A 137,993-nucleotide genomic window follows, 5' to 3' on the forward strand; every position below is an offset into this window, starting at 1 on the left:
CTTTGTTTCTCAGACTCCTCTTAGTTGACTTGCCATTTGAACCTCACAGATCCCGGGGATTGAGTCCCTGGTGGACTGCTTGCTCCACATGCTCTTTGTCATTCACACCAAGCCTTCAGCTGCATCTGTGTCATCCCCAAATTTCCATCTGCACTGAGCCCAGGATCTGCATTTCCAATTGCTCATTGAACATCTCTACTTGAAAAGAACATGTCCAAGGCAAAGAATGTTTATCACCAACCCACCCCTCCTCTTTCAAACCTTGTTTCTCCATTCTCCTACTTGGACAACCTGAAGTCATTGAAGCTCCTTCCTTCCTTGCCATCAGTACCCAGTAGGTCACCGAATCTTTACCCTTTTCTCTACAAAACTCGTCTCCCCTACAAGCCTCTCTACTCTATACACCCAAATCCCATGCCAACCCCTAGCTTGGTCATCTTTGGTCTGGGTCTTTGAGCAGCCTCCTCCCTGGTTTCCCTTGCTGTGGCCCTATTTTCTACACTCAAATCCACCTTCCACATTACCTCTAGAATGATTTCTATGCACAGGTCTGGTTCCATCTCTGGCCTACTTCCTAATCCCCAGTTGAATGGTCCACAGGTAACATCCAAACTCCATAGCATAGTAATGGGTAAGGTTCCATTTAAATTATTTGCTCATGTGCTACACTTTTAAAGAGTTAACAAATATTATGGCAAATCCTGAAAGATCATGCTGTGAAAGTGCTGCACTCAATATGCCAGCAAATTTGGAAAACTCAGCAGTGGCCACAGGACTGGAAAAGGTCAGTTTTCATTGCAATCCCAAAGAAAGGCAATGCCAAAGAATGCTCAAACTACCACGCAATTGCACTCATCCCACATGCTAGTAAAGTAATGCTCAAAATTCTCCAAGCCAGGCTTCAGCAATATGTGAACCGTGAACTTCCAGACATTCAAGCTGGTTTTAGAAAAGGCAGAGGAACCAGAGATCAAATTGCCAACATCCGCTGGATCATGGAAAAAGCAAGAGAGTTCCAGAAAAACATCTATTTCTGCTTTATTGACTATGCCAAAGCCTTTGACTGTGTGCATCACAATAAACTGTGGAAAATTCTGAAAGAGATGGGAATACCAGAACACCTGATCTGCCTCTGGAGAAATTTGTATGCAGGTCAGGAAGCAACAGTTCAAACTGGACATGGAACAACAGACTGGTTCCAAATAGGAAAAGGAGTTCGTCAAGGCTGTATATTGTCACCCTGTTTATTTAACTTATATGCAGAGTACATCATGAGAAACGCTGGGCTGCAGGAAGCACAAGCTGGGTTCAAGATTGCCGGGAGAAATATCAATAACCTCAGATATGCAGATGACACCACCCTTATGGCAGAAAGTGAAGAGGAACTAAAAAGCCTCTTGATGAAAGTGAAAGAGGAGAGTGAAAAAGTTGGCTTAAAGCTCAACATTCAGAAAACGAAGATCATGGCATCCGGTCCCACCACTTCATGGGAAATAGATGGGGAAACAGTGGAAACAGTGTCAGACTTTATTTTTCTGGGCTCCAAAATCACTACAGATGGTGACTGCAGCCATGAAATTAAAAGACGCTTACTCCTTGGAAGGAAAGTTATGACCAACCTAGATAGCATATTCAAAAGCAGAGACATTACTTTGCCAACAAAGGTTCGTCTAGTCAAGGCTATTATTTTTCCTGTGGTCATATGTGGATGTGAGAGTTGGACTGTGAAGAAGGCTGAGTGCCGAAGAATTGATGCTTTTGAACTGTGGTGTTGGAGAAGACTCTTGAGAGTCCCTTGGACTGGAATGAGATCCAACCAGTGCATTCTGAAGGAGATCAGCCCTGGGATTTCTTTGGAAGGAATGATGCTAAAGCTGAAACTCCAGTACTTTGGCCACCTCATGTGAAGAGTTGACTCATTGGAAAAGACTCTGATGCTGGGAGGGATTGGGGGCAGGAGGAGAAGGGGACGACAGAGGATGAGATGGCTGGATGTCATCACTGACTCAATGGACGTGAGTCTGAGTGAACTCCGGGAGTTGGTGATGGACAGGGAGGCCTGGCGTGCTGCGATTCATGGGGTCGCAAAGAGTCGGACACGACTGAGCGACTGATCTGATCTGATCTGATCTGATCAGACGGCACCCCACTCCAGTACTCTTGCCTGGAAAATCCCATGGATGGAGGAGCCTGGTAGGCTGCAGTCCATGGGGTCCTAAGAGTCAGACACGACTGAACGACTTCCCTTTCACTTTTCACTTTCATGCATTGGAGAAGGAAATGGCAACCCACTCCAGTACTCTTGCCTGGAGAATCCCATGGACAGAGGATCCTGGTGGTCTGCCGTCTATGGGGTTGCACAGAGTCGGACACGACTGAAGCGACTTAGCAGCAGCAGCAGCAGTTTTTTATGGCTTCTGTAACAAATTACCACAAACTTTGTTGTTCAGTCGCTTAGTCGTGTCCAGACTCTTTGTGGCCCCATGGACACCAGGCTTCCCTGTCCTTCACCATCTCCTGGAGCTTGCTCAAACTCATGTCCATTAAGTCAGTGATGCCATCCAACCATCTCATTCTCTGTCATCCCCTTCTCCTTCTGCCTTCAATCTTTCCCAGCATCAAGGTCTTTTCCAATGAGTTGACTCTTCTTATCAGGTGGCCAAGGTATTGGAGCTTCAGCTTCAGCAACAGTCCTCCCAATGAATATTCAGGACTGACTTCCTTTAGGATTGACTGGTTTGATCTCCTTGCAGTCCAAGGGACTCGCAAGAGTCTTCTCCAGCACCATGGTTTGAAGGCATCAATTCTTCAGCACTTAGCTTTTTTTTTTTATTGTCCAGCTCTCACATCCATACATGACTACTGGAAAAACCATCACCTTGATTAGATGGATGTTTGTCAGCAAAGTAACGTCTCTGCTTTTTAATGTGCTGTCTAGGTTGGTCACCACAAACTTAGTGCCTTTAGTGACATGAACTTATCTTACAGTTCTGTAGGTTAGAAGTTCAATGTCATCTCACAGGGCTAAAATAAAGGTGCCATCGGGGTTGTGCTCCTTCTGTTTCAGTGCTTTTTCCAGCTTCTAGAGGCAGCCTTTATTCCTTGGCTTGTGGCCCCCTCTTCCATCTACAAAGCCAGCACCATTGCATTGCTTCGATGGTTCTTCTGGAGTCCTGTCTCCCTCTGCTCCCTGGGGCTGAGCTCAGTCTGAGGTCTGAAGCACATCACTAAAGGCCCAGCCAAAGCTTCACTCTGTGTCTGATTAACTTTGTCTACTTCTTAGTGTTCCTGACCCAGGGACCGGCCTTGTCTGAGACCAGAGTCCCATGGAAGCTAGATACGGACCATGCCTGGTCAGAGACCTGAATAATCTTATTGCCAGCAAAGCTGCCTAGAGTTCCTGGCCTAGATCTGTGAACCAGAGGACTTACTAATGGTCACCCCAGAATTAGACACACTGGGTTATGAGCCCATCTGGACTCCACAGGGCTCACTCTGCAGGGACAGGCCCCTTTTCTATGGGGCAGAGAGCTGACCAGGGTGCATAGTCCTCTGGATGGGCTGGCTCCCAGAAAGATGTACCAAGAAACCAGACTGTGGGCTGCCCCTCGGGGCCCTTGAGAGTCTTGGCCCATCAGAACTGCAAAGACAAGGCCCTGGGAGAGGAGCAAGGGGAGCCCATGCTGGGTCTAAATAAACTTCCACTCAGTTCAGAATTCCAAGTACTAACTTGATGTTTAGGACACGGCAGGGTTCTGTACTCCAAGGAAGCACATCCCAACTAGTGGAAAACCTCTGGTGCTGGGGGGATGAAACCATGGTGTGATATATACACATCTCAGAGTTTCTTTATTCCAGATTTTCCTTCATAGAGATCAACCTAAAGGATGGAAAGAACTCCCCCTTTGCCCTTGCAAATAAATCACAAATATCTACTTAGAAGCTAAGTTGAACATTTTCTCTAGAGGAGTCAGCATGTGTCTAACTCAAGCCCCTCCCAAGACATATTTGATCAGCTAGCCTTTGTTGTCTTCTAGGAAAAAAAAAAAGAGTTCCAGGAAAAATCTTCTAGGATTGTTAATGCAGATTTTCTGATGGTAAAATAACTGACAATTCCATGAAATCTCAGGGCTGGTGCCAGAGAACACATAATACTTCAAACCAGAGAACGTGCCGTACAAAGGCAGTGTCTCTTGGACCCAAAGCAATGTTTTCCACCTCTCCCTGCCAAAACAAGACAAAAACAAAATAAAAAAATACCCCCAAAACAGGCACACAAAAACCAGAAACAAGAAACAAACAACAACAACAACAAAACAAACCCAAAGGAAAAACTTCAAAAGGGAACAATCCTAAGAGAAAACAACAAAATGAAACCCAGGGCTCCTATTATCTGCATCTTGTCCTTTGGGACCCTCTGCCCTTCTTGGCTGGGAGACCCTCATGCAAATGAACTTGGGAGGGTCCCTCCAAGGTCTGCAGTCCCAGGTGATGACAGGGTGGTCCTGGGGACCCATGGCTGTGCTGCCCATGGAGAGTGGATGTGCAGGCCCACAGATGGACACATTCCTGACTTCACGGGCCAGGCAGGCAGTGAGGCTCTGTGAGAGCCTGTGGATAGCAGATGGTGGCATCTGGCATCAGAACCACTACATGTGAATTGGGACCAAACTTGGGAGATGGGGCAGGGGGCTGCCACCCTCAGGTCTTGTGAATGGTCATGCCAGCTTCCTCCCATTCCTTTCTGGGCAGGGTGCCTGGTAGCTTTCACTGGTGAGGGGCAGTGGGGGGAAGCGACTGATGGTAGTCTCTGGGTGTTTGCATCCCTGTTTCAGTTCAGTTCAGTTCAGTCACTCAGTCGTGTCTGACACTTTGTGACCCCATGGACTGCCATGCTTCCTTGCCATGCCACGCTTCCCTGTCCATCATCAACTCCCGGAGCTTACTCAAACTCATGTCCATCGAGTTGGTGATGCCATCCAACCATCTGATCCTCTGTCGTCCCCTTCTCCTCCTGCCTTCAATCTGTCCCAGCATTGGGGTCTTTTCAAATGAGTCAGTTCATTGCATCAGGTGGCCAAAGTATTGAAGTTTCAGCTTCAGCATCAGTCCTTCCAATGAATATTCAAGACCTTTAGGATGGACTGGTTGGATCTCCTTGCAGTCCAAGGGAGTCTTAAGAGTCTTCTCCAACACCACAGTTCAAAAGCATCAATTCTTTGGCTGTCAGTTTTCTTTATAGTCCAACTCTCACATCCATACATGACCACTGAAAAAACCGTAGCCTTGACTAGATGAACCTTTATTGGCAAAGTAATGTCTCTGCTTTTTAATATGCTGTCTAGGTTGGTCATAACTTTCCTTCCAAGGAGCAAGCATCTTTTAACTTCATGGCTGCAGTCACCATCTGCAGTGATTTTGGAGTCCAGAAAAATAAAGTCTGACACTGTTTCCCCCTCTATTTGCCATGAAGTGATGGGACTGGATGCCATGATCTTAGTTTTCTGAATGTTGAGTTTTAAGCCAACTTTTTCACTCTCTTTCACTTTCATCAAGAGGCTCTTTAGTTCTTCTTCACTTTCTGCCATAAGGGTGGTGTCATCTGCATATCTGAAATTATTGATATTTCTCCTGGCAATTTTGATTCCAGCTTGTGCTTCATCCAGCCCAGCATTTCTGATGATGTACTCTGCATATAAGTTAAATAAGCAGGGTGACAGTATACAGCTTGATGTACTCCTTTTCCTATTTGGAACCAGCCTGTTGTTCCATGTCCAGTTCTAACTGTTGCTTCCTGACCAGGACGTAGGTTTCTCAAGAGGCAGATCAAGTGGTCTGGTATTCCCATCTCTTTCAGAATTTTCCACAGTTTATTGTGATCCACACAGTCAAAGGCTTTGGCGTAGTCAATAAAGCAGAAATAGATGTTTTTCTGGAACTCTCTTGCTTTTTTGATGATCCAGTGGATATTGGCAATTTGATCTCTGGTTCCTCTGCCTTTTCTAAAACCAGCTTGAACATCTGGAAGTTCATAGTTCACATACCGTTGAAGCCTGGCTTGGAGAATTTTGAGCGTTACTTTGCTGTCGTGTGAGATGAGTACAATTGTGCGGTAGTTTGAACATTCTTTGGCATTGCCTTTCTTTGGGATTGGAATGAAAACAGACTTTTTCCAGTCCTGTGGCCACTGCCAAGGCCAAATTTGCTGGCATACTGAGTGCAGCACTTTCATAGCACCATCTTTTAGGATTTGAAATAGCTCAACTGGAATTCCATCACCTCCACTATCTTTGTTCATAGTGATGCTTCCTAAAGCCCACCTGACTTCACATTCCAGGATGTCTGGCTCTAGGTGAGTGATCACACCATCATAGTTATCTGGGTCATGAAGATATTTTTTGCATAATTCTTCTGTGTATTCTTAATATCTTCTGCTTCTGTTAGGTCCACACCATTTCTGTCCTTTATCGAGCCCATCTTTGCATGAAATGTTCCCTTGGTATCCTAATTTTCTTGAAAAGAGCTCTAGTCTTCCCCATTTTATTGTTTTCTCTATTTCTTTGCACTGATCACTGCGGAAGGCTTCCTTATCTCTCCTTGCTATTCTTTGGAACTCTGTATTCAAATGGGTATTTCTTTCCTTTTCTCCTTTGCCTTTTGCATCTTTTCTTTTCTAAGCTATTTGTAAGGCCTTTGCAGACAACCATTTTACCTTTTTGCATTTCTTTTTCTTGGGGATGGTCTTGATCAATGTCTCTTGTACAATGTCATGAACCTCAGTCTATAGTTCTTCAGGCACTCTATCAGATCTAATCCCTTGAATCTATTTGTCACTTCCACTGTGTAATCATAAGGAATTTGTTTTAGGTAATACCTGAATGGTCTAGTGGTTTTCCATACTTTGAAATGTATGAATTTGGCAATAAGGAGTTCATAATCTGAGCCACAGTCAACTCCAGGTCTTGTTTTTGCTGACTGATTAGAGCTTCTCCATCTTTGGTTGCAAAGAATCTGATTTAGGTATTGACCATCTGGCGATGTCCATGTGTAGAGTCTTTTCTTGTGTTGTTGGAATAAGGTGTTTGCTATGACCAGTGTGTTCTCTTGACAGACTCTACTAGCCTTTGACCTGTTTCGTTTTGTATTCCAAGGCCAAATTTGCCTGTTACTCCAGGTATCTCTTGATTTCCTATTTTGCATTCCAGTCCCCTATAATGAAAAGGACATCTCTTTTGGGTGTTAGTTCTAGAAGATCTCATAGGTCTGCATCGAACCATTAAACTTCAGCATCTTCAGCATTACTGGTTTGGACATGGACTTGGATTATTGTGATATTGAATGGTTTGCCTTGGAAACGAACAGAGATCATTCTGCCATTTTTGAGATTGCATCCAAGTACTGCATTTTAGACTCTTTTGTTGACTATGAGGGCTACTCCATTTCTTCTAAGGGATTTTTGCCCACAGTAATAGATATAATGGTCATCTGAGTTAAATTCACCCATTCCAGTCCATTTTAGTTTGTTGATTCCTAAAATGTCGATGTTCACTCTTGCCATCTCCTGTTTGACCACTTCCAATTTACCTTGATTCATGGACCTAACATTCTAGGTTCCTATGCAATATTGTTCTTCACAGCATCAGACTTTACTTCCATCACCAGTCACATCCACAACTGGGTGTTGTCTTTGCTTTGGCTCCATCTCTTCATTCTTTCTAGAGTTATTTCTCCACTGTTCTCCAGTAGTATACTGGGCACCTACTGGGGAATTCATCTTTCAGTGTCCTATCTTTTTGCTTTTTCATACTGTTCATGGGGTTCTCAAGGCAAGAATACTGAAGTGGTTTGCCATTCCCTTCTCCAGTGGAACATGTTTTGTCTCTCTCTCTCCACCATGATTCATCCATTTTGGGTGACCCTACACAGCATGGCTCATAGTTTCATCGAGTAAGATAAGGCTGTGATCCATGTGATCAGATTGGTTAGTTTTCTGTGATTGTGGTTTTCATTCTGTCTGCCCTCTAATGGAGAAGGATAAGAGGCTCATGGAAACTTCCTGATGGTAGAGACTGATGGAGGGAGAAACTGGGTGTTGTTCTGATGGGCAGGGCAATGCTCGGTAAATCTTTAATCCAATTTTCTGTTGTTGGGTGGGGCTGTGTTCCCTCCCTGTTGTATGACTTGAGACCAAATGATGGTGGAGGTAATGAAGATAATGGTGACCTCCTTCAAAAGGTCCCATGAATGCACTGCTGCACAGTGTCCCCAACCCTGAAGCAGGCCACTGCCTATCCATACCTCTGCCAGAGACTCCTGGATACTCATGGGCAAGCCTGGGTCAGTCTCTTGTGGGGTTACTGCTCTCCTTTCTCCTGGGTCCTGGCACACACAAGCTTTTGTTTGTGCCCTCCAAGAGTCTGTTTCCCAGTCTGGTGTCAGTTCTGGCAGCTCTATGAGTGGGGTTAATGGTGATCTCCTCAAGAGGGCTTATGCCATACCCAGGTCTACTGCACCCAGAGCCCCTGCCCCTGTAGCAGTCCGCTGCTGACCTGTACCAATGTAGGAGAAACTCAAACACAGTTCTGGCTCAGTCTCTGTGGGGTCTCTGGGTCCTGGTGCACATAAGGTTTTGTTTGAGCCCTCCGAGCATCTCTGGTGTGTATGGGGTTTGATTCTAAATGCAATTTCACCCCTCCTACCATCTTGCTGGGGCTTCTCCTTTGCCCTTGGATGTGGGGTATCTTTTTTTGGTTGGATCCAACATTCTCCTGTCTATGGTTGTTCTTAGCAGTCCAAGATGGTGGAGTAGGATATGCTCTCATCTTCTGTGAGAACTCCAAAATTACAGCTCACATTCCTGTTTATTGATGCCCAAAACTCAGCCTCTGTGTACCGGTGCCGAATCCAATCTCAGAGACAGAGTTTTGGGTGAAGTTGAACAGCTTTATTGCTTTGCCAGGCAAAGAGGGAGACAGTCGGCTCCTGGCCTCAAAAACTGTGTGTCCCGACCTGGGAAGATTTGGTGAGGAGTTTTGTAGCAATAGTTCAAGGGTATGGCTGCTGACAAGATTATGGTGTGTGTACTCCTTTAATCCAGTCTTAGGTGATTTTCTCTGATATGAAAAATGCTGACATCTTTCATTGGCAGATGGGGGGTGGGGTTAGTTCTATAAAGGGCTCAGAGATACCGTTATGTGTATTCCTTGTGCTAAGTCACTTCAGTCATGTCTGACTCTTTGTGACTATGGACTATAGCCCACCAGTCTCCTCTGTCCAAGGGATTCTCCAGGCAAAAATACTGGAGTGGGTTGCCATGCCCTCCTCCAGGGTTTCTTCAGAGCCCAGGGGTCAAAACCACATTTCTAGTCTCCTGCATTGGCAGGCAGATTCTTTACCATTAAGCCACCTGGGAAGCCCCAGGCAAGCTGATATTGGCCCCCTTTTACAGAACTATTAACTTATTAATGAAGAAAGAAAAGTTAGGTGGTCCATGGTGAGTCTGCAGTATTGCTGAGAATGCCTTAAACATCCTCGGGAACAGTTGGCTGTGATAAAGAGTATGTGTTGTGATAAAGAGAATGTGTTTTATTAAAGAGAATAAAAGCTTTATTACAAAGTACAATGAATATTTCAGGACTACTCAATGCTTTTCAGCTGTGACAGAAGTACTGTACACAGCGGAATGCGTGGGATCTGAGAGATGGCTGTGCCGGCTATTTCAAGCCAAAAATGTCTAAGTGCATGCGAATTACAATGTTTTAAAAAAATATTTTTTTTGTATATTTGGGTTTTGCAGAGGTATCTTTAATACTGCTGATTCAAAATTTAAGAGAGAAAACATTATCTGTTTGTTTGTCCCCCAAGTGCCTTGCGTGCTCAGTCAAAAGCGACTCTTGTGATCCCATAGACTGTAGCCCACCAGGCTCCTACTGGAGTGGGTTGCCATCTCTTTCTCCAGGAGATCCTCCTGGTCCAGGGATCGAATCTGCGTCTCCAGAGTTTCCTGCTTTAGCAGGCAGATATTTTTTCTTTTTTTAACCTCTGAGCCACCTGGGAAGCCCTAGGGCAGAGGGTGCCTTAGGTTAATTTCCCCAAAGAACATTCTGAGACTCCAGTTCAGGTGTAACAGATCTATTATCAGTGCATTCCCAGGAGGCACTGGGAAAGGTGTGAGGGAAGTTTGATGGGAAAGAGGAAGAAGCCGAGGAGGGTGGGATTTCAGGCACAGTCCCGAGGACAGCAGCCCTCACCTGACCCCAAAGAGGACGCTGGAGGTAAGTGGCTGGGTCCCCAGTGTGTGTCCCCAGCCAAGACAAGGGGCCTGGGCTTTTATGCTTTTAAACCCCTTAGTCATTGCTACAGGCTTCCCCACTGGATGTGCAACTTTCCAGGCATATTTGACTGTGTGTGGAGGCCAAGGACACCAGCTGCCCACCTAAGAGGAGGCACAGAAACAGGGGCAGGAAGCAACGCTTGGGACCTTGACCGATGGGGAGATACACTGGCATCCCCGCAGGGTGGCCACATTTAGCAACTAAAAATACAGAGCATGTGTTTATTTAACAAGAACCAGGTATAGGGCTTCCCAGGTGGCGATAGTGGTAAAGAACCTGCTTGCCAATGCAGATAGATTTAAGAGAGATGGGTTCGATCCCTGGGTTAGGAAGATCCCCTAGAGGAGGTTATGGCGACCCACTCTAGTATTCTTGCTGGGAGAATCCTATGGGAAGAGGAGACTGGCGGGCTACAGTCCATGGGGTTGCAAAGAGTCAGACATGACTGAAGTGACTTAGCACGCACCCAGGTTCTATGCCATGTGTGTTGGTCAAAGACGATGTCATTTTAATGTTCCCCTGGCGGCCTGGGCCTGTGAGGGGACACCCCCAGTACTGAGGCTAGAGCTGAGTGTTTGGAGCAGGATCATTGCAGAGGACCTGCTTCGAGCCCGATCCTTGCTTCTTGCTCACCTGTGGCCTTGCCTGAGTTCCTTGGCCTCAGTTTCTTTATTAAAAAAATGGGTGGGGAGAATAGTATCACTGTATTTAATTAAGTGGAGATTAAATGAAGTGAGGATGGTTCTGAGCTGAATTCACTATTTGGCATGTACTAAGTGCCCAGTGAGTAAAAGATATGCTTATTACTTGCCTTAAAAGATTTTTTAAAAACAGTATTTTGAATGTGAGACAGGAAAGTAAATAGTGATAGAAGTTTGAGGAGTGAAGGAGAGGTAAGAAATAGTTCTTGCAGTGGTGAAAGAATAATTTTATATTTGCAGTTGGGTGGACCTCATGCTGGTCCGCCCCAAAATATTTTGCACTAGGAGGAGAGGCAGGCAAGTAGGTGTATCCTGGGTGTGGCCCTCTGGATGAGTTTAGGGAGGGAGAGGCCCCGGTAGGGTCCTGGTGATCCTGGTGTGGGGGAAGGCGGCAACCCTGATAGAAACAGTGGGTGGGGCGTGTGCGTTGTTGAAATGGAGCTTTTCCAGTGGGAATGTTGGAGCAAGTAGGCAGGGGAGGGGAGGCTGTTTGGCTGAAGGGAAGGAGAGGAGAGGAATTGCTCTAGAGATTTTGAGGTTGGGAAACGCGAGAGCCAGCTGAGTTGTCTGCTTCGGGCCTGCGGGCCCTGCCTCAATACTTCCTCCTGTCTTCCTCTCACTCAGGATTCATCAGATATTGGGAAACAATTACTGATACCTTTTTTTCGGTTAAAAAATTGGAAAAAAAAAAAAAAAATAACAACTGCATCACCTGTTGACTGAAAAAAGAAAACAAAAACTCAACCGAAGAGTTGAAAATGATGTTTTATTCACTGGTCTTACTGAAGACAGTAGCCCAGGAGACAGGCTCTCAGTTAGCTCTGAGGAACTGCTCCAAGGAGGTAAAGAGGGAACCAGGATATACAGAAATTTTTGCCTCAAAAGCCAAAAAACACCTACATAGTTGAACATCAAAAGATTATTGTGAATCACAAAAACCAGACACCTCAAGTTAATGAATCTAAGGCTTTTCTATCTATGCAATTCGAAATTCTGGGCTTTGTATAATCAGTCCTTCGGTATGCATCTTGATTATCTAGGGCCAGTATCCTGTTTTTCTGTTCTGAATTCCCCTCAGGTAGGGAGTGGCGTAATGGCTGATGGCTTTATGGCCATTCTGTTTACTGAAATGACAGGTGACATTCTTACATTCTCAAGCCTGGCCTCTAGCCCAATCTCTTCAGCCTCAATCTTCTCTTTTTACCATGCTGCATATGCAGATTTGAAGCCAAAATGCATATTTATTTTTAAAATCTCTCCAGTGTGTTCTCTCCCCACTTGACCTCTCCCATATTTTGGTGAAGTACCTACAGTGCCCACTCCATTACCTATCTATATTAACATAATATAGGGGATGTGGGTTCTATCCCTGGTCAGAGAACTAAGATCCCATATGCCTCAGAGCAACTAAGCCTGCATGCCACAACTGGGGAGTCTGTGTGCTGCAATGAAAGATCCTACAGGACCCAACCAAGATCCTCTGTGACAACAAAGACCTGATGCAGCCAAAAATAAATAAATAAAAATAAATGACTTTTTAAAAAGATACCTTGCGTGTGTGTTAGTCGCTCAGTCATGTCTGACTCTTTGTGACCTCATGGACTGTAGCCCACCAGGCTTCTCTGTCCATAGAATTCCCAGGGAAAAATACTGGAGTGGGTTACCATTCCCTTCTCTAGGGGTTCTTCCCAACCCAGGGATCTAAACCATGTCTCCCGCATTTGCAGATAGATTCTTTCCTGTCTGAGCCACCAGGGAAGCCCTTTAAGATACTAGATTTTCTTTAAAAAAAAATATGGACTGCAAGTAGATATCTGACTACCTAAGCAACACCTCTGAAGTTTAAACATTCAAACTGTTCACATTATTTTCTTCAAGATCTCACTGAGAAATCGGGAGATCATTCTCTATTTGGAGCTGTCTTATTGTTTAGCCTGGAGATAACTCAGAGGCTGGTGTGTGGCTTGGACTTATTTGCCTTTTCTGATGTGTTCCTTTTTAAGGCTAATCCTGCTGCTGCTGCTAAGTCACTTCAGTCGTGTCCGACTCTGTGCGACCCCATAGATGGCAGCCCACCAGGCCCCGTCGTCCCTGGGATTCTCCAGGCAAGAACACTGGAGTGGGTTGCCATTTCCTTCTCCAATGCATGAAAGCAAAAAGTGAAAGTGAAGTCGTTCAGTCGTGTCCGACTTCTAGTGACCCCATGGACTGCAGCCTACCAGGCTCCTCCGTCCATGGGATTTTCCAGGCAAGAGTACTGGAGTGGGGTGCCATTGCCTTCTCCCAAGTCTAATCCTAAGCCTGTCTATTTCATCTTCCATCCCAGACAATGACCTCTGAGAGCAAGCCTGTCCTCTTTTCTATTAGAACCCTCCTGATTGAGTTTTTCACTCCTGTTTCACTTCATTCGTTCATTTTCTCATTTTCTTTGTCTGCAAGGGTAAGACTGAATAAAATAGTCTGTAAGGATCCATACTGGCTTTCCTTTTTTTTCTCGAATTTTTGTTTTTTGACTTGCTGAATGTATGTGCTGCTTTTAAACAGCTTTTGCCCTTGGGTAGGGGTGGAAGGGAGTTGGGGATGGAAATCGGCAGAAGCTTTCACATTGGAGGTGGAGAAGAGGGCAGGTTTCTAACTTCCCATGGTTATGCAACTCTGGGTAAAACAGAATCTGAGACACACACTAAAAATTAAAAGAAATTCACTAACGAATTAAAAAGTCTGTTCTGTCTATACATTCATCCAGCTCTTTTTATAAACAAGATTTTTCGAGCACCTATAAATATCAAACACTACGCTAGGTGCCAGAGACTGAGAGACAAGTAAGACAGGGACCCTGCCTCCAGGGGTTCAGCTCCCTAGTCAGAGAGAGAGATAAACACTGGCATCGATCTGGTCTCAGGACACAGGAGGCCCTTAACTCCATGGGGAAGGAGAGAGGAAGAGAATGGAAAAGGTTCACCCAGGAAGATATGTGTGAGGCTTTTATTGGTGAGTAGGTAAGAATTTTCCAGTTGAGCTACTTCAAATCCTAAAAGATGATGTTGTGAAAGTGCTGCACTCAATATGCCAGCACATTTGGAAAGCTCAGCAGTGACCACAGGACTGGAAAAGGTCAGTTTTCATTCCAATCCCAAAGAAAGGCAATGCCAAAGAATGCTCAGACTACCGCACAATTGCACTCATCTCACACACTAGCAAAGTAATGCTCAAAATTCTCCAAGCCAGGCTTCAACAGTATGTGAACCATGAATTTACAGGTTTTCAAGCCGGTTTTAGAAAAGACAGAAGAACCAGAGATCAAATTGCAAACATCTGCTGGATCATCGAAAAAGCAAGAGAGTTCCAGAAAAACATCTATTTCTGCTTTATTGACTATGCCAAAGCCTTTGACTGTGTGGATCACAACAAACTGTGGAAAATTCTGAAAGAGATGGGAATACCAGACCACCTGATCTGCCTTTTGAGAACTCTGTATGCAGGTCAGGAAGCAACAGTCAGAACTGGACATGGAACAACAGACTGGTTCCAAATAGGAAAAGGAGTATGTCAAGGCTGTATATTGTCACCCTACTTATATACAGAGTATATCATGAGAAATGCTGGGCTGGATGAAGTACAAGCTGGAATCAAGATTGCCGGGAGAAATATCAATAACCTCAGATGTGCAGATGACACCACCCTTATGGCAGAAAGTGAAGAACTAAAGAGCCTCTTGATGAAAGTAAAGAGGAGAGTGAAAAAGTTGGCTTAAAACTCAACATTCAGAAAACTAAGATCATGGCATCTGATCCTATGGCAAATAGATGGGGAAACAGTGTCAGACTTTATTTTTTTGGGCTCCAAAATCACTGCAGATGGTGATTGCAGCCATGAAATTAAAAGACATTTGCTGCTTGGAAAGAAAATTATGACTAACCTGGACAGCATATTAAAAAGCAGAGACATTACTTTGCCAACAAAGGTCCATCTAGTCAAGGCTATGGTTTTTCCAGTAGTCATGTATGGATGTGAGAGTTGGACTATAAAGAAAGCTGAGTGCCGAAGAATTGATGCTTTTGAACTGTGGTGTTGGAAGACTCGAGAGTCCCTTGGACTGCAAGGAGATCCAACCAGTCCATCCTAAAGGAGATCAGTCCTGAATATTCATTGGAAGGACTGAAGCTGAAGCTGAAACTCCAATACTTTGGCCCCCTGATGTGAAAAGCAGACTCATTTGAAAAGACCCTGATGCTGGGAAAGATTGAAGGTGGGAGGAGAAGGGGATGACGACAGAGGATGAAGTGGTTGGATGGCATCACCAACTCCATGGACATGAGTTTGAGTGAACTCTGGAAATTGGTGATGGACAGGGAGGCCTGGCATGCTTTAGTCCCTGGGGTCACAAAGAGTCGGACACGACTGAGTGACTGAACTGAAATGAGGTAAGAATTTTCCAGCTGAGCTATGGATTGTGGCCAGGAGACCATTTTAGAAGAAATTATATGCATGGGCCAGGAGATAGGAAGAAACACAATAAGGTCTGGTAACTAGCGAGTGTATACCTGGAGAGGAGGCTGTCTGAAGCTGGAAAAACAGGATCAGAAGATGAAGCCTGGAAAGCAAATGTCGACCTTTTGGTTGGAGCAGCAGTACTCTTGCCTGGCGAATCCCATGGGCGGAGGAGTCTGGTAGGCTGCAGTCCATGGGGTTGCTAGGAGTTGGACACGACTGAGCGATTTCACTTTCACTTTTCACTTTCATGCATTGGAGAAGGAAATGGCAACCCACTCCAGTGTTCTTGCCTGGAGCATCCCAGGGATGGGGGAGCCTGGTGGGCTGCCGTCTATGGGGTCGCACAGAGTCGGACACGACTGAAGCGACTTAGCAGCAGCAGCAGCAGCAGCAGGACCTCAGTGGGCCCTTCCTGCTGCCAATGCTGCCCTCTAGTGGATTAGCTGCAGTTGGGCAGGTACAGCTGGAAAACCACTTTGCAAAAAAGGCCTCTGAAGAGGTTAGGCTGGGAGGTGGTACCTGTGCTTAGCAGCAGACATGTGAAGTTCATGGCAGAACCAACCAGCACAGGAGTGTGATCCGAGCACTCAGGAAAAATGCCCTCCCCTAGATCTTTTGGTCACTGGCTGCAGTTGTCAGGTTCCACCGTTGTTTTTTTAATACAGTAATGAGACTGCATGGGCTTCGCTGGTGGCTCAGATGGTAAAGAATCTACCTGCAATGTGGGAGACCTGGTTTTGATCCCTGGGTTGGGAAGATCTCCTGAAGGAAGGCATGGCAACCCACTCCAGTATTCTTGACTGCAGAATCCTTATGGACAGACGAGCCTGGTGGGCTACAGTCCATACGGTCACAAAAAGTCGGACATGACTGAGAGACTAAGCATGCACAGTGAGAATGCAGAAGCTGTGTTAACAGGCATCATGCTTGGGAAGGAGGGACGCCTTTACTTCTCTCTTAGGTCTTTCTACATGTGGCTAGAGCAAATGCGTGTGCTGAGGGTGATCTCCACAAGGCAGCCGTGAGCAGTGGTGTGAAGTGAGATCTTAATTCCCTGACCAGGAATTGAACTGAAGCAGCCTGAACATGAAAACCACAATCAGAGAAAGTGAACCAACATGATCACATGGATCACAGCCTTGTGTAGCTCAGTGAAGCTATGAGCCATGCCATGCAGGGCCACTGAAGATGGATGGGTCATGGTGGGGAGTTCTGACAAAACGTGGTCCTCCGGAGAAAGGAATGGCAAGTGACTTCAGTATCCTTGCCTTGAGAACCCCATGAATAGTGCTAGGCTTCTCAGGCAGCTCTAGTGGTAAAGAACCCACCTTGCCAATTCAGGAGACTTAAGACAACGCAGGTCGGGGAATTAAGAGGATCCGTGGGTCGGGAAGATCCCCTGGAGAAGGAAATGGCAACCCACCCCAATATCTTGCCTGGAGAATCCCATGGAATGAAGAGCACTGTGGGCTCTTCCATAGTATTGCACAGAGTCAGACATGACTGAAGTGACTTAGCACAGCACAGCTCATCCTTGGCTCAAGAACCCCATGAACAGTATGAAAAAGCAAAAAGATTTGATGCCAGAAGATGAGCTTCCCCAGCTTGGCAGTTGTCCAATATGCTACTGGGCAAGAGCAGAGAGATAGCTCCAGAAAGAAAGAAGAGGCTGGTCCAAAGCAGAAAAGACACCCAGCTCTGGATGTGTCTGAGAGTGGAAGTCCAATGCTGTACAGAACAGTACTGCATAGGAACCTGGAATGTCAGGTCCATAAATCAAGGTAAATCAGAGGTTATCAAGCAGGAGATGGCAAGAGTGAACATTGACATTTTAGGAATCAGCAAACTAAAACGGACTGGAAATGGGTAAATTTAAATCAGATGGCCATTATATCTACTACTGTGGGCAAGAATCCCTTAGAAGAAATGGAATAGTCCTCATAGTCAAGAAGAGTCTGAAATGCAGTACTTGGGTGAAGTCTCAAAAATGACAGAATGATCTCGGTTCATTTCCAAGGCAAACCATTCAACATCACAGTAATCCAAGTCTATGCTCCGACCACTAATGCTAAAGAAGCCGAAGTTGAACAGTTCTATGAAGACCTCCAAGACCTTCTAGAACTAACACCAAAAAAAAAAAAAGTCCTTTTTATCATAGGGGATTGGAATGCAAATGTAGGAAGTCAAGAGATACCTGGAGTAATAGGTAAGTTTGGCCTTGGAGTACAAAGTGAGGCAGGGTAACAACTAACAGAGTTTTGCCAAGAGAACACACAGTCATAGCAAACACCCTCTTCCAACAACACAAGAGAAGACTCTACACATGGACATCAACAGATGGTCAATACTGAAATCAGATTGATTATATTCTTTGCAGTCAAAGATGGAGAAGCTCTATGCAGTCAGCAAAAACAAGACCTGGAGCCGACTGTGGCTCTGATCATGAACTCCTTATTACAAAATTCAGGCTTAAATTGAATTAAGTAGTGTAAACCATAGGCCATTCAGGTATGACCTAAATCGAATCCTTTATCATTATTCAGTGGAGGTGATAAACAGATTCAAGGATTAGATGTGGTAGACAGAACGCCTGAAGAATTATGGAAGAAGGCTCACAACACAGTACAGGAGGCAGTACCAAAACCATCAAAGAAATTCAAGAAGGCAAAAGGGGTCTGAAGAGGCCTTTGAGAAGATAAATAGCTGAGAAAAGAAGAGAAGTGAAAGGCAAAGGAGAAAGGTAAATATATACCCAACTGAATGCAGAGTTCCAGAGAACAGTCAAGAGAGATAAGAAACCCTTCTTAAGTGAACAATGCAAAGAAAGAGGAAAATAGTAGAATAGGAAGGACTAGAGATCTCTTCAAGAAAACTCGAGATACCACAGAACATTTCATGCAAAGACATACACAATAAAGGACAAGAATAGCAAGGACCTAGCAGAAGCAGAAAATATTAAGAAGCGGTGGCAAGAATCCACAGAACTGTACAAAAAAGGTCTTCATAACCTGGATAACTATGATGGTGCGATCAATCGCCTAGAGTCAGACAACCTGGAGTGTGAAGTCAAGTGGGCATTATGAAGCATTACTATGAACAAGGGCTTCCCTGGTGGCTCAGTTGGTAACGAATCCGCCTGCAATGCAGAATACCTGGGTTCAATCCCTTGGCTGGGAACATCCCCATTCCAGTATGCTTGCCTAGAGAATCCCCATGGACAGAGGAGCCTGGTGGGCTACAGTCCACGGGGTCACAAAGAGTCAGACATGACTGAGCAACAAAGTAGCTAGTGGAGGTGATGGAATCCCAGCTGAGCTATTTCAAATCCTAAAAGATGATGCTGTGAAAGTGCTGCACTCAAAATGTCAGCAAATTTGGAAAACTCAGCAGTGGCCACAGGACTGGAAAAGGACAGTTTTCATTCCAATCCCAAAGAAAGGCAATGCCAAAGAATGTTCAAACTACCACACAATTGCACTAGTTTCACATGCTAGCAAGGTAACGCTCAAAATCTTTCAAGCTAGAGTTTAATAGTATGTGAACCAAGAACTTCCAGATGGAAGCTCTGGACTTAGAAAAACAGAGGAACCAGAGATCAAATTGGCAACATCTGATGGATCATAGTAAAAGCAAGGGAATTCCAGAAAAACATCTACTTCTGCTTCATTGACTACACTAAAGTCTTTGTGTGGATCACAACAAACTGAGGAAAATTCTTAGAGATGGGAACAGCGCTGTGGACAGTGACTGCAGTCAAGAAATTCAGACACTTGCGCCTTGAAAGAAAAGTCATGACAAACCTAGACAGCATATTTAAAAGCACGGACATCACTTTGCCGACAAAAGTTCGTATAATTGGAACTATGGTTTTTCCAGTAGTCACGTAGGGATGTGAGATTTGGATTCTAAAGAAGGCTAAAGAGTGTCAGAATTGATGCTTTCAAACTGTGGTGCTGGAGTAGACTCTTGAGTGTTCCTTGGACAGCAAGGGACAAACCAGTCAATTTGTTGATCAAACCAGTCAATCCTGAAGGAAATCAATGCTGAATATTCATTGGAAGGACTAATGCTAAAGCTGAAGCTCCAATACTTTGGCCACTGATGTGAAGGGTCGACTCATTGGAAATAACCCTGATGCTGGGAAAGATTGAGGGCAAGACAAGAAGGGGGTGACCGTGAGATGGTTGTGTTAGGTAGTTAGAATAGGAAAAAGGAGTCCAAAATAGTGGTGTCTAAAAGAAGCAGAAAAGCCCTCGAAAAGGGAACAAAGGAAAAATCCACAGACCGGAGTGAGAACCTCAGATGAAACAAACATGCCCACTTCCTGGCTAGCCCTCATTTGCATAGCATGTGCGGGGGCAAAGGGGTTGGGGAGGAGAAAAAAACGTATAAAGAAATGGGGAGCCGAGATGGGTTGAGACCTCTCCTTTGGGGTCGGCCTGCCCTCATGCCTCAAGAGTGTACTATCCTTTGTTTATTGAATGAACTCTGAGGTGTAACTGAGCTGTCACACTGGTTCACCATTTCAAATCTTCGTTGAGGCAAGACAGAACCGAGGAAATAATACACTATTCCAACAGTTGGATGGCATCACTGACTCAATGGATCTAAGTTTGAGCAAACTCTGGGAGACAGTGAAGGACAGAGAAGCCTGGTGTGCTGTGGTCCATGACATTGTAAAGAGTTGGACACGACTTAAGAGACTGAATAACAACAAAGCCAGGAATCCTAGCCATCAGACCAACAAAAGCTAGAGGCCAGAAGCTAGTTTTCCCTGGATCTTTGCCCCAGTGAAAAATGCATTTACCACTGAGGCAAACTGTAAATGCAGATATTATACAAAGTTTACTTTTAGAAACATAGCACAACAAGTGGGAGAGCACACAGAGAAATTAAGACAGGTAACGCAGAGATGCACACCCAGAGGGAAAGCATGTGGGTGTCCCCTCTGGTGAGGAGGAGCACAGAAAAGAGGCTGTGCTGTGCTGTCTCTCAGTCCTGTCCGACTCTCCAACTCCATGCACTTGCAGCCCTCAAGGCTCCTCTGTCCATGGGCATTCTCCAGGCAAGAATACTGGAGTGGGTTGCTATGCCCTCCTCCAGGGGATCTTCCCAACCCAGGGACTGAACCCAGGTCTTCTGCATTGCAGGTGAATTCTTTACTGTCTGAGCCCCCAGGGAAGCCCATTGACCTGGAATCACTACATGCTTCCCTTTGCTTCTCCACTTCCTTCTCTATCTCAGGTCTCCTTGCCTCCTTCTCTTCTATACTCTATTGAGTAGCCAGACCATGTTTATCTAGACTTAAACGTGGAAATCTGGAAAACTCAGCAGTGGCCACAGGACTGGAAAAGGTCAGTTTTCATTCCAATCCCAAAGAAAGGTAATACCAAAGAATGCTCAAACTACCGCACAACTGCACTCATCTCACACGCTAGTTAAGTAATGCTCAAAATTCTCCAAGCCAGGCTTCAGCAATATGTGAACCGTGAACATCCAGATGTTCAAGCTGGTTTTAGAAAAGGCAGAGGAACCAGAGATGAAAATTGCCAACATCCACTGGATCTTGGACAAAGCAAGAGAGTTTCAGAAAAACACATATTTCTGCTTTATTGACTATGCCAAAGCCTTTGACTGTGTGGATCACAATAAACTGTGGAAAATTCTGAAAGAGATGGGAATACCAGACCACCTGACCTGCCTCTTGAGAAACCTGTATACAGGTCAGGAAGCAACAGTTAGAACTGGACATGGAACAAGAGACTGGTTCCAAATAGGAAAAGGAGTACGTCAAGGCTGTATATTGTCACCCTGCTTATTTAACTTATATGCAGAGTACATCATGAGAAATGCTGGGCTGGAAGAAGCAAAAGCTGGAATCAAGACTGCCGGGAGAAATATCAATAACCTCAGATATGCAGATGACACCACCCTTATGGCAGAAAGTGAAGAACTAAAGAGCCTCTATGAAAGTGAAAGAAGAGAGTGAAGAAGTTGGCTTGAAGCTCAACATTCAGAAAACTAAGATCATGGCATCCAATCCCATTACTTCATGGCAGATAGATGGGGAACAGTGGAAACAGTGGCTGACTATTTTTCTGAACTCCAAAATCACTGTGGATGGTGACTGCAGCCATGAAATTAAAAGACGCTTGCTCCTTGGAAGGAAAGTTTTGACCAACCTAGACAGCATGTTAAAAAGCAGAGACATTACTTTGCCAACAAAGGTCCATCTAGTCAAGGGTATGGTTTTTCCAGTGGTCATGTATGGATGTGACAATTGGACTGTGAAGAAAGCTGAGTGCCAAAGAATTGATGCTTTTGAACTGTGGTGTGTTAGAAGACTCTTGAGAGTCCCTTGGACTGCAAGATCCAACCAATCCATCCTAAAGGAGATCAGTCCTGGGTGTTCATTGGAGGGACTCATACTGAAGCTGAAACTCCAATACTTTGGCCACCTGAAGAGCTGACTCATTTGAAAAGACCCCGATGCTGGGAAAGATTGAGGGCAGGAGGAGAAGGGGAAGACAGAGAATGTGGTGGTTGAATGGCATCGCCGACACAATGGACATGGGTTTGGGTGGACTCCGGGAGTTGGTGATGGACAGGGAGGCCTGGCGTACTGCGATTCATGGGGTCGCAGAGTCAGACACGACTGAGCAACTGAACTGAACTGAAACATGGAAAAGACCCTAATGCTGGAAAAGACTGATGGCAGAAGCGGGTGACAAAGGATGAGATGGTTGGATGGCATCACCGACTCAATGAACTTGAGTTTAAGCAAACTCTAGGAGATGTAAAGGACAGGGAAGCCTGGTGTGCTGCAGTACATGGGGTTGCAGAGGTGGAAACGACTTAGCGACTCATCAATGGAACATGTATGTGGGCTTCCCAGGAGGCTCACTTGGTTAAAGAATCCGCCAACAACGCAGGAGACATGGGTTCAACCTCTGGGTTAGGAAGATGCCCTGGAAAAGGGAATGGATACCCACTCTCGTATTCTCGTCTGGAGAATCCCCATGGACAGAGGAGCCCTGAGGGCTACAGTCCATAGGGTCGCAAAGTGTTGGACATGACTGAGCACACGTGCAATGCAAACATGTATTTAAGAGCACAGTTTGTACTATTCTTGTTTGTATTTTGAAAGCATTGAAGGAAGATTGTATATTAAGAATAAAATTTAAACCAGAAGTTAAAATTGTCTCTGGGCCAGGAAAACTGAATGCCTTTTTGGCAGTAGGATGGACTGGACCCGTAATATAAATTAGGATAAGACAAGCAGTATCACAAAGAAGTCATGCTGTAAGAGCCTGTAAGAGACCTAACCAAAGATTTACACGAACACATAGCCCCAGGCTGAGATGCTATTTCTACAACCTCTAGTATATGTATGAAAGGATGAAGTTAATTTGTGTGTGGATTTTTCACTCCCTGCATATTTAGATAAAACCACAATGTGAAGTTACAGAAATCTAGTAGTTCAGATTTCCTTCTAGGTGGAAGTAGTACTTTTATACACTATACCCAACAAGCTCAGGGGAGCGGTGGTGGGGCTGGATCAATCGGCTTCACGCCTCAGTGACAAGACTCCAGGAGGGTGTGGGCACACGCAGGCCACAAGGCGGCACAGCACCTGTACTTTCCACGGGCAACCCGCTGAAAAATATCCAACGAGGGGTGAGATGCTGGGATTCTAGAAATCATCTTGTAAATCCAGAAAACTCATAAATGAATTTGCCATCTCCAAGTCTATTCTATATTTATTAAGGCTGAGGTAGGGTATTGATTTTCTTCTAAATCCTGACCCATTATGTTAAATGAGGAATTCAGAAGCCACAGAACTCTCCAAAAGCACCAAGCTTACACAAAGCCTCAACACCAATAATGATAAAATTACCTTAAATATTATGTGTAATGACATCAAATGGTAGTGACCACACCCAGAAAAAATTTGAGTAAGAATTTATTACATTTACTTAAAGGATTAGAGCTGATATATGAGAGAACATTTAGTTATGTCAACATAAAAACAATAGCTGTGGTTACGATTTGCACATGCAATTCATTCTGCAAAAGTAAAAATACACACTACTCTTTCTAGACAAGCCTTCTATATGAAGTTAGAGTAGGTCAAGGTAAAAGAGCAAGTGAACTTGAAAGGATTGCACTTATAATTAAATGGGACATAGCCAGGTATAAAGAGGAGACATACCTAATGCTAACCACTGTATTGCAGTACTAGCAAATTGCACACTTATTTTTAGAGTATACTATTCAACATATATATATATACTAAGACTAAAGAAATGTCAAATATCCACCTTTAAATTATCCCTTTATTTCTGACATGTCACATTTTGATATTCATGTAATAGCATTTGAAATATGTAGTTATCATTGTCAAAGCTTATGTTTAAGGGATAAAAGGTCTGTAACATCTACCACTATTGGCCTCAAATGCACTTTCATCATGATCTATGAAGTGTAAAGAACTGGGTAATTAAGTTAAACTAACCTGCTTTAACTACAAAAAGCCTTTAAAAATTTAGGAACAAATATGTAACAAATGGGCTCATCCAGAGCCACCTTTTCATTTTTAATGCAATGTATATTAGAATATCATGTGAATACACATACAAGTAGAATATACAATGAAAAAAAAATAGATTAACTCCAAAGATCAGTATTTGGATTTGGAAAGTTTTGACTTGCATCTAAATTCTGCTTATAAATAGCCTGAAAGGAACTGCTATCAAGGACCAGTCTAAAGAACTAGGCTGTTAAGTTTGCTGGTTTAAAATTTCTTAAACCTAATATATTGCCATTGTATGGCTTCATATTCTTTTAGTTTACAAAAAAAGTGCAAAAAACTTTTTAAAGTAATCTTAGAGGGCAACAGAATCAAACACAACCTACAACAAAGTTATCCCAATATTTTTAAACAACTGAACTTTTAAGTTTTATGTAGCTTATTATGTTGACATTTTACCCATCTCAACAAACAGAAGTGTAAGGTACAGAAATTTGTTCTTGACACCAGAGGAAGAGATTGATGTGGAATATAATGGAACAGAGGAAGAGCTTTCCTACTTGATTTATAGTTAGTCAATACATGCCAGTTAACAGAAATATTTTAGGGAATGCTACGATATAATTATTCTACTTCTAAATTTATGTCATGATTATTTAACTACTTAACTATGTGAGCAGAAAAAAGACATCTTTTTATAACTTGTTTGATATTTATAGAGCTATTTTAGATGTTCTACTTCCAATGTGAATTTTCATAAATAAATGTTTTCACAATAAACTAGGGTCACTGGATGACTTCACATGTTAAAAAAAAAATCTCTCATCAAAGAAAAAGGCTGAACTTGAACAACTAGGTGAAGAGCACACGTGAACACAACACACGTGAATGACTCTGCCTTTTCCCTGTTTCTGCTCACGTGTTGGGTATATTCCCCAGCGATGAATGATCCATGTTAAAAAAAGGATTAAACTGTAAGGTTTTAGTAGGTTTGAAATCTGATAGTTTTCCAAGAGTTATTTAGCATCGTGCCTTTATGAAGGATGAGGGTAAGATATCAAAGACACCAGTAATGAATAATCAAATTACAGTAACAACAAATGTAACATATGCTTGATTATTATTTTAATCTTACAAGAGGATAACTGCATCAAATTTTTGGATACTAGATATTTAATGAGTAATAAACCCACTATCTTAAACAGTCTAATTTTCACATAAATTAACCTAATTTCTCTGCCGACCTAAAGTATAATTCACATGTATCAAAACAGATTCTTCTACAACATGCCTTATGAAAGTAATTTTGTACTTAGATCAAGTTTCATGACTGCTTTTCTCTCTTGGGGCAAAGACGTATATAAATATTTCCTGAATGAATTTTTGCACAGTATCCAAACATCCATTTAACATGCCTAAAGTGCTTTTGTGGTTAGAGGGCATTCACTCACTGCACCATGTTGTATGTTAAGTTTCAACATCAAATCTACTTATAATGATGTCCTTTCTTAAATAACTGTTCTCATTCCTTTAGATCGTGAGTTCACATTTTATAACTTCCCTCCCGCCATGTATAATCATTACACTAAAATGTTCTTCACAACACTGCTATTTGTTAGGAGGAAGGTCAGAGCTAAACATGGTTATAACAACATGACTACTTATTTTGAGGAAATAAAAAAAATGTAGTAGATATAAATTTGTTGACATTTAGCAAGACCAATCCTTTCCTGATACGGACCAGCCTTTGATGGTCAACTTAAATGGTGGTGGTGCTATTACCTTGTAGAGTGTGAGTTTGGGGTCTGTCCCTACTTTTCCTCATAATTCTGACAGTCTACCAATCTCTTGTTGGTTTTGCCTAAAGAAGAACTGGATATATCAGAATATAGCATCTGCTCTGTCTCACAAAGAGCATATATGTGAAAGAACTCTGTGCAGTGTTAGGCAAGAACACAAAGGATAAAGCAGAACAGGAAATCCACTGTGAACAATACTGATGAGAGAGTAATGAGTAGGCTCACATCTCATCCGTAAATGCGCACTAGATTTCCTCAACCTTTTACTCTTCAATAACCTCTGCAAATATTTTCAGTTGCCCTGGCTTCTGTATCTTAAATGTGGCAGAGAAACAAACTTACTTGATAGCAGTAGTCAATACATGATCTATTTCTTCTTACTCAGCCCCTGGTTTTAGCCCTGCCTCCTTGTCAAAGGTGGTGGGTAGAGGATAACATGAACGTGAAAGTGAGTTTAGCACTAAACTCTGGAGGCTCAATCACTTTCCCCCTGAAGAACAGAACATATGGGAAGAGGTTTAAAATATTCCTAAATCATCGTGTGGAACTAAGTTCCACCTACCTCAGGACTGGCAGACATTAAATACTATCTCTTCATTAAGTGCCTCTACAATAAGGGTATTTGCTAACTGTGATACTTACTAAGATCAATATGTACATTTTGGGGGTGGTGTTTTGTTTTGGTGAGTATCGCCCAAGTCCTATAACTTATTAGTCTGCTTTAGATACCTACTAGGGAAAAAAACAAACTCAATCTTGGCCTACTGAAAAACAGTGTATTAAGTCAAAACACATTTTAAGGTGAAGATATATTGTATAAAGTGCTTAATCAACCAAATTCTCTGATGTCTTAAAAAGAAGGGTCAATAAAGTTTATATACAGGTATAGAATGTTTGAGATAGTTTGTCATATTCATTCCTAGCTCTTATCCGGACACTCTGCTGAGTTTGTGAAGTGTATCTTCAAAGGCTGTCAATAACAATAGAAAGCAAATGTTTGAAAACTTACTTAATTATTGATTGTCTAATATTCAAAAATTGATATTTTTAGTTTGCTGCGTTAAAACAGAATTCCTTTTCTCCAGCAACTGGCAGTGTCACTACCAATGGAAGAGGACTAATGTCTTACTTGTTGGTATGATTATAAATGACCTGAATTTTTTCTGGCAGACAACAAAAGCTGGGCTCGTATTAGCTGCATCATCTGGATTCTTTTTAAATTATGTTGCCAGCTAAAGTAGAGAGTCTAAGACCTTGCTCCTCTAATTTTTGTTAATTCTCTCCCTAAGATTTGATATTCAATGACTATTCTCATTAAAATCAGTATAGCTGTTTATGACTAGCTTTAATTTAAATACCCTCTGTTTTCTAGACAGCAAAACAAAAAGTTTCACTTTATAAATTTTAGATAAGCTTTGTTTTTCTTCAGTGCAAACATCCTGAAACAGCACAAAGTCAGTCAGCTATTCAGAGGATGAAGTCAGTTTATGTAGTGCTTAAAATTGAATCCCAGATATACTGGGATGGAAAAAGCCCATGTGGCAGGACAGTACATTCTTGTCCTTAAGGGCAAATGACCATCTTCAGCGAGTGAAGATCTGAAATCACAGATAAAGTATTTTTAGCTTTACTTTACAGGTACTTCTGAAGATGTAACAGGAACTGTCTTTCACTGAGGCATGTAGCCACCTCGTCTCACAGTCTGTGGTAAGTAACTTTTAGGCATTCCTTCATCAACTGCATCCTCCATCCCAACTGTTTCAAATCTCTCTACTTGTCCCTCAATGCCTGGACCAAAAGCATCCACTGCAGGAACTTCCTGAAACATTTTCATTTTCCCAGATCCATAGGGTTGTGAAATATGATCTGAAATCTGCTGCTGTTTAAGTCTAACAAAATCTTCTTCATTGACTGAGGAAACTTGCTGTGACCTTTCAAAATGCGAAATATCTGGACTGGTTTCATGTTGACTGCAGTTTTGCTTGAAATACCGCTGCCTGGGCAGAATGCCATCACTGCCATCTACATTATCTACCAGCTGTAAATCTTCTGGCCGTTCTTCAGAATCTAACAAGGGCTGGGTGGACTCAGATCTTGAGAAGACTTGGACTGATGGTACCTGGTGTCTATAGCCACTGTGAACCACTGTGGAATATTGGACAGTGCTTGAAGTGTTCTGTGCAGATTCATTTTCATCACTGCTGGAAATGCTTGGCCTAGAAGATGACATGCATGAAGACCCTCCAATACCACTACTGTGTCCTTCAGTATTAACTTTTTCTTTCTTGAATAGGTCCAAAGACTTTAGATCCTCTGGGAAAGGCTTTTTGTCATTTGCTTCTATTTCCACAACACTTACATCAGTGAAATTGCCATCTGGATACATTTGATCTTTTGAATTAAAATGCTAAGAAAGACAGAAAATGAATTATTACCTATGGTACACATTCATTTAGAAAATCTGAAATAATTATATCTAACATATTAGTTAAAGTCACAAAATGCAACTCTGAAACTTCTCAGTAACTTAATAGTGCAAAGATAATCTATATCACTAAGTCACTGCTAACTACTTGAATCATGGATTTTGTGAAATTTGTCTAGAAGGTAAGAATTAGACTGTATTTCCTCAGAATTCCAAATCAATATTGTTGGAGTGTTACGTTTTTATGAACTAACCAACTCAACGGACATAAATTTGAGCAAACCCCAGGAGATAGTGAAGGACAGGGAAGCCTAGTGTGCTGCAGTCCATGGGGTCGCAGAGAGTCAGATACGACTTAGGGACTGAACAACAGTAACAAAAGTCCAGAAGTAATATTTCATTCCTAGTCTAGGCAGCCTAGGATTAACTGGATAGAAGAATGAAGAAAACGTTAAGAAAAATCAAACTCAAGTTTCATAGGTTATGAAGGACTGTCAGAAGTAAAAAATACAAATAATATTCCCTTTAAGGAAATTTAAGAAATTTATTATAGGCTTCCAGAAGTCATTTAATCATATTAAAATCATAGCCTTTAAATTTGATTTTAATATACAATCTAAAATGCTTACCTTACAACAGAATTATCACATAGCTGTATTAAAACACTAGGCTTTCAACTTACAAGTTCAGTCAAATATTTTTAATGTATACTAAATAGAATTAGGAATATAAAGACAAATATGCTATGGTGATAATAAACTCCTAGAATATGCAAGTACTATTTTTAATTTTGACTAAAATTCTAATTTATGTACTATTTTATTTTCATTTACTTTTCAATTCAGCCCGATTATTTTTTGCTTAAACTCTACAAATATATCCTAATATGTGCGTGTATTCTAAGTAGTCAGAAACATTTTATCTTACCCTTGGAGGTGTGTGAGGTGACCACTGGGCAATATGACTCTTTGAAGGATCTGGAACATTAGGCCAGATGTGTTTTTTAATTCTGGAGAGGAAAGAAATACTGCTTATGGAGAACCGCTTGTAATAAACGTGATCATTTAAATCTTAAGAATAAAACCAACTAAACAAAAAATACCTACTGTACTCCAAAGCTAACAAAAACATTTTTCTTGTAACCAATAGAATAAAATACTATTTAAAAATGCATAAGGATCTGAATCTTTATCCTTAAAGAAAAACTGTTTGTTTATGACTAAAGCTGGTAATCAGTATTCAATTTTTTAAAATCTCTGAAATAAAATTCTGCAATAAAAACCACTTAAAAACTTTAGCCAGGGGTACAAAACATTGTGGCACACCTTCTCTGCAAAACAAAACCCCCAAAATGTTCAATTTCCAACCAAAATAATTCCGACAATGATAAATTATCACACTGGTATAAGATAAAATAATATGATTTTTCACAAGGAAGAAAAGGCTAAGAGAAAAATAATTAATTCAAGATATCCTTCATCAAAAACCTATTTAAATATGTTTAATATAGTCCCGAGCACAACATTAGACGTTCACAAGTGTATATAAGTACACAGGAAATGAGTCATCTTGAGAATAAATTCAAATAAAAAATAAAGATGGGTAGTAAGATCCTAACAGATTGTCCAGCAGGAACAACTATGAAATCTGGACATAACAGAAAAAGCAATAGAGTTAACAACCTAAATAAATTGACTAACCAAAAAAAAAGAATTCCTTGAAAGTCACCAATTACTGAAACAGACTGGAAAAGAAAACGTCAATAGCCCTATACTTATAAGAAATTCAATTTGTAATTAAAAATCTCCCTACAAAGAAAAGAGCAGCCCCAGACAGCTTCACTTGTGAATTCCATTAGACATTTAAAGAGGAAATAATACAAACCCTACACAAACTCTCCCAGAAAACTGAGGTAATATGTACTAATTAAGAGGGCATTCATTTGATGAGATAATCAGTATTACCCTGAATCCAAAATTAAACAATGACACCACAAAAAAAGGACAAGTCAATGCCACTTTTTAACATAAAAATACAAAAACTGTTAACACACCGAATCCGGCAAATTCCAAGGAATGCAAGATATAACATCTGAAAATCAATGATAAAATTCACCATATTTATAAAAGGAAAAAAAAAATCATAAGCTCATCTCGACAGATGCAGAAAAAGCATTTGACAGAATTAAATACCCATTCATGACAAAAACTCTTAGCAAAACAGAAATATAAGAACTTCCTCAACTTAGAGCTAATATAACATGCAATAGTGTTAAGAGTGAATGCTCTTTCCCCTAAGATTGGGAAGAATGGGAATATGCTGGCTCTTAACACTTCTATTCAACATTGTACTTACTGAAGGTCTTAGCCAGGAGAATAAGAAAAATAACTAAAAGTATAAAGACTGGAATAACCATCTTTACTTGCAGGCAGCATGACTGTATATGCAGAAAGTCCTATGGAATCTAAAAAGTGACTACAATAAATTAATTTATCAAGATCTCAGTATATAAGATTAATATGCTTAAAAGGATCAATTTTCAATATACCAGCAATGAACAACTAGAAAATAAAAACATGTAAATTCCATTTATAATAGCATAAAAAAAATTTAGGAAGGAATAAATTTAACACAGCCTGAAGACTGAGAAACATTGCAAAAGGAAACAAGAAATGTACCATGTTCATGTACTGAAAGATGTATGTGACTCATGAACATTTGAACTCATGTTCACACTGCATTTCCCCCTAAACTGATGTAGAGATTCAATAAAATTCCACTAAAAATTCTAACAGATTTTTAAAGGAAATTTATAAGCTGATAATTTTATATGAAAAGGCAAAGAAGCTAGAAAAAATAATTTTGGAAAAAAAAAAAAAAAAAACTGGAGGAATTCTGCCACCCAGTCTTATTGCAGAGCTATAATAAATCAAGACCATGTGGTATCAGCACCAACAGACATATAGACATATATAACAAAGGAACAGGGTTAAGAGTCCACAAATAGATCTAGACTTATATGAATAATTGATTTTGGTACAGGCTGAAGACAATTCAACAGGAAAAGACAGTCTTTTTAATAAATAATGCTGGAATGACTAGATATCCATGGAAAAAATTCTTTGACTCTGACTTCACACCGTGCACAGAAATTTATTCTAAAAAGATCACAGCATAGGGTTAAAATCATTAAATTTCTAGAGGAAAACATAGGAGAACATATTTGTGACACTTGGTTAAGCAAAGATTTCATAAAAAGGACATAAAATCAACAACCATTAAAAAATAAAAACCCTAACAAAATGGACTTGATCAAAATTAAACACTTTTGCTTTTCTGAAGTCACAGTTAAGAAACCAAAAAGGCAAGCCACAGTCCAGAATTTGCAAAACATTTGTGACAAAAAGTTTGTAACAAGATATATAAAGAACTCTTAAAGCACAATATGAACAAATCACCCAATTTAAAAATGGGCAGAAGATTTCAAGACATATCACAAAAGAAGATGTAAGGTAGCACATGAAAATATCTATTACTAGTCCTCAGGGAAACAGAAGTTACAGTCACACTGAGATAGCACTATAAACCCCTGAGAAAGAATGGTTAAAATTAAAAACCTTGACAGTACCAAGAACTGGGGATGATATCGAGCAAATGGAACTTTTCACATTGCTGGTGGGAATACAAGATGATATGGCCACTTTGAAAAACAGTTTGACAGTTTCTTATAAAGTTAAATATGCATCCAGTAATCCTGGATTATATGATCCAGCAATCCCACTGCTAAATATTGACTCAAGATAAATGATAATCTATGCCTACACAAAGATATGTATGTGAATGCTCATAATAGCCAAAAATCAAAGAAACAACTTAAATTTTCATAACAGATGTATGGGTTAACAAATTTTGATCTTTCTATACTATAGAATACTATTCAGGAATAAAAAGAAGAAAAATATTAGTATATGCAACAATATGGATAAATCTCAAAAAAGTCAAGTGAAAGACATCATACACAAAAAATTACATGCTACTTGATTCCTATATATGTGAAATCCTAGAAAAGGCAAAAATACGACCACACATGGTTGACTGCTGGGGCCAGGGGCTAAGGGAGAGGACAGACTACAAAACAGAAAGAGGAAGTTTCCAAGGTGATGGAAATGTTCTCCATCCTAAGTGTACATACAGCTACAAAAATTCATCAAACTGTTCACTTCAAATGGATGAATTTCACTTAATGTAAATTATAGGTCAACAGAAGTGGGGGAAAATGCAAAAATATGAACAAGGGTACTTACAGGTCTCGCTTATTAAAGCAGAATAAAACTCCCAAAAGGGTTGTCAATAGGAATGCTAAGCAAACAGGTACAACAATAGCTTCAATTTCTCCTTGAGCTAAAAAACAAAAAGCGGAAAGAAGGAAAATAATTGTTGACACATATGCTACGGACAAATAATGCAACTTTCCAACCAGATTACTGTTGAAAAGATGAAATACCATCCTTTTTTTTTTTTTTTACAACCTTTTCAAACTTACAGGTGTTTCTCTCTCCCCACCCCTCTCCCTTGGTAAATCATACCCTAGTTGCTTATGCCTTAGGTCATGGTAACCTGACCACAAAGTATACATAAAATAGAAGTTGGCTGGGGGAATAAATGGATTAGTTCAGTTTATTGGATAAATAATATACCTGGTAAGAGCTTTCAAACCTAACTATTTATTACATTTATCATCTGCACTCAGCAGAATCTTAGCAAAACTTACTTTTGAGTTCTAGGAGCAGAATTGGAAAAGCTCTAAATGATTTCAATAACTGAACTACAAATGTAACTTTCTATAAGGAATAAAAATGTAAAATTCAGGTAAAATTTTTAATTGTTATTTACTGATATAGGGTAAGAATTTTAGGAGAACCTTAACAGGCACAAGGAGTGGCAGAAGTAAGAATAATATCATCTAAAAAGCAGCAAGCCTCAGATTCCTAAATACCACATGAATCCCTCTCTGAATCTGAAAGAGAGCTTAGTAATCAAATGAACCGCTAATTGGGAGAATTTATATTAGAGATTTTTTAATGATTTGGTTGTTTCTGGTAAACTCCTCCAACCCTCCTTCAATTAGTCTTTTACAGGAGAAATGTATCCAAGTAGTACGACAGCTACACATTACTCAGTCTTACCTTCCCACCACACATATCCCTTTGTAAGTAACTTTACATTCTGTGAAGCATAACAGGAACTGAGCAATCAGAGGAATAAACTATAGGTTGGAGAATATTAATTCCTGAATGTGAAGATTCTCATGCACACGACACATCAAATCCAGGCAGACCTGTCCTTTACTGGTGCTGAACTTCCTTCTCAGCTGCCACGCCTTGGGCCTTTCGCTCACGGTGCTCCAGGATGCCTCCTTCTTCCTATCTGTCCACATCTTAACTTCAAAGCTCAAGTGCTGTCTTCTCCACAAAAATCTTTGAAGGTGAAACTTCCAACTACCAGTATCTTTAAATTCTTGCTCTATTTACTAGCAGCATGGCTCAAATGGCTCTCTGTATTGTTTACTTATACTTTATTTCTTCAACTAAGCTATATGGTCCTTGAGGGCAAAGTCAAAGCCATGTGAAGTAGGTATAATGGATCCATAAAACAATAGGTCAGAGGGAAAAGTGGATGAAGCAATATTAAGTATGATCTCAGTTTTGGGAAAAAATGTATGCATAGAAAAGACTAGGAGGATATATAAATATGTTAAAAGATTATTTTGGATGAGGGATTAGGAGTGATTTTTCTTCGTCTTTGTATTTTACTTTATTGTCTAAATTCCTTATAATGAACACTACTTTTGTTAACAGCATACATTTTTAAAGTTAATTACTTTTATTTTTCTAAAGATCATGGCACAAAGTTTTATTTCAAATATTACAGGTATGCCCCAACTTTAAGAAAGTTCCCATTTTACCACTTCACTTTCACAAAAGACTTACACTAATATACTAAAAAGCGTTTTTCATAAATTACATTGTTTTTGCTAACAAAAATAAATTTATAAAAAAAGCTTGTTACTGTATTTAATGTAGGTCTTTCATGAAAATGAAGTGGCATAATGCAAACTTGCAAAAGGTGAGAGATACTCTGCTCTAAACCATTTTGGCTTATAAAAGGTTTCAGAGGAATGCTCAACTTCTGGTTAGAGGTGGAAACCTATATTTGTTACATATATATTCTACAACCATGTCACCACAAATCTTATCCCATAGACGATATTCATTATTGGCCATCACAGAAAAGCTCAGGATCTTTCAATATCTATCTTATGTAGTAGTCACTTATCCACTTACCTGCTCATGCAGCAAACATTCAACCAACAAGGAATATGGAGCTTACTATTTATCATTCACTGTGTTGGTGCTTGGATATGACAAAAACAATTACAATAAAATAAGGTAATTTAATAATGATTCAAAATGTAGTAGTTACAGGAAAGAATGCATTTTAAGTCTGCTGTAGGAGGCCACTGCTGCTGCTGCTAAGTCACTTCAGTCGTGTCCGACTCTGTGCAACCCCATAGACGGCAGCCCACCAGGCTCTGCCATCCCTGGGATTCGCCAGGCAAGAACACTGGAGTGGGTTGCCATTTCCTTCTCCAATGCATGAAAGTGAAAAGTGAAAGGGAAGTCGCTCAGTCGTGTCTGATTCTAAGTGACCCCATGGACTGCAGTCCACCAGGCTCTTCCGTCCATGGGATTTTCCAGGCAAGAGTACTGGAGTGGGGTGCCATTGCTTTCTCCGAGGGAGGCCACAGGAATAGCCAAAACAAGAAAAGGTATAGGGGAATGTACTGGGAAAAGACATAAAGGCGGGGAAAATGAAGTTTAGGGTCAAAGAAAGAGATTATAAAAGGGCATGCACAAGCAGTATTTGAAAGCATGAGCAACTGAACTTTAGTTTATGTAAGTGAAAAAAAGAGATGAAGACATTTACTACAACTAACCCTAAACTTCTGGGTTTGGCAAAGAGCTGTGACATGGAACAAAGAAACCTGTTTGGGAAGAGCAGAGAGGGTGGCTGAAGTCTTAAACAGGGACTCTGAAATGGAAGATAAGAAAACAGTGCCAAGAACAGAGCTCTGGAGAATACAGAACATTTAAAAGAGCAGAAAAGGAGACCAAGAAAAAAGTACCACACGAGGAGGAGACTCAGGAGAGTGCTATTAGAAAAATAAACCAAGGGAAGAGACTGTTTCAAGGATGAACAGGCCAATAGGAAGGATCAAATGTTGGCAAGTGTAGGGAAAGAAGATGACTAAAAAGCATGCACTGGACAGGACGAATAAGAGGTCTTCCACGTGTGACAGCAGAGAGGCTTCAGTGGAGTGGTAGGTGGGTGGGAATCTGGTTTCAGCAGGTTAAAAACTGAGCTGGAGGTACGGAAATGAGACTGCAAGCATGGATTAGTCTTTACAGCCTGTGTGTTAGGTGCTCAGTCGTGTCCAACTCTTTGCCATGGACTGTAGCCCACCAGGCTCCTCTGTCCATGGAATTCTCCAGGCAACCTACCCATTAAAGGAAGAACAAGAGAAGAGACTATACCTAAGTTTTTTAAAATAGTTGAAATACAACTTTATCCTGATTCTAAATAAAAAGGAGTGGGAATGACAGTAACAAACAAGATTCCACCTCTCAATATAGTCACGTGACTACAGCAGTCTTATATTTGAAACTCAAGGAGGAAACAACTGTGTTCCAAAACGCCTAAATATGCAGGTCCAAAAAATGAAGCTTTTTTTTTAAACAGCCACATTCATTCCAAAGCCCATCCATCTCCTTCAGCAACAAAGATTAAGCACATGTTCTGCTTAGCTACGTAATAAAGTGGCAAACACGCTGCACCAGTGACGTTACAGGACAGCTGCCTATATAACTAGACTTCCGACGCTGGGCCCAGCTTCACTTTCTCACAGGTCAGCACTTTCATCTGGGAGAGCAGTCGCGTGAGCAACCTCTAAATCGCGCTTGTACTGTGCTGCCAAGGCTGGGTCCATGACCACCGCTGGCGGGGCAAGAGCAGGCATGGTGACAAACTCCAAGTTGGTGTCTCCGATCAATTTTCTAGCAAGCCAGAGGAAGGGCTTTTCAAAGTTGTAGTTACTTTTGGCAGAAATGTCATAGTACTGAAGATTCTTCTTTCGGTGGAAGACAATTGACTTTGCCTTAACCTTCTGTCCTTAATATCCAGTTTGTTGCCACACACACAACTGGGATGTTCTCACACACACATACCAGATCTCTATGCCAGCTAGGCACATTCTTGTACATAACTCTTGATGTTACATCAAACATTATAATGGCACACTGACCCTGTATATAATAGCCATCTCTCAGTCCACCAAATTTCTCCTGACCAGCTATATCCCATACACTGAACTTAATCAGTCCTCTGTTGGTATGGAACACAAGATGATGGACCTCAACACCCAAGATAGCTATATACGTCTCAAATTCACCAGTCAGATGACGTTTCACGAATGTAGTTTTTCCAGTACCACCATCACCAACCAATACAGGTTTGAACTTGGGGTTCTCCTTGGGCAGCCAACGCGATGCTACTTCCAGAAGCGTCTCCATGCCTGTCTGACTAAGTGAGACCATACCCAAGTTTTGCCAGTGAAAAAAAATGAACCCATTTAGAAAGATAAACAAATTATTTTGGGATTTATAGAGTACAGGTGAAATTAGAAGCAGTTGAAGGAACAACAGCAAAGTATGGAAAAAATTTTCTGTAGTTTAAAGAAATAACCAAACAACAAAATTTTATGAACACATCATTTATATGAATCCAAAGAGAAGGCGATGGCACCCCACTCCAGTACTCTTGCCTGGAAAATCCCATGGGCGGAGGAGCCTGGTAGGCTACAGTCCATGGGGTCGCTGAGGGTCAGACACAACTGAGCGACTTCCCTTTCACTTTTCACTTTCATGCACTGGAGAAGGAAATGGCAACCCACTCCAGTGTTCTTACCTGGAGAATCCCAGGGACGGGGGAGCCTGGTGGGCTGCCGACTATGGGGTTGCACAGAGTCGGACACGACTCAAGTGACTTAGCAGCAAAGATGCACTTTAAACAAAATTTTAGCATGTAAGTTAAGCCCATTTTTAGTGTTATTAAATTTTTAAAAGAAAAGAGAAAAAAGGAAAACTCAAGCATGATTATTCCTTACCAAACTTTGGTGTAGTAAAAGTGAATTCTGGACCATCCTTTCCACCTTCATCTGTGTAGGCTGCCATTCGTACCATGTACAGAGTGTCACTAGTCAAAGAGGACAGTGTGTATTCTGTGTGGGAAGAATCCACATTCACAGCTGGAAGAAAGCAGTAAGTGCACTTTAACCAACTACTCTTGCATGGTTTGGCCTATATTTGACATTGGGAGAGTACGAAAAAGGAATCAAACCATATTTCACTAGAAAACAATGTACTTTTAGTAGGATCATGAAGGCAACCATAAAGAATATTTTCACGTATCTCTTTTCTGAGCATAAAATGCTACATTAAGATGTAAAAAACACAAGACGACTTAAATTAGTATTTAAAAGCCTAAGAAAAAACACCTGATTCTTAATAACTGATATAGCTTTATTACCGATTTCATTTCCAATGACGGTTCTATAAAATATAGTATAATTTCTGATAAATCCATTCTGAACATCAATAGGAAGGTGGTCCCACTCTAAGACAGCTTCATTTTTCCCCACTTTTTTTGTCCGAACAGTAGGTCCTCTGGAAGGTGCTGAAACAGAATAAGGTATTTACTAACTGAAAAGCATAAGAATTTAGTAAACCATTAGAACTTGGTAAAATTTCATTATCATGGAATTATTTGAACATAATGAGACATACCCTTATTTAAAAAGCAAAAATGTCTTTGTCAGTACAAAATGCAATGGTTTTTCAAAGAAAGTAGGGCCGGACTTACCAGCTTGTTTAAGGTATGCCTTTATATGCTCGGGGCTTCCTGGTCCATCATCATATACTGGAGTAACTGTTATCAAGTAACATTTGCTCTCTACTAGGTTTCCTAAAGTAAGAATAGTAGATTAAGTAGATTAAGATTTTCTTCCTTATAATGAAAAAAAAAATAACTCTATTGCTTAGTTTTACATTATAGTTTCATGACCACTGAATTTTCTTTTATTTATTCATTTATGTTTTTAAAATTGAAGTACAGTTGATATACAATGTTAATTTCAGGTATACTAAATAATAATTTGACATCTGCTTACATTATGAAATGATTACCACTGAACTTTCTTTTAAAACTACAACATTTTTAAGTAAACATTGCCTTTTGTGTACTAGATTCAAGTTTAACAGAGTAAATATTTATGAAAATAAAAGGTTATTTTTATTCACTTACTGGCAATAAATATTTATACTGTCAATAAAAGTAACAAATGACTGCATTTATATTCAGGATTTATCAAATGGGTCTTTCTTATAGTTTGACAATTGTTGTACATTTTACCTAATTGAGAACTGCCTATGAGCAAGATGTCACTAATCAGAGCTAGGGAAAGCACAAATGGCTGTGGTTGGACCGGTGACTGGGAAAAAAGAGAATTAAGTATTATTTCCCACAACAACAGAATTTTAAAAGAAAAAATTATCTTAAATACTTCCTTTCTTTATAATCTTTCCAAATTTACAAAGTAATCTGTCTTTAGCACACAACAACAAAAAAATGTATTTTTGTTTATAAACTGCAGTTTACACCTTCAACAGGAACTTACATTTCCTTAACTGTTTATTCATGAAGTTATATATGCTTCTTTGTCTTCATAAACAGAGTCATTTTCTTAATGATTCAATATTATCAGGAAGATAATTTTTATATTCTGCTTATACAGTGATGTTTTACCAGGCCTACTGAGCTCTGTGGGAATACATGCACAAACTGAAGGTCTCCAGAGCCTTTGCTCTATTGTCCAGCTACTGTCCAGCTAGGGCTTCCCAGGTGGCACCAGTGGTAAAGAATCTGCCTGCCAGTGCAGGAGATGCAAGAGATGGGGGTTCAGTCCCAGGGTGGGGAAGAGCTGGAGGAGGAAATGGCAACCCACCCTGGAGAATTCCATGGATAGAGGAGCCTGGTGTGCTACAGTTCAGGAGGTCGCAGAGTCCGACATGACTGAGCATGTATGCCATCCATGGTCCAGTTATTAGCAATCTATTTCCTCTCTAGCTCTACTTTGCTTTTACTTGGACAAGACTGATAAACTAGACAAGTGGGATTAGTAAAATTATACGTTAAATAATGGGTTGCTGCTGCTGCTGCTAAGTCGCTTCAGTCGTGTCCGACTCTGTGCGACCCCACAGATGGAAGCCCACCAGGCTCCCCCGTCCCTGGGATTCTCCAGGCAAGAACACTGGAGTGGGTTGCCATTTCCTTCTCCAATGCGTGAAAGTGAAAAGTGAAAGGGAAGTCGCTCAGTTGTGTCCGGCTCTTAGCGACCCCATGGACTGCAGCCTACCAGGCTCTGCCGTTTCATGGGATTTTCCAGGCAAGAGTACTGGAGTGGGGTGCCATTGCCTTCTTCAAAATAATGGGTTAATGAGGGCCAAACAGCCTATGTTATGAATAAAGCTGTTTATGGCTATATATAAACAGTATATTTTTAACACCTTTCCTGTGACTAAATGCAAATGGTAGCTAAATTCTAATGGTTATCCTCTTTACACACATACAAACTGAGTGCTTTGTTTTCTTTTTAGAGTTGTTCTATCACTTTAAAGCTACTTGAAAAGTAGTAACTTGCAATGAGAGCAATCCATACTGGAGCGCTTACTTTCTGTCCTTCATCAGTACTTCCAGTTTAAAAGACAAGAAAATCTAAGTTCTGATTCTGCTTCCCTTGTTCAACAGCTATAAAGAGTTAACAAGCCATCCAGATGCTCAGGGAAATTTTTCTCATTAAAGGATGAAGTTAAATCAGGTATAGAGAACATACTAGTTAGGAGCAGAGATTGGATTACCTTGTGTTTTTCTTACTTTACAGTTTTGTGAGAATTCCTTTGATGATCAAAACAACAGGAGAGTATTGCAAGAAGATAGTATTAACCCCACTTAGCATTGGAGAAGGAAATGGCAACCCACTCCAGTATTCTTGCCTGGAGAATCCCAGGGATGGGGAGCCTGGTGGGCTTACGTCTATGGGGTCGCACAGAGTCGGACACGACTGAAGAGACTTAGCAGCAGTAGCAGTCCATAGACAGACCCTGCAGTTTAGTGAGGTTAATAAGTGTGACTTGCTGAGAGTCTCAAATCTAGTAAACAAGAGTTAACTAGTAAGTAACAATGATAAACTGGAAGTCTTTTCAGTGGACCACAAAGCCTACAAAGCAGAAAAGAATAAGTACAAGAAAAATCTTTCTAAAGAACTAGAGAAGACATCGACTTAAGTGTTTCTAGCAAGATATACCTCTTAAATAGGTGCGATGTACAGTACCATCTTCTTGTTGCCAGTCTGGGATACAGGGCGATTTATCAGATAACACACACCACTCAAGTATGTATCTGTTTACAGATTCGTTTGGAGCAGTCCATTCTACCCAAAGCACGTTATCTTTGGGAAATGCTTTAAGATCAGTTATGGGGTGAGTAGCTTTAAAAAAAACAAAGTATGAATACTGATATGATAAAATGAACATTTAAAACTCTGAAGTTCCAACATTTTACATTCATTTTTATAACCATGTGATCTATCTTGCTATCACGTTTTCGTAGCACATAAGATTAAACTGTATTTACATGAATAAAAGCACTAATTTATAAAGTCAATTTATTTTCAAACGTTAATTCCTTTCCCAAAATTCTGCAAGTATTTTGTGTATATAAGTTGCATTTTCTTCTTCTTTGAAAGCTCCAGATAAAGTTACAGAAAAACAATATATTTAAGTTAAATGTATATAATAGGTTCCTCAAACCTAAAAAATATATTTTTTTAAAAAGACAATCATAAAATGCTTAAACGAACTAAGTAGCTTAGTGCAAAGTTTAAGTGAACCACAAAATGATGGAACAGTTTGGCTGCTGATTGATTTCTAAAAATTTAACCACCGTAGATACTGAGAACATAGTCTTAGGATACTGATGTTTTTACAGGAGTCCTGTCCATACCTAACTACCCTTTACCATTCGTAAGTGAGGCTCCATCTTAGGGACAAACCTTGAAAATCCCAGGCAGGGATAGTTAAAACAGACGCGTCTGATTTGCCAACAAGATTTCTTGCTGTCAGAGTTGCTACGTAGCGATCATTTGTGAGGTTTACTGTCAGTTTTGTGTCTTTAACTGTGTAATTTTGTGAATGTGATTTCCACTTTGTGAGAGTCACTTCATAATCCAAAATTTTTCCATTAGCTTCAAAAGGAGGCAATGTCTGTAATAAAACAATTTACTTTTAAAACGTATTTCATAAATCTTGAATAAAGGTAATGTTTTTCTTCATGTTCACAATTCTATTATGTCAAATCTCTGAATATTTAATTGCAAGGGGCTGGCAACCTTACTTTGAACTCACTACTAAAGGGAAACTACTTCACATCGAATGAAGAGTAAAAGCATGGCTTCAGCGAAGAGGGAAAGTAGCACCATTCTGTTAGCTATTAGTTCTTGATACAATTCTTCACTGATGGTATGCTGGCCTAAACTATTTTAAGTCTGAATATTTTTCTTTCTACCTTATTTTAGCATGATCCACTCATGACCATTTATGGAGTGCACAACAACTTTATTTCCTATTACCAGCATACATTCTGACTACCCCAAATGTTAATTATTTTTTATGAGGCACTGAGGAAAGTTCGATAAAACACAGGCCCCTTATAGAACTTTCACAGAATGATGCTGAAATATCTATGAGGTATCACTGGCAGTTTATGAACCTTTTTTTTTTAGTATACATAAAGCTTTGCATTTTTATTAAAGTTATCAAATACTATTTGATACCAAAAATTAAGCCCCATCCATGATACCATATAAAATATATTTATATGAGATAAAAGGATACAGTCAATATTTTTTTCTTACCTTCCATTTGAGTTGTATAGATCTAGTGCCGTGAGCATGAGACGGCTCTATCTTATACCAGAAATTTGGTGCCTTGGATGGTCCTAAAGAAATGATATAAAATTTTTAAAATAAAAGTTTCTATTATAACAAGATAAGCTAAAATCCTAGAAATTATTCTCTTACTTTATTTTTAATATTCTTGCCCTTCAATGATATGGTGTCTTTATTTCTTTCTTTACACCAGCGTTTTCCCACCTCAGCATATGTCTTGGACTTCACACCTTTAATCAGGGTGATAGCTTGACAATTTAGATTATATTGCAATTCTTTAGTAATCTTAAAACTGTGAAGGTACAAATACATCCTAAGCAATAACCAAAGATGCATCACTTTCTTATTGCTAAAAGTCCAACTGAAATATATTTAAATACATGTGTACGATCCCTAAATGAATATATTTAAGGATATAAGACAAAATAAATGGAGTAAGCATAGTATTAAGTATATTACCTTATAGTGGGAGTCAATGTAATGGAATATAATATAAATAAATTCACAGAATTGTTGTAATAATCACCAACCATGTGAAAAAGCACTTTACAAAACATCAAATCTGATTGCTAATTAGGTTTTAAAAATTCAAAAATTTTATAATCGCAAAATATGGCATTAAATAGAATAAAAAACAATCTGAGTAAAATATAAGCAGTGTTGTGCTGACCATGAAGAAGTTAACTACAGTTGGACAAAACAAAGAGGAAAGGCACACCAGGAAGGCTGGGGGAAAAGCTGCTGGTACAGGGGCTTTGAACAGATACATACATGAGTACAGTGCAGTATCCCAGAAGAATAAAGAACACAAAGCTATACAGGAAATTTTAGAGGCTAGAAATGGTCAAAAAACTGTGATGTTTTTTAATATCAGATGTTAAAAAAAAACTCTTGCTTCTTTCACTAATTTGAAGAAATGCATAATCCAACTGTTCATAGCTTTTTGGACACCAGGAAATCTCTTTTGATTTGACAAAGGTTATGTCCCATCTCTTCAGAAAATGCACACAAGTAGGAACCCCAATATTTTGTCTACATCTTAAAGTAGTTTAGGAACTCCCCCAAACTGATCAACGTACTTTTAAACTCTTCAAGAATACCAGTTTCAAAATACCTAGCCAAGACAAAGGTATCTGACTCCCAAACCAGCAAAAGTAGATTACTTTCTTTCTTGGCATTTTTCAGAATAAGAGAAAATTTGTGGTGGAGAATGGTACTTTAATTTTCTGCCTTTGACATTCTCAATTCACGTAACTTTCATGAAACCTTTGGCAGAGCTCTGTGGAAGTGAAGGGATTTAGGAGATAGGGAAGGTTTCAAAGTCATAGCCGCTGCCACTGACACCTCAAGAGGGTGACCTTGACAAGAAAATGTTTAGAAAAAAATCTGTATTCCATAGGATTATTTCAATTAAAGGCTAACTGCTTTATAATATTGTGTTGGTTTCTGCCATGTATCAATCTGTATAAATCAGCTGTAAGTACACACGTCCTTTCCCTCTGGTACCTTGCTCCCACCTCCCACCCCATCCCACTCCTCTGGATTGTCACAGAGCACTGGTTTAAACTCCCTAAGTCATTCAGCCAATCCCCACTGGTGATCTGTTTTCTACATGGTAGCATATATATTTCCATGCTACTCTCTCCATTCGTCCAGCCCTCTCCTTCTCCCTGGTGGCCACAAGTCTGTTCTCTTATGTCTGCATCTCCATTGCTGCCCTGCAGATAGATTCATCAGTACCATCTTTCTAGACTCCATATGTATGTGTTAATATACAACATTTTTCTCTTTCTGACTTATTTCATTCTGTATAATAGGCTCTAGGTTCATTCACCTCATTAGAACGGACTCAAATGTGTTCCTTTTTATGGCCGAGTAATATTCCATTGCATACATGTACCACAGCTTCTTTATCCATTCATCGATGGACATCTAGGTTGCTTCCATGTCCTTGCTACTGTAAATCATGCTGCAATGACACTGGGGTACATGTGTCTTTTTCAGTAATAGTCTTCTCAGGGTATATGCCAGTAATGGGATTGTTGGGTCATACGGTAGTTTTATTCCTAGTTTTTAAAGGAATCCCCATATTGTCCTCCATAGTGGGCTGTATCAATTTGCATTCCCATCAACAGTGCAAGAGGGTTCCCTTTTCTCCACACCCTCTCCAGCATTTACTGTTTGTAGATTTTTTTGATGATGGCGATTCTGACTGGTATGAGGTGACTTCTCATTGTAATTTTAAATTTTGACTTGCATTCCTCTAATAATGAGTGATGTTAAGCATCTTTGCATGTATTTATCAGCCATCTGTACGTCTTTGGTGAAATGTCTGCTTAGGTCTTCTGCCCACTTTCTGATTGGGTTGTTTTCCTGGTATTGAGTTGCATGAGCTGCTTGGTTATTTTTGAGATTAATCCTTTGTCAGTTGTTTCATTTGCTATTATTTTCCCCCATTCTGAGGGCTGCCTTTTCGCCGTGTTTTTAGTTTCTTTTGCTGTACAAAAACTTTTAATTAGGTCCCACTTGTTTTTATTTCCATTATTTAAGGAAGTAGGTCATAGAGGATCTTGCTGTGATTTATGTTAAAAGAGTGTTTTGCCTATGTTTTCCTCTAAGAGTTTCATAGTTTCTGGTCTTACATTTAGGTCTTTAATTCATTCTGAGTTTATTTTTCTGTATGGTGTTAGGAAGTGTTCCAATTTCATTCTTTTTCAGGTAGTTGTCTAGTTTTCCCAGCACCACTTATTGAAGAGACTATCTTTTCTCCATTGTACATCTTTGCCTCCTTTGTCAAAGATAAGGTGCCCATAGGTGCGTGTGTTTATCTCTAGGCTTTTTATCTTCTTTCATCAGTCTGTATTTCTGTTTTTGTGCCAGTACCATACCGTCATGACAACTGTGTTTGAGTCTCCTTTTCCCAGCCTTTAGGGTTGTATTCCTTCTTCCTTTTGGTTTCTGCCCTTTGTGGGTGAGGTTGTTCCAGTGGTATGCTTTATGTTGGGAAGGACTTGTGCCTGCCTTCTGAGGGGAGGAGGTGAATTTTTTTTCCTCTGATGGGCAGGGCTGTGTAAGGTGGTATTCTCGGGTATCTGTGGGAAGCTGGTCTGCTGATGACTGGGTTTGTTTTTGTTTTGCTTGTTCTTTGGGTGAAGAATCCTGTACTGGGTGCTGCTGGGTCCTGGATACAGGTGGAAGTCTTCATGGGAATTCTCACGGATTAATACTTCGTGGGGTCAGGAGTTCTTTGGCAGTCTAGGGTCCTGGATGCAACCCTCTCACTCCAAAGGCTCAGGGCCTGATATCTGGCCAGGGAATCAAGACTCCATAAGCCATTTATTATGGCATTAAAGAGGACTGAAACAAACACAGGGCTTCCCAGGTGGCTCAGATGGTAAAGAATTTGCCTTCAATGTAGGAGACCCAGGTTCTATCCCTGGGTCGGGAAGATCCCCTGGAGAAGAGCATGGCAACCCACTCCAGTATTCTTTCCTGGAGAATCCTATGAACACAAGAGTCTGGCAGGCTACAGTTTCATGGGGTCACACGGAGTCGGACATGACTGAGTGACTTTCACTTTCACAACACACACACAAAACAGAAAACAAAACAAGAAACAAAAAATGAATCCCAAACAGTAAATACAAAATCAGACAAATGTCAAAGACAAAGGTGCGTGCACACACGCACACGCAGAACAGTCTAAAGAAAAGAAAATATAAGAGAGTGACCTGGTGGTGAACAAAGGAAAGCAAAAATGGTATCGACCAATTAAAAACAAAACACAAATCAGAAAACAAGACGAAGCAGACTGCCAACTGGGGAATAAAGCAAAAAAAGAAAACCAAAACAGACTAATGAACAGGGTGAAAGAAAAGGAAGGCAAAAGATAGAAAAGCAAAGTTAAATAGAAGTATGTTTTTAAAAAGGTTTATATATATTAAAGAATATACCAGGAAAAGAACAATAAGAAAAATAAACAAGCAAAACAATTTTTAAAAGAAAAAAACCCATAAAACTGCAAAAAGACAACACAGACGTAGAAGTATATAAAGGAAATATAAAGTGTGATTAAAAAAAAAGTTCTCCAAAGCTTAGAGTTAATAAAATGGACCACCACAGCAATAGGGGAAAAAAAAAATCCAGAACCAACTACAGAATGAATCAGAATAATAATAAATGTTTTTCTCTGATCTCAACTGTCAGCATCCTTTCCCTCACTATGAATCACCTCTGCCTCCCTAGGATGCCCTCCAATATCCGGCTGGTCTCTGGACCTGCTGTGGGGACAGCTCAGACTCTATAATCTGGCCCTATTCCTGAATGTTCTTGCCTCCAATGTCCACAGCTGCCAGAGTGAGGCATTTTCTTTTGTGGGAGTTCTCATTCTCCTTTTATATATTCCGTACACACAGAGTCTGCCTACTTGACTGTGTAGGTTTAATCTGCAGCTTGTACAGCTGGTGGAAAGGTGAAAGGTTTTCAATCCTCTTCCTTAGCCACACTGCCCCCACAGTTCAACTGTGGTTTTATCCCCTCCTCTGAATATGAGTCGTCCACAGGAGTCTGCTCCTGAGGCTGCCTTGGAGGACTTGGGTCTGCCTCAGTGAGGACCGGGTGTAGAGGTGCTTCGATTATGGGGACCCTGGCAGTGCCAGGAACGTAGGGGAGCTGGTAGTCACAGGTACAGGAGATATAGTGCTCTTAGGGTTTTTCTAGCCTCTGGCCACTCTGCCCCAGAGAGGATAAAGCATGGAGGTGGTGAGGCTACTTGGATTATGGGGACCTTGGCAGCACAGGGGAGCCTGTGGCCATGGACACAGGAGGTATGTTACGGTTTTTTCAAGCCTCTGGCAGCTCTGCCCCAGTAGGGATCAAGTGTGCAGGTAGCACAGTTGCTTGGATTGTGAGGACCCTTGAAAGGTTGTTGCTGAGCCATGAAAGACGCAAGGATTCTTGGCCTCCAGAGGAGAGGAATTCAATCCAGGGCCAGTAACGAGGCTTGATCACTCAGAGCTTTTGTATAATAAAGTTTTATTAAAGTATAAAAGAGAAGACTTCTGACATAGACATCAGAAGGGGGCAGAAACAGTGCTCCCTTGCTGGTCTTTAGCAGGAAGTTCTATATATATACCTACTAGCAGGCTACTAATTAGAGAAAGGAAATGTCTCAAAACTTCAGAGAATGGCACCAGACCCCTCACCCACAACATTCATTCTGAGATAACACTGGCACAAGGTGAGTCATCCTGGGCCTTAAAATGATTGACACGAGTCTTGAAGAAACGCAGGTTTCCAAACAAATACATAGTCTCATTAACATAGATTAGGAGAACAATTGTATGAGTAAAACATACCGGTTTGTTGAGCCATTATCGGGTGTGTGTGTGTGTGTGTGTGTGCGCGCGCATGCGTGCTTAGTCGCTCAGTCATTTCCGACTCTTGCAACCCATTGACTAGCCTGCCAGGCTCCTTTGTCCATGGGCTTCTCCAGGCAATACTGGACTGCGTTGCCATTTCCTTCTCCAGGTGATCTTCCCAACCCAGGAATCGAACCCAAGTCTCCTGCATTGCAGGTAGATTCTCTACCAACTAAGCTGTGAGGGAAGCCATATATATATATATATATATATATATATATATATATATATATATATATATATATATATATATATATATATATGTATATATGTGTATATATATATACATACACAAAATGTATAATTTTGTATAGAGAAGGGAAAAAAATCCTGTCACTTGTAGTTTGTTTCCTCCTGCCACTTGAGAGGAAAAATGTCTGACTCGTGCAGCCTATTTCCTCCGTCTGGAGACCCCCAGCCTTCCTGCGTGTTACCCTCTCACCCTGGAGGCACAAAGTGCGCAGAGATGCCAGGTGCCTCAGGTGCAGGAGCTGTGGCACTATTACGAGTTTTTTTCTAACCTCTCACGGCCTGTAGCCTCAAAGGGCCTCCCTGGCTGGTCCTTTCCTTGTTTCTTGGCAAAGAAGGCACTCAGAGGTCCCCCCAGGGTGGTGATGAAGTGTGAAAGTGTTAGTCGCTCAATCATGTCTGACTCTGCAATCCATGGACAGTAGCCCACTGTGTTCCTCTATCCATGGAATTCTCCAGGCAAGCATACTGGAGGGGCTTGTCATTCCCTTCTTCAGGCAATCTTCCCAACCCAGGAATTGAACCCGGGTCTCCAGCATACCAGGCAGATACTTTACTGTCTGAGCCACCAGGGAAGCTGGCTGGGGTGCTTCTCTGTTGCTTAGTGTGTCAGGCACTCAAAGGGCCACCCTCTCTGGGTTCTTTCTCTGTTGTTCAGCTGACATGTGGAGACAGAGACACTACAGTGATGGCTCCATCCCCTGCATGTGACTCAGCAGTGTCACCTTACCTCCATGACTACCTGACTTTCCTCCAAAGGCAATCCCCTCTGCAATCTCCTCCCTCACATCCCCAGGGGCCATCTGCAATCAACAGCAGACCTCTCCCTGGGATTGCTCCCCAATCCCTACATTTCAGCTCCCAGCCACCACGCATTCCAGAGGACTTGCACTCCTGTCTGGGATACATATGGATGTGGCAAGGATCGTCTGTGTGGTTCTCACTCCATTCAGACTGTCACAGATCAACTGCTGCACTCTCTAACAGCCTCAAATGCTTCCCTGCATCCCAAACAATGCCCCAAATGTGGTGATCTGACCCCTGCTTCAGTTCCCTCACCCTCCAAGTACAGGTCCAGCCTGCTTTACTCTCCTCTCTCTCACTTCCTTCTTTGGTCTTGCCAAGTTTTGTGTGGATCTATACATTCGTTTCCAGGGATCAGGGACTCCTGCCTGCTCTCAGCTGGTGTTCTAAAAGATCTTCTGAATCTGAAGATGTATTCCTGAAACATTTGTGGAGGTGTCCACTACTCCTCTGCCATCTTGTCTTCCCCCCTCCATAGGATTATTTCTTGATGGTTATAGATGAAATTAGTAACATCAGATGCTTTGGGGAAGGAATCTTACTTCATATTGTATATCCTTTTATGCCTTTTGGATTCTACCTATATGCCTTGTATTATCATGAAAAACAAAGGGAAAATGAAAATAAACCAACTGATTAAAATGCAATGATACTTTTTCAGGGGCTTATTAAGTACTGATAAAAAAATGAATAAAAACTACAGTACAGCTATCTTTTTGATAGTGAAGGTCTAATGCACATTTTGGTAGGTAATATGATTTTAAAGACTCAGGATATGATCCTCTAGTTAGAGATATTTCGAGACTACTCTCCTTTAATAAAATGTTCTGGATTTACCAACTATTAATGGTTTTCTCATTGTAGCTAAGATACCATTCCACAATTTCCTTTAATTATATTAAATAGATTTGTACTATCAATAATGTATATTAAATTTTATATCTTGAGGTCCTTTAAAAAGTATAAAATATCAGTTTGAATAAAATGATCACAAAAGATGTAATGAAGTCTATATTATTAAAAGTAGATAAAATTTATAGTCAAAATTCAAAAATTTTTTTCTTTATATATTTATTTACTTACTATCTTCATACGTGATACCACTTGCTTCTTCACTCCAGTCACTCCAATATCCTTTACCATCTTCCTTCATACAACGAATCCTAAACACATATTCTGTAAAAGGTTTAAGGTCCTGAACAGTGAATGAAGATCGGGTAGATGATGTATCTTCAGGAGGAACCTGAAAACAAAGCAAATTGACCAACAAAAAAATCCAGAGGTATTTATTACAGATCTTCTAAGTTGCCTAATATTTAGAAGCTAATATATGAAACAAGCCTAATAACTAATGAAAAAAGACTAATTTGACTCAAGCTCTGCAGAGAAATAAATTCAAGTGAAAAAAGCAGTCAAAATTAGTAAAACTTAATAGGTTTGGGAAATACGGAAACAAGTATTATTAATCTTCTCATCCTTTTTTTATTTCTTTCTTCTATGCTCCTATAACACTCATGGTCTTAACAGGAAAAAGAGAAATTCCAATTAAAATTTAATTCAAGGAGGGTTTAATAAAGGAAATATGAGCAGAGTGTAGGAAACCTTATTAGATAGTACAGGCAGTACTCTGGGGCTTAGTGGTGTTACCACCTTTAGAATCAAAGGGAAGAGGGGTGGTACCAGAACCTGGAAGAACAGGGTCACAAAGGGTTAACTTGAGAGAAATAGTGACTTTAGGTTGAGACAGGAAAGCTTTAGGGAGGAAGCAGCGCAAAAAATATGATCTCACTTCTCTCTCTCCTCCCTCTTGCCAAGACCCCTCCACAACCAACAAATAAAATCCATACAGGTCTGCATCCCAAGACAAACAGTAGGTGAAGAAAGGTAGAATATAAATCTAGATGGGCAAAAGGAAGATATTCAGCCCAATTATGAAAAACAAAAGCTATCTTTGTAGATAAACTTGATTTTCAGAAAAAAAGAGTAGACTAAACACAGATTTAGTGATTTCCCTGGTGGCTCAGGCAGTAAAGCATCTGCCTACAATACAGGAGACCGAGGTTCCATCCCTAGGTCAGGAGGATCCCCTGGAGAAGGAAATGGCAACCTACTTCAGTATTCTTGCCTGGAGAATTTCATGGACAGAGGATCCTGGCAGGCCCCAGTCCATGGGATCGCAAAGAGTAGGACACAACTGAGCAACTTCACTTCACTTCAAACATAAATAACAGGTTCCTTCTACCACTCTGAGATTTCAATATTGAATACAAAATGTGTCAGTCTTTTTTATACAAGTGAATTAAGATTCTATGATATTGAAAAAATTTTGAAGAACTTCTGGTATATATCTTCTCTGTACAATCCTCATGTACAACATGAAGCTAATCCACTTTAGTTTGTTGCTTTTTCTGATTGTATTCTGAGTCCATGTGAAATGGAGGACAGAAGCAGGAAGGTCACGGGCTCAATTCCCTTCGGAGCTCAATTCCCTTCGGAGCTCATTATTGCAACCAGAGAAACAAAGCAAAGGCATACTATTAATGATAAATGGAGTTACAACAGAGAGTAGTATGCAGATCTCAATGCTATGATGATAACCTTTTAAATTAAAAGCTCCTAGTATTTCTTCTGCTTATAACATCATCTGTTATAAGATGGGTGGTGGTGGTGGTATTCAGTCACTAAGTCGGATCCAACTCTTTGCAACCCCATGGGCTATAGTATACCAGGCTTCCCTGTCCTTCACTATCTCCCGAAGTTTGCTCAAATTCATGTCCACTAAGTCAATGATGCCATCCAATCATCTCATCCTCTGTTACCGCCTTCTCTTCCTGCTTTCAATCTTTCCTAGCATCAGGGTCTTTTCCAGTTGAGTTGGCTCTTCACATCAAGGTGGCCAAAATACTGGAGCTTCAGCTTCAGCATCAGTCCTTCCAATGAATATTCAGGGTTGATTTCCTTTAGGATTGACTGGTTTGATCTCCTTGCAGTTCAAGGGACTCTCAAGAGTCTTCTCCAGCACCACAGTTTGAAAGGATCAATACTTTGGTGCTCAGCCTTCTTTTATGGTCCAACTCTTACATCTGTATGTGACTAGTGGAAAAACTATAGCTTTGACTAGATGGACCTTTGTTAGCAAAATGATGTCTGCTTTTTAATATACTGTCTAGGTTTGTGATAGCTTTTCTTACAAAGAGCAAGTGTCTTCTAATTTCATGGCTGCAGTCACCATCCACAGTGATTTTGGAGCCTAAGAAAATAAAATCTGCTACTGTTTCCATTTTTTCCCTGTCTATTTGCCATGAAGTGACATGACCAGATGCCATGATCTTAGGTTTATGAATGCTGAGTTTTAAGCCAGCTTGTTCACTCTTCTTTTTCACCTTCATCAACAGGTTCTTAAGTTCCTCTATCTGCATATCTGAGGTGGTTGTTATTTCTCCCAGCAATCTTGATTTCAGTTGGTGACACATCCAGTCCAGCATTTCACATGATGTGAAAGAAAGTTAAAAGTGAAGTGTTAGTTGCCCAGTCGTGTCCAGCTTTGTGACCCCACGGACTGTAGCCTATCAGGCTCTTCTGTCTATGGAATTCTCCAGGCAAGAATAATGGAGTGGGTTGCCATTCCCTTCTCCAAGGGATCTTCCCAACCCAGGGACTGAACCTGAGTCTGCCATACTGCAAGCAGATTCTTTACCATCTGAGCCACCAGGGAAGCTCAAATGATGTACTCTGCATGTAAGTTAAATAAGCAGGGTGACAATATATAGTCTTGACGTAGTCCTTTCCCAATTTTGAACCAGTCCATTATTCCATGTCCAGTTCTAACTGCTGCTTCTTGACCTGCATATAGGCTTCTCAGGAGGCAGGTAAGGTATTCCCATTTCTTTTAAGAATTTTCCACAGTTTGTTGTAATTTTGGGTATACAGTCCTTTTATTTTTCAATCTTACAATCCCTCTATTTCATGGGTTGGCAAACTTTCTACAAAGGGCTAGACTGTAAATACTTTAGGCTGTGGGCCAGATGGTCTCTGTTGCAGTTATTCAACTCTTTCTATGTAGCACAAAAATCATCAGAAAGAATATGTAAACAAATGTTTGTGGCTGTGTTCCAATAAAACTTTATTTACAAAAACAGATGACAGGCTGAATTTGGCCTGCAGATGTAGTTTGTTAATGCCTGCTCTACCTTACCCATATAATCTCTTCATTCTTACTCCTCTACCTAATCTGCTTCCTCTTATCTGTGGCCCTTTCACCTCTCACTAGAAATGCTATTCCCTCTCATTCTGCATCACTTCCATACTTTACTTAAAATCTACTGTGCTGAGCAAAATTGTATTCTCTGTCTGGATGTCTTCCTATTGGTCCTTGCTTGAAATACAGCTCTAGAAGTGTCAAGCAAACTACTTCACATAACCAGAAATTTAAGACATTCAGAAAATGACTGAGACTTTTAGGTTAGTGGGTTAAAGAAAAGACTACTTGAATAAACAGTAACTTTCAATTTACCTGGTTCCAAGTTGAGGCATCTTTGGTCCTATATTGAATGTCATATTTCAGTGTTATAAAACTCTTAAAACGTGAATCAGTCCATGTCAATTTTAAAATACTAGACAGTTCCTTTGAACTGTTGACTGATAAAATATGTGGTGGATTGAGCTTCACTGAAAAATAAAAAAGATCCTAATGTTTACCATGGTTTACTTTTACAACTTCTTACAAAGTCCAATATGCTCTTTATATTTTATTTCATAATATGCTATGCATTTATTCTCACCAAATGAACAAATTTGTCTAAAAAAATGCTATACCATACTACTATAATGGAAGGAAAAGGTTCCTAAAGAAATTCTAGTTCTTTTCCTTGTCAATTTATTACATTTGTTAATATTTTCAGGTTCAGACATTAAGTTAAATAGTGATGACATATGGAATTTATAAAAAGTATAAAAATGAAGCATATACACTATGACTATAATGCTGTAAGATGTTTGATATCTGAATAGATATCAGAGATAATATTAAAAGTAAAAACAGCTGTCAGTGTGGTTGGATTATGGATATTTTTCTTTTCCCAAAGTATTTTTAATGTTGATAAAGTTAGTTTGTAGAAGTCACTAAGAAAATAAAAGCTTATTATTTATATATTGAACTCAAAACTAATTTATAAGACACTGTATATTCTAATAAATTCTCAAATTTAGGTTTATAAATACCTTTATCTATAGGATCAAAATTGATATGATCTGAGGTAACCTTCCCAAGGGCGTTCTCTGCTTCTACCCAGACTTCAATGTTGACAAAATACACAGGAGGATAATCAACAGTGCATGAGGTGGGGGTGTCACGTTTTGCTTTACAATCATCAAACTTCTCTGTTGCCCTAAATACAAAAATGGTAAAATCAGTCATTAAAAATGGATTTGAATAAATTAGAGTGAAAAAGGTTACTTGAAAAGAGTTTGATGAGACCCAGATTATCATAGCTTAGAATAAATAAGTTAATTTCAATACATTTAAAACAAACTATTGAACACTAGAAACAAAATCTGTTAAAAATTCACCTGTTTTTCTTTAAAACTGAGTTTGATCTATATCTTAAAACACAAGATTATTTTCAAAATTTTACTCCAAGAATATCATATTTAGAATCTTATGCTCTAACCCAATGACCCTTCTTCAAAACTTATTAGTGATATTAGTCCAGTTTTTTTCCTTTCCTTGAACAGAATCTTTACAGTATCAGCAATGTTTTTCTTTAAGCACAGTATGCTTTTTCAAAACACAATATGCTAGGAGGTGATAGAGCAGGGATAGAATTTCTATCCTTCCAGAAAATTCCCTCAGCCCCTTTCCAACCACTCAACCACTTTCTAATTTTCTATTACCATAGAAAGTTTCAAGTGATATGACTAAATTTACTCACATACGTTTAAATCATGCATCAATTAAGAATATATATGCATATGTATGCATATATATATTAAATCAAAACCAAACCAAAACAGGTAACCTTTGGAAGGAGTGGGGAAATAAGGAAAAGGAACAGGGTACGGAGACTTCTATAAACATACTTTGTCTTAGAAATCTGTGTGGATGAATTTATTACTTTATACAATGAAGAAAATTCTTAAAAACCACAAGCAAAATGAAACAGCTCGAAGAAAGGAGATATAGATGTTAAATAGATGAATTAACTAAAAACCTATAGTCTGGATTTTAAATTGGAAATACCAGTACGAGTTCATGATGTATTTTATCTTAAAAACATTTTTGGTTCTTTCCACTAAAAAAAGCCTAGAAACAACATCCCAGTAATTAATTGTATTCCACACTAAGTGGAACCATGACTACTTGGGAATTGGTTGATTCTAGGTCTGGAACAGAAAACATATTAAGATGAACCTGGAACACCTTGTCACTTCAGAAATCAGGAAGGTATCAAAGAACTCATGAAGTTGTGTTAAAAGGATAAGCCAATCTGAAAAGTTCCCACTAACCAAAGATGGGACAATTTAAGTATTAAGAAGAATGACTGTAATGGATTAAAACACATCAAATCAGGAATTCCCAATGGTCCAGTAGCTAAGACTCTGCGCTCCCAATGCAGGTGGTCAGGGTTCCACCCCTGATCTGGGAACTAAATCCCACATGCCGCAACTAAGAGTTCACATGTTGCAACTAAAGAACCTGAATGATGCAAAGAAGATCAAAGATCCTGCATGCTGCAATTAAGACCTGGCACAGCCAATAAATAACAAGACATCAAATGTTTAAATATGAATTCATAATGAGGAGAAAAATCCCTTACATCTACCTTTGGAATTTGGAAGATGCTGCTGCTGCTACTGCTAAGTCGCTTCAGTCATGTCCGACTCTGTGCGACCCCATAGACGGCAGCCCACCAGGCTCCCCCGGTCCCTGGGATTCTCCAGGCAAGAACACTGGAGTGGGGTGCCATTTCCTTCTCCAATGCGTGAAAGTGAAAAGTGAAAGGGAAGTCGCTCAGTCGTGTAGGGATTAATTAATCTAATTAATGATGTAAATGCTCAAGTGATTAAGGGTGGAAGTATATGGATGTCTAACTCACTCTGAAATTCATTAAAACAAGATGGGTTGGTAGATGGAGACAAGCACAGTAAAATGTTAACTGTAGAATCTAGGTAATGAGTATGTATAAATGTTCACTGTAAAATTCTTTCAACTTTTCTTTATATTTGAAGAAAAAAAACTAAAGGGAAATTCTGTAATACCTGAAACCATTGCTCAAATTTTGATATAAGAAAAACAAAAACAAACATTATATGGTAGTTCCTAATGAAAATATATATAACTACTATGAATTATTTTTTGGGGGAAAAACTGATTAAATGTCTAGATCTAATGGAAAGTTTTAGTAAATAAAGGGACAGAAGAATGTGTTAAATAATGTAAACCATTATTTTAACAACTGAACTGCAAAGAAAGAAGGTAGAACCTATGGTTAAGACAGACAAGATGTATGAATTGGCAATATATGGTGATTACTTAAATCTTGATTTGACAAGTATAAAAATATATACATACATTCATGAGACAACTGGGAAAATTTGAACACTAATTCAAAATGTAACAATATGAGAGTATTTTCAATTATATTTGGATCTTTTTTAAGTGTCCTTATCTTTTCCATAAAAGTACTAAAATATTTATGGATGAGATGATGTTTATTTCTTTAAAACAATCTAAGTGTGGGGTATATATAAAGTAAGACTGGTAATGGGCTGATAATTACTGAAGCTCGGTGATGAGCGTGAGGATTTCTTACACTATTCTTTCTACTTTCATATTTCAGGTGTTCTAAAATAAAAAGTAAAACATTTAAAACTTTGCATTTAATAATACTACCTCACAAGATAAAAATTCTACCACAAAGGCAAACTTAATAAATTCAATGTACAACAAATTTAAAATAACTTGCCACTCAGATTTTAAAGTGTAGTTTGTTTCCAGGTATGTTTCCCTTCCAGGATCCCACTGACACATCATTTTCTTTCCTTCATTCACAATGCAACTCAAATTTTTAGGTTTTTCAGGAGGCACTAAAAGGGAAAAATTAGCAATTTTCAAAAAGCTTCATATTCACAAAAAGCATGCAATTTATATACTCCTCTAGACATTTAAGATAACCTAAATCAGACAGAAAAAAACAAAACCAAGAAAAGACATAATGAAAAACTGGTGACTAAAAAACTAATTTCTTTTCTAAGTAAATTCAAACATTTTAGATAGTAACATACATTTTCTATCATACTTGTCATTAATAGGTATGTTTCAAGTTAACTTTCTACACAAAGTCAACTTTCATTTATAGCTGGAAAGCATTATCAACTGACTTCTCAAGTGTATTTTAGAAACTAATACTTAAATGTTAGTAAGAGGCACGTAAATAGAAGCAAAAATGACTCATTTATATCTCTCCCTTCCCAAACTCTGCTGGAGAGAAAGCAAATGCTAAAATTATAGTGTTAGACGATCCACAAATTTGGCAATCCATTCTTGGATCATAGTAAATTTATTTGTCTACTTCAACATAAAAGCATTCTCCAGTATTGATTCACTTTCTTCAGATAATTGCTTTACACTGTATTTTCTCCACAACTAAGGGATATTGAAAGTTACTATGAGCTCAGTCACAGATTTCAACTCAACATTTTTGGTGGGTATATCTTGCCAAAGTATTTTTCTGGAAAGCTGACAGATGCTTGACTTTCAGGAAAAATATTAAACTTGTGTTACTCCTTAGGCTTTTATATATTTGTAATGCAAATGCAGTTCTACTTCTAAGCTTATTTTTTTTTAAACATTAAAAAGAAAAAACAGTTCAAAACTCACTGAGCTGACAGTTACTGCATTTCAAAAAGACCAAAAGACAATGGACATTAAAGATATAATTCAACAGTCATGACAAAGTCTGAAATAAAGTAAAACAAAACTTACAGCCTGAAATGATTCTGATTCCATAAACACTCCGATTAATCTGTCCAAACATACGAATGTTGCAAGTGAGCAGAGCATTTATTAAAGTTATATTTGGAAATGTGACACTAGATGCTGTTCTGTTTATGACACTATATTGTTCATAAGGAACAGGTACACGGCCTGTTTTCCAGAAAATGTCATTAGCAGTCACATGATAATCATCCATACATTTTTCCTTTAGCACACAAACTGCCGTGAAATTCGAACCAAGTTGTACAACTGAAGATTCAGGGTGGATATGAGCACATGGAACTAGAAGTTCACCTGGAAAGGAATAATAACAGAAAATGTAAGAACAGACTGAATTTTTCTGGTACAAAATGACATTCTATATCAGTACAGTTCCTCAATCATCATTAAAATATCTCTAAAGACACAGAAAAAGAAGAAACACAGTGAAAGTTAGTATCACCAGAATTTAATGTCTAAATTTGAAAAGAATTATATCAATTACATGGCAAATGGAACTGGATTTTACCAAAATAAAAAAGACCTATGCAAATTTCAGCCCTTTTTATAACATTCTACCTTGCTTTAGGAAATAGTTTGCCTGCAGGGTGATTCATATTTGCTCTGCCACCAATTCTGTTTCTCAACTCACACTCAGTGTCTAAATAGACCCACCAGAAGACAGGCGATGGTCTCTGCTTCTCGCCAGTCCTGAATGCCTTTGAGGGTGCAGATGGGGACATGCAAAGACAGTATATGTTGTTCATACATCAAAATCAGACAAAAAGTAAAGAGCAAGGGTGTAGCAAAATAAAGACAGGAAGAGTAAAATAATACAACCAAATACACTGGTTTTAACAATAAGTAATGGGATATAATCTCATATTAAAAAACAAAGAACCAAATTATATAAAAAAATAAATTCCTATGACCTACTCCATGTTGATGACATATAAACCCCTCTTTCTGACTCTAATTTCCTGTTTTCAGTGGCTTACAAGATATTTCATAAGTACTTTAAAATGAACATGTCTAAAATTATATGTATCATAGTTCAATTCAGTCACTCAGTCATGTCCAACTCTTTGTGACCCCATGGACTGCACCATGCCAGGCTTCCCTGTCCATCACCAATTCCTGGAGTTTACTCAAACTCATGTCCATCGAGTTGGTGATGCCACCCAACCATCACATCCTCTATTGTCCCCTTCTCCTCTCATCTTCAATTTTTCCCAGCATCAGGGTCTTTTCAAATGAGTCAGTTCTTGGCATCAGGTGGCCAAAATACTGGAGTTTCAGCTTCAGCATCATTCCTTCCAATGAATATTGAGGCCTGATTTCCTTTTGGATGGACTGGTTGGATCTCCTTGCAGTTCATGGGACTCTCAAGAGTCTTCTCCAACACGCATAGTTCAAAAGCATCAATTCTTTGGCACTCAGCTTTCTTTATAGTCCAACTCTCACATCCATACATGACTACTGGAAAAACCACAGCTTTGACTAGATGGATCTTTGTTGGCAAAGTAACGTCTCTGCTTCTCAATAAGCTGTCTAGGTTGGTCATAGCTTTTCTTCCAAGGAGCAAGCATCTTTTAATTTCATGGCTGCAGTCACCATTGTAGTGATTTTGGAGCCCCCGAAAAGAAAGTCTGTCACTGTTTCCACTGTTTCCCCATCTATTTGCCCTGAAGTGATGGGACTGGATGCCATGATCTTAGTTTTCTGAATGTTGAGCTTTAAGCCAACTTCTTCACTCTCCTCTTTCACTTTCATCAAGAGGCTGTTTAGTTCTTCTTCACTTTCTGCAGTATCTGAGATTATTGGTATTTCTCCTGGCAATCTTGATTCCAGCTTGTGCTTCATCCAGCCTAAGCAGGGTGACAGTATACAGCCTTGACGTACTCCTTTCCCGATCTGTAACCAGTCTGTCGTCCATGTCCAGTTCTAACTGTTGCTTCTTGACCTGCATACAGATTGGTCAGGAGGCAGGTCAGGTGGTTTGGTATACCCTTCTCTTGAAGAATTTTTCACAATTTGTTGTGATCCACACAGTCAAAGGCTTTGACATAGTCAATAAAGCAGAAATAAATGTTTTTCTGGAACTCTCTTGCTTTTTCGATGATCCAGCGGTGTTGGCAATTTGATCTCTGGTTCCTCTGCCTTTTCTAAATCCAGCTTGAACATTTGGAAGTTCTCAGTTCACATACTGGTGAAGCCTGGCTTGGAGAATTTTGAGCATTACTTTGCTAACATGTGAGATGAGTGCAATTGTGCAGTAGTTTGAGCATTCTTTGGCATTGCCTTTCTTTGGGATTGGAATGAAAACTGACCTTTTCCAGTCCTGTGGCCACTGCTGAGTTTTCCAAATTTGCTGGCATATAGAGTGCAGCACTTTAACAGCATCATCTTTCAGGATTTGAAATAGCTCAACTGGAATTCTGTCACCTCCACTAGCTTTGTTTGTAGTGATGCTTCCTAAGGCCCACTTGACTTTGCATTTCAGGATGTCTGGCTCTAGGTGAGTGATCACATCATCATGATTATCTGGGTCATGAAGATCTTTTTTGTACAGTTCTTCTGTGTATTCTTGCCACCTCTTCTTAATATCTTCTGCTTCTGTTAGGTCCATACCATTTCTGTCCTTTATTGTGCCCACCTTTGCCTGAAAATTCCCTTAGTATCTCTAATTTTCTTGAGGAAATCTCTAGTCTTTTTCATTCTATTGTTTTCCTCTATTTCTTTGCATTGATCACTGAGGAAGGCTTTCTTATCTCTCCTTGATATTCTTTGAAACTCTGCATTCAAATGGGTGTATCTTTCCTTTCCTCCTTTGCCTTTCACTTCTCTTCTTTTCATACCTGTTTGTAAGGCCTCTTCAGACAACCATTTTGCCTTTTTGCATTTCTTTTTCTTGGGGATAGTCTTGATCAATGCCTCCTGTACTGTGTCATGAACCTCCATCCATAGTTCATCAGGCACTCTATCAGATCTAATCTCTTGAATCTATTTGTCACTTCCACTGTATAATCTTAAGGGATTTGATTTAGGTCATACCTGAAGGGTCTAGTGGTGTTCCATACTTTCTTCAATTTAAGTCTGAATTTGACAATAAGGAGTGTGCATGATCTTAGCCACAGTCAGCTTCCAGTCTTGTTTTTGCTGACTGTATAGAGCTTCTCCATGTTTGGCTGCAAAGAATATAATCAATCTGATTTCACTATTGACCATCTGGTGATGTCCATGTGTAGAGTCTTCTCTTGTGTTGTTGGAAGACGGTGTTTGCTATGACCAGGGTGTACTCTTGGCAAAACTCTGTTAGCCTTTGCCCTGCTTCATTCTGTACTGCAAGGCCAAATTTGCTTGTTACTCCAGGTGTTTCTTGACTTCCTCCTTTTGCATTCTAGTCCCCTATAATGAAAAGGGCATCTTTTTTTGGTATTAGTTCTAGAAGGTCTTGTAGGTCTTCATAGAACTGTTCAGCTTCTTCAGTATTACTGGTTGGGCATAGACTATGTATCACAGTCCCTTCCAAACTTATTTTTTCTTCTTCTCACTTCCCTATTGCTGCTGAGACACTACTCCCATCCGGTCGCCTAGGCCAGATAACCTTGCAGTCCTCGCTCTCTAATTAGCCTCCTTCCACACTCCCTCGGTCTTTTTGTTTCTATATTCTTAGTACGTATAGCAACCTCTTCTCATCAACCCTATTTTGGCTGCTGGCACTCAGGCTATCGTATTATACCACAATCTGACCTCCTTCTAGTTTATCTTAAACATACAGCTCCCAAAGTTACTGTTCAAAAATGATTATGCCATTTACCTATTTTAAATTATTTAGTGCCTACCTATTACCATCAAGATAAAATGCTCAATACTTGACATGATTCTATCCTCCTTCTCTATTCTCACTATCTAGAAACTTAAGGCAGCTTTCTTGAGTGAATCCCATTTATCAATGGAATTTGAAATTCTAACAGCTTTAATTTATTCACTTGGAAAATGAAGATAATAATGGCTATCTTGAAAGTTTATTGAGATCAGATATTATTAATGGAAAGAATCTACTACAATGCCTGGTCTTCAAAAGGCCTCCAATAAATGGTAGCCTGTCACCACTGCTTGGCTTCCCTGGTGTCTCAGTGGTGAAGAATCTACCTGCCAGTGCAGGAGATGCAGCTTTGCTCCCTGGGTCGAGAGGATCCCCTGGAGAAGGAAATGGCAACCCAGTTTAGTATTCTTGCCCAGGAAATCCCATGGACAGAAGAGCCTGGTGGGCTACTGTCCCTGGCATTGCAAAAGAGTCGGATATGACTTAGTGACTAAACAACAACAAATCATCATTACTACTGCTATCCAGAGACAAGTAATCTAGTCACACTGACTCTGGAAAGGTCTCTCAGAGGTGAGTGGTTCTAGCAGTTAAGGTAAAAGATGTATAGAACCAGAGAATCAAAAAACTGACAAAAACCTTGGAGAGAATTTACTTCAATCGTTTATTTTATAAAGAACGCTGAGATACTTTTATGGAGTAAATCTCAAATATCAGACAGATTCTTCCAATTCTCAACTTGGTCCCAGGCTAGACTGCACAAAGGATAAAAGTACTTTTAAAAACTAAACAATTAACTTCTTATTCCATATCTGTCATTAAGCTCATAAGGCCCAGAGTCAAAATGTTTGTTTCAAAGCTTATGCAGCAGCCTGTTTGAGTGGCCTTCCATTACTGATGCATGGCTGTGGCAAGTCCTAGCGCACAAGCTCCTGTCAATGTCCATCCTGTGACAGACTAGTAAGTTACCCTGTGACAATGAGCAAGTCCTTAAAACTCCTCCAATCGCACTTTGTTCCTTGGTAAAATCATTCCTGTTTGACTTTCTCTTTAATAATGAAAAGGAACCTTACCTAGGAAATATACTTCAGAGTACTAAAGAACATGAGATATAGCCAGAGACTAAATAACAATTTTTTATCACACAGAATAAGAAATGCTAGAAACAGGCAAATGTTCCAGTTTTCGAAATGAAGCACAGGCTCACTGAAACCATCCTGTGCCACATGAAACCTACTTTTACAGAGTTACTAGACTGATTTAAATGGCAACCCACTCCAGTATTCTTGTTTGGAGAATCCCAGGGACGGGGGAGCCTGGTGGGCTGCCGTCTATGGGGTCGCACAGAGTCGGACTCGACTGAAGCGACTTAGCAGCAGCAGCAGGCTGATTTTTTACTACTCTTGATCTATAAAAACAGATATTTTGTAACTTCAAACTAAAACATTTTCACTTGATTGATTACCTACATATAAAAAAAATCACTGACTAAAAAGAGTCAATGAGAGGGAGGCTAAAGGAGTATGCTGAAGTGCCTCCCCTCAAACCTTGGGGTAGACTGTACTTTCCAAAGAAGGTCATACTTATAAATGTATCCCATTCAACATGCTCATCTTACAAAGTGACTAATACTCCTCCAAAGAAATGAGATCTATGTTTCCCTTTTGCTCTCAGATCTTTAAGGGTGCTTATGCCTGCCCCAGCCAACAGAGTGTGCTAAGTGACTTCCAAAGCTAGATCATAAAAAAATACAACTTCTGACTAGCTCTCTTTTTCTCTTGCGACATTTGCCATGGAACCCAGCCACATGTAAGGAAGCCAAGGCCGCAAGGACAGACCACATGTGGTGGTGTAGCCAAGAGCCCCAAAGCCCTGAATCTACAGCCAGCATCAACACCAGACATAATAAGTGAATGAGACTTCAGATGATTCCAGCTACTCATCTCTGAATATTCTAGCTGAGGCCCAGATATCACAGAGAAAAGAAGAATCTGTGTGTCTGACTGAGCCTGTCACACATAAACCATGAGAAATAATAAGTAATGCCATTTTAAGGCATGAAGCTTTAGAGTAATCTGTCTGGCAGCAACAGATAATATAGTGCTGTTATTTTCAACCTTTTTATCAACAACTTAGGGGGAAAACAGACACACACACTTAACAAATCAGCAAAAGATTATAATGGATTGCCCACAATTTGGATAATGTCAGGATTCAAAATTATGCTTAAGGACTAGACTGATAGGCTAATAAATTTGGCAAAATCATCTTCTATTTAGGTTGATAAACAAATATAGAGTGAAGGGGAAATGGCTTAAAAGTAATTGATGTGAAAACAATCTGAGAATTTTCAGTGACTGGTAGATGGCTTAACATAAAACTACAGTGTATCTTAACTGGCAAAAAATTATGCTGCTTTAATAAAAATGATCCTTCAAAAGTAAATAATAAAATCACTATACTTAGAATATGTCAAGTTCTGATATATTTTTTCCTTAAGTGCATTTTATTCAAACCTTAATAATAAATACATTATTACATTCCTTTTTATAAAGCATACTATGGGCCAGGTACTGCTCAAATGCCTTCTGTGTATTAACTCATTTAAATCTCACAATAATCCTAGAAGTTAGAGACATTACTATCCCCATCTTACAGATCATGAAACCGAGACACAGATTAAGTGATGGCTAAAGTTTCATTGTTGTTAACTAGAATTAAGTGGGATGGTATTATATGTTAAATATGATATGGAAAATCAAGGGAAGAGTCAGGAGAGTAATCAGTGCATACAGATTGGAAGTCAAGTCCTACAAAGAATAATTAGGATAACTAGGTAAATTTAATTTGGGCAAGAGAGGGGTTAAAAAGCATTTCTTCAATACTTGAAGACTTGAACAGTGGAAAAGGAAAGTGGACCTACAACAGAAGCATTTTTAAGATTAATGAGAAAAGTTACAAGGAAGAAAATTTGGGTTTAAGACTAAGGAAAGACTTTTAAATGAGAAAAAATTTCAGCTTAAGGTTTGTATCATTTCCAGTGTTTAAAAAGAGGCTGTGTTCTTGAATTTGAAGAGGGTTTGACTTAGAGCAATGCTTCTCAAATTATCTGGGGTGAAGGATCAGTTTAGGTTTTCTTCACCCAATCCTTTACAGACATATACTTTTGTTTTACATTTGATGAGGCAAATCCATTGATCACATAGCCATAGATATCATGGCTATGTCAGATTGTTAAAAGCGTTTCTAAACATTTATTCTTAATTTCTGTACTCAACTCATTATGGACCAATAATAACCAGTTCTCAGGCTGTGGACCAGTTGGAGCAGTACTGCTCTAAGTGATCTTTCTTCTGGTATCACAATCTCACTGCTGCTCAGTGACATCTTTGGCTATTAAGGAGTGAAGTGCTAAAAGTTAACAAACCTGATTCTGTTTCTTTATTTAAAAAAATTAACAAAATTCCCTTTTTTCCTTCTCAATATTAAACTTACTGTTAGTACAGCTGAACAAGATTTAGGATTACTGAGTGCTTCAACTCAAATTATACAAATTATACTTTGTCAAGAGCATTTTAACTTGAGTCCATTTTTAAGGCAACATCGTTGTTTCAATAATGATCCTAAAGAATAAATATGTAAGCATAATTATATAATTATTCAGCAATACACAAACCTAATTTGTGGGATCGGGAAGTAGGATATCTCATGAACCTTACCTATAGATTCAGTGGTGAGGAAAATAAACAAGGCTTGCACTATCCAAGTTTGCAATGTGAACATCTTGCATAGATATTTCTGTAAAAGACACATGCAATATTATTTTAAATATTTTTACTCTTACTATGCATAATAAAGACACAAGTTCTAAAGCTCTTTTGTTTCCATTGTATAGTTGTTTTCTAAAAGGTGGTAAAATTCTTGTGAGAATGCAGAAAACAAACTGAACTCTTCAGAATATTTTTCTTTATTCCCCCTAATGTTATGGCTACATAAAATACAGCTGGGAAACATACTTTATACTTTGGTGTTTTTAGTTACTAAGTCATGTCCAACTCTTGTGACCCCATGGACTGGAGCCACTAGGCTCCTGTGTCCATGAGATTTCCCAGGCAAGAATACCGGAGTAGGTTGCCATTTCCTTCTCCAGGGCATCTTCTGGCCCCAGGGATTAAACCCAGGTCTGCATTGCATGCAGATTCTTTACTGACTAAGCCACCAGGGAAGCCCAATTTATACTTTAAGGTCAATTAAAAGAGCAATCCTGTTTCTATATTATGAAGTCTTACATTGCTAGTAAATATTCTGTGAGACTGAAGAGTTCAGAGAGACAAATTTCTACATGGCAAAACCTCTCCATTGGCAAGTTCAAAAGATAATAGCCAAACAGGAAAAAATAAGCTTGTAATTCATAGCCTGACCAAAATTATCCCAATATATGAAGAATGCCTACAAATCATTACAAAAATTCCAACACCTCACCTTCCCTGTTTAGAAGAAAACATGCAAGATGAGCCAAACAGGCAATTTATAGAGAAGGAAACACAAGTAACTCAAACATATGAAATGATACTTTCAACCTCACTCATAATGAGATACAAATTAAAACAAGCCAGACAACAAGGGATTCAATGCAATCCCTATCAAGCTACCAAAGGTATTCTTCACAGAGCTAGAACAAATAATTTCACAATTTGTATGGAAATAGAAAAAACCTCGAATAGCCAAAGCTATCTTGAGAAAGAAGAATGGAACTGGAGGAATCAACCTACCTGACTTCAGGCTCTATTACAAAGCCACAGTTATCAAGACAGTATGGTACTGGCACAAAGACAGAAATATAGATCAATGGAACAAAATAGAAAGCCCAGAGATAAATCCACGCACATATGGACACCTTATCTTTGACAAAGGAGGCAAGAATATACAATGGATTAAAGACAATCTCTTTAACAAGTGGTGCTGGGAACTCTGGTCAACCACTTGTAAAAGAATGAAACTAGAACACTTTCTAACACCTTACACAAAAATAAACTCAAAATGGATTAAAGATCTAAACGTAAGACCAGAAACTATAAAACTCCTAGAGGAGAACATAGGCAAAACACTCTCCGACATACATCACAGCAGGATCCTCTATGACCCACCTCCCAGAATATTGGAAATAAAAGCAAAAATAAACAAATGGGACCTAATTAAACTTAAAAGCTTCTGCACAACAAAGGAAACTATTAGCAAGGTGAAAAGACAGCCTTCAGAATGGGAGAAAATAATAGCAAATGAAGCAACTGACAAACAACTAATCTCAAAAATATACAAGCAACTCCTACAGCTCAACTCCAGAAAAATAAATGACCCAATCAAAAAATGGGCCAAAGAACTAAATAGACATTTCTCCAAAGAAGACATACAGATGGCTAACAAACACATGAAAAGATGCTCAACATCACTCATTATCAGAGAAATGCAAATCAAAACCACTATGAGGTACCATTTCACACCAGTCAGAATGGCTGTGATCCAAAAGTCTACAAGCAATAAATGCTGGAGAGGGTGTGAAGAAAAGGGAACTCTCTTACACTGTTGGTGGGAATGCAAACTAGTACAGCCACTATGGAGAACAGTGTGGAGATTCCTTAAAAAACTGGAAATAGAACTGCCTTATGATCCAGCAATCCCTCTGCTGGGCATACACACTGAGGAAACCAGAAGGGAAAGAGACACGTGTACCCCAATGTTCATCGCAGCACTGTTTATAATAGCCAGGACATGGAAGCAACCTAGATGCCCATCAGCAGATGAATGGATAAGAAAGCTGTGGTACATATACACAATGGAGTATTACTCAGCCATTAAAAAGAATACATTTGAATCAGTTCTAATGAGATGGATGAAACTGGAACCTATTATACAGAGTGAAGTAAGCCAGAAAGAAAAACACCAATACAGTATACTAACACATATATATGGAATTTAGAAAGATGGTAACAATAACCCTGTGTTTAAAAAAAAAAACAAAAAAAACAAGCCAGACGGGAATGCAAGATGATACAAACACTTTGGAAAACAATTTGGCAGTTCTTTACGAATTAAAAGCACGTCATAAGACTTAGCATTTCCACTCCTAATAATGTATCCAAGAGAAATAAAAATAAATGTCCACATGAAGACTTATATCCAAACCTACAGCAGTTTTGCTTATAATAGCCCCAAACTAGAAACAATCTAAATGTCAATCAACTGGTGAAAGGATAAACAAATATTCAAACAGTAGTATATCCATACAATAGAATACTACTCAGCAATAAAAGGGGACGAACTAGTGATACAGGCAAGAGCATGAACAAATCTCAAAAGCACTATGTTGAATGAAACAAGCCATACAAAACAGGCTATATTCCAAATAGGGAAAGGAGTACATCAAGGCTATATATTGTCACCCTGCTTATTTAACTTATATGCAGAGTACATCATGAGAAACGCTGGGCTGGATAAAGTACAAGCTGGGATCAAGATTGCCAGGAAAAATATCAACAACTTCAGATATACAGATGACACCACCTTTATGATAGAAAGCAAAGAAGAACTAAAGAGCCTCTTGATGAAAGTGGAAAAGGAGAGTGAAAAAGTTGGCTTAAAGCTCAACATTCAGAAAACTTAAGATCATGGCATCCAGTCCCATCACTTCATGGGAAATAGATGTGGAAACAGTGACAGATGTTTATTTTGGGGGGCTCCAAAATCACTGCAGATGGTGACTGCAGCCATGAAATTAAAAGACGCTTGCTCCTTGGAAGAAAAGCTATGACAAACATAGATGGCATAGTAAAAAGCAGAGACATTACTTTGCCAACAAAGGTCCATCTAGTCAAGACTATGGTTTTTCCAGTAGTCATGTATGGATGTGTGAGTTGGACTACAAAGAAAGCTGAGTGCCAAAGAAGTAATGCTTTTGAACTGTGGTGTTGAAGAAGAGTCTTCGGAGTCCCTTGGACTGCAAGGAAATCAAACCAGCCCATCCTACAGGAAATAAGTACTGAATATTCATTGAAAGGACTGATGCTGAAGCTGAAACTCCAATACTATGGCCACCTGACGCGAAGAACTGACTCATTTGAAAAGACCCTGATGCTGAGAAAGATTGAGGACAGAAGGGGATGACAGAGGATCAGATGGTTGGATGGCATCACCGACACAACTGACATGAGTTTGAGTCAACTCCGGAAGTTGGTGATGCACAGGGAGGCCTGGCGTGCTACAGTCCATGGGGTCACAAAGAGTTGGACATGAGTAAGCAAGTGAACTGAACTGATACAATGTAAAATTCTATGTATGAGAAATTCAACAAATGGCAAAACTAGAGAAAGGGGAATAGATATACAGGGGCACAAAGGAGCTTGTGGGGACAGAAATGTGCTATGAATTGACTATGGTGGTGATAAGATTTTATACATTTGTCAAAATTTACCAAATTGTGTCAAGAATTGTGAAGGCTCTGAGATTTGATCCTGCTTACAAGTTAACCTGCTAGTTCCATGGATACTGGCAGAAGACACGAGACTCTTGAGTCAGCTACATATGATTTTATTACTCATACCAGGAACACCAGTCAGAATTAACAGCATTTTCCTGTGCCAGTTGCCCAAACCCGAATTCACAGAACACTGTGAAAAGTGTCATGGAACACCTGTACACACAGAGGGTTGTGTTCCAGGAGAGGAAGACTAAGCTTATTGGAAACCTGGATCTTTTAAAATGGCAGGAAGCACACCTGCTGGAGAAGGAAATAGCAACCCACTCCAGTATTCTTGCATGGAAAATCCCATGGATGGAGAAGCCTGGCAGGCTATAGTCCATGGGGTTGCCAAGAGTCAGACACGGCTGAGCAACTCACACACACACACACACACACACACACACACACACACAAGTACACTTGCCCTCTACTTTGGAGGGAAACATGGCATCTGTTTTCCACGGCTGTCAGAAACCTGCTCTTTGCTTTATGAAGAGATACCATTTCTGTCTTTCAATATCCTTGAAAAGACAGTCTGGAAGAAAAGGCAGTTAGAGCTATTGCTCATAAGACATGCAGAAATGCAAGAGACCCAAGGGAAATTGCTTTCTAAATAACTGTACACTAAAAGTTGGTGAATTTTATTGTTTATAAATTGACCTCAATTAAAAACAAACAAAACCTATCCAGATAACACGTCCAGGCAAAAGAAATGAGTGCTAAATTTCTTCAAGAAATGTACAAGAATTTTCACAGAAGTTGTATTCATAAAAGTTGAAAAGTAGAAGCAACCAAACCAAAAATCCACAAGCAGTAGAATAAATTGCAGCATATTCAACTAACTAAATCACAGCAATGAAAAAGGATAAATTAAAGGTACTCACAGCAACATAACTAAATTTCACATATAATACAGAAGAATCCAAATGCAATAAAAGTAGGGTCTATATGATTTCCTTTATATTAAGTTCAAAAACAGGCTAACTTAAATCTATGGGGCTAGGTCCTGACAGTGGTTACTTTTGTGGGGAGGGCAGTGCAAGGACAGGGAGAACGTGCTGGGTTAGTGACCGTGAGCTCTATACTATGATTTGTGTACTTCACTGAATGTAAGTTGTATTTCGTAAAAATAGTAAACAAACAAAATTACTGCAATATTCTCACCTTCAGCACTGGCAAAAAAATTAAAAACTAAAAAGTAATAAGTGTTGTGAAATAGGACATAAAAGCATTCTTCTACACTGATAGTTACAGTGTAAACTAGCATAGCCTTCCCCTCATTCTACACCTAAAATTATGAATTTCATTGTTTGTACATTAGACCTCAGTTAAAAACAAAAACCCTACCTACACAAGGTGTATGGCCAGTGTCGCTCTATCAATCAAAATTAAAGTACACATGTTTGAATCTAATTATTCTACTTGTACTACAGTATCCTATGGATATAAGCAAAACAACACATATACAAAGTTATTCACTATAGCATTCAATTTAATAGGAAAAGGCAGGAGCAACCTAAATGTTTGTGAATAAGGGACTAGTACACTATGACATATACAAATATAGTATACTGTAGTCATAAAAAATGTACAGATATAGAAGTGTGCAGATAGAAATGTATCTAAAATACACTGCTAAAGTATAAACAGTGTATTTATTATTCATGGGCAAAGACACAGCAAAAAAGACAAAACACATATTAATTTAAATATGTGCATAACATATCTCAGGAAGGATAAAAATTCAAATACTAGCTGCCACGGGCTGTTTGAGACACTAGACTGGGAGAGAACCTCTATACAGTACAGTCTTTGTACCTTTCCAACTTAGTACCCTGTGGCTTCAGTACTAGAAAGTAAATAAAATTTAAATTAAAAACCACTTAATGTGTTTTTTAAAACTGGGAAGTTTTATCTCTCCCAGATAAAATTACTAACTTCTTGATGAGAACTTCACAGTACTACACATGAAACACAGTATTATTTTATGAAATATTAATACTAACTGCACTTTTATATTCCCTAACCAGGTAATAGTCAATCTATAACAAAGCAATTTCATAGTGAATTCTTTAGACTGTCTCAGGTAAAGCTATAAAAAAGAACTAGTTGCAGGATCCCTTTTTTCTACCTGTTTTACTCCTTCACTTCCCAACTTTGAATAGTCCTAGAATAGAAAAATCTACCATGTCATTGAACTGTTCATCAAAGCAACAGAACAAAAAATACATATATATGAGCATGTTGGTAGAGTACTACTAGGGGATTCCCAGGTGGCTCCGTGGTAAAGAATCTGCCTGCCAATGCGGGAGACGTGGGTTCAATCCCTGGGCTGGGAAGATGCTCTGGAGGAGGAAATGGCAACCCACTCCAGTATTCTTGCCTGGATAATCCCATGGACAGAGAAGCCTCTGGGCTATAATACACAGGGTCACAAAGAGTCAGACACCACAGCAACTGAGTTTGCATGCAGAGTACTATGTGGTCATGTCATCCTGACCCACTACCCTAGCAAGTACCTTGTTCACACTGTACAGAGGTTCTTTATAGTTCTGAAAAAGGGCAATCTTTCTATTTACGCACTATAGTCTCATAACAAAACTCTGAAACAAGAAGTCTCAGTTCATTGTTCTGTGTCCGGTTCTAACTACTGCTTCTTGACCTACATACAGATTTCTCAGGAGGAAGGTAAGTGGTCTCGTATTCCCATCTCTTGAAGAATTTTCCACAGTTTGTTGTGATCCACAGAGTTAAAGGCTTCAGCTTAATCAATAAAGCACAAGTAGATGTTTTTCTCGAATTCTCTTGCTTTTTTGATTTGAGGGATTATCCTGTTTTAAAACTGACAGAATGGTTCAGTTTAGTTGTCGCTCAGTCACATCTGCCTCTTTCTGACCCCATGGACTGCAGCAAGCCAGGTTTCCCTGTCCATCACCAACTCTCAGAGCTTACTCAAACTCATGTCCATCGAGTTGGTGATGCCATCCAACCATCTCATCGTCTGTCATCCCCTTCTCCTCCTTCCTTCAATCTTTCCCAGCATGAGGGTCTTTTCCAGTGAGTCAGTTCTTCACACCAGGCGGCCAAATTATTGGAGCTTCAGCTTCAGCATCAGTCCTTTCAATGAATATTTAGGATTGATTTCCTTTAGGACTGACTGGTTGGATCTCCTTGCTGTCCAAAGGACACTGAAGAGTCCTCCAACACCACAGTTTAAAAGCCATCAATTCTTCGGCACTCAGCTTTCTTTATGGTCCAACTCTCACATCCATACATGACTACTGGAAAAACCATGACTAGACCTTTGTCGGTAAAGTAATGTCTCTACTTTCTAATATGCTGTCTAGGTTTGTCATAGCTTTTCTTCCTAGGAGTAAGCGTCTTAATTTCATGGCTGAGGCCACCATATGTAGTGATTTTGGAGCTCAAGAAAATAACTGTTTCCATTGTTTCCACATCTATTTGCCATGAAGTGATGGCACTGGATGCCATGATCTTCATTTTTTGATGCTGAGCTTTCTTTAAGCCAACTTTTTCACTCTCTTCTTTCACTTTCATAAAGAGGCTTTTTAGTTCTTCTTTGCTTTCTGCCATAAGGGGTGGTGTCATCTGCATATCTGAAGTTATTGATATTTCTCCTGGCAATCTTGATTCCAGCTGGTGCTTCATCCAGTCCAGAATTTTGCATGAAGTACTCTGCATATAAGTTAAATAAGCAGGGTGACAATATACAGCCTGGATGTACTCCCATCACAATTTGGAACCTGTTCGTTGTTCCATGTCTGGTTCTAACTGTTGCTTCTTAACCTGCAAACAGATTTCTCAAGAGGCAGGTAAGGTGGTCCAGTATTCCCATCTCTTGAAGAGTTTTCCAGTTTGTTGTGATCCACACAGTCAAAGGCTTTAGCATAGTCAATGAAGCAGAAGATGTTTAGTCATTAAGCCGTGTCCAACTCTGCCACCCCATCAGGCTCCTCTGTCCATGGGATTTCCCAGGCAAGAATACTGGAATGGGTTGCCATTCCCTTCTCCAGGGGATCTTCCTGACCCAGGGATCAAAACCATGTCTCCTGCATTAGCAGGAGGATTCTTGTACCACTGAGCCACCAGGGAAGCCCCGAATTAAAGCATATGTATATTATTACAGCAGTATATGTTATGTACCTGCTTCAAAAATGAACTCAGTTTATTCATTCAACAAATAAATGATGGACAGGGAGGCTTGGCATGCTGTGATTCATGGGGTCGCAAAGAGTTGGACACAACTGAGCGACTGAACTGAACTGATGCTGAGTATGATTCCAGATACTAGGAATATAGAATGGAGCAAAACATACAAGATCCTGCCTCATTTGCTTACACTCTATTTTGCGGACACAAAGAAAGTATTAGTTTCCTAGGGCAGTTGTAACAAAGTACCACAAACTTAAAAAAAACTTATTCTCTTAAAATTCTGGAGATCAAAAGTCCTTCTGAGACTCTAGATAGATTTCTTCTTCACCTATTCAAAACTTCCGGTGGCAGCTGATAGTTCTTGACATATCTCAGCTTTTTACCTACAGCGCCACAGAGTAAATATTTTGGCTTTTTGGGCACTATTGATAGATGTCTCTTTCCCCATCCTTTATGTTTAGACTGTTTATCCCTTCATATTTAGAGTACTATCTTCTTTGTTGCTGGTGCTTGTTTTGCTTTGGTTTTGTAAGCAGCATGTATTTGTTTCCTGGGTTTTGTTCTCTCTTTTTTTTTTTTTTTTTTTTTTGCTGCAGGGTGCAGTATGCAAGATCTTAATTCCCTGACCAGGGATGGAACCTGTACTTCCTGCAGTGGAAGCACAGAGTCTTAACCACTGGACTGCCAAGGAAGTCCCGTCCTTATTTTTGTTAACTGAGCTTTTCTGTGTGTTTTTCACTTGTCACCTTTGGTTGACTTATAATCTATAATTTTTGTTTTGTTATTTTAGAGGTTGCTTCATGGTTTATAATATACATTGTTCCACGGGATCACAGAGACAGACTGAGCGATTAACATTTTCATTTTCATACATCTTAAACGTATCACAATCTTCCAGCATATGATACTGTTATCACCTCATGTAAAGTAAACTCTTAAGAGTAAACATACATTTCTCTTCTCTTGACTTTGTGCTATTTTGGAATGTACAAGCTCCCCAGTCCATGGAATTTTTCAGGAAAGAATACTGGAGTGGGATGCCATTTACTTCTCCAGGGGATCTCAAACCTGCATGTCTTGCATCTCCTGCATTGGCAAGCGGATTATTTACCACTGCACCACCAGAGAAGCCCTCTCAAGGTGGTAAGCTAGTTCAACCACAGGCTCACTTGTTTCCCATCTTGCAAGATCACTGCTTTTCACCACCAAGTGTTGAGTCTCTCGATTATGACTATTCTTTGTATGCTAACAATTACAGAAAACTAACCAAACTGATCACTTGGACCACAGCCTTGTCTAACAATGAAACTATGAGCCATGCCGTGTGGGCCCACCCAAGACAGATGGGTCACGATGGATAGTTCTGACAAAATGTGATCCACTGGAGAAGGGAATGGCAAACCACTTAAGCATTCTTGCCTTGAGAACCCCATGAACAGTATGAAAAGGCAAAAAGATACGACACTGAAAGATGAATGCCCCAGGTCAACAGATGCCCAATATGCTACTGCAGAAGAGAGGAAAAATAACTCCAGAAAGAATGAAGAGACGGAGCCAAAGCAAAAACAATGCCCAACTGTGAATGCGACTGGTGATGGAATGAAAGTCCGATGCTGTGAAGAACAATATTACATAGGAACCTGGAATCTTCGGTTCATGAATCAAAGTACACTGATAGTGGTCAAACAGGAGATGGCAAGAGTGAACATCGACATTTTAGGAATCAGTGAACAAAAATGGTCTGAAATGGGTGAATTTAATTCAGATGGCCATTGTATCTACTACTGTGGGCAAGAATCCCTTAGAAGAAATGGAGTAGCCCTCAGAGTCAACAAAAGAGTCTGAAATGCAGCAGTTGGATGCAATCTCAAAAATGACAGAATGATCTTGGTTCATTTCCAAGGCAAACCATTCAACATCACAGTAATCCAAGTCTATGCCTCAACCACTAATGCCGAAGAAACTGAAGTTAAACAGTTCTGCTGCTGCTGCTGCTGCTAAGTCGCTTCAGTCGTGTCCGACTCTGTGCGACCCCATAGACGGCAGCCTGCCAGGCTCCGCCATCCCTGGGATTCTCCAGGCAAGAACACTGGAGTGGGTTGCCATTTCCTTCTCCAACGCTGGAAAGTGAAAAGTGGAAGTGAAGTCGCTCAGTCGTGTCCGACTCTTCGTGACCCCATGGACTGCAGCCTACCAGGCTCCTCCGTCCATGGGATTTTCCAGGCAAGAGTACTGGAGTGGGGTGCAATTGCCTTCTATGAAGACCTAAAAGACCTTCTTAGGACTAACACCAAAAAAAGATGTCTTTTTCACCATAGTGGACTGGAATGCAAAAGTAGAAAATCAAGAAAAACCTGGAATAACAGGCAAATTTGGCCTTGGAGTACAAAATGAAGCAGGGCAAACACTAACAGAGTTCTGTCAAGAGAAGACACAGGTCATAGCAAACACTCTCTTCCAACAACACAAGAAACAACTCTACACATGGACATCACCAGATGGTCAACACCGAAATCAGACTGATTATATTCTTTGCAGCCAAAGATGGAGAAGCTCTATACAGTCAGCAAAGACAAGACCAGGAGCTGACTGTAGCTCAGATCATGAACCCCTTATTGCCAAATTCAGACTTAAATTGAAGAAAGTAGGGAAAACCACTACACCATTCACATATGACTTAAATCATATCCCTTACTATTATACAGTGAAAGTGACAAATAGATTCAAGGGATTAGGTCTGATAGAGCACCTGAAGAACTATGGACAGAGGTTCATGACATTGTATAGGAAGTGTTGATCAAAACCATCCCCAAGAAGAATAAATGCAAAAAGGCAAAATGGTTGCCTGAGGAGGCCTTACAAAAAGATGAGTAAAGAAGAGAAGTGAAAGGCAAAGGAGAAAAGGAAAGGTATACCCATTTGAATGCAGAGTTCCAAAGCAAGGAGAGATAAGAAAGACTTCCTTAGTGATCAATGCAAAGAAATAGAGGAAAACAACAGAATGGGAAAGACTAGAGATCCCCTTCAAAAGAATTAGAGATACCAAGGGAACATTTCATGCAAAGATGGGCATAATAAAGGACAGAAATGGTATGGACCTAACAGAAGCAGAAGATATTAAGAAGAGATGGCGAGAATACACAGAACTATACAAAAAAAATCTTAATGACCTAGAAACCATGATGGTGTGATCACTCACCTCACCTAGAGCCAGACATCCTGGAATGCAAAGTCAAGTGGGCCTTACAATGCATCACTATGAATAAAGCTAGTGGAAGTGATGCAATTCCAGTTGAGCTATTTCAAGTCCTAAAAAATGATGCTGTGAAAGTGCCGTACTCAATATGCCAGCAAATCTGGAAAAATCAGCAGTGGCCACAGGCCGGGAAAAGCTCAGTTTTCATTCCAGTCCCAAAAAAGGCAATGCCAAAGAATGTTCAAACTACCACTCAATTGCACTCATCTCACATGCTAGCAAAGTAATGCTCAAAATTCTCCAAGCCAGGCTTCACCAGTACGTGAACTGAGAACTTCCAGATGTTAAAGCTGGATTTAGAAAAGGCAGAGGAACCAGAGATCAAATTGCTAACATCCGCTGGATCATATAAAAAGTAAGAGAATTCCAGAAAAACAGCTATTTTTGCTTCATTGACTACACTAAAGCCTTTGTCTGTGTGGATCACAACAAATTGTGAAAAATTCTTCAAGAGATGGGAATACCAGACCACCTTATCTGCCTCCTGAACAATCTGTATGTGGGTCAAGCCAAGAGGCAATAGTTAGAACCGGACATAGAACAACAAATTGGTTCCAAATTGAGAAAGGAGTACGTCAAGCCTGTATACTTTCACCCTGGTCATTTAACTTATATGCGGATTACATCATGCAAAATGCCACACAAATGAAGCACCGGCTGGAATCAAGATTGCTGGAAGAAATATCAGTAACCTCAGATAAGCAGATGACACCACCTTTATGGCAGAAAGCAAAGAGGAACTTAAGAGCCTCTTGAGGAAAGTGAAAGAGAAGAGTGAAAAGCTGGTTTAAAACTCAACATTCAAAAAAAAGATCATATCTGGTCCCTTCACTTAATGGCCAACAGATGTGGAAACAATGGAAACAGTGACAGATTTTATTTTGTTGGGCTCCAAAATCACTGTTGATGGTGACCTCAACTGTGAAATTCAAGGACGCTTGCTCCTTGGAAGAAAAGCTATGACAAATCTAAACAGCATACTAAAAAGCAGAAACATTACCTTACTGACAAAGGTCTCTCTAGTCATGGTTTTTCCAATAGTCATGTATGGATGTAAGAGTCAGACAATAAAGAAAACTGAGCAGCAAAGGATTGATGCTTTTGAACTGTGGTGTTGGAGAAGACTCTATGAGTTCCTCGGACAGCAAGGAGACCAAACCAGTCCATCCTAAAGGAAATCAATCCTGAATATTTATTGGAAGGACTGATGCTAAAGCCAAAGCTCAAATACTCTGGCCATCTGATATGAAGAACTGACTCACTGGAAAAGACCCTGATGCTGGGAAAGATTGAAGGGAGGAGGAGAAGGAGACGACAGATGATGAGATGGTTGGATGGCATCACCAACTCCATGGACATAAGTTTGTGCAAGCTCTGGGAGTTGGTGATGGACAGGGAAACTTGGCATGCTGCAGTCCATGGGGTCACAAAGAGTCGGACATGACTGAGTGACTGAACTGAAGAAGTATTCTGCCTAAACAACACAAGTATCTTTCAGCACAAGAAAATACGCCAATGCTATCCCCTAGATTTATTAAAAGATTAAAAAGAAAACAACACAATCATTGCACTAGATGCCTGAAAAGCAACTCATACTATTCAACAACTGTTCACTTAAAATTTTTAAATAACAACAAAGTATTGAAAACTAAAACTGAAAGAGACGGATATTTATCTTGATGAAATAGGTAAGAGGATGGACTCTATAATCAGACTGCCTGTGTTAAAATTCTAGATCCTCTATTTTTTGTAAAACATCTTAAGCAAGTTATTTATTAGCTCTAAATTTCATTTTCCCTACCTATAAAAATGAGGATAATACCACCACCTACTGAAATGTCAGGAGTAAATAAGTCAGCACACACAGACTGTTTAGAATCCATTTGCCTCATACTCAATAAACAGTAACAGCTGTTAGCAGTGTTGCTCTTGCTGTTTCTGCCACAGTACTTTATCAGAAACCTATAGTAAACATCATATTTAAAGATAAAAAGAAGCATTCCTATTAAGTCAGGCTTCAAACAAGATGCTTTGAGTCATCATTTATTCAACATTGTTATAGCAGACTTAAAAAATTATAAACTGATAAGATATAAAAATGGAAAAAGAAAAACTTGTAGATGATATGAAAACAGAGGGAATCAATTAACAAACTACTAGGACCACTGAGAGCATAACAAAACAGTTGAACAAAAAGATGATGAAAAAAATACCTCTCCCATACACAGGCAATATCCCGTTAGAAAATGTAATAGAAAACAAAAATCCTATTAACAAGAGCATTTAAAATAATAAAATATATCTAGACAAAACAGTAAAATCAGAGCAATGCAAGAAGTTTATGGAGAAAACTACAAAACTTTACTAAAAATTGTTCATTAGTAAGACCTAAACACCATGGAAAGAAAAATTATATATACACACATATAGACACATCAGTTCTTCACAAACATATTAATACAATACAATTTTAACTTGCAATGTGGTTTACTTTACAAACCAACTTAAAATTTTACATAAAACATTAGAGAACAGCCAGAAGCCAATTTTCAAAAAGAAGAAACAGAAACTTGATGTTACATCTATTAAGACATACTATAAAGTTATAGTAAGTAAAACATGGCATTGGCGTAGAAACAAAAAGTCCAGAAACAGACACAAGTGTGCATGTGTCTGTCTCTGTGTATATAAGAATTTAATATTTTATGGGAAAAAAGCTACTGATATCACTGGGGAAATAGAGGAATATTCAATAAATAGCATTGAGACAACTGGTTCCACAAGTGAAAAAATAAAGAGCATATATCCCAGATTGATTAAGGATCTAAATGCAAAACCAAAATTGTAGGACTACTGAAGAAAATACGGAGTATATTTTTGACCTTAGAGTTGGAGAAAGCCTTTTACAAGTTATTACTATAGGGGAACACATGCCACAGAGCATCCAAACAAAAACAGACTGCTAAGAAGACCAATATGAAATGCATTATTCAGAAGTAATGATAAAACCAATCTATCTTAGAGCAAATGGTGAAACTAGTTAATTTGGGTCAAAAGCAAATGAGAATTTACAAGCAGAACTGTCAGATTTTCACAGGGCAACAGATTCATTGTGCTGAAAGGAATGAAGCTCCTTCTATGGATATATATACATTCAGCTTTAAAACAATAATCCATAATATACCACATTTCAAGGGATGGAGCTCTCTTACTCATGTCAACTGGCTAATATTTCTTATGAAATTGCACTAAGATATGATAAATACAATAAAAAATAAACTATAGCCATTTTAACAATATCACAAACATTCTGAAGCATTTCACATTATCTCCGCTTCCTGAATTTTCATATCTCTCAGTTTCTATGTAACCATATCAGTGGTTGAATTCTTTCCTTTATTCACTTTACTGTCTCATTCACAGCATTCTCTGCTAGGTCTTATCTTCTGGCTGTGAATGTACCCAAAAGTATTTGACATCTATTCTTCTTTTAAAATACCAACTTCTTTGAAAATGTATAACTTCACCTGCTATCTTCACACAAAATAATTTCAAATATTCTGAGATCTTCCTTCTAAGTTCAGTTATATATCATCATCTTGGATATTCTGCCTGTTAACTCAAATAAGCTTAATATGTCTAAAAATACATACTCAACACACACATAAATATATAAATGCACCCACTTAAAAAAGAAAAATCATAATGCTTTCTGAAAGTCACTCAGTCCTGTCCGACTCTTTGCAACCCCATGGATTATACAGTCCATGGAATTCTCCAGGCCAGAATACTGGAGTGGGTAGCCTTTCCCTTCTCCAGGGGATCCTTCCAACCCAGGGATCGAACCCAGGTCTCCCGCATCACAGGCGGATTCTTTACCAGCTGAGCCACAAGGGAAGCCCAAGAATACTGGAGTGGGTAGCCTATCCCTTCTCCAAGGTATCTTCCCGACTCAGGAATCAAACCCGGGTCTCCAATATTGCAAGTGGATTCTTTACCAACTGAGCTATCAGGGAATCCTCATCTAAAAACACATCCTTCTCGAATTTTCTACAGTAGGGTCCCTCATTGTCTTTTGCCTATCCATTACATTCTAGCTATTCTCAGTTACAAATCTTATTCAATCTTCTTTCATAATCTTTCCCACTTGTTTTTTCTTTTCTACCCTCTACCATGACCAACTAATTCAGGCACTGATCACCTCAGTTCTTACAAACTGCCTTCCTCCTTCTGGTCTCTTTCTTCCCTCCAACTCATTCTGAATATTATTACTGATGGGTGAAATATCTCTAAACATATTTCAAACTTGTCACTCTTTTCCTCATAGATTTTTAAAGGGTGAATAATAATGCCCAATATTTTAGCTATTTAAGAACTTGAAAATTTGGTTCCAGTGTGCTTGTCCAATTTCTCTTTTTTAATATTTAAATCTATTCTTCAGTTCAGTTCAGTTGCTCAGTCATGTCCGACTCTTTGCGACCCCATGAATCGCAGCACTCCAGGCCTCCCTGTCCATCACCATCTCCCGGAATTCACCCAAACTCACGTCCATCTTAAGAAAAACCAAAACCCTCTACTCAGATTTTGCCCTCAAGCTCTATGTTTTTCAGAGTGTGCTTCCACAAATGCTATTCCTTGACTCCAGAAATGTCTTTCCCCAAACTCTGCTTTGTATTGTTTATAACTCAGAAGAAACATTATCTCTTCTGTGGAATTCCTCCCCACTCCCATAAACATCTTTACTCCCAAAGCACTTGTATACAGTTCCCTAACAGGATCCACAGCATTTGCATTGTAATTTTTGTTTATATTTTTTACATCCTGAGAATCTAACATACTTTAAAGCACAGACTGTTGCTGTTTAGCTGCTAAGTCATGTATGATTCTTTTGCAACCTCATGGACTGCAGCCTGCCAGGTTCCTCTGTCCATGGGATATTCCAGTTAAGCAGACTGGAGTGGGTTGCCATTTCCTTCTCCAGCAGATCTTCAAGACCCAGGGATTGAACTCACATCTCCTGCATTGGCAAGTGGATTCTTCACCACTGAACCAAGAGGGAAGCCCTCTGAAGCACACGGTGGACAATTAAGAGTGGGTTTTAAAAGACCTCCTGGAATGGCCATATTATTCCAGCTGTCACTCAAATATACTATATGAAGAGAGAGTATACTTACCAGTTTTAGGAGCTCAGATTCTGAAGTCAGGATGTCTAGGTATAAATTCTGGATATACCTCAGAAGATACCACTTCAATGGCAGAAAGCGAAGAGGAACTAAAGAGCCTCCTGATGAAGGTGAGAGTGAAAAAGCTGGCTTAAAACTCAACATTCAAAAACTAAGACCATGGCATCCAGTCCCATCACTTCATGGCAAATAGATGGGGAAAAAGTGGAAACGGTGACAGATTTTATTTTCTTGGGCTCCAAAATCACTACAGACAGTGACTGAAGACATGAAATTAAACGACACTGGGTCCTTGGAAGAAAAGCCATGACAAACCTCAGCAGTGTATTAAAAAGCAAAGACTTCACTTTGTTAACAAAGGTCCATCTAGTCAAAGCCATGGTTTTTCCAGAAGTCATATATGGATGTGAGAGTTGGACCATAAAGAAGGCTGAGCACTGAAGAATTGATCCTTTCAAACTGTGGTGTTGGAGAAGTCTCTTGAGAGTCTCTTGGACAGTAAGGAGATTAAACCAGTCCATCCTAAAGGAAATTAACCCTTAATATTCATTGGAAGGACTGATGCTAAAGCAGAAGCTCCAATACTTAGGCCACCTGATGTGAAGAGCTGACTCACTGGAAAAGACCCTGCTGCTAGGAAAGATTGAAGGCAAGAGGAGAAAGAGGTGACAGGGGATGAGATGGTTGGATGGCATCATTGACTCAATGGATATGAGTTTGAGCAAACTCTAGAAGATAGTGAAGGACAGGGAAGCCTGGCTTGCTGCAGTTCACGAGTCTGCAAAGAGTCGGAACCGACTTAGCGAATGAACAACCACCACTTAATAGCCCTGTGGCACCGGGTGAGTTAATTAAGCTCTCTATGCCTTGGCTTCTTTCTTTATTAAAGGGAAATAATAAGATCTACTTTAGAAGGTTATGAAGATTAAATGAATTAATATAAGCAAAGTGTTCAAAACAGTGACTGACACAAAATAAGGATTACACACACATTGTACTACTATGATTACTATACCTTGATTATTTTTGACCCTTTCTACATTGACCCCTCTTTGGAATGGGCTCCTTTCATTTTTCCCTTTATCTAAATCTTACCTAGGTTTCACCCACTCCAGTATCCTTGTCTGGAAAATCCCTTGGACAAGAGCCTGGCAAACTACAGTTCACGGGGTCGAAAGAGTTGGACTTAGCAACTAAACCACCACCCACCCAGGTTTCAAGGTTGATGACCTCTGGTAAATCCTTTGATCATTTCAACCCATAAATGATTACTTCCTAATCTGGATATTTATAGCATCTTCTGTATCACTCTGCATTTAATTAAAACTACCTTGCATCCTTGTTGTTTTTCACAAAATGTCTACCCAATTGCTGTAAACTCTTTGAAGGTCCTAAAGACAATTCATGCACCTTTCTGAGTTCCTACAGTAACTAAGTGCTTAGTACTTGTTATGCAAAATAATAAAGCTCAGTAGAAACTTCAACTCTGATCAAAATGTCTTTGCAATCAAAGAAATGGAGAAGACTGGGAGAACATTCCATGCTTCTCTAAGAGCCAAACTGCAAATGTATTAGCGCCAGGGAATTCTGACTCCCATTAAAATAAGCTGCTCTCAAATAGCTTCTGGGAGGAAAAAAACCCTCCCTGCAGAGGAATTTTGGGGAGTTCTTCCCAAACCAAATTGTAGCAGTGGACCCTCCACGAGAAACGTGTTAGTATGACAAAATGACTGATTGCGAGTGCAGGATTTGGAATTACAGATCTAGGTTTCAAAGGGACACTGAGCTTTAGTTTCCTTCTTTATAAAGTGTGTGTACTGTAACATCAATTTCACGGGTATAAGACAATCGACATCCACCCTAACATTTAACTGAAATGTAAATTCCCTTGGAAAAATTTTAAATAAATTGAAAACATGGTAATTCATAAATAACTGAACACATTTTTCAGTACATAAGAAAATGTATTAAATTAGCCATGTATATTTTAAATTACCTATGAGAAAATTAAACATGTAGAGTCAATAACACAGAATTGGGATGAAGGAAAAATTCTACCACAAAATTCATCTTTTATGACACTTTCTCCATCCAGTAATTTTTTCTTCCACTTGTGATTAAAAACAAGTATTCAAAATTGTCCCCAAAGAGAAATATTTGGAAAGCACAATTTAACCTAATAGCAAGTTGGTTCTATAATTGTAGTATTCCAGTTTACAGTTCAAAAATACTTCAAATAGGAATTAACATGAATTTAAGAAATTATGATAATGGTGAATAGCTCATATGATGATCTGAGTCAGTAATTTCAAATTAAGAGTTGTTCCAACTTGAAGCTGGCAGTCACACAGTCTAAAGGGTTTGTTTACAGTACTGACTAAACCAAACACTCCAATCTTTCAGAATTTCATCCTGGCATCCTAACAATTATTTTAAAGCAGTATAATCGCCGAAATGCCCAATACTACACAAATTAAACCGAAATGGGAAGAAGAAAAGAACAAAAGTGGCAGGTCTTATCTTTAAGCTGAGATTTTGTTCTTTTTCAGTTCGAAAAAATACTGAAAAACAGAACTCTGCTGCTTGGAATGATCTTTAAACTTGGGGGAGGGGTGATAGAATTTTTTTTAAATCCGGCGCCTTTAGGATACAGTGATATGTGGGGTTCATTAGGGCCTGGCTCTGTAAGCAATCAAAAGATGAAAAGAGGCATTAGTGAGGAATTTTAGTACACGGTGTAACTTTCAGCAATGTTGAGGCGTTACAATGATGAAAAGGAAATTAATCTCCGAGATGAAAATGAAGGGTCAAGTGCGGGGCTAATGGAATTTAAGGGAGACAGAAGAGGAACCGAGGGAAACCGGGGACTTGGTAGCCAAAAGGGGTAGAGTCAAGAAAGGCGTTGGAAACTAGAGGCTTAAGAAGGGGTGTGTGTGTGTGTGTGTGTGTGTGTGTGTGTGTGTTTGTGTGTAAGTGAGGCTTTTTTTAGCGTTGGGAAATCTAGGTGATAAACTTGTGGAGATCAAATTCGGAGATGTGGGAACAGGGAGAGAAAGGAATGTGGGGATTTCCAGGCTGGGGTAACAAGAAGTTTGGGGCGCGCGCTGTCGGGGCGCCCCTCTCCCGGAGAAGTATGGCCCCCTCAAGTCCCCCGACCCGGCCGCCCCCACGCAGCCCTCACCCTCCGGCTACACGGCCCTTCAACCCGGCCAAGGCCCCTCCTCACCTCAGGCCGCGGTGACTCGCTCCTCCGCGTCTCCACAGAACACGTCCCACTCGGCGCCTGGCCCGGCCGAGTCCGTCGGCCAGCAGCCGCGGCCCCAAGCTCAGATGCGCCCGGGCCTTCCCCGCGCGGCTCCGCGGGCCTGTCGGCTCCTTGCCCCAGCTCCAGCTAGCTCCCCAGACCTTCCAGCAGACGCGGCACGCGTCCCTCCTCCCGCTGCGGGGCAAGGCGCCCCCTGACCCCGCCCCGCGGCGCCCCGTAACGCCCCGCCCCCGGACTTGGTCCTGGACTCTGTAAGCTGATTGGCCTCTGTGATACCCGGCGCGCTACGGCATTGGCTCAGCTGTAGCCCGAAGGCGAGGAGGCGGTACTCCGAGTGGCTGCTATTCCCGTAACGCGGTTCCTGGCGTCCCGGATTCCGGTGGCTGCGCCCGCGTCGCCTCTCCCAGACTAGATCGAAGGGTTCCCCCACCTCCCCTCTGCGGGCGGAAGGAGCGGAATGTTCCATTTTTCCGTGGAATAACGGGGTCGTGAACTAAAGCTCGGGTGCTACCCGCGCCGTCCGTCCTCACTTCTTGCCGCGGCTCTTTTGGCCTGCGTTCAGTGCCTTCCCCAGGGACCTCGGAGCCGCAAGGGACCGCCGGCTGTCCTTGGGGACTGGGGAAGCGTGGGAGTTCCTCAGGGAACGTGAAGGGCTCAGTGACAATAATTCCATGTGAGGTTACCGCAGATTGTGGCGGCTTCGGTCCAAGTCTTACATAAAAGAACCTTGCCATGATATATATTTTTAAGTTAATAAATATGTTTGGGTGTGATCGATCAGAGAACCTCAGAGTTGGTGACACGCTAAAAAACTAGTTTTTCTTGCAATTTGTACCTCCCAATCTGTGACAAAAATACCAAATAAAAACAAATTTCATTACAGCCTTTCTCTTTCACACTAGTGGTCTGGAAAATGAACCTTTAGGCTCACTTTGATATATATTTTTTCAAAGTAAGATGAGAAGCTTAAAATATAAATGGTGTGTGTGTGTATCAAGAAACACACCCAAGGCCAGCGCCTTTTGTGAAAGAATGGCAGGCTATTGGAGGGCAATAATGATTTAATAGACTTGAACAAATTATACCCATAAATTAACAATTGTAACGTTCTTCATTATATTGAGGATTCAGATACAGTAAAACACAAAGCAAATTATGATCTCCTAGTTGATCAGATAATTTTTAAAACACAGGAAAGTGGGCCTGTTTTGTGTCTAGCTAAGGGAGTGAGTCTCAGGCCAGCTCAGGGGTTGTGCTGCAGAAGAGACAAAGCTCCATTGTGTGTTTGGTTCTTGCTGCTTCCTGTCGTCCTATATCTAACCTCCAGAGAGTGACTGGATTGCATTCTAGTTCAGCCTTTTATGGGTGTATTTATTTTAAAACAAACTTATAAAATGTTAAATGAGGGGGGATAAATTAGGAGTTTTATATGCACACTGCTATATATAAATCAGATAACCAAGGACCTACTGTATAGCACAGGGAACTACAGTCAATATCAACAACCTCAGATATGCAGATGATACCACCCTGAAGGCAGAAAGTTAAGAGGAACTAAAGAGTCTCTTGATGAAAGTGAAAGAGGAGAGTGAAAAAAGCTGGCTTAAAACTCAACATTCAAAAACTAAGATCATGAAAAAAAAAAACACTAAAATCATGGCACCCTGTTTCATCACTCCATGGCAAATAAATGGGGAAAAAGTGGAAACAGTGACAGATTTTATTTTCTTGGGGTCCAAAATCACTGTAGATGGTGACTGCAGCCATGAAATTAAAAGACACTTGCTCCTTGGAAGAAAAGCTATGACCAACCTAGACAACATATTAAAAAGCAGAGACATTACTTTGCCAACAAAGGTCCGTCTAGTCAAAGCTATGTTTTTTCCAGTACTCATGTATGGATGTAAGAGGTGGACTATAAAGAAGGCTGAGCGCCAAACTGATGCTGTCAAACTGTGGTGCTGGAGAAGACTCTTCAGAGTCCCTTGGACTGCAAGGAGATCAAACCAGTCAATTCAAAAGGAAATCAGTCCTGAATATTCATTGGAAGGGCTGAAGCTGAAGCTCCGATACTTTGACCACATGATTCGAAGAGCCAACTCATTGGAAAAGACTTTCATGCTGGGAAAGATTGAGGGCAAGAGAAGAGCGGGCGACAGAGGATGAGATGGTTGGATGGCATTACTGACTCAACAGACATGAGTTTGAGCAAACTCAGGGAGATAGTGGAGGACAGGAAAGCCTGGTGTGCTTCTGACCATGGGGTTTCAAAGAGTTGGACACAAGTTAGTGACTGAACACCAACAATAAGGGAAAATAATCTGAAAAAAATAGTATATGTAACTGAATCACTTTGCTATACTCTTGAATCTAACACAACATTGTAAATAAAGTATTATTCAATTAAAAAATTAAAATTAAAAAAAATATTTGGGGCTTAATGGCAACCCACTCCAGTACTCTTGCCTGGAAAATCCCATGGACCAAGGAGCCTGATAGGCTGCCGTCCATGGGGTCTCGAAGAGTTGGACACAACTGAGCGACTTCACTTTCACTTTCCACTTTCATGCATTGGAGAAGGAAATGGCAACCCACTTCAGTGTTCTTTCCTGGAGAATCCCAGGGATGGGGAAGCCTGGTGGGCTGCTGTCCATGGAGTTGCACAGAGTCAGACACGACTGAAGCGACTTAGCAGCAGCAGCACCAGCTGGTGGGTCAGTGGTAAAGAATTCGCCTGCCAATGCAGGAGATACAGGTTTGATCCCTAATCTGGGATCATCCCACGTACTGCAGAGCAACTGAGTCCGTGTGCCACAACTGTTGAGCCTGTGCTCTAGAGCTGGGGAGCCACAATTACTGAGCTCATGTGCTGCAACTAAACTTAAAAATTTCATTTAGATCTAATGGACATTTATTTAGGGGCAATATATACCAGTTAAGTGTATTTTCTGTTTTCAAATTGCATGGGTTTGAATACTGGTGCTACTACCTTCCATGCCTATGAACTTGGGCAGATCTTCTCAGATTCTTCAATCAAATGAGAAGAAAACAGTACTGTCAACTTTAAAAAAGTGTAAAATGTGAGAGTTGCAAGTTAAGTTTAATTTGGGGCAAAATGAAGACAATTGCGCCGGAGAAGGCAATGGCAACCCACTCCAGTACTCTTGCCTGGAAAATCCCATGGATGGAGGAACCTGGTGGGCTGCCGTTTATAGGGTCACACAGAGTCGGACACGACTCTGCAGCAGCAGAAGACAATAGCGCAGGAGACAGCACCTCAGATACCTCCGAGAAACTGCTTCAAAGAGGTAGGGGAAAGATCCATATATCCGGGATTTTGGTGAAAGGGGAGTATGTGCACTAAAGCACTTTATTTTTTTTTATTTTTTTGTAGGTTTCTGCTAGTCACAAGGAGCAGTCATCACCAGGAAGGATTTTAGTGCTTTTCTAGATATGAAGAGATACAAGAATTGGGCTCTTGAAATCAGCTCCTGAAAATACCTAACCATCTGAAGACCTGTCCTGCCAGTTTTTCCCAGAGCACAGAATGCCTCATTTCTGCTCTGACCTCCTGAACTCCTTTCAGGAGGCGTTGAAAATCAGCAGCTGCAGCCGTAAATGATTTAATCTGTGTAGAGATAGATGGCAAATGCCAATTTGTAGTTGACAGTACCAACCTAACAGAATTGCTACCAAGGTTAAATGAACTAAAATACATGAAATGTTTGGCACATAGTAGATGCTCAATAAACATCTGCTGTTATCTTTCTTGAATGTCTACTATGAAAGTGCTTCCTCAACCTTTTTGTTTGTATTGCAGTGAATACTGAAAATGACAGTACTTCTCTGGCATAGAAGTAGATAGAGGGAATCAATATCTCACAGCACACTAGCCTGTATTGTACACTAGGCAGGAAAGCAAAGAGCTGAGTTAGTTCTTTTGTGGATATCTTTATATTGGCTAACACTAACCCATAAAAAAACTCACATTTTGTGGGGGAATGGTTAATTTGTGCGCTTCACTCCATGGTGTCTGACTCTGCAACCCCACAGACTATAGCCCACCAGGCTCTTCTGTCCATGGAGTTTTCCAGGCAAGAATACTGGAGTGGGTTGCCATTTCCTCCTCTGGGGGATCTTCCTGACCCAGGGGTCAAACCGCATCTCCTGCATTGCAGTAGAATTCTTTACTGCCAAGCCATCGTGGAAGCCCTGGGAATGGTTAAAGTCCTTGGCTAAAACAATAAATCAATATTGGAGATAGATTTTTCAGCACAGCAAGAGCTCATCTCCCCTGGGCTGGAATGACATGACTTTGCAAAACCTCTGTAAGGTACTGGTCCTGAAACAACCACTTTCAGGATAAGGATTTGTCATTAGAATGCCCTGTAAAATGCAAAGAAAAGTGGGAAAAAGTGATATAACAATTGAGAACTTTCCATTTGTGCTTTGAGACTTATTCAGGATTTTAGATATATCAGAAGCAGAAGGGGAACCTGTACAGTGAGAGGACAACACGAGAACTTGGAGGCTACTTGAGAGTAAATGAACAAAACTAATGGATAATGCTACAGAACAAACAAAGGTGATAAATTTCAAAGACCAACTGCCTGCCTTGCTATTTGCATAAATCTGGCCCTGCCCAGGTTGGCCATCCACTTCCCTGCCTGTGCCCAACTGTGTTTCTGAAACTCTGTGTCAGCCTTGAACTATCCCCAAGTCCTTCATCGACCCAACGATTTCAGCATCCACGAAAATGACTCATTAGCACCCTGACCTCACAATTTCTCATCTTTCTTTTTTTTCAGTCATCTTCAACTTCACTCTATATCAGGAACCCACACATGTAGCCACACCTTGAGGCCAGTCATCAGATGAAAGTACACTACCTGCAAAATTTTGGATTGTGAGTTTCCCTCTCTACCCACAGCCACCCACCTTCTGCCTCTCTTACTTACTCCCACTGAGTCTGTCATTTGTCCTTAGTGTGACCTCCAATTTTTTTTCTCATAGTTAATCAGTTACTTCCCACCTTCTCTTATCCTCCTAAACTCTGAGAACCCTTTTATCAACCATTTTAGTTGCACTCTCACTAGTATCTTTAATTCCCTTGACCTTCAGCCATGGCACCTTTTCAGTGTTATAGCCTAGTTCCCTGAACTGGCAGCTCTATCCCAACACTACTGCAGAGCCTTGTTTCATTATTCCCTGGAAAAACCAGGACTATCATTTTTGAGTATCTTTTGCCTGTCTTCTGAATGCCCAAGAAGAACAATCTTATTCTTTTAAAAGTTTCCCCCCTTCTAAGTTTTTGGTCTTGCTTTTACTAGGTTCAGTCCCCTCAGTTCAGTTCAGTCACTCAGTCGTGTCTGACTCTTTGCGACCCCATGAATTGCAGCACACAAGGCCTCCCTGTCTATCACCAACTCCCAGAGTTCACCTAGACTCACGTCCATCGAGTTGGTGATGCCATCCAGCCATCTCATCCTCTGTTGTCCCTTTCTTCTCCTGCCCTCAATCCCTCCCAGCATCAGGGTCTTTTCCAATGAATCAACTCTTTGCAAGAGGTGGCCCAAGTATTGGAGCTTCAGCATCAGTGCTTCCAGTGAACACCCAGGACTGATCTCCTTTAGGATAGACTGGTTGGACCTCTTTGCAGTCCAAGAGACTCTCAAGAGTCTTCTCCAACACCACAGTTCAGAAGCATCAATTCTTCAGCGCTCAGCTTTCTTCACAGTCCAACTCTCACATCCATACATGAACACAGGAAAAACCATAGCCTTGACTAGACGGACCTTTGTTGGCAAAGTAATGTCTCTGCTTTTGAATATGCAATCTAGGTTGGTCATAACTTTTCTTCCAAGGAGTCTTTTAATTTCTTTTAATTCCAAGCGTCTTTTAATTTCATGGCTGCAATCACCATCTGCAGTGATTTTGGAGCCCCCCAAAATAAAGTCTGACACTGTTTCCACTGTTTCCCCATCTATTTCCCATGAAGTGATGGGACTGGATGCCATGATCTTTGTTTTCTGAATGTTGAGCTTTAAGCCAACTTTTTCACTCTCCTCTTTCACTTTCATCAAGAAGCTCTTTAGTTCCTCTTCACTTTCTGCCATAAGGGTGGTGTCATCTGCATATCTGAGGTTATTGATATTTCTCCCAGCAATCTTGATTCCAGCTTGTGCTTCTTCCAGCCCAGCGTTTCTCATGATGTATTCTGCATATAAGTTAAATAAGCAGGGTGACAATATACAGCCTTGAAGTACTCCTTTTCCTATTTGGAACCAGTCTGTTGTTCCATGTCCAGTTCTAACTGTTGCTTCCTGACCTGCATATAGGTTTCTCAAGAGGCAGGTCAAGTGGTCTGGTATTCCCATCTCTTTCAGAACAGTTTATTGTGATCTACACAGTCAAAGGCTTTGGCATAGTCAATAAAGCAGAAATATATGTTTTTCTGGAACTCTCTTGCTTTTTCAATGATCCAGTAGATGTTGGCAATTTGATCTCTGGTTCCTCTGCCTTTTCTTTTCTTCCTTTTTTTTCTTAATTTTATTTTTTAACTTTACAGTATTGTATTGGTTTTGCCATATATCAAAATGAATCCACCACAGGTATACACATTGCCTTTTCTAAAACCAGCTTGAACATCTGGAAGTTCACGGTTCATGTATTGCTGAAGCCTGGCTTGGAGAATTTTGAGCTTTACTTTACTAGCGTGTGAGATGAGTGCAATTGTGCGGTAGTTTGAGCATTCTTTGGCATTGCCTTTCTTTGGGATTGGAATGAAAACTGACCTTTTCCAGTCCTGTGGCCACTGCTGAGTTTCCAAATTTGCTGGCATACTGAGTGCAGCACTTTCACAGCATCATCTTCCAGGATTTGAAATATTCAACTGGAATTCCATCACCCCCACTAGCTTTGTTCATAGTTTTATATTTTTCATTATTAGCATAAAATACCTTGGAAAATTAAAAAATTAAACATCAGCTCAAAGAACTGGAGACAGTATTGCTGTATGTGTTAAAATCTTTGGAACCTAATAGCATCTAATTCACTGAAAAGAATTAAAAGTAATTAATTCAATATATGTTTCAAAATGAAGCTATTTAAGGCACATTGTAATCCACTTAATAAAAGAAGTTTGTAATGAAATATGAACTTAAATCAAGTTTAGGTAAATTTCTAAGCTAGAAAACAGGAAAAATTCATTTTATGGCAATAAAAGTTAGCAACATTACATCTCCATTTCAAAAATGCTACTGAATACAAAGCTACTGTAATGAAAACAGCATGATATTGGCATAAAAACAGACATATGGATCACTGGAACAGAATAGAGAGCCCAGAAATAAACCCACACACCTACAGTCAATTAATCTTTGGCAAAAGAGGCCAGAATATATTAATACAATGAAGATGAGACTGTCTCTTCAGCAAGTGGTGCTGGGAAAGTCTGGGCTTCTCTAGTGGCTCAGACAGTAAAGTTGAACAGCTACATGTAAATCAATGAAGTTAGAACATCCTCACACCGTACACAAAGATTGACTCAAAATCGCTTAAACACTTAAAATATTACTTAAGGATAATATATATTCAGAAATATGAGCATACTATGAGTACAGTTTGAAAAATGTTCACAAACTGAACACAGCCACATAACTTGCATCTAGATCAAGAACCAGAACATGACCAGAACCTCAAAAAGCCCCTCCTCCTCCCTTCTAGTTACTGGAAGGCCACTCATATTATTGGTGACCATATTCAGACTTGTAATACCAGAGTTTTATGACTGTCATTTTAAAATTGAGATGTTAGCAGAAACGTCTTAATGTTATTTCTTATTTGATTTCATTTTAATGAATAACTATAGTAAAGCAAGAGAGTTTGAAATGAAATAAGTACTACTCTGTCGAAGGTCAAACAACACAAATTGAAGCAGAGGGAGTCTAGCTTCTTGTAACTCTGGACTTCTGGGAAACCCTGTCAAATGGCCCTGCGCTGGTTAATAATGTTGTATTACCTTTTTCACAGGGAGCTTGGCTCCAGAGAAGGGAAGGCTAATGCAGGAATGAGCAGCAGTTAGGTTCATATGGTTCCTAGGCACAAATATAGGATAAAGAAGTCAGGTATTGGGACCATAGCTTTGGGATGGCCCAGACTGCTTTTGGAACACCATCCTGAGGAGTTGGAGCAGATTTTCTTTTTGCTTACTCTGACAACTCCTACAGAAGAAAAGGCTCTCCTATGTTGGCCCTTGTTTGAAGGAATCCTCCTCAGGTACAAAATACATTCCTTAGCTCCAAGTCTGATTCTTATACTAAAACCAGATAGGTGAGAAAGTACCAACATGAATGTTTAAAAATATGTGCTTTGTGGGCTTGTATGGGTCAGAATTCCCAGCCCCTTGGTTAGGATTTGGGTAAAGATATGATACTAATTGCATTAAATGGTGGCTTAGGCAAATGCACGTCTGTTTCCTCAAGGGAAGATGGCAGTGCCTGATGAAAAGGCAAAAATTAAGTAACACTACTTTCTGAGATAACTGGAATGTTCTGAAAACTGTCCATCCTGATTTTTCTTTAGAATTTTAGGGGTTGATCATTTTCCATGATCAACAAATAACAAATGGAATTCTGTTTCAGTGTCCAATTACACTGGAGAGAAAGCTAATCTACCTCATATTTAATTTTATGAGAATCATAATGTTGCTATAAGCAGCATGGTAAGCAGACTCGTAGGGTGAACTCTCTGACCCCCTGCTTCCCAGTGCTCTTGGTGTGATTTTCTTCCCAGAAGTTTAAAGGGATATGTGTGACTATGTTGCATAGATTTTAGTGCCGTCTTACTAGTCTCTTCATTATGGCTTTGAAAAATCAAATTTCCATGTCATGGCCTCTATATTACTTGAGATTATAGTGCTCATCTTGTGAAGAGACTCTTTATTTCTCCCTTGCCAGCTTTGATGAACAAGCTACCACATAGATAGATCCGTGTGTCAAGGAACAGAGGGTGGCTTCTGGCCAAATGCTAGTACAAAACTGAAGCCTTCAGTCTTACAACCTCAAGGAACTGAGTTCTGCCAACAAAAGCAGATCTTGCCCCAGTCAAATCCCAAATGAGACAGCATCCCCAGCCAACAACTTGATCACTGCCTTTGGAGACCCAAGGGAAAGAATCCAGTCAAGCTGTGCTTGGAATCCAGACCCATAGAAACTGTGAGATAAGTGTGTGTTGTTTGAAGGTGCTAAGTTTTTAGTAGAATTCTGTGCGGGCCTGTACTTATGGGCTCCTGGGACACTTGCTCCAACATAGTATGGCCCTGTGTGGGGCCCTGCTGAGCCAGGAAGGACTGCTCAACCTTCTGCTGCTGGCGCTTGGAGACAAGGACCCTGCTATGTGGCGTGGTGACACTTTGGCTATGGGCAATGCAACCTACCAATCTGGTCCCCAGGGACCTGCCCTGGTGGCCGTGATACCCAGTATGACTCAGCTACTTGGAGATCCTCAGGTTGGTATCCTGCAATCAGGATGCAATGTTCCAAGGATGCTTCTGGTATCCTGCAATCAACGCTGCATCAGCTGTGGGCAACTTGGGGCCTGAAGGTTTAGGGGAGGAGCTATTAAGTGCCAAGTACTCCCGAGGTTCCTAGAGAAGGCATGTGGAGACTCCCAGGTAAATGTGAAGGAGGCCACTCTCCCACACTTCTTTTCCTCCAGAGCCTCTGACAAGAGCCCTGCCTCCATTAGAGGCTGGTGTTATCCCACATTAGAAGACTAATACAGCCAGCAAAAGCTGAAAGTTCTTCATGTAAATGTTCATAGTGAGTGTTATTTTTATACATTCAATTCAAGCAGTTCTTAAGTCAATTAGAAGATCTGTATCTGGTGAAGGAAATTATATCAGACAGGAGGCTGCTCTGGTGTCCTAAAGACCCAGAAATTAAGGGGCTCTCAGTTTATTTCAGTTTATTCAGTTTATTTTTTCCATAAATGTTTATTGAGTATCAACTATGTATCAGACACTTAGATTTGGATCTAAACAAGATAGATATTTTTCTTCCCTTAAAATTTAATGAGAGAAAGAGGGATTAAATAAATCATCAATTATAATAAAGTAAGAGAGCTTTCTATATAAGAGCATTCTGGGAATATGTGCATGTCAAGTTGCTTCAGTGTTGTCCGACTCTTTGTGACCTGAGTCCATGGAGTGTAGCCTACCAGGCTCCTCTGTCCATGGAATTCTCTAGGCAAGAATACTGCAGTGGGTTGCCATGCCCTCCTCCAGGGGATCTTTCCAACCCAGGAATTGAACCTGTGTCTCCTGTGGCTCCTGCACTGCAGGCGGATTCTTTACGACTGAGCTACCAGGGAAGACCATTCTGGGAATATTCCTGCACAATACTTCAGGAACTGGGGATTATAGGAACTCTGTACTCTTCTCTACCTCCAATCTCACATCCTCAGACTGTGGTGGGTTAAAGATGGCCACAAATTTTTTTGTGATGAGGTCTATTCCCCCTCCTCTCTCACTGACATAGGCTTGAGTACTGTATTGATTATTCAATAGAATGCAGAGAAAGTGACAATGTGCCAGTTGGGGTGGGCTAGCCTTTTAGAGGAGCTTTCACTTTGGTCTCTGGAAATCTTAAGCTATCTTTATAAGTCCCCCTGCCTTGTTAGACCATATGGAGAGGATTGATGTGACATGGAGAGGGACCAGGCTCCAGGCACAAGTCCTGGCAAGAGGCATGTGAATAAAGCCACCTTAGAACCTTCAAACTGTATCAGCTGCCAGGCAAATATTACTGTGATGCCAATCAGGGCCACATAGAGCAGAAAATCTGCCTTACTGAGTCTTGCTCAAATTTCTCACCCATGAAATTGTGAGACATAGTAAAATGTTTGTTATTTTCAGTCACTAAGTTTTGTTAGGAAGCAGTAAATATCCAGAATGAAACCCTCACATCCAAATGCACAGTGCTGAAAATCTGACCATCTCACTCCTTGAGGGTCTGTCAATGCCTTCCTATTACCTTAGCCCTTTTTGTAAGTCATAAAAGTCCACCTTCACCTGACCTCTACTCACTTCTCTAGCCTTATCTCTAATATAACTCCTGGCCATCACATTACCAATTTGCTAATGGTGCCCAGGCCAGCCTCCAGCATACAATTTCCTGCTTCCATGCCAAGCAAAGATAGCTTATGCTGCTCCCTTGGCCTATCCCTGCCTTCCTCATTCTCTTTATCTAAACTGATCACTTTCCTTCAATATCTTGGGAGTTATATCCTCCTTCCAGAAGTCTTTTCTGACTTCTCCCAGCTCTAGGCCCTGAGAAACTCACAGAAAAAGAATGCAAATAATTCTAGGCATTATCCACTATCTCCTTTTTGCTAGAATAAGCTGACTTCTGCGTCAGTAGGAGAGGGCTTCTGTCCTCAGTCTTGACATGCCCTGGCATCTGTTGAGATAAGCAAATAGCCCTGTGCTTAGGTGTCATCACCCCCACATTAAGCATCTATGGAGATGTCTTTGGCCCAACTGGACTCTTGATATACACTCCATGCCACTTTCCACTTTCGTGACTCGTTGTCTCAATTACATAGCCTCTTGGGCCTTCTGTCAGCTAAATTGTGTGCCCTTTTTGGGGGGAGAGGAGCAATTTAACTCTTTGCTTCTGCCTCTCTGGGGCTGCTAGAGATTTAGAAAGGCTGTCTCAGGCTTTTCCTACGTGTGGCACACTATGTGGTCATCTTTAACTCACCATTGGCACGACCTTGTGCACGAAGAAACATCTACCAGGCTCTTGCCTCCTAGGATTTCATACAGTAACAGATTCCTGACGGCATCATGAGCCTTCATCATCTTTCCCCATCTTGGAGCCAAACTCAAGGTAAGAGGCATAGCGAAGGACACTTTCTTACACCTTCAGTACCTTGAATTCTCTTGCTTACCCTCATTTATCCACTTCTGTGATCCTCAACTCGGAAAGTCTTTATCTAGTCTGAAGATGGGGATGGATGGGAGCTTGATGTTAGTAGAGGGGCAGTTAAAACTGATCAGCACACACTTTTCCCAAGTCCCTCTGTCTTATACCTGGATCAAGTCTTCTGAACTTGGACGTTAACAGTCTGACAACTTGATTCTCTGCTAATGATGAACTAATTTTTCTAAAGCAATGGGGAAAATTTAGTAAAAGGGGAGTGCAGAGAGAAAAAGCATAATTTGGAATGAATACTAAAATATTGTAAAATACCAGAATAAAGCTTTTAGCTCTTCCAAATCTAGGCTTCCTCTTCTCACATTGGCCCACACAGTCATAGGTGTTGACCTGAATGAAGTCATACTGGATTCACACTGGAATGAAGAGTGTCTACTTCTTTAGTCCAATATCTGCTGTGTGGGTTAAAAGAGGGGAAAGATCAACTAGATGAAAACTTGCTTTCAAGTACCTGCTCCAGGGTCTTCCCTGGTGGCTCAGCGATAAAGAACCTGCCCGTCAATGCAGGAGACATGGGTTTGATCCCTGAGTTGGGAAGATCCCCTGGAGCAGGAAATAGCAACTCACTCTAGTCCAAGGGGTCTACAGTCCATGGAGTTGCAAACGAGTTGGATACAACTTAGCAACTAAACACCACCACCACCTAGGCCAGAGCTTAGAACGGGATATTTTCCCAGGGGTTGATTGACTTGGGACTGAGCCTCAGAGGTCATGTAGAAAATTTCCCAGTGACATTCAAGGTAGGCCACACTCTCTATTGTGGTAAATAAAGGGAAACTGAAAAAGCTGCCTAGCACCAGACTTCTTTTGTGGCTCAACCAGTTGTGCATTGTGCAGCTGTGGGAGCGAGGATCCCTGTCACACATCTCTCCCCCTTTGGCTTTCTTCACGTGTTCCTTTCTCTACACTCGCTTACCTCTTAACATCATAATCACAAATGTTTTTCCATATCCTGTCTTTTGCTGCATGTGTGAAGGCAGAACAAGCAATGAAAGAATGAGCAATAGCTCTGAAGTGTTTACCTGGCAGGAGGTGATAAGAAAGCTGTTGTTGTTTGTTATTTAGTCTTCCAGTCATGTCTGACTCTTTTGCAACCCCATGGATTGGTATTTTTCAGGCAAGAATACTGGAATGGATTGCCATTTCCTCTTCCAGGGTGTCTTCCTGAGTTAGAGATGGAACCTGCATCTCCTGCTCGCATCTCCTGCATTGCAGGCAGATTCTTCACCTCTGAGCCACCAGGGAATATCTTTAAATCTCTCTAATGACTAGCTTATTGTTTTTTTGTTTAGTCACTAAGTTGTGTCTGACTCTTTTTTGAGATGAAAAAGTACAGATGAACTAAATAACCCAACCTGAAATGCAGAAAGCTATTCTAAACCATTTAGACTGTGATTTTGATTTTTTTTTTTTTGAAAAAGATAATTTTTTTCTAGGTAGAAATACTTTATGCTGCATTCTATAACTGATCAGAAACAAATTTTCAATGCCTGAATAACAAGGGTAATCATAACAGTGACCATTTTCTTGAGCATAGCTATGTGACAGGAACTCACCATATTAGGTACTTTATATCCCAATTAATCTTTGCAATAAACCAATGTGGAAACTGTTGTCATTTCCATTTTATATATCAGAAAGCAAAAGCTCTGAGAGTTCAAACAACTGGCCGTGGACACACAGAACTTTATTTGTGGAGACTGAAACCTGAGTCTGTTTTGCTGAAAGTCTATTATTTCATGATGCTGCATTGTCACCTCACTACATGTCTCACAAATGCTTTCTAATGATTTTCATTATTTTGAGCTGCTGTGCGTGCTCTGTCACTTCAGTCACGTCCGACTGTTTGTGACCCCATGGACTGTAGCCCCCCAGCCTCCTCTGTCCAAGGTTTTCTCCAGGCAAGAATACTGGAGTGGCTTGCCATTTCCTCCTTCAGAGGATCTTCCTGACCCAGGGGTGGAACCCGTGTCTCCTGCATTGCAGGCAGATTTTTACCACTGAGCCACCAGGGGAAACCATTTTGAGCTTATCAAATTGTATTGAGAGAGGCTTTGGAGAAAAGTCTTTTCTAGCCACAAAGTTTTGTCATGTTGCTCCTTCTAATTCAGGGATGTCATGGCACTAATTTCTATGAGTAAGGTTTACTATGTGTGAAAATCAAAGTGATAATAACAAACATTTAGTGCTTACTATGCACTAGACATTTTCCTAAGTGCTTTATATCTTAATTCTCAATTCTCATGACAAGTCTATGAAATTGGTATGGTTATTATCTCTGTTTTAGAAATGGGAAAACCGAGGGACTTCCCTGGTGGTCTGGTGGCTAAGACTCCATGCTCCTAATGCAGGGGGCCAGGGTTCCATTCCTGGCCAGGGAACTAGATCCCAAATCCCACAACTAAGAGTTTGCATGCTACAACTAAGACCTGGGGCAGCCATTAAATAAATATTAAAAAAAGAAAAAGACTGAGTCTCAGTGGTGAAGCAATTTTCCCAAGATCTCACTGCTGCTAAATGGAGAATCTGGGACTTGAATCCTGAGACTGTGTTCTTGAACACTCTGGAAACAGCTATTTATAAATTATAGTGTATAAAGTTATTTAAGTGAAATCGCTCAGTCGTGTCCAACTCTTTGTGACCCCGTGGACTGTAGCCCACCAGGCTCCTCCGTCCATGGGATTCTCCAGGCAAGAATACTGGAATAGGTTGCCATTTCCTTCTCCAGGGGATCTTCCCAGCCCAGGAATCAAACCCAGGTCTCCTGCATTGCAGGCAGATGCTTTAACCTCTGAGCTACCAGGGAAGCCCTTAAAATATGTAGTCAGCATCAATGTCTAGATCAGCTAGGGCTCCTTATCCTGTAAATAACAGAATAACCCAGTACTACTTCTGAGAGAAGTCCAGAGGCTCCAGGAAAACTGATCCAATGGCTCAAATGTTGGCACCACGGATATGTCTTCTCTCTTATCTCGCTACTCTGCTTCCATGGTATAGATAGAGCCTTGGGCTCTACGAAGCGGTCACCTGAGACATTACATGTTTTCATCCTGTGGTGACAAAATACGTGCAAAAGTTTGAAAGTTAACATTACTACACCATTTTAATGGGGAAAGAGTGAAAGCTTGCCTTTCCCCAAAGCTCTGGCAAACATCTCCTCATGTCTCATTGGCTCTAATTAGGTTGCATGTCCACACATAAACCATGACCAAGAGAATGAGCTAAACTGATTAGCTTCAGTTCGCTGGGTCCCACTTATGTAGTTCACACAAGAGACATGTCTAAGAATGAGAGGATGGTTCCCCAAAGCAAATGCAGGGGGTTATTTCATGGAGGGGGAATATATGCTGGGCAGGAAATGGCAATTGCCAATGACACCCATGCTCCTACGGCTGAGAATTATTCATATTTTCTAAGAATATTTTTACTTCCATATACTTTTTGTTTCTTCATCCTACCGTTATAGCCCAAGCAATTTCCTGTATTGTTAGAAGCTCATTCTACTGACTACACTCATCATGTGTTTATTAGCTCTCAGAGATCTTCAAATAAATCCCTCTGATATAGATACTAACAATAGACATAGCTGGAGGGCATACGTATTAGTCGGTCATGTCCAGCTCTTTGTGACTTCATGGACTATAGTCCACCAGGCTCCACTGTCCATGGGATTCTCCAGACAAGAACACCAGAGTGGGTTGCCATGCCCTCCTCCAGGGAATCTTCCTGACCCAGGGATCGAATTCAAATCTCCTGCATCTCCTGCATTGCAGGTGGATTTTTTATCACTAGTGCCAGTTGGGAAGCCCGCCTGGAAGGTATAGTAATTTCAAATTAGCCTGGGTGTGGTCTTGGAAAAAGGCAGCTGCCTGGCTGCTCCCAACTACTCTTTTTTTTTTTTTTAAACTGAAGTACAGTTGATTTACAATGTTGTTCCAGTCTCTGTTATACAGCAAAGTGACTCAGTTTTATACACACACATGTATTTTAAAGTATTCTTTTCAATTATAATTTATCCCAGGAGGTTGGATGTGGTTCCCTGTGGTAGAAGGACCTTGTTGATATACATTCTAAATGTAATAGTTTGCATTTATTAACTTCAATTCCCAGTTCATGTCTCTCCCTCTCCCCTGCCTTGGCAACCACAAGTTTCTATGTCTGTGAGCCTGTTTCTCTTTCATAGATAGGTTCATCTGTACCATATTTTAGATTCTACACATGAGTGATATCATATGGTATTTGTCTTTCTCTTTCTGACTTACTTCATTTAGTATGATAATCTCTAGTTGCATCCATGTTGTTGCAAATGGCATTGTTTTCCTTTTTTATGACTGAGTAGTATTCCACTGTGCATATGTACCGCATCTTCTTTATCCCCTCATCTGTCCATGGACATTTAGGTTGTTTCTGTTGACTATTGTGAATAGTGCTGCTATGAACACACTAGGGTGCATGTCTTTTTTTGAATTATAGTTTGGCCTGTGTATATACCCAAGAGTGGGATTATTGGATCATACGGTAATTCTATTTTTAGTTTTCTGAGGCAACTCCGTACTGTTTTCCATAGTGGCTGCACCAATTTACATTCCTACCAATTTACATTCCTTCCTACAGGGTAGGAAGGTTTCCTTTTCTCCACACCCTCTCCAGCATTTGCATTTGTAGACTTTTTAATGATGGCCATTCTGACTGCTATGAGTTGGTACCTCATTGCAGTTTTTATTAGTATTTCTCTAATAATTAGTGATGTCAAGTATCTTTTCATGTGACTACTACCATCTGTATGTCTTCTTTTGCTCCCCACTACTCTTGCCTCTCCTACAGCCAAGCTTCAAGTCCCTCTTTGCATGGCTTTTGGGGTTTGGTTTGTGAGGGGAGAGGATGAGGAGAATGTAGGTTCTAACTTCCCAGCAGTATTCAGCCTCTTTTGCTTCATCACCATTATCCCCAACGGAAAAAAACTATAGACACCAACATATGCTTCTTCATGACCTGAGAAACTCTATAGCTTGAGTAAAAAGACCAGTGTGGAGAAATTAATTAGAATTATGGCAAGTTATGGGTGGAAGGAGCTTCCACTGCATGACTCTGAAAACCCCCAGCGTGGCCCTGGCATCAGTCTCTGAAGACATACAGTATCGCCTCTGTGTGAGGTGTTTTTCACTTTGGTTGGATTTTCACTTGCAAGAGGGCCAATTTCTCTTGGATTTGGACAGAATATTTTAGATCCTGAATTTGTGGGTCCATACTCATTTGTGCTTTTCCCAAGTAGAATAGGCAGGTTGAACTTGTGGATTAACAGTCAGTATGTGCCAAACAAAATATTTTCTTCTTTGAGGCATGTAACAAGTTCCAATATTCTACTTGGATCTTTCACACATAAGGAAATAGGTCACATCATTAACACTGCCTTGGCGGGGGTTGGGGGTGGGTTATATGATAGTATTTGTAAAGCTAACATTCTAGAAGAGTGGGAACTATACAAATATGGAGAACTATTAATCAGTGTTTTGTGCTCTCAGATGACTTGACGCTTTGTGTGTTAGTCTCTAAGCAAAGTTTATAGTGATCACATTATGTGTGATGGTGCAAGGCACTGGCCAAGCAGTGGGCAGCTATTGGCTCTGATTTCTGTTCTGCTGGGCCTGGATAGAAGCAACCAGTTAGGTGAATAGAGGTAGACAAATGCCTCTCACTCACATGAGGGGCAATTAGTAATGATTTGGTGTTTATATTATGGGTCTGAGAAGAGACAGAAGACCAAACAGCTCTACCACTTCTCAGATCTAGTAACTTTAGGCAAGTCACTAACTTTAGGAAGGTTTCATCTGAACCTCTATTTCCTCATCTGCAAAATGGGAATATAATCTCTTTCCATAAGTTATTATGGCCATATAGAGAACAGTATGGAGGTTCCTTAAAAAACTATAAATAGAAATACCATGTGATCCAACAATCACACTCTTGGGTATATATCTGGAGAAAACCATAATTCAAAAAGATATGTGCAACATTCATTGCAACACTCTTTACAGTAGCCCAGACATGGAAGTAACCTAAATGTCTATCAATAGAAGAATGAATTGAGAAGATGTGGTACATATGTACAATGGAATTTTACTCAGCCATAAAAAAGAATGAAATAATGCCATTTGCAGCACCATGGATGGGTTTAGGGAGTATCATACTAAGTGAACTATGTCAGACAGAGAAAGACAAATATCATATGATATCACTTATGTGTGAAATCTGGGCTTCCCTGGTAGCTCAGCTGGTAAAGAATCCGCCTGCAATGAAGGAGACCCTGGTTTGATTCCTGGGTCAGAAAGATCCGCTGCAGAAGGGACAGGCTACCCACTCCAGTATTCTTGGGCTTCCCTGGTGTCTCAGCTGGTAAAGAATCCGCCTGCCATGTGGGAGACCTGGGTTCGATCCCTGAGTTGGGAAGATCCCCTGGAGAAGAGAATGGCTACCCACTCTAGTATTCTGGCCTGGAGAATTCCATGGACTATATAGTCCATGGGGTCGCAAAGAGTTGGACACAACTGAGCAACTTTCACTTTCACTTTCATATGTGAAATGTGAAAAATGATACAGATGAACTTATTTACAAGCCAGAAACTGACTCGGAGATCCCCAAATCAAATTTATGGTTGCCAAAAGGGAAACTTTGGGAGAAGTGATAATTTAGGAGATCGGGATTAACATATCAGATCAGATCAGATCAGTCACTCAGTCGTGTCCGACTCTTTGCGACCCCATGAATTGCAGCACGCCAGGCCTCCCTGTCCATCACCAACCCCCAGAGTTCACTCAGACTCACTCCCATCGAGTCAGTGATGTCATCCAGCCATCTCATCCTCTGTCATCCCCTTCTCCTCCTGCCCCCAATCCCTCCCAGCATCAGAGTCTTTTCCAATGAGTCAACTCTTTGCATGAAGTGGCCAAAGTACTGGAGTTTCAGCTTTAGCATCATTCCTTCCAAAGAAATCCCAGGGCTGATCTCCTTCAGAATGGACTGGTTGGATCTCCTTGCAGTCCAAGGCACTGTCAAGAGTCTTCTCCAACACCACAGTTCAAAAGCATCAATTCTTCGCCACAGCCTTCTTCACAGTCCAACTCTCACATCCATACGTGACCACAGGAAAAACCATAGCCTTGACTAGACGAACCTTTGTTGGCAAAGTAATGTCTCTGCTTTTGAATATGCAGGTTGGTCACAACAATATCTAGGTTGGTCATAACCTTCCTTCCAAGGAGTAAGCATCTTTTAATTTCATGGCTGCAGTCACCATCGGTAGTGATTTTGGAGCCCAGAAAACAGTCTGACACTGTTTCCACTGTTTCCCCATCTATTTCCCATGAAGTGGTGGGACCGGATGCCATGATCTTCATTATACACACTACTATATATAAAATAGATAACTAGTGAGAACCTTGGAGAAGGCAATGGCACCCCACTCCAGTACTCTTGCCTGGAGAATTCCATGGATGCAGGAGCCTGGTAGGCTGCAGCCCTTGGGGTCACTAAAAGTCGGACACGACTGAGTGACTTCACTTTCACTTCTCACTTCATGCATTGGAGAAGGAAATGGCAACCCACTCCAGTGTTCTTGCCTGGAGAATCCCAGGGACCGGGGAGCCTGGTGGGCTGCCGTCTATGGGGTCGCACAGAGTCGGACACGACTGAAGTGACTTAGCAGCAGCAGCAGTAAGAACCTACTGCAGAGCACAGGAAACTACTCAGTATTTTCTAATAACTTCTATGAGAAAAGAATCTGAAGAAGAATGAGTTTGCATATATATGGGGCTTCCCTGGTGGCTCAGACAGTAAAGAATCTGCCTGCAATGTGGGAGACATGGGTTCAATCCCTGGGTTGGGAAGATCCCCTGGAATAGGGCATGGCTACCCACTCCACTATTTTTGCCTGGAGAATTCCATGGACAGAGGAGCCTGGTAGGCCACAGTCTATGGGGTCACAAAGAGTTGGACAGGACTGAGCAACTAACATTTTCACTTTTTTTCACATATATTATATATATATATATATATATATACACACATATATACATATATATATATACACACACACATAATTTGCTTTGCTGCATACCTGAAACTAACACATTGTAAATCAACCATATTAAAAAAATTATAAAAATAAAAGTTATTATGAAATCTAAATCAGATTGTATATGTAAAGTTGACTTATGTGGAAAAATATAAATGTTAAGGTGTGTTATTATTGTCATTAAAATTATTATTAAGTTTAACCATTCAAACACTTGCATATTGAATAGTGAACTGTGATAGCTTGGTAGAGATCTGTGGCTTAGGGTCTCAAAATAACAACAAAAACATAAATGTTGGTAATAGTCTCCCATTTTATAAAAACAAACAAATATCTATCCTGATTTTACACATAGACACACAGACACATACACACGCACACACACACACTGCAATTTGTTTACTTGGTGCCCTTGGTAATGATGTGGTAGTGTAGTTTTTTTTTTTTTAATGTTTCTAGTTTTTGCCACCCATTTGCAAAGTAGTCAAGGCAGGATTCTTTCAAATTCCAGGATCATTAACTTTTAAGAATTGGTAAATACCCCAGAAATTTGACTGTACATCCAATCTTATTTCACAAATGAGAAAATTGGGACCTGCTCTGCTTCTAATTAGACCGTGGTTCAAATAAATCATTAATGGCAGAATTGGGATGATAACCCACAGCCTTAGGCTCTTTCCATTGTCCCAGGTAGGTAAGTAAAGGACCCATTGACGCAGAGCAGTGTGGGTCTGATGTTAAACCCTCAAGTGATCCCATTACATGGAGATACGGAGTCTTATAATAAATGAGAGTTTTGAGTAACTGGCTGAGCCTGATAGAGGTCAGAGATAGATTGTTCTGATATCATACATTACATCATCTTAAGGATATTGTTTAGGAAACACTGCTGTGTCTATGGGGTCACACAGAGTCGGACACGATTGAAGCGACTTACCAGTAGCAGCAGCAGCAGCAGCTATAGCATAATTCTTGTTAATTGCTTAGGATAAGAAATTATGCCCACCATTATGAGTTAACCATGCATTATGTGACAGGTATTCTACTTAAGGTAACTTTATCTTTCCACCAATCTGGAAAGTTGATACTAGTTTCCCATTTTACTGAAATCAAAGCTCAGAGAGACTAGGGAGCTTATTCAAGGTGACAGATCCAGTAAATGTCAGACCCAGGATTCTAAGCCAAGTCGGTAAGGCAATGAAACCTAGGTTCTTAATACCACTTAGTATGGACGACTCAGGGACAAAGACTGATTGTCTCATTGATGGCCATATCTTTAGTTCCTAGCTAATTTGAAAACAAAACTTCTGCCCCCAAAATTAGTTGTCCTAAAGCAGAGTTTCTTGCTTAAGACAATTCACACTCTTAAAATTCCCTACTTCAAATAAGTGCTTGGAATGTTCCTCGTTACAGTGAATTCACACTGCGCTGACCCCAACTCTCCAAATCTTTCCAAACACTTCACGTTCCTGCCTGGAATTTGAAGGGAAGGAAAAGAATCATTATACCTAGTCACATATGGAAACTTTGGTTTGAATAAACACAAGAAGTAGAGATTTGGGCAAACACTCAAGTTAAATAGGATTTGATTACAGCTTAGGGTTAAAACACAACACAGACTATACAGTCCATGGAGTTCTCCAGGCCAGAATACTGGAGTGGGTAGCCATTCCCTTCTCCAGGGGATCTTCCCAACCCAGGGGTTGAACTCAGATTTCTTACATTGCAGGTGGATTCTTTACCAACTGAGCCACAAGGGAAGCCCTAAAACACGACATTAGACACTTTTTGGATAACTAACTGAAGAACAGACCTGACCCTTGTGTTTCCTGGGAGCAGTACACATACTTGAGTACTGAGCAAAAGATCCTGGAGAGGAAGGTAAGAAAGCTTTTACTATTCTACAATTTGACTTCAATTATCTTACATGTAGAACATACACATTATGCTTTCCTTTGGAAAACCTCATCCCATGTGACAGGCATATGGGCCGTGAAGTGGGTGGGCAAATGACCAAGGGTCAGAACATCTCTGAGCCCTGGCTCTGTAACTTCCTGACTGTTCAGCTTTTGGAAGAGAAATTCACATAATCTCTCTGAATTTCACTTTCCTAATGGGTAACATGGGACTAACAAAGGCTGCGCCTGGGGACTGCACAGGGATGGTGTGACGGCCAAATGAGACAAAGACAAAGAGCTAAGGAGATGTAGGGAGTTAGTAGCAACTGCAGAACTTCCTTGCTCTGTGCATGGCTTCTGGGAGAGGGTAGTGGGTGGGGAGGTGGGGAGGGGGTGGAAGTGTGGTGCTAAGGAGGACATTGGTAGTGTTTACATTCAGATGTTAAACCACAGCCAAGCCTGCTCTCTCTACTGCATGTGAGACTCCAGTTCCTCTCTGCACTGTTCACTCACTGCCTTGTCTGTGAACAGGGAAGTACTAGACCCTTCACATCCCACAACCACAAAGAGCAGGGAAGCCAGCACTGAGCCACAGAGAGGCTGGGTTCCTAACAATAACTGCTATCTACTATGTGTCAGGCATGATGCCAAGGATTTTACGTACATGATCTTATGTATTTTGCATGTCAGAACATGAGATAGGTATGAGTATTATCCCATTTTATAGACGAGGAAACTGAGAGTCAGAGCAGTCAAATGACTTGCCCAAGATTATAAGTAGACAGCGGTCTTCATTGAGAGTTTAATCCAGGTAGTCTGACTCTAAAACCCACATCCTCAAACACTGAGATGTACTGTCTTCTTAGAAGCCCAAGTAATCTCTACCTTCTCACACCCTTAGCTTCCTGCCACCAAACAAAACCCCACTGGTGGGATCCAGATTCTGAAGAAAGCAAAAGCAGAGAAGGGGTTGGGTGCTAATGATGATCTAGAAACTGCATTTCTTACTCACCATGTAGAGCTGCATCAGTGCAGTGAAGTCCTGTCCTGGAAGGGTGACCAAGCATTTATCTGGTTACCTGTGTCTTTTTGCTGCTGGAGATTCTGGCTAATAGGCGTCATAAAGTTGTCTAACCCTAGGTTTGGGCCACCACAGGATTAGCATTGTAATTAAGTCAGGGTTTTTCTTTGTTTGGCTGTGCTGGGTCTTGTGGTACACACGGGCTTCTCTCGGTGTGGAGCATGGCTCTAGAGTGCCAGGGCTGAGTAGTTGCAGTGTGCAGGCCTCTCCAGTTGTGGCTTATGGGCTTAGTTATGGCATGTGGGATCTTGGTTCCCCGACCAGGGATAGAACCCATGACGCCTGCATTGGATGGTGGATTCTCAACCATTGGACCACTAGGGAAGTCGCAAGGCAGGGTTTGATGATGTGGACATAAACCAAGGAATGCCTGTGACCTGGAGATGGGGAACAGTTGCTAACAACAACAATTGTGACAGCAACTGGTGCACACCAACTTTTACCTCCATGGACCAATGGAATCACCATCTGTAGGAAATATTTCCTGAGCATGGCTGGAATGCCACACACAAAGCCAGGTGCCAGGGACTTATAGATAATAAGGCACTTAAACCTAAAAGAAAGTGATAGAAGATAGCATATGATGAAGACAAATCAGTGGCTCAGAAAGTAAGTGGATTCTAAAGACAATTTGGGGTGGGGAAGTCAGGATGAACTTTATGAAGGAGGGAGTGAACTGGACTTTGAAAGAGGAATGAAATCTGACTATGTGAAAATGGGTGGGGATTGAAGGGAGAAAGGTGAGAAAGGATGGCATTGTGGGAGAAGGTTTAGTGCCAAGGTAGGTTCAAGAAAAGTGGGAATGAGCACTAGTGTGTAAGGATGCTTTCTGCTCATTGGGCCAGAAATGGCTTCCACACATTAATTCTTTAACATAGTCCAGAAGTTGGAGGGGCTTCTGGATGGCTTTATCCAGCAACTAAACAGTGCCAGATTTTCACGTCTCTGCTCTGCAGTTCCCAGTGTCACATTTAACAGTCAGGCAATAGATTTCCTTGTTCATATCCAACAAAAGAATGATTGATTTATCTTTACCCAAAATCTCAAACTAACCTGTTAACTGGCTTTAGGCCTGTCTGTTCCTAAACCCATCATTGAAGGAAATTGAATATTATGAATGGCTTGTATCAGTGGATCTCAAACCTCAATCTGTATTGGACTCACCTGGAGGGCTTATACAAACACGTATTGCCACCCTGTTCTCCCTCAGAGTTTCTGGCTCAGTGGGTCTTGGGTTGGAATTTACATTTCTAACAAGTTGCTGTACGATTAATACTACTTGGTCTGGAACCACACTTTGGGGAGCACTATCTTAGAATGATTATTCATATTGGGGGTGAAGTGGAGGTTGGGGCCTCAATCACAATGTCTCCTATGGATATGGCCACTGAATGCACTCGTTCATCTGGCATACAGTTCCTGTTTACGTCTGTTAAGCCAGTGTGATTATGTCTCCTTTACTCTCAAAAGTGCCCTGGTCACTTTCACATGTAAACTGTATGATTATCTGACTATAAGATATAGTCATATATATATATATATATATAAGATATAGTCAGATATATCTGACTGGCACTGTTTAGTTGCTGGATGAAGCCATTATCTGAAGATGGAGACCTTTCCCTACAAGTGAGCCCAGGCTAGGATCTATCAGGAAACTATGTATTCCAACTGGGAAATCTCTTATTTGTCCTGTATCCAACGATGTAAAGGAGGGGGAAAATCCAACAGTATCAACCATATTTTATACTATTGGGTCCTGACTGATGTGTGGTAGGAGCATTGCTCTTAATTTATTAGGAAACTATCCTCTATTCTGGAGAAGGCAATGGCACCCCCAATCCAGTACTCTTGCCTGGAAAATCCCATGGACGGAGGAGACTGGTGGGCTGCAGTCCATGGGGTTGCTAAGAGTCAGGCACGACAGAGCGACTTCACTTTCACTTTTCACTTTCATGCATTGGAGAAGGAAATGGCAATCCACTCCAGTGTTCTTGCCTGGAGAACCCCAGGGAAGGGGGAGCCTGGTGGGCTGCCGTCTATGGGGTCGCACAGAGTCGGACACGACTGAAGTGACTTAGCAGCAGCAGCAGCATCCTCTATTCATAAAATAAATATAGCTTTTGATACCCTTTTTGCTTAATGTTCTTAACAGTATAACTCATTTTATTAAGCTACATGGTTCAGTTGTGTCCAACTCTTTGAGGCCCTATGGACTGAGGCCCACCAGGCTCCTCTGTCTATGGGGATTCTCCAGGCAAGAATACTGAAGTGGGTTGCCATGCCCTCCTCCAGGGGATCTTCCCAACCCAAGGATCAAACCCGAGTCTCTTTATGTCTGCTGCATTGGCAGGTGGACTCTTTACCACTTTACTAAGCTGTAAGCCATCAATTGCAAATAACTCATTTAATGTCTCATGTTTATTGACTTATGATTTTTATGAAAATGTGAAACATGTATATTAATCTAAAATATTCTATTTTAAAAACTTTGACCATAATGCAGTTCACAGTAAAACAGAGTTCAGAATTAATAAATAGTGTTAGTTGCCAAGTACTTCTGATTCATCCAGAACTAAAAATTTTTGTTGAAAATTTATTACATCTGGCAGTCATAGTAGGAGGCCATGTAATTTCTGGAAGAAAAGCAATGAAAGAATATTCCTGTTTTTCTTTCTTAATCTAGTACACTTTTCTTAGTTTTTTCTACCTAAAGGTTACCAAGACTAGGTTTGGAATGATCTTACATATCAGATAGCTCCCACCTTATTCATAAAATCAGATTTAACCTCGTGAGTTTCTTAAGAAACTGATAGCAAGCAGTGTTTGGGGTGCAGCTTAAGAGTTTACTTAAACCACTTCCTCCAAACCCCACACAAAATCATAAATTCAAGCAAAATCTAGATGAGACTCATAGATACCTCATGGCTCTTTGCAAAACCAAGAATTGTGAAATTTTACTTAATTCAAAATTGTTTGAATTGTGTTGTTCCAAGCCTTTTACTAGACTTTTCTTCTTATGCCAATGTAGCCACTTATGGTTTCAATCCTTTGAGAGGAAGACAACTTGGGGTGAAACTAGTAAAACAGCAATATTATAAAAGTTTAAAGAAGGTAGAAGTTTTCAGTTGGAGAGAGCCTAGCAGTCTTCTTCTCTAAACTGCTGATCGTTTAGGAGTCCCCTCTCTAACATCACTGGGAAAATGGTTCTTTAAACTGAGTTACTGCTTCCAGTGATAGGAAGGCCACAGTCTCAAAGGGTGGGGGATTGGTTTCACTGTTGAAAAGTTTTGCTAGAAAGTTTTCTTACAGTGAGTTACAACTGTGTTGTGCTGTGCTTAGTCGCTCAGTCATATCTGACTCTTTTGACCCCATGGACTGCAGCCCTCCAGGCTCCTCTATACATGGGAATTCTCTAGACAAGAATACTAGAGTGGGTTGCCATGCCCTCCTCCAAGGGATCTTCCCAACCCAGGTCTCCCGCATAACAGGTGGATTCTTTATTACCTGAGCCACCAGGGAAGCCCAAGAATACTGGAATTGGTATCCCTTTCTCCAGGGGATCTTCCCAACTCAGGAATTGAACTGGGGTCTCCTGAATTGCAGGTGGACTCTTTACCAGCTGAGCTACCAGGGAAGCCCCAAATGGGGTGATAAGGGTGGCATCCTAATGTAATAGGACTCGTGGTCTTATAAGGAGAGAGGAAGAAAGAGCTCTTTCTCTCCATTGCATGCATTGAGTGAGAAAAGGCCATGTGGGGACGCAGTGAGAAGAGAGCCATCTGCAAGCCACAAGGAGAGCTCTTAACAGAAACTGAATAGACTGGCACTTTGATCTTGAACTTCTAGCCTCCAGAACTGTAAGAAATCAATTTCTGCATTTAAGTCACTCAGTCTACAGTATTTTGTGGCTTCCCAGGTAGCGCTAGTGGTAAAGAACAAATGAAAGAGACATAAGAGACACAGGTTCAATCCCTAGGTCGGAAAGACCCCCCTGGGGGAGGAAATGGTAACTCACTCCAGTATTCTTGCTTGGAGAATCTGATGCCAGAGGTGCCTGTTGGGCTAGAGTCCATAGGATCCCAAAGAGTCAAACACAACTGAAGCAACTTAGCACACACACACTAGAGTATTTTGTTATAGTGACCTGAGCTGACGAAGATATGCTGTACAGACTGCCTTTTCAATACCAGAGGTCTCAGCTATCCTAACACAGTCTTTAAAATGAAAATTCACCATGAGTTCTATTTTACCTAATTTCTGTGCAGCTTGGGTCTGTCTCATTAAAATAAAGTTGTCTAAAAATGAACATAGAATATTCTAAATTCATTCTGACCAGTGAAGTATACATTAAAACATTATTTTCTTTATGCTAGATTGCATGTATTATTGTGGGCCATACAAACGTTGGTTTTGGGTTTTCAGGAACACATTATTTACAACTTAAATTTGTGGCCACCTAAAATCTGCATATTTTTAAAAGTGAGCTTCTTTCTGGGTCCTGTAATCGAATAGGCTCATACCAAGTATGAGATCATATGAAGAAAAATGTAGAAGTTTAAAGAAAAGTGACTCAGTTGACCCTTGAACAACACAGGTTTAAACATTTCCACCCTTCCCACAATAAATAGCACTACATGATCTTCAGTTGATTGAATCTGTGAATGTGGAAATTTGGATGTGGAAGGCTGACTAGAAAGGTAAACTCAGATATCTGAGTGCATGGATGTCCCTAACCTCCTCATTTTTCAATGGTCAATGGGATTTCACCATATAGCTGTGAATTCCAAGAGCCAATTGGTTTACATAACATGTAAGTCAGTTATATAGTATGTTGGAAAGGGCTAAATTCTATGGAAAACAAGAGAAAGGAAAGCAGAGTAGGAGTTCTGGGGATTACATACTTCTGGTCAGAGCACAGCAAGAAGCACATGTTCATTAACATGGTTGTTAACTTTTTCTGTTTCTGTTGCCTCAAACTCAGCCATGAATAAATTGATCACTTTGGAAATTTATTATGTATTTCACATATTTAATATCTCTAATGCAGGTTTGTTGTAGACTCTGGTAATTAATTCAGCTTAGGAAATAGTCACTGAGGTATTCATTTAGAGTAACAACTTGTGATTTTATTTATTAGTGATATATCTGACTTTGAAATGCCTTCATTTAGTCAACTGACCCATCATCCATCATTTAGTCAACAAATATTTATGGACTGCTTGTTATGCAGAAGGTTGAATTATATGTACATGTATTAAAGTTATAATTAAAGAATTACAAACTCTAGAATTCCTGGATATTTATAAAGGTAGAATTAGGTGTCTAGAAATATTGTGAAATTAAAAAATGGAAGTATGTTCTAATGCAAAGAATATAGCTGAGGGATGTGAAAGTTGGACTGTGAAGAAAGCTGAGCACCAAAGAATTGATGCTTTTGAACTGTAGTGTTGGAGAAGATTCTTGAGAGTCCCTTGGACTGCAAGGAGATCCAACCAGTCGTGGGTGTTCATTGGAAGGACTGATGCTAAAGCTGAAACTCCAATACTTTGGCCACCTCATGTGAAGAGTTGACTCATTGGAAAAGACTCTGATGCTGGGAGGGATTGAGGGCAGGAGGAGAAGGGGATGACAGAGGATGAGATGGCTGGATGGCATCACTGACTCAATGGACAGGAGTTTGGGTGAACTCTGGAAGTTGGTGATGGACAGGGAGGCCTGGCGTGCTGCAATTCGTGGGGTCGCAAAGAGTCGGACACGACTGAGCGACTGAACTGAACTGATGAGTATTTTTCATTTTTTTGTTTTTACCATTGTGTAAGTCCAGTGTTCTTGCCTGGAGAATCCCAGTGACAGAGGAGCCTGGTGGGAGGCCATCTATGGGGTCGCATAGAGTCGGACATGACTGAACCGACTTAGCAGCAGCAGTAAGAACATGTTGGTTGGTCTTAAAATACGTCCTCTGGTAGATAGATTAGCATGCTTTCCTCATTGTATATGTGGGGAAACTTGAAACACCATGAAGATAGGTATCTTGCACTTAGTCACTCCGGCAGTGTTAGAATGGCAATGGGAAACTGTAGATTTCAGGGTCACTGTCTAGCAACATCTGATTTTGAGTCAGTTAGTGTAAGAGGTCACGTAGCTTTGCCTCCAAGTGTCTCTGGGAGCCAGGGGCCTTTCACTGTAACACTCATTCTGACCTCCCCTGTTTCTGGGGTCCACATTCTCAGTGTCAAAAGGCCTCAGGTAGCAGCAGTTCTCAGGATACTCCAGGTCATCTCTCTTAGCCAATGGGGCCCAGCCTTCCCTCTAGTCCAGATATCAGCAGATACAGAAGGAGGGTGTAGGGGTGAAAGTGGGGCAGGAAGAAAGGCCAGAAGAAGGAAGCAATCATGTTTATTCCAGTTCCTTTATCTTACTGCTACTCCCAGCTTGTAACTTATCCTTCTTCTAATCAATTATAGGAACAACAACAAAAAAACAGGAAAATGAGAATCATAAAAGAATCTAGACAAGTGCCACTGACCATTTAGCTTTTGGGAATGTCATGTTGTTAGGCTGTACCCACAGACCTGCAAGCCTTGTGGTTGCCCAGGCTGGAGGCCGAATAGAGTGTGTAGACAGTGACAGAGACCGCAACAATTTATTGAGGAGGGGATCTTACATGTCTGCAGCAAAAAGTGCTGGAGCAACATGCCACTGTACGACAGACAGTAGGTAGAATGTGGCAGCAATCTTTGCTCTTGGTGCGGTGGAGGGCGGCAGGGAGGAGGCTACTATTTCTAGGAGAAATTGACCTCAGATGGACTCATCAGCTACCCAGGAAACAAGCAGCTGAACGACATCCCTCCCAGCCCTCCAGGTTAATGACCATCACGAGGGCAGATGTTTTCCTTTAGTAAATTAGCAGGTGGAGTCATTCTGGCCTAAGGGTTAAAACAGTCACTCACTGAGGCAGGGGGCACGCATGTTCACATGAGTAGGGTGTTGGTAAGGCAGGGCTGGCTGAGCAGGGGATGGACAAAGAGCAAGAGAATTTTTGGAGTGGCCTGACCCTGCACGTGTTCACACCTTAACTTTTGAACATTGTTATCTGATGATTTTCAATCTGGTTACAAAATGGACAGAAGGCATATTACCCCATGAAGATGTATTAAAAATACCTGAGAAAGAAAATAAAGTGAAAGTGTTAGTTGCTCAATCGTGTCTGACTCTTCAAGACTCCATGGACTGTAACCATTCAGGCTCCTCTTTCCAGGCAAAAATATTGGCTGCTGCTGCTGCTGCTAAGTCGCTTCAGTCATGTCCAACTCTGTGCGACCCCATAGACAGCAGCCCACCAGGCTCCCCCGTCCCTGGGATTCTCCAGGCAAGAATACTGGAGTGGGTTGCCATTTCCTTCTCCAATGCATGAAAGTGAAAAGTGAAAGTGAAGTCGCTCAGTCGTGTCCAACTCATAGCGACCCCATGGACTCTAGCAGGCCACAAGTCTCCTCAGTCCATTCTCCAGGCAAGAGTACTGAAGCAGGTTGCTATTCCCTTCTCCAGGGGATCTTCCTGACCCAGGGATCCAACCTGGGTCTCCTGCATTGCAAGCAGACTCTTTACCATCTGAGCCACCACGGAAGTCCAAAAATACCTGATGGAGTGGTGTTAAACTGGGAATCTCTGCCTTAGACCCTCCCAAGAGGATCTCATGCTAGTGAAGATTCTCAACCCTGGTTGCACTTTATAATTACCTGGGGAATTAAAAACAAAATTTCCCGGCCTGAGGCCCACCTCCAGGTGTTCTGAGTTCTTTGGTCTAAGGTACAATCCTGAATGACATTTTTCAAAAGCGCCAGTGTGCTTTTAATGCACAGCCAGGATCACCGCCCTGGTGATCCCCTGTGGCTGACAGGAGAGCAACCCATCCTCCATGTCCCAAGCCTAGTGTATGAGTGTGGAGAAAAAAACTTGGGGACCATCAGCCCAGTGACTCTTAAACTATAGTTCACACACCAGCAGCATCAGGATCACCTGGGAGCTTTTTGAAAATGCATGTTCTCCGGCTTAACTCCAGACTTCCTAAATTAGAGACTCTCAGGGTGAGGTCCAGAAATCTATGTTTTAAAAAACCCTGCAGATGATTGTGATCTATAGTAAAATTTGAGATCCACTGTTCTAACTTAACCTATAGTATGCTGAACTTGTAATGTGAATACAATTGGGTTGCCAGCATGTGTGCTAAGTCGCTTCAGTCTTGTCAGACTTTTTGCAACCCCATGAACTGTAGCCCTCCAGGCTCCTCTGCCTATGGGATTCTCCAGGCAAGAATACTAGAGTGGGTTAACATGCCCTCCTCCAGGGAATCTTCCCGACCCAGGGACTGAACCCCTGTTTCCTGCAGCTCCTGCATTGCGGGTAGTCTTTACTGCTGAGCCACTGGGGAAGCCCCTAAATGGGTTAGATACCTATTTTTTTCTGATAGAACATTTTAGTTATAAATGAGAATATAGATAAGGCTTTGCTTGGCTAAATAAAGTGTGTCTGTAGAAATCTAAGACAGTAACTGAAGAGGACTCTGCTTTGAGGTATAGGTTCTTTCCCCAAGAAATCACACTGCATAGGCTGACATCTTCTCCCCTGAGCTAAGCTCTTTTTGTATTGACTATGAGCTTATATTTTAACCCATTCAATGTAGGCCCTTCCCTATAATCAAACAATATTTTCAAAGACAATGAAGATCAGCAAACAAAACCCTGCACTTGACAAAAGGTCTGAAAACACTCAAAGTCACGCTGAGCCAAGACATGTCCCTGGGAATCCACTGGGTCCTTGACTACAGCCATCGCGTGATTCGGTCATGCCAGAGAGCTGTGTCACAGTTGGAGCTGAAGAATGATATTTTCTGATCTATTTTGTCCCTCAATGATCCTGTTGGCTCTGAGGGAACCTTTAGATATGAAACTTTGGAGGTGGGAAGTTGTGTGTTTTCGCACATGCTTCATATTCTGTTTTCAGCTTTTGATCTCATCAGTGAGGACTTCAGCAGTGCCGTAAGCAGGAAAACCGTGATATCATTGGAAAAGCCTCCCCACTGACAAACTTTCAGATTTCTTTGTTGTGGAAGAATGTATTATAGACTGAAACAGGTCTAAGGGATAGGCTGCTTTAGATCACACCTGCTTCATATAGCTTATAAATTCTCGAGAAATAGATCACTCTTACGGGGACTGAAGACATGTTTAAAGTCAGAATCTAATGATTCACTCTAAGATTTCATATCAAGCCACAGGAACTAAAAATGCAACTATATTTCCTAATGCGAAACACAACTTGTAATCTTAATCCATTTAACTTCCTCAAATTGCCATATTACTCAAAACAGCCTATTTCTTCATTGAGCATAGATGAATTTCCTCTGTGGTAACTGTTACAATCTGACCCAGTGATCAGGCTCCCCTGGCCACTTGTGTCTTCTCCTTCAAGGAAGGACATTGAGCAAACAGAAATGGTCTAGTTAAGGGCATGTTCTTGGAATCAGATTACCCTTGTTGAAATCTACCAGCATGGCTTGAAAGCGGTGTACCTTTGGGTGGTTTCTTAGTCTTTTTAAAGCACAGTTTCCCCACCTATAAAATGAGGAAATAATAGTACCAACCTCATAGTATTAGCAATAGCACAGGGTCTGTTACACAGGAAGTGTTCAATAAATATTACCTCTTATTTGAGTGGCACAGCAAAGTGGTTAAGAACAGGATCTTGAGGCCAAACTGTTTAGTTCAAATCTGAGCTTTGCCACTTACTAGCTGGGTGATCTTGGATATGTTTCCTAACTTCTCTGTGTTTCTATTTCCTTATTTATAAAATAGGAATAGTAATAATGTTATTTCACAGGTTGCTGGAGGATCAAATGAATCACTGCATGTGAAGGGCTTATAACATCAATTGGCATATAGCTGAATTAAGTATTGGCATAAATTTGAATTAAGTATTAGTCCTGTGATATAGGAATCATGACATAGAATTTTTCTCAGTATATAGTAGGGATGAGTCAAGAACCTGCTCTCAGGTAGAATCAGACTAGTATTTTTCTCCTTAACTTCCTTACCTGATGAAGGCTGGCTAATTATCAGAGAGAGAAGTGAAAAGGTAGTCCAGAGGGAACCTGGACAGCACTGCCATCAGGTTTGTCCCTCACATCTGTAGGGCACCAGACAGAGTATATTAATCAGCCCTGCCTGCCATATTTCAACTGCTTAAATGTTATAGATCAAGCAAACCACACCTCATAAATAAACAGATTAGTTCTGGGGATGTAAGGTATATGGGGATGTAATGGTGACCATTGTTAACAATACTGTATTACATATTTGGAAGTTAAGAGAGTCAATAGTAAGGTTCTTATCACAAGAAAAAAGCTGTACGTATCGGAGGTGATGGATGTTAACTATGCTTATTGCATTAATCATTTCACAGTTTATACATACTTCAAATCATTAAGTTGTAGACCTTAAACTTATACAATGTCATGTGTCAATTATATCTCAATAAAAATGGAAAAATGTTATAGATCAAGCTAGAAAGCTGTTAAGTAAGACATTAACAAAATTCTCCTATCTTGAGAAATATTTCTTTACAACCACTCCTCAGAGTTCCGTGTCAGAACTTGGAGGTAGAAATGGAGCCAGAGTCTAGCCTCTGGTCCAGAGCCTCTTCCATCGCCCAGCTTCTTCCTGTGCCCCGCCTCGGTGTTGAAGGTCTACCCTCCTCATCCCCACTACCACACACAGCTCAGTGTTGAAAGTGTGCTACCTAGCAGTCTTGAAGGAAGTCCCAGGTGGAGTCCTGGATACTAGGAACTCCTTCTAAAGGGAATGTTATACACTAAACATTGTCCCCCACCCCCGAATTTATATTTTGAAGTCCGGACTTCTAGTATGGCTATATTTGGAGATAGGGCCTCTAATGAAGTGTGTGTGAGTGCTCAGTTGCCCAGTGGTATCTGATTCTTTGTAACCCCATGGACTGTAGCCTGCCAGACTCCTCTGTTTATGGGACTTTCCTGGCAATAATACAGAGTGGGTTGTCATTTCCTCCTCCAGAGGATCTTTTCCAACCCAGGGATCAAACCCATGTTTCCTGTGTCTCTTGAATTGGCAGACAGATTCTTTACCACTGAGCCACCTAGGAAACCTGTAACCTCTATACTGTGAGAAAATACATTTCGATTATTTAAGCCCCCAGTCTGTAGTATTTTATTATGACAGCTGGAGTTGACTAATACAGGGAGTGTGGGGCAGGCTCTTTTTGGGCACATGGGTTGGCCCTGCAGGGTCTTTGATCTGTGTGGAGGAAAAGCAACCAGAGGAGAGCTCTCCAAAAGAGTTCCTCTAAAGAGAGGGCCTCAGGGCAGGAATCCTTTTGAGCCCTAAGCATGGTCCTTCTCAGGGAGAAGTGGAGAATCTATGAATTTCATTTGTACTTAGTCTAGGGAGAGAGACTGAGCCTGGGAGTTTAGGCCAAAATCCAACTCTTTTCGATCCTTTATACTGTAGCCCGGAAGCTCCTCTGTCCAGGGGACTTTTCAGGCAAGAACACTGGAATGAGTTGGCATTTCCTCCTCCAGGGGATCTTCCTGACTCAGGGATTAAACTCATGTCTCCTGTTTTGCATGCAGATTCTTTACTGCTGGAGTCACTGGAGAAACCCAAGAACTAAATGGACCTTGGCAATTATGGTCATGGACTTTTCAGCTAGAAATCACCTTAGGGGTCATTTGGCCTTGGTTTTACAATTGGAGAAACTGAGGTCTACAGACTTTCCAGAGTTTGCAGAGAACCTTGCAGAGACTTTGGCTCTCTAAAATCTTGGGCAGACACTCTTTTTAATTATTAGCTCAAGTTTCCTAATTTTTGGATGAACTTCCAGAGGCCTACTAAATTTGCTAGGAGAAGAACTCTGGAGAATGCTTTAAGAGTTCTTGGGCTTCCCTGGTGGCTCAGTGGTGAATCTGCTTGTCTGTGTAGGAGACACAGGTTCAATCCCTGATCCGGGAGGATCCCACATGCCGCAGAGCAACTAAGCCTGTATACCACAGGCTGCTATTGAGCCTGCCTGCTAGAGCCTGGGAGCCACAACTACTGAGCCCACGTATCACAACTACCGAAGCTTGCTCGCCCTAGAGCTTCTGTTGTGCAACAAAAGAAGCTACGCAAAGAGTACACTACAACCAGAGAGTCACCCCGGCTCGCTGCAGCTAAAGAGCCCTCACAGCAACAAAGACTCAGCACAGCCAAAAACAAATAAATAAAATTATTAAAAAAAAGAATCCTTGCTTCATTGTAGGCCAGAGCTACTCATGTCTGCTTGACCCAGGGTTGATGAGACAAAAGCATTTGGTTAAAAAACATACATAGCTGCTATGAAATTATTTGCATTTTTCTTTATACTTATTAACTTAGGAAAAAGTGCTTAATAAGTTTTTAGGGCAAGACTTTAAATATTTACAGACTGTTATTCACCCGCATTAAGACAAACATATGACTATAGCAAATATGGCCCTTTGAGATTCAAAGGAAATGTTTGTTTACATTAAAAGTCTATTGAGGTCACATGAAGGAAGCACTTTGAAGCTAGGTAGAGGAGGCCAAGATGTAGTTCAGTAAAGGAGCTCAAGTTCTCTCTCATTCCTGAGGGCCTGGGGGCATTGAGAGGGGAACAGGCAGGACCTCAGAAGATCGAGGTTTAGAGAAATATGGTCCAGCACATCTGGAGTTTTATGCAGCTTCTGTCCTTTTTTTGGTGATAGGTAACCTGTTCCATTGATGATAATGACAGTCTTTTTGGGTATGGAGAAAGGTATAATTATAATAATAATTTTCATTTACCTATGGAATTTTTAATATCCAAATGACTCCTACACATTTGAAGGCATTTAAGCTGATTGGCCCTGCACTTTTAGTATTCCTAGTTGGGAAATGACATCACTAAGATTCAGAGACAATAATGAAATGATTGGCCCATAGTCATGCAGCTGAGAAATTTAGAGCTGAGTTTATGTCTTCTGGCATCAACTCTTCTGTAGGGTGCTATAAAAATACAATGGCCAGAGAGTATGGACATTTCTTATTCAGACCTTAGCTGTGCTTATCAAAGGAAATTGTTTTAAGAAGGTATGCTGATGTATTTTGTTTCCTCCCACTAAGGCTGTAGGGCTTTCCAGGTGGCACAGCGGTAAAGAATCCACCTGCCAACACAAGAGATACAAGAGACGCAAGAGATGCGTGTTCAATCCCTGGTTCGGGAAGATCCCCTAGAGAAGGAAATGGCAACTTGCTCCAGTATTCTTGCTGGGAACATCTCATGGACAGAGGAGCCTGGCAGGCTACAGTCCATGGGGTCACGAAGAGACAGATGTGACTGAGCACAAGTACCCCAACAAAAACTGAGGCTGTAAGTTTGTGAGCATCTTTGCTCACATCTTGGGCAGTTCAGGTGGTTCCTCTTCTGACTCCAGGAGGAAAGAGTTGTGGCCTTCTCTCTGCAGCTCTGCTTTTGACAGAAATAATCACTCTGCTGTTGTTTTTAGTTTTGGGTGGATAAGATTGGGAGATACCTCTAACTGGTATGCAGTTTATCTCCTGAAAAGGAGTAAAAGTCATTCATAATGTGCCAAATAATTCTGTTAAAGCACAATCTAATGTTCATTGGCCTTTTACTGATTACAGAAAAAAAAAATCTCATAGATTTATTTGTAGAAAGTTTGCAAGGCACAGAAGAGTATTAAGAGGAAACAGTTCACCTGTAATTCTACCTCTTCGAGATAAACACTGTGAACACCTTGATGTGTTTGCTCAAGTCTTTCTGTTCTGTATTAAAATACCTAGACCATACTATAACATATTATATCTTGCTTTTTAAAATTTAATATTTTAAATTATTGCATTTCCTCATATCACTAAATGTATTTTAAAATCCATATTTATTTTAGTAGATGCTTTCCTGTTGTTGAACACTTTGGCTTGTATCTAAATTTTTCAGTCTTATACATAATTCTATAATAAATATTCTTCATGCAATTCTCTATTTCTAACATCCTTAGAATTTGAATCTGGGAAATGAAATTATTGGAATCAAGAACCACAAATCCTTTTGAGATCCCTGATACTTAGAGTCAAACTGCTTTTCAAAGAGGCATTACCAACTTATTCCACCACCAGTAGCACAGAAGAGTGTTTGTTTCATGATTTCCTCCCAACACTAACTCTTGCCTCATAGGTTAGCACTGGGATCAGGCTCCGGAATCAAACTGTCTAAAACTGAATCTTGACCACATCCTAGCTGTGTGGACTAGGAAGAGTTGCTTGGCTGGGAGGAGCTGCTTAGCTGTTCTGTGTCTTAGTTTCTCTTCTATTAAGTGGGCTTAGCAATATTGCTTACTTTGTAGAGTTATTATGACATTTAAATGACGTACATAAACACTCAGAAGAGTACCTAGTACATAGTAAATAACCAATAAATGCTGGTCTATGATCATCAGTAAAATTCCCTTCCAATCTGATATATGAAAACTATCTCATGGTTAAACTGCATTCTTTGATTACTAGTGATGATAAATATTTTTCATGCTTCTTGGCCAATGTGCACGTCTGTGAATTACTATTCCTGTCCACTGACTACTCTCAATTGGGGTTGCAGTTTTCTTGTTACAGATTTTTTTTGGACTTTTCCATGGTAAGGAGATTTACTTCATGCATGTCACTTATACTGCAAATATTTTTTCCCAGTTTGTGATTTCCTTTTAATCTTTATAAATTTTTTGTTATATGAAAGCTTAAATTTCTATGTGGTCAAATATAATGTCATTTTTGGCATATTTTTCTACTACTTTTATACTTAGAAATCCAGCCCTTTGCCCACATTAGTTTATCATACATTCTTTACCATTCATTCATAAATTGGATTTTTTATATTCCAAAGTCTGTTTTGAGATTCACTAAGAGATTCCCTAACAGAAGCAGAAGATATTAAGAAGAGGTGGCAAGAATACACAGAAGAACTGTACAAAAAATATCTTCACGACCCAGATAATCACGATGGTGTGATCACTCACCTAGAGCCAGACATCCTGGAATATGAAGTCAAGTGGGCCTTAGAAAGCATCACTACGAACAAAGCTAGTGGAGGTAATGGAATTCCAGTGGAGCTATTTCAAATCCTGAAAGATGATGCTGTGAAAGTGCTGCACTCAATATGCCAGCAAAATTGGAAAACTCAGCAGTGGCCACAGGACTGGAAAAGGTCAGTTTTCCTTCCAATCCCAAAGAAAGGCAATGCCAAAGAATGCTCAAACTACCGCACAATTGCACTCATCTCACACACTAGTAAAGTAATGCTCAAAATTCTCCAAGCCAGGCTTCAGCAATACATGAACTGTGAACTTCCAGATGTTCAAGCTGATTTTGGAAAAGGCAGAGGAACCAGAGATCAAATTGCCAACATCTGCTGGATCATGGAAAAAGCAAGAGAGTTCCAGAAAAACATCTATTTCTGCTTTATTGACTCTGCCAAAGCCTTTGACTGTGTGGATCACAATAAACTGTGGAAAATTCTGAAAGAGATGGGAATACCAGACCACTTGACCTGCCTCTTGAGAAACCTATATGCTGGTCAGGAAGCAACAGTTAGAACTGCACGTGGAACAACAGACTGGTTCCAAATAGGAAAAGGAGTACGTCAAGGCTGTATACTGTCACCCTGCTTATTTAACTTATATGCTGTGTACATTATGAGAAACGCTGGACTGGAAGAAGCACAAGCTGGAATCAAGATTGCCGGGAGAAATATCAATAACCTCAGATATGCAGATGACACCACCCTTATGGCAGAAAGTGAAGAGGAACTAAAGAGCCTCTTGATGAAAGTGAAAGAGGAGAGTGAAAAAGTTGGCTTAAAGCTCAACATTCAGAAAACGAAGATCATGGCATCCGGTCCCATCACTTCATGGGAAATAGATGGGGAAACAGTGGAAACAGTGTCAGACTTTATTGTTTGGGGCTCCAAAATCACTGCAGATGGTGATTGCAGCCATGAAATTAAAAGACGCTTACTCCTTGGAAGGAAAGTTATGACCAACCTAGAGAGCATATTGAAAAGCAGAGACATTACTTTGCCAACAAAGGTTCGTCTAGTCAAGGCTATGGTTTTTCCTGTGGTCATGTATGGATGTGAGAGTTGGACTGTGAACAAAGCTGAGCGCTGAAGAATTGATGCTTTTGAACTGTGGTGTTGGAGAAGACTCTTGAGAGTCCCTTGGACTGCAAGGAGATCCAACCAGTCCATTCTGAAGGAGATCAGCCCTGGGATTTCTTTGGAAGGAATGATGCTAAAGCTGAAACTCCAATACTTTGGCCATCTCATGCGAAGAGTTGACTCATTGGAAAAGACCCTGATGCTGGGAGGGACTGGGGGCAGGAGGAGAAGGGGACGACAGAGGATGAGATAGCTGGATGGCATCACTGACTCGATGGGCGTGAGTCTGAGTAAACTCCGGGAGTTGGTGTTGGACAGGGAGGCCTGGCGTGCTGCAATTCATGGGGTTGCAAAGAGTCGGACACGACTGAGTGACTGAACTGAACTGAACTGAACTGAAAAGATTCCATTTTTGCATCAGTAATACCATGTTTTAATTATTCTAGCTTTATGTTTTAATACCTGATAGCTTTTTTCTTTCAAAAACTTCTTAGATATTCTTTTTCTTTCAATTTATAATTATGTCGACTGAAAAAATACATGCAACCTAAAAGTGTAGAGTTATGTTTTATTTGGTGGAAATTTTTAGAACTGCAAGACTGAGAGATAGCATTTCAAGTGGCCTGTGAGTACTTCTCTGAGGAGGTGAGAGGTGGATCTAGTTTATATAGAAATTTTGCAGCAAAGGGCAGGTGGCTTAAATGTCAAGATTCTGTAAATTAAAGAAAACCATATATCCCAAGTTAAAGAATTTAGAAACTTTTCTACATAGGGGAAGATGCAAGAGTCTGGGCTCAGTGAAATCATTCCTTTGACACGAACCACTTCCCTGGTGGCTCAGACGATAAAGCGTCTGCCTACAATGTGGGTTCAATCCTGGGTCGGGAAGGTCACCTGGAGAAGAAAATGGCAACCCACTCCAGTATTCTTGCCTGGAAAATCCCATGGACGGAGGAACTTGGTAGGCTACAGTCCATGGGGACGCAAAGAGTCGGACACGACTGAGCGACTTCACTTTTCACTCACTCAGCTATCTGGGGCTAGTGTCCTGTTTTCACATCCTGAGTTCCCCAAGGCTCACCTTAGGGAGTGGCTGTAGCCTGATGCCTGCTAGATAGCAGGTTTTCTTCTCCTTCCTGGGTTCCTTTAGGGTTCACCCGCTCACACTGCTGCTGCTGCTACTAAGTTGCTTCAGTCGTGTCTGACTCTGTGCGACCCCAGAGATGGCAGCCCACCAGGCTTCTCCATCCCTGGGATTCTCCAGGCAAGAACACTGGAGTGGGTTGCCATTTCCTTCTCCAATGCATGAAAGTGGAAAGTGAAAATGAAAGTGAAGTCGCTCAGTCGTTCCGACTCTTAGAGATCCCATGGACTGCAGCCTACCAGGCTCCTCTGTCCATGGATTTTCCAGACAAGAGTACTGGAGTGGGGTGCCATTGCCTTCCCCACCCACTCACACTGGAGGGCTGCAATTACTGAGGATTGTGAAATCCTTATTTACTGATTTGGCAGGAAATATTCGTTTCTCAGTTATTTTCATGTCATGTTGTAAAGTTCCCATATATGGAAAATATTTTTAATTAGACCAAGATTTAACTCATAAATTAAATCTGCTTTAGACCCATGAACTGTTTCTTGATTTATTACAATTTTAGTTTAAAGTTACACAGGTTTACTGTTTTTGTGGTTGTTTTCATATAGGCCTATACGTTTCTTACTAGGATTATTTCTACAGTTTAAAAAATATTTTTGCATTATAAATTGGATTATTTCTCCCCCTATATTACCTAACTTATTGCGGACATATGAGACATCTACAGATTTCTGGCTGTTTTGCATGACCACTCTGAGGAACTTTCTTAGGAATTTCACAGACTTATGGTTGAAGGCAAAAGGAGAAGGGGGCGACAGAGGATGAGATGGTTAGATAGCACCATTGATTCAATGGACATGATGTGAGCAAACTCTGGGAGACAGTGGAGGACAGGAAGCCTGGCAGGCTGCAGTCCATGGGGTTGGAAAAAGTCAGACATGACGTAGCGACTGAACTACAATGGTTGAGTCAGTTGGATTTTCTTAGTTCATAATCAGACCATCTGGCATAACATTAATGTTTTTCAAATAATTGTATCTTTTTTGTTTCATGGATATTGTTAATTGTCGAAAATGTATGGAAAATGCTATATCTAAAGCAATCTTTTCTTCTCTATGCTCTCCACTTCTATGACAAATTTGCAGAGGATGAGTTGAGGGTGGGATGAGGAGCAAGGGTGGTGCTTATCTGCTTATCTGGGAAGAGGCAGAGAAGCCCACCTAGCACAATTGCTGTAACCTGAGGGCTGTAAAGAGCAATATTGCATAGGAACCTGGAATGTCAGGTCCATGAATCGAGGCAAATTGGAAGTGGTCAAACAAGAGATGGCAAGAGTGAATGTCGACATTCTAGGAGTCACCGAACTCAAAAGGACTGGAATGGGTGATTTTAACTCAGATGACCATTATATCTACTACTGCGACAGGAATCCCTCAGAAGAAATGGAGTAGCCATCATAGTCAACAAAAGAGTCCGAAATGCAGTACTTGGATGCAATCTCAAAAACGATAGAATGATCTCTGTTCGTTTCCAAGGCAAACCATTCAATATCACAGTAATCCAAGTCTATGCCCCAACCAGTAACACTGAAGTTGAACGGTTCTATGAAGACCTACAAGACCTTTTAGAACTAACACCCAAAAAAGATGTCCTTTTCATTATAGGGGACGGGAATGCAAAAGTAGGAAGTCAAGAAACACCTTGACTTCAGGAGTAACAGGCAAATTTGGCCTTAGAATATGGAATGAAGCAGGGCAAAGACTAATAGAGTTTTGCCAAGAAAATGCACTGGTCATAGCAAACACCCTCTTCCAACAACACAGGAGAAGACTCTATACATGGACATCACCAGATGGTCAACACCAAAATCAGATTGATTATGTTCTTTGCAGCCAAAGATGGAGAAGCTCTATACAGTCAACAAAACAAGACCGGGAGCTGACTGTGGCTCAGATCGTGAACTCCTTATTACCAAATGCAGACTTAAATTGAAGAAAGGAGGGAAAACCACTAGACCATTCAGGTTTGACCTAAATCAAATCCCTTATGATTATACAGTGGAAGTGAGAAATAGATTTAAGGGCCTAGATCTGATAGATAGAGTGCCTGATGAGCTATGGAATGAGGTTCGTGACATTGTACAGGAGACAGGGATCAAGACCATTCCGATGGAAAAGAAATGCAAAAAAGCAAAATGGCTGTCTGGGGAGGCCTTACAAATAGCTGTGAAAAGAAGAGAAGCAAAAAGCAAAGGAGAAAAGGAAAGATATAAACATCTGAATGCAGAATCCAAAGACTAGCAAGAAGAGATAAGAAAGCCTTCCTCAGCGATCAATGCAAAGAAATAGAGGAAAACAACAGAATGGGGAAGACTAGAGATCTCTTCAAGAAGATTAGAGATACCAAGGGAATATTTCATGCAAAGATAGGCTCAATAAAGGACAGAAATGGTATGGACCTAACAGAAGCAGAAGATATTAAGAAGAGGTGGCAAGAATACACAGAAGAACTGTACAAAAAAGATCTTCATGACCAAGATAATCATGATGATGTGATCATTGACCTAGAGCCAGACATCCTGGAATGTGAAGTCAAGTGGGCCTTAGAAAGCATCACTTCGAACAAAGCTAGTGGAGGTGATGGAATTCCAGTTGAGCTCTTTCAAATCCTGAAAGATGATGCTGTGAAAGTGCTGCACTCAATATGCCAGCAAATTTGGAAAACTCAGCAGTGGCCACAGGACTGGAAAAGGTCAGTGTTCATTCCAATCCCAAAGAAAGGCAATGCCAAAGAATGCTCAAACTACCGCACAATTGCACTCATCTCACACACTAGTAAAGTAATGCTCAAAATTCTCCAAGCCAGGCTTCAGCAATACATGAACTGTGAACTTCCAGATGTTCAAGCTGATTTTGGAAAAGGCAGAGGAACCAGAGATCAAATTGTCAACAAGCCTGGATCATGGAAAAAGCAAGAGAGTTCCAGAAAAACATCTATTTCTGCTTTATTGACTCTGCCAAAGCCTTTGACTGTGTGGATCACAATAAACTGTGGAAAATTCTGAAAGAGATGGGAATACCAGACCACTTGACCTGCCTCTTGAGAAACCTACGTCCTGGTCAGGAAGCAACAGTTAGAACTGGACATGGAACAACAGACTGGTTCCAAATAGGAAAAGGAGTACATCAAGCTGTATACTGTCACCCTGCTTATTTAACTTATATGCTGTGTACATCATGAGAAACGCTGGACTGGAAGAAACACAAGCTGGAATCAAGATTGCCAGGAGAAATATCAATAACCTCAGATATGCAGATGACACCACCCTTATGGCAGAAAGTGAAGAGGAACTAAAGAACCTCTTGATGAAAGTGAAAGAGGAGAGTGAAAAAGTTGGCTTAAAGCTCAACATTCAGAAAACGAAGATCATGGCATCCGGTCCCATCACTTCATGGGAAATAGATGGGGAAACAGTGGAAACAGTGTCAGACTTTATTGTTTGGGGCTCCAAAATCACTGCAGATGGTGATTGCAGCCATGAAATTAAAAGACGCTTACTCCTTGGAAGGAAAGTTATGACCAACCTAGAGAGCATATTGAAAAGCAGAGACATTACTTTGCCAACAAAGGTTCGTCTAGTCAAGGCTATGGTTTTTCCTGTGGTCATGCATGGATGTGAGAGGTGGACTGTGAAGAAGGCTGAGCACCGAAGAATTGATGCTTTTGAACTGTGGTGTTGGAGAAGACTCTTGAGAGTCCCTTGGACTGCAAGGAGATCCAACCAGTCCATTCTGAAGGAGATCAGCCCTGAGTGTTCACTGGAAGGAATGATGCTAAAGCTGAAACTCCAATACTTTGGCCACCTCATGGGAAGAGTTGACTCATTGGAAAAGACCCTGATGCTGGGAGGGATTGGGGGCAGGAGGAGAAGGGGATGACAGAGGATGAGATGGCTGGATGGCATCACTGACTCGATGGACGTGAGTCTGAGTGAAGTCTGGGAGATTGTGATGGACAGGGAGGCCTGGCATGCTGCAATTCATGGGGTCGCAAAGAGTCGGACACGACTGAAAGACTGAACTGAACTGAGGGCTGGCGCTTGACCTACTCTTGTCATTGATCCTTTGTTTCCCATTTCTCTGCCTGGAACCTTGCTTTTCCCTCTTCTTATTCCTTGAGGGGAGGATATGGCAGGGGCTGTAGCCTCTGCAACCAGGAAAGAAGTTGCTGACATGCTTCTAGTTCTACTAGGAGCCAGTTCATCTTTGCCCAGGGATATGACCTTGGACCAGCTCTGAAAGTCCTTCAGTTCAGTTCAGTTGCTCAGTTGTGGCCGACTTTTTTCAATTCCATGAATCGCAGCACGCCAGGCCTCCCTGTCCATCACCAACTCCCAGAGTTCACCAAACTCATGTGCCTCGAGTTGGTGATGCCATCCAGCCATCTCATCCTCTGTCGTCCCCTTCTCCTCCTGCCCCCAATCCCTCCCAGCATCAGAGTCTTTCCCAATGAGTCAACTCTTCGCATGAGATGGCCAAAGTATTGGAGTTTCAGCTTCAGCATCAGTCCTTCCAGTGAACACCCAGGACTGATCTCCTTTAGAATGGACTGGTTGGATCTCCTTGCAGTCCAAGGGACTCTCAAGAGTCTTCTCCAACACCACAGTTCAGAAGCATCAATTCTTCAGTGCTCAGCTTTCTTCACAGTCCAACTCTCACATCCATACATGACCACAGGAAAAACCATAGCCTTGACTAGACGAACCTTTGTTGGCAAAGTAATGTCTCTGCTTTTCAATATGCTCTCTAGGTTGGTCATAACTTTCCTTCCAAGGAGTAAGCGTCTTTTAATTTCATGGCTGCAATCACCATCTGCAGTGATTTTGGAGCCCCAAACAATAAAGTCTGACACTTTCCACTGTTTCCCCATCTATTTCCCATGAAGTGATGGGACCGGATGCCATGATCTTCGTTTTCTGAATGTTGAGCTTTAAGCCAACTTTTTCACTCTCCTCTTTCACTTTCATCAAGAGGCTCTTTAGTTCCTCTTCACTTTCTGCCATAAGGGTGGTGTCATCTGCATATCTGAGGTTATTGATATTTCTCCTGGCAATCTTGATTCCAGCTTGTGTTTCTTCCAGTCCAGCATTTCTCATGATGTACACAGCATATAAGTTAAATAAGCAGAGTGACAGTGTACAGCCTTGACGTACTCCTTTTCCTATTTGGAACCAGTCTGTTGTTCTATGTCCAGTTCTAACTATGCTTCCTAACATAGGTTTCTCAAGAGGCAGGTCAGGTAGTCTGGTATTCCCAATATTTCGGAATTCTCCACAGTTTATTGTCATTCAGACAGTCAAAGGCTTTGGCATAGTCAATAAAACAGAAATAGATGTTTTTCTGGAATTCTCTTGCTTTTTCCATGATCCAGGCTGTTGACAATTTGATCTCTGGTTCCTCTGCCTTTTCTAAAACCAGCTTGAACATCTGGAAGTTCATGGTTCACGTATAGCTGAAGCCTGGCTTGGAGAATTTTGAGCATTACTTTACTAGCGTATAAGATGAGTGCAATTATGCTCCTGAAAGTGAAAGTGTTAGTCACTCAGTCATGTCTGACTCATTGTAACCCCATGGGTTGTAGCCCACCAGGCTCCTCTGTCCATGGAATTCTTCAGGCAAGAATATTGGAGTGGGTAGCCATTCCCTTCTCCAGGGGACCTTCCTGACACATGGGTCAAGATACAAGAGACACACTCTTGTATGTCCTGCATTGGCAGGCAGACTCTTAACCACCTCACCACGTGGGAAGCTCCTGTCCTGATGCAATTCCTCCCTTCTCCCCATCTTTCCTGCTCCCAGCTTCTTATGAACCACCAATAGCACTCACATTGACACTTCCATTAGTTTTCTAAATGGTTCCTCTGCAATCCATTCTCCTCTCAGGGACGTATTTTAAAAACCAAAATCAGAAGTGCACTCCCTTGTTAAAAACTTTCCAGCCCTCATTGTGAAACGGAGCAGGACACTATGGTCTTTGCCACCCCCAACCCCCATCATGTCCGCATGTACTCTGCCTGCTTTTTGTCTGCAGAAAATTTTAATCAAAGCATAAGTTGAATCAGAGAAGTGAGAAATGCTGAAACAAAGGAAAGCAGTCAAAGGACATGAAATAATAATAATGTCATTAAGCATAGTCAAGGACCTTTAGTTCTCTCTCAAGGGTTACAGAGAATATTCCTGTGAGCTGTCTTGTAGATACCAAAACCCCAGGTGGAGAAGTTAACTCCATGATGACTAGACTATTCCTAGGACGTGAGCTGCCACAGTTCTGAGAATTGACAGCAAAGAAATGGGAAATGAATGGACCCTAAAACTGAAGATTGAGTGTACCTAAAACAATCAAGATAATGCTGGTCAGACCACCAATGACCAATTTGAAGATGACTTCGAGATGACTGTGCTGTTTCTATATGTAGCACTCCCCCGCCCCCCAGTTTGTCTGTAAAAGGCCTTACCCTCTGCTTGTCAGTTCGGGCGTTGGCCTTTGGACAGTTGTCTGCCACCCTTCTACCCCATAGTTGCCAGCAACTGAAATAAAGCAAACTTTGTTTTCCACCAACCTGGCCTGTTTATTGGCTTTTGAGCAGTGAGCAGCTGGATCCCATGCATATACTCTGTGGCTAACAATGGGGCTTAGAATGAAATGCAAACTCCTGAACATGGTGCCATGTGATTTGGACTGTACAGTCCATGGAATTCTCTAGGCCAGAATACTGGAATGGGTAGTCTTTTCTTCTCCAGGGGATCTTCCCAACGCAAGGGTCCCCACCCAGGTCTACCGCATTACAGGTGACTTCTTTACCAGCTAAGCTAAAAGGGAAGCCCTTTCTATCTCTGCTGCTGCTGCTGCTGCTGCTGCTAAGTCGCTTCAGTCGTGTTCAACTCTGTGCGACCCCATAGACGGCAGCCCACCAGGCTCCTCCGTCCCTGGGATTCTCCAGACAAGAACACTGGAGTGGGTTGCCATTTCCTTCTCCAATGTGTGAAAGTGAAAAGTGAAAGTGAAGTTGCTCAGTCATGTCCGACTCGTAGTGACCCCACGGACTGCAGCCCACCAGGCTTGTCCATCCATGGATTCTCCAGGCAAGAGTACTGGAGTGGGGCGCCATCGCCTTCTTTCTAACTCTAATAGCATCTAATACTCTCTTTTCCTGTTCTCTGGGCTCCTGCCACTCTGCTTTCTTTCTTTCTCTAGAGCGCACAAAGGGCATTTTCACCTTGGTTCCTTTGGACTCGCTACTCCTTCTGCCTGGAACATGTTTTTCACTCTAACCCTTGGCATATATACACCTTCTTATGATTCAGGCCTCATGTGTGTTTGTTAGTCACCCATTCGTGTCCAACTATTTGTGACCCCCTGGACTGTAGCCCGCCAGGCTCCTCTGTCCATGAAATTCTCCAGGCAAGAATACTGGAGTAGGTTGCCATTCCCTTCTCAAGAGGATCTTCCCAACCCAGGGATCTAACCCAGGTTTCCTTCATTGCAGGCAGATTCTTTACCATCTGAACCACCAAGGAAGCCCCTCAGGGATCATATCCAATACCAATGTCCCCACACTTCCTGCTCTTAGAGCACCTTGTTTGTGTTCGTCAAGGCACTTATCACAATCTGTAATGATCTTGTTTATTTGTTCACTAATTAATCACGTGTTTGCCACCTGAATTTGGTTTGTTCTGATTACATCAGATTACGTCTGAATCCCTGGTATCCAGAACCATGGCATAGAAAGCACTTGGAAAACACTACTTTGGCCTGTATTATTCCTAGAAAATGATGTCTGCTACCAGAGCTTACGTGCATTTGGGGGAAATGATTTCATGTAAGATTGGGGGTTGGGGAAGAAAAACAGTGAAGCAGGAGAGCCAATACAAATGTTTGTCCTCAAGTGGCTACTCAGACAGGGGATCGTGGAAACAGGCTTTTGCTGTGGAGCCACGTAGAATGTGTCTCAGAACTGTCCATTCAAGGGACAGAGGAAGTGGGTATCTGCCTACTGGATTCTGTTGCGGCTCTGGTCAAGGGCTGTCATTCCAATGGGTACATGTGGGACCAGGTATAAAATTCATGAGGTCTAATGCAAAATGAATTTATAGATCCTTGTTCAAAAAGTAGTAAGAAATTCAAGACAATGAATGATAAAAGAGTCTTAAATCAAGCCTGGGGCCCTTCTGAGCACAGAGCCCGGGACACTGCATAAGCCTCATCACCAAGCTCTCAGGCCCTAGGTGTCTACCTGGGTGCTAAGCAGGTTCTGGCAGGCATCTTCCTGGATGTCAGAGAAGCCCCGGGGGCAGAAGAGTTAGAGAAATGAGGGGAAGCTGAAGGAAGGTGCTTCCAGGTTACACCTGCAAAAAGCAGATTTCCCAGCAGTGACTGGAGGAAAGTGTGGGCTGAGAGGATTTCAGGCTTGGCCACTAGAGGTATCAGATACCAAAAAGAATAAATGAGTTTTGTGTTACTATTGCTCATTGAAATGCACCTAAAATTCCAGAAAACCTAAATAATAATTTTGAGAGTAATCATTCTTATATTTTTGATGTTAATGAATACATTGCTTTTGCTTCACCCTTATGTATGATCTTGGTATTAGTTTAAATGAGATTATTATGTGAGCAAACACCCTATTCCTGGTATTCTATACACTGATTATTAAAATATTAAGTAATAAAATAGTTTTGTTTTCTTCTGTTCTGATTATTTACTGCTGTGTCACAAAGAACCCCCAAATTTAGTGCCTGAAAACAGCTTTTTTTTTTTTAAATAGTTTACGATTGTGTGTCAGAAATTTGGGCAGGGTGAGGTGTCAACTTAGTCACAAAGGTCCGTCTAGTCAAGACTATGGTTTTTCCAGTGGTCATGTATGGATGCGAGAGTTGGACTGTGAAGAAAGCTGAGCGCTGAAGAATTGATGCTTTTGAACTGTGGTGTTGGAGAAGACTCTTGAGAGTCCCTTGGACTGCAAGTAGATCCAACCAGTCCATTCTGAAGGAGATCAGCCCTGAGTGTTCTTTGGAAGGAATGATGCTAAAACTGAAATTCCAATACTTTGGCCACCTCATGCGAAGAGTTGACCCATTGGAAAAGACTCTGATGCTGGGAGGGATTGGGGGCAGAAGGAGAAGGGGACAACAGAGGGTGAGACAGCTGGATGGCATCACTGACTCGATGGACGTGAGTTTGAGTGAACTCTGGGAGATGGTGATTGACAGGGAGGCCTGGCGTGCTGCGATTCATGGGGTCTCAAAGAGTCAGACACACCTGAGCGACTGAACTGAACTGAACTGACTGATTCAACTGTGGGGTGAGCTGGCCTGGAGGGCCCAGGATGGCTTTGCTTACATGTCTGATATCTCAGTAGGGTTGACTAGAAGTCTGGGCTCAGCAGGGATGGTCAACCAGGGCACCTCCATGTGTCCTCTCCGGCATGGTGATCTCAGGATGCTCAGATTTCTTAGGGTAGCATTTCTTACCCTTAGATGCTCAGATTTCTTACCCTTAGAAAGGGTAGCATTTCTCAGATGCTACCCTTCTCAGGGCTTCTTGAGGGTTCGAATGACCCAGGTAACAGCTGCAAGGCTTTTTGTGCCTTAGCCTCAGAAATCATGGAATGTCACTTTTGTCACATTGTATTAATATTTGTTAAGAACATCTCTAAGGCTAGCCAGGATTCAAAAGGAGGGGAATAAACTGATCTTCTCAACTGGAGAAGTGGCAAAGAATTTGTGACCATCTTTAATTTACCACGTTCCTGTTAAGCTTTCCTATACATCACATGGTAGGACAACTGATCCCTTTGGTATGGAACCAGTGGTATCTTCAATTAGGGTTGCCAGATAAAGCACAAATATTGCATGAGACATAGTTATACTAAAATGTATTTGTTGTTTATCTAGGGATCCTTTTTTCCTCCTAAATCTGACAAGTGTATCCTCATTACTTCTAAGTAAACAGCATATCAGGGGCGTCCCAAGTTGTGCCAGTGTAAAGAACTTGCCTGCCAATGCAGGAGACACAAGAGACATAGGTTTGATCCCTGAGTCAGGAAGATCCCCTAGAGAAGGGCATGGCAACCCATCCCAGTATTCTTGCCTAGAGAATCCCATGGACAGAGGAGCATGGCAGGGTACAGTCCATGGGGCCACAAAGAGTCCAACATGACTGAAGCAACTTAGCACGTATGCACAAACAGCATGTGTACTAAAGTATACAGTAGATATGCCAGTGTGCCCTCAGAGTAGCCAAGGGAGATGAGCTGAAAATCAAAGAGTGGATCTGTCACATACAGCAAGGCCCAAGGAGCAAACCACATGGGAGGAAAAGCTGGTTTACTTTTATGATAAAATAAAAATTAGCTAGAAGCCTAACTGTTCTTAGACCCAGGTTCGACAAATTGTCTACAGTATAGGAAAGACAATATGCAGCAGTAGTACAAGGTCCAGGCTCCGAAGCTCTTAAAATGTGCTTTAAGCATTAACACAATTTTCTAAGGAGTCCTAGAGGCCAGCTCTGTCCAATAGAACTTTCTGAGATGATGAGAATATTTTAGGTCTATGCTGTCCAGTATGGTAGCCAATAGGCACATGTGGCTATTGAGTGCTGGAAAAGTGAGGAACTGTACTTTAAATTTCTTTTAATTTTAATTAATTGACATCTACATTTAAATTGCCACATGTGGCTAGTGGTTCCTGTATTGTGCCGTGCAGCTATCTACAGTCAATGCTATTTGGTCACTCCACTAACATTAACACAATACATCAAAAGTTCACTTCTCTTTTGTCTCTCTGTGAGCCTCAGGAATTCAGAAAGTTAATCGAAGCTTGCTTACGTTTAAGGCAATAGATTCTAGATCCAGGGAAAAATGTTCCATTTCCCCATCTGTGCCCCAGGTGACACAACTAATTGATCATGGCAATTTTTCCCTTCTGAGCAGAAAAATTTTATAATCTTTCCCTACAGTTAGGCTCTGTAAAGCCCCTGCTCATTGAGAGGAAGGGCTAATAATGTGTTGAGCATTTTCTAAAGCGTCACCTCAGAATTAAATCCTAATCATTTCAGCCACAGAGATCTGCAACTTCTTCTTTGTGTTAAAAACCCAGATATTATTTCAAATGTGATTGGACATCAGCCTACTCCGAGACAGTCCAGTCATTTAAAGGACAAAGGCGCTCCTTTCCCTCCTCACAGAATTTGCATGAATGGGTACTCAGTCCCTCGGTTTTGTCTGGTCCTTTTGTGACCTCGTGGACTGTAGCCCACCAGGCTCCTCTGTCCATGGGATTCTCCAGGCAAGAATACAGAAGTGGGTTGCCATTTTCTCCTTCAGGGGATCTTCCTGACTCAGGGATTGAACCCATGTCTCCTGTGTCTCTTGCATTGGCAGGCAGATTCTTTACCACTGAGTCATCAGGGAAGTCCCTCACAATACTTGACAAAATTTTAAATATTGATCTTCTGCTTTTCATTTCACTTTGTTAATCACATATACATAATGGAGGCTGGACATAGGAGAAGAAAAACAAAAGAACATTTCCTAAATGTCTGTGTCAGCACATTGCAAGTTGCTACAGATATTTGATGTCATTTAGCAGCTAGAAGAACCACACTGACAGCGTATAAGAAGCATCTTTAATTTTCCTTTTCTGCTGTACCTCCCAAGAAGTGAATAATTTCTGGCAGAGAATATTTAATTGAATTTACTTATTAATTCATTCATTTATTCCTTCAGTGATACTATTTAAGTATCTATTAAGTGTAAAAGCCAGTGCTAGGGTACGGCATACAAACAAGGTCCTGGCTTCAGGTTCTTGGAGTACAAACTAAGAACAAAGAGCCACGGGAATACAGAGGAGAGTGTGTTTGAGGAGGCAAGAAAGGCTGTAAAGAGAAGGTGACCCTTTTACTGGGTGTTGATGGATGAAAAGGATTCATCAGGCAGCAAAGGAGAGTCTGTGCTCAGTCATCCAGTTGTGTCTGATTCTTTGTGACCACATGGACTGTAGCCCTCCAGGCTCCTCTGCCCTTGGGGATTCTTTAGGCAAGAATACTGGAGTGGGTTGTCATGCCCGCCTCCAGAAGATCTTCCCAACCCAGGGATCAGACTCAGGTCTCCAGCATTGCCGGCAGATTCTTTACCATCTGAGCCACCAGGGAAGCTAGAGAATCTAGACTGGGGTAAAATCATTTATAATAGCATGGAGGTTTAACAAGATCATGCGGCATATTTGAGAAACTGAGCGATTTACCATTACTAAAAGTTCTGCTCTGGAGGCGATGTGTAGTCACTTACAGTGCTGTATTGTAAACTACTTTGCAATTTCATAATGAACTCAAAGTAATCATTTGGTATGTAAGTGAGGCTGTTATGTTTAAGATGCTGTCATGTGAAATACAAGTGTATTATAATATTGCAGTAAAGTCAGAGGGAAAATGACATGCTGCTAATTAGCTATCTGACGTCAAGCAAGTCAGCTTGGTTACTCT

At 40.8% G+C, this 137,993-nt stretch overlaps 2 protein-coding genes and 1 long non-coding RNA gene across 5 annotated transcripts; 1 reads left to right on the forward strand and 2 right to left on the reverse strand.

Annotated features, from left to right (window-relative positions):
• Positions 1-23,475: 23,475 nt before the first annotated feature.
• On the reverse strand, positions 23,476-85,267 carry IL6ST (interleukin 6 cytokine family signal transducer). 3 transcript variants are annotated; one of them, XM_070357494.1, is made up of 17 exons: positions 85,033-85,267; positions 81,798-81,907; positions 65,398-65,476; positions 57,859-58,164; positions 56,840-56,960; positions 54,096-54,262; positions 53,389-53,543; positions 49,959-50,118; positions 42,370-42,452; positions 41,509-41,719; positions 40,762-40,944; positions 38,262-38,363; positions 37,929-38,075; positions 37,507-37,647; positions 32,588-32,684; positions 29,211-29,292; positions 23,476-28,265 (listed from the first exon to the last, which is right to left on the reverse strand). In XM_070357494.1, exons 3-17 carry the CDS (start codon positions 65,459-65,461, stop codon positions 27,528-27,530), a joined length of 2,757 nt encoding a protein of 918 aa, XP_070213595.1. In that variant the 5' UTR covers positions 65,462-65,476; positions 81,798-81,907; positions 85,033-85,267; the 3' UTR covers positions 23,476-27,527. The 3 variants fall into 3 exon arrangements, with proteins under 3 accessions (XP_070213595.1, XP_070213594.1, XP_070213596.1); XM_070357493.1 differs by lacking the exon at positions 81,798-81,907; XM_070357495.1 differs by lacking the exons at positions 65,398-65,476; positions 81,798-81,907.
• Positions 32,588-37,497, reverse strand: LOC138984184 (GTP-binding nuclear protein Ran-like). Its single transcript, XM_070357496.1, is given in 3 exon segments — positions 32,588-36,509; positions 36,512-36,538; positions 36,541-37,497. Coding segments are annotated over 3 exon segments (690 nt in total). The 5' UTR covers positions 36,938-37,497; the 3' UTR covers positions 32,588-36,243.
• Positions 85,268-96,680: 11,413 nt separating the features above from the next.
• On the forward strand, positions 96,681-121,507 carry LOC138984189 (uncharacterized). The gene is made up of 3 exons (XR_011461448.1): positions 96,681-96,962; positions 106,872-107,023; positions 121,315-121,507. It is a non-coding gene; the product is annotated as an uncharacterized lncRNA (long non-coding RNA).
• The last annotated feature ends 16,486 nt before the right edge of the window (positions 121,508-137,993 follow it).

Source organism: Bos mutus, chromosome 20 (genome assembly GCF_027580195.1).
Source record: "Bos mutus isolate GX-2022 chromosome 20, NWIPB_WYAK_1.1, whole genome shotgun sequence".
Taxonomy (NCBI): Eukaryota; Metazoa; Chordata; class Mammalia; order Artiodactyla; family Bovidae; genus Bos; species Bos mutus.

Coding starts and splice junctions, on each gene's coding strand:
- IL6ST (XM_070357493.1), bottom strand. CDS start 65,461: ATGTTCACATTGCAAACTTGGATAGTGCAAGCCTTGTTTATTTTCCTC. Junction 58,165..65,397: donor CCTCACCACTGAATCTATAG/GTAAGGTTCATG, acceptor ATTCCTTTCCAG/GTGAACTTCTAGTTCCATGT. Junction 38,364..40,761: donor ACATCGCACCTATTTAAGAG/GTATATCTTGCT, acceptor TTCTTACTTTAG/GAAACCTAGTAGAGAGCAAA.